The 121,896-nt window shown below is 27.8% G+C and overlaps 3 protein-coding genes, 2 long non-coding RNA genes and 1 pseudogene across 8 annotated transcripts; 3 read left to right on the forward strand and 3 right to left on the reverse strand.

The window, feature by feature from the left end:
• Positions 1-4,353: 4,353 nt before the first annotated feature.
• LOC107440869 (uncharacterized) lies at positions 4,354-46,262 on the forward strand. Of its 4 annotated transcripts, none has more exons than XM_043048356.3 (24): positions 4,354-4,652; positions 4,811-4,912; positions 7,131-7,162; positions 9,359-9,452; positions 10,657-10,756; positions 12,003-12,249; positions 13,358-13,427; positions 14,234-15,539; positions 18,699-18,762; positions 18,867-18,964; positions 20,768-20,878; positions 23,698-23,805; positions 26,501-27,090; positions 29,029-29,099; positions 29,759-29,834; positions 31,868-32,068; positions 35,012-35,109; positions 36,018-36,269; positions 38,321-38,419; positions 40,182-40,273; positions 40,385-40,510; positions 42,258-42,331; positions 44,386-44,528; positions 45,947-46,262. In XM_043048356.3, the coding sequence occupies exons 2-24, from the start codon at positions 4,872-4,874 to the stop codon at positions 46,126-46,128; spliced, it is 4,275 nt and encodes a 1,424-aa protein (XP_042904290.2). In that variant the 5' UTR covers positions 4,354-4,652; positions 4,811-4,871; the 3' UTR covers positions 46,129-46,262. The 4 variants fall into 4 exon arrangements, with proteins under 4 accessions (XP_042904290.2, XP_042904291.2, XP_042904292.2 ...); XM_043048357.3 differs by having other exon boundaries at positions 40,385-40,489; XM_043048358.3 differs by lacking the exons at positions 4,354-4,652; positions 4,811-4,912; positions 7,131-7,162; positions 9,359-9,452; positions 10,657-10,756 and adding an exon at positions 11,678-11,799.
• Positions 46,263-51,747: 5,485 nt separating this feature from the next.
• On the reverse strand, positions 51,748-55,938 carry LOC107440867 (MIT domain-containing protein 1). Its single transcript, XM_016053931.4, has one exon. The coding sequence runs from the start codon at positions 55,547-55,549 to the stop codon at positions 54,818-54,820; it is 732 nt and encodes a 243-aa protein (XP_015909417.1). The 5' UTR covers positions 55,550-55,938; the 3' UTR covers positions 51,748-54,817.
• A 148-nt stretch (positions 55,939-56,086) lies between these two features.
• On the forward strand, positions 56,087-84,100 carry ari-1 (E3 ubiquitin-protein ligase ariadne-1). Its single transcript, XM_016053930.4, has 14 exons — positions 56,087-56,683; positions 56,887-56,954; positions 63,421-63,502; positions 66,327-66,389; positions 67,018-67,110; positions 68,010-68,065; positions 69,173-69,239; positions 71,622-71,728; positions 72,996-73,110; positions 73,764-73,894; positions 75,489-75,630; positions 75,730-75,906; positions 78,136-78,248; positions 81,063-84,100. Exons 1-14 carry the CDS (start codon positions 56,474-56,476, stop codon positions 81,142-81,144), a joined length of 1,506 nt encoding a protein of 501 aa, XP_015909416.1. The 5' UTR covers positions 56,087-56,473; the 3' UTR covers positions 81,145-84,100.
• Positions 80,102-87,847, reverse strand: LOC122270562 (uncharacterized). The gene is made up of 2 exons (XR_006225882.3): positions 87,707-87,847; positions 80,102-80,266 (listed from the first exon to the last, which is right to left on the reverse strand). It is a non-coding gene; the product is annotated as an uncharacterized LOC122270562 (long non-coding RNA).
• An 11,638-nt stretch (positions 87,848-99,485) lies between these two features.
• On the reverse strand, positions 99,486-104,995 carry LOC122270561 (uncharacterized; annotated as a pseudogene).
• Positions 104,996-111,848: 6,853 nt separating this feature from the next.
• Positions 111,849-121,328, forward strand: LOC122270560 (uncharacterized). Its single transcript, XR_006225880.3, has 2 exons — positions 111,849-112,169; positions 120,861-121,328. It is a non-coding gene; the product is annotated as an uncharacterized LOC122270560 (long non-coding RNA).
• The last annotated feature ends 568 nt before the right edge of the window (positions 121,329-121,896 follow it).

Raw genomic sequence — 121,896 nt, forward strand, 5'->3', positions numbered from 1 at the left:
AATGAAATTTAATTTTACCTTAATATTTAAACAATAAGACTGCAAATAGTAAATATTCATAAAATATTTATACTTACATTCAATAATAATATTAATTTATAAGATATGCTTTGAGTAACTAAGTACTTGTAAACTGGTACTGGACAGTTAAAGACAGGTCAGTGAAGTAACTGGGGAGGTGAGTGAAAAGAAACTGGACAGTCATATAGAGAAAACCACAGCTGTATGTGCATTGAGCCCTTTCCTTCCCTTTCTTAACGACATGGAAAAAGATATTGTCTTTATTCTTAGAAAGAGCAAGAGAAAACGTGAGAAAAAGGCATTTCTAGATAAATACTTTTAAAGCACCCTGGATTTTTCAAGTTGACAGAAATTTCCGGGGTTTTGCCTGCTGTTTCACAAGATCAGAGTCGCAGGCATCATCCTTTTTTTGTGCCTTTTCATGGTGTCGGTAACGGCATGCTCAAACAGACAACAGACTTGCCACTTTACGGGTGAATACTCGGAATACGGTAGCCGGAAAAAAAGGTCCCGGAAAAAAAGGTACGGAAAAAAAGGTCCCGGTAAAAAAGGTCCCTGGAAAGAAAGGAACGGAAAAAAGGGTCCCTGGAAAAAAAGGTCCCGGTAAAAAAGGTACCTTCATAGGAGAAAATCTGTAGGGATATTTCCCCTCTCGCTTTCTGGGCAGCATGAATGCTTCTCACTGTTTCAATGAATATTCTTTTTATCTGTAATAATTCTGATTAGATCATTGAGGTAAGGAGAAGGGTAAGGGGGGGGGGGACTTATGGGCTGGTTGTATTACGCTTTTTTTTTAAATTTTATTTCATTTATTTATTCTTCTTTGATTATTTTTTAAAGCGGGAAGATACTATTCAAATTTTTCAATAATGTTTTACTTTTTTTTTGTTAATTTTTTTAAGTGAAAAATGTGTTATTTTCTATTTTAAATTATATTTTGTGAAGAAGTTGCTAATGTGAGGCTTAAAGTAGCCAATCGGGGAAGTTTGGAGAATTTATGTGTTGGATGTTTATTCGTGATTGGAGGTGAAAGTATTGGTCCTTTTTAATTAGTTAAAAACGCGCGACACAAAAAAAAAAAAAAAAAAAAAAAAAAAAAACATGCACGGAACAGCAAAATGCGCTTCAATCTAATCTTCTCATTTCAAATATTTTCCCCTACAGAATTTTCCCTACACAGGTACCTTTTTTACCGGGACCTTTTTTTCCGGGGACCTTTTTTTCCGTACCTTTTTTTTCCGGGACCTTTTTTTCCAGGTACCTTTTTTTCCGGTACCTTTTTTTTCCGGTACCTTTTTTTCCTAGAACCTCGGAATACACCCCTCTAACCGGCCTTAACGACAGGCCTGAGGGTAGCGGTTTGTAATTAACGATTATAAGAATAGAAAGCTCTTGAGAAATTAGGTACTTAAAAATATTTTTTCTTATTTTTAAGGGCTTTGGTAACAATTTATTAATTTTTTCGTATGGAACTGGAGAGCCGCAACTTTACATCATCCCCCCCCCCAGAAAAAAAAGAACTATTTCCTTATCTCCATTCAAGATTTTAGTCACAGCTCTTATATTAATAACAATGTAAATTATAAAATGAATAATAAAAATAAATAAAATTATTAAATGAAAATGAAAAATAAAATTTTAGTAATAAATAAGCATTAAAAATAATTACTCGCAAATCAAATTACTAAAATTTAATAAATACGCATATAATATTTGAAATACATCAAAAAGAATCCTACTTAGATTAAGAGTTTTAAAAAAATGCACGAGTCATAATTGATGTCTGATAATTTTTCAGTTTAATGTTTCAGTTTAATGAATAAATACTAATTTAATTTTCATCTACATTTTTTAAAGCCTTTGATGTGTATCACATGTTATTATCATGTAAAACATGATGTTATGAAAAGACCACCCTTAATATAAATTTTTATAAACCTTGTCAAAAATAAAGATAAAAATCTACTTCAGCGGATGTAGTAAATTAAAATTTAAAAGGGAAAAAACAAGCATATAAATTTAAAAAATATCTAATGCAATATATTGATATAATCTTTATAATAATAGTAATAATAACAGGCCTGTTTAATTGCCAGATGAATGTTGAAGTTTTTAATTTATAAAGTTATTTAATTTGGTAAAAAATCGCTAATCGCCTTTTTACACTCACCTTCCTCAACAGTGATTTGTTTGTTTTCGATTGTTAAAATTCTAACGTGTAACCTCTATCCGTTCGTTTTCGCGTTCACTTGAAACAAAATTTCTTTAAATGCATATTAAGAGCGGTCACTCCGAATTACCTGCATATTATTAAATTTAGCAATCAAATACAATGTTGAAAATCAAATGTTGTAATTTTGCGTACTAGAGATATTTAAAATAATAGCAGATCGTTACTTTCAGTGACTTTTATTAAATTAATTTTTTAAAAAAATGTTAAATTATTTGAGTTGGAAAGCTCGAGGCTCTATAAATGTTTACAATAAATAGAAAATAAATAGAAATAGAAATTACAATAAATAGAAAAAGTACGTGACCATCGTTTCTAGCACTTCATCATAAGTCGATTTAACGTTTGCCTTGGAAAAAAAATGCAAAATTTATTTAAATGTTTAATAATTAAGTGCTTAAAAATTGTTTTTAACAATAACAAGAATAGACGGTACATATTTCTTAAAAAAGGAAAATTGTGAAAAAATTCTGATATAATATAAATGAATATTATTACGGAATTGCTATGAAAAATTAAAAAGAATTATTATAAAATCTATAATGATAAGATTGACGCAACGACACACAATGATAAGATTGTGTGTCGTTGCACATTTAATAAAAAAAATCGCGTTTTCTGTTGAAAATTTGACAAGAATTAGTAAGAAAATTTGCAATTTTCATCGAATTTTAATGACCCAAATATTCTTATCCCCCCCCCCCAAAAAAGAAATAAGTTAAAAAAATTAAAAATTAAATAAAAACTAAATTTTAAAAAAATTATTAGCGTATTTTAAAAATAAAGAATAAATATTATTCTGTATTCAAAACCGTTTTTTTAAATTAAGAATCATATATACATAAAAAAATATTATAGTATTAAATCAAAAATTTTCAGTGGCTCTTTAAAAGCGGGACATTTTGTAAAATTGTAACTTTTGGCCCTTTCATTTCAAAAGGTTGCCGACCCCTGGACTAGAGTGAACCAAAAGAGAGAAGAAATTGGATATAATGAACTTTTTTCGGTCTTCGACTGATTTTTTCTTCTTCATTTTTTGGTAATTTTGAAATTTCTACATAAAATACATATACTGATTCTTAAAACCATCTATAGAGTTGAATGTAGCCATAAGTATTTTTTCTTGTTTGCTTCTTCTATCTCAGTTTCCCATCCCTAAATAAGGGCCACCCCTAAATGTTTTTGTACGCAAGACGAAAAGTAATGGAAAAAAAAATTTAACTCATTTTTGTTACTACATACTGTTTTTTAATCATTTTTGTATATCTTTTTATTGATCATTTATTTAAATAATGTATAATAAAAGGGAGCAGTTCGGAAGAAATTAGTGTAAAAATTGTTTGCAGTATGGATATAGTGAACCAAAGTTTCGGTCCCTTGAAGGTTCACTATAGCGGGGTTTGACTGTATATAATTTTTTTTCTACTGATTTGTTTGCTTATTACTTCCAAAACTGACTGTCCCGCAGTGAACTGATCGTTAAGACACTGTTCCCAGCAGATCACCGAAGTCAAGCATCACTGGCAGCGGTCAGTGTACGGGTGGGTGACCACTTGGATCAGTCTGAGTAGGGACCGAGGGTGTACGATATTGGTCCTCGTTAAACTGTTCTACCGTAAAGTGCTCGACTTCGCGTGCAAGTCGTCGGGCTACCGAAGCGGGAGTGTCATCCCCTCTGCTGAGGATCAAAATTGTGATGGCATGTCTTCGGATCATCCTCAGGGATATTTCCCAGACTGTCGCCAATAGCCCATTGTGCAGCTCTAGTGCGACGTAAATGAACAAATCAAATCAAATCAAATCCAAAACTGACTGATTAAGTTTGATACAAATTTACAAATGGTTCTGTACTTAAAATTAGTAAACAATTTTTTAAGGAAAATATCTTTACTGCAGATAAAATAGTATTTTTCTTAAATATGTAACTGTCCTTAAAATGTAAAATATTTTGAGGACGCCCCCCTGAGTTGTTCTCAAAAGTCACCTTAATTTAAAGAGGTGTGTAATAACTACTGCGTCACATGAAATGGCAGTCAGAATATCTCACGTAAGAATATTCATTTTGAACAACAGAAAAAAATATGGCAACAGCATTTTTAATTGCGATTTTTTCAAAATAAAATTTTAAAATGGCAATACCGCTATTTTCACAGTGTACACAAAACGTAATATTTGTAAACTATGCATGATAATTTGTAAGATTTTGTGAATAATTCATGAAATGAAACTGTATTAACTTTCTGAGGAAAGTAATTTTTCATAATGATCACCCTCTGATTGGTAAAAGAAGACTGCGAATGATATGAAATATTTGTTGATCACTTTGCAATATATGGAATTAAAGTGAAAATCAACCTGTCATTGACATTTTTACCGCTTGTTTGTTGCTATAAGTTGTGCTGTTAGTTCTTTTTCAATAATATTTCGTTTGATTTAGAGTACTTGTTTGTTTTTGACACTCCTAATTTCATTAGAAACATTGTATTTCAAATTTAGTTTTGGATCAGTTATATTTATGCTGTGTATATGAATTGTATTGCTGATTAAGTTTTATTTTAGGTCGAAACACTTGGAGTTATTTTGACATAAATCCTAAACTTAATTTGCCAAAGCCAGAACCATGGAAGCAGGTGGAAAAGGAGATAATACATTTAATTCTGGGTGTGTACTAATATTCTATTATGTACATGGAATTATCAAATAAGTATTTAAATTGCATTCAATTTTGCTTCCTTACGGAAAAGAAATTCAATTATCTATAATTTCCTTCTCAATTTCTGTTTATTAAAATATTTTACTCTTAATTTATTTTTCCTGTTTTCTATCATAACATAAAAAATTTCCAAAATATGTGGTACATTCAGTTGCTGTTTTTCCTAATATTTTTAATTTTTAAAAATAGTATGTTAATTTAGAATAAGTCAGTAATTAGTGATTTTGTAAATAAAAATTTTCTTTCCTATTATTATGCTTATGTTATGAAAATTTTGCTATTTTTATAAAATGATTACTTTATCAGTGTTAAGTTTTTGTTTAAAGTTATTTTAGTATCATGGTTTAAATTTAAACTTTAATTGAGTTGTAAAATTATTAAAACTAATGTTACGTTTTTACCTATGTATCAGAATTAATAGTTTTCCCATGAAATCAAAAAATTGTTTCGTTATCTAGGAAATAATAAATTTTATTTATTTGCATTAATTCTAATTTATATGCATTAATTCCATAAATCAGTAATTAGTGACTTTGCAAGTAAAAATTTTCTTTCCTTTTATTATGCTTAGGTTATGAAAATTTACCATTTTTATAAAATTATTACTTTATCTGTGTTAAGTTTTTGTTTCAAGTTATTTTAGTATCGTGGTTTAAATTTAAACTTTAGTTGACTTGTAAAACTTTTATAACTAATGTTACATTCTTACCTATGTATCAGAATGAATAGTTTTCCCATAAAATCAAATTTTTTTTTCGTTATGTAGGAAAAAATAAATTTCATTTATTTGCGTGTTCAATTTTGTAACTGTGTTTCATATGGCCAGTAACTAAATACTCATATAAATTTTAGGGATCATCTGTTTTTATTTATTAGTTCTTTTTGAAAAAAGGGATAAACAGCAGTTTGAGCTCATAAATTAAAGTTAGAGTTGCCTTAGTTAGTAAGTTTGAGGCTCCCATAGTAGTAAGTTAAAGGCCCTCTGGCAGAATCACGGCGACATTGTCGCAGAATGTTAGAGTTCTTGCAGAAAGTATTTTCTTTTAGGAAGTAAAGAGTTTTGGTTTTCTTTTTTTGCAGAAGTTTTTTTCTATAAAATTATATTTAAAAGATGCATTTTTCGCACATCGAAGGGGAAATTTAAGTTGGTGATTTTTCTATTATTATTTGAGAAGAATGAAAAATCTAGAATAATGAAGTAAAGAATTTCTTTTCTGCAGAAATGTCGAAAGATTTTTTCTCTCGTCCAGAAATCACTCTTTTCATGCGCTCATTTTGTGCCGATATTCTCGTGCCTATGAATATTTAATTTTTAAAGCAATGATTCTATAGCTTTTTTTTTTGGAGGGGGGGGGGCATTTATTTTGCTCAGTTTTTCTGAATCTCGAAACATACATTTAGTACCATCTTTTTGAAGAGTCCGATTCGCGTGATCTAGCCTTCGTTTCAGTAGTTACTGCTACGGATTTCACGATTTTTTTTTTTGATGTGATGATTTGTGAAAAAGTAAATAATTAGTGTGTTTTCCTCTGACAAAATGTGAGAATCTCGCCAAAAATATTAGAATGACGAAAATATTACACATTCATTTCAAAATTAAATACAATTTAATTTTATTCAAATATGTTCTTTTTTTTTTTTGTAAACACAATGTTTCTGCTACTTTAAATTCAATCAATAACGTGTATATTTGTTATTATTAAAAATATCTAAAGATATTGATGATAGAGAGGTTTGTCGCAGAAAGCTCAAAAAAATTCTGCCACAGGGGTTAAGGGTTCCTGGACCCAACAACAGATAAGATTGGATAATCTAATGTTTCATTGAAGAAGTTTGCAAATCCATATTTTAAAAATTCTGTACATCTGCTTCAGTGCACAATATTTAGTTTACCTTCATTGATATTAAATTTATATTAAATATTTTCAATTCAAATGCAACATTCATGAAAGGGAAAAAAAACTATATATAGGGTTTTGAAAGTACTTTTAAATAGTCTATATCTAGTAGGGGATATTTCTTCCACTCTATCTACAGTTGTTTTATGCACTCTATCTTTTTGAAAATTTTTGATATTGTTAAATTGTGTAATAATATAAACCTATACTAGACATGTTATTGGCAGTTTTTATTTTGTTCATTAAATTTTTTTTATTTCATTTATAGAAATCAAAAGGATGAAGATGGAAGCAATAAAGGTTTGACTTGATTTATATATGTAATGAGTGTTTTTAATGCAGCTGTCTCTCAATTATCTGCAGTGGATTACTCAATCTATTAGTCAGTTCTAAGATAAAATGTTATCAATGTGAAATGCTACAATTAATATAATTTTTAATTAGTTTAATATTTAGTATAGTAGAGATTTTGCCCATGTTGATTTGCCACTGTTATTTGTTGATGTTGTATTGTTAAATGTTGATCAGAAACTCCTATGACAAATAGAAAAAATATGATTCAATATAATAAAACATACACAAATTAACATTTTGCAGAATTCGCATATTTGGGGTTGCAATTTCTTACATTATAAATTGAGGCAAAGTTCACTGTGATCACTCGTTGAATTTCTTACAAATTGTATGAGTTAATTAAATAATTCATGAAATTTTTTAAAGTAATATAAGTTATTATAAAGAGAGAGAAAGAAAAGGGTAATCTATGTTTTTTCTGATTATATTTTTATTGCAAAACTTTGTTTATGCTCATTATATTTTCTGAAGGAGAAAGTAATCTTTAATTTTTTGCTCTTAAAATAAATAACTCAGTATATATTTGAGTCAAAATTACACCTTAATTTCCTTGAAAGAGAGAAAAATATTTGTATAAAATACATTTATTTATGTTCTGATAAAAAAAAAGTGGAATGTCAAAGTTTGCATTTAAAATTTTCAACAGTGAAAAATAATTCTGGAATTTGACAAATATTAAAAAATTCTAGAATTTGACAGACACTTTTGGAGCAATAATTTAGTAGTTCTATAAAGCAATTTTTTAATAGAATTATTAAAGTAAGTTCAAAGCAAAAATAATTGACTATATACAGAAATAATAGACAAAAAATAAATAAATGAATAAAATAATATTGGAAAAGAAATATATGTGCTTTTAGAACCATTGTTTTTTGGTGGTTTTTGTTTAGACATAATTAATGAGCAATGATGTTAAAATAATAGTTAATTATAAAACCATTCAAGTAGTCATTTAGAAGGGATAAGATTTTGATTTGAAATTTATTAATTTTTGATGACAAGGAGCTGTGTGTAAAAAAAATTTAAAAATAGCAAGTTTCAGACTTTTTCAGCATTTATTTTCGAATTAATCTGTTTTGAAAATTCAGATTTATAATTTTTAAACAGCTGTTACTTGAAAACCATTTGACCTAGAGCCAGAGCTAATTTTTGTGTCATTTGTTCAGTTTTTCATAGTATTTCATGAAAGATACAACATGGCCATATTATTTTTTTTTTTAAAAATTAAATTTATTGCATCCAAAATTTTTAACTTTTCTGAGTAAGATATTTTTTATTTAATTAATTTTTAGTGTAGTTTGTACTGATTTCATGATCACATTTAAGATTACATTGGCATAAATCATGTAGTTGTATAAATGTGCCACTTTTCACCGGAACTTTTCTTAAAATAGCTCACTATATGGATTTAACTACATGATTTGTCACTGTTAAACTAGAAATTGTTTTTTCTGCGATCCCATTGCAATGCTATCTTCACCTTTGGTATAATTATTGTTAAAAAAAAAGTTAAATAAAATAAATTTTTTCAGGAAACTTTAAATTTCAATTTTGTAATTAATTTTTAAGCAAGACATGGCCATGTTATAAATTTTACAAAATTCTTTTAAAGACTGCAAGCATAATTTAGACCCCTAGATTTAATTTTTATCAAGTTACAGCTGCTCAAAAAGATTATAAAACTGAACAAAAATTTCAGGTTTTCCAAAATTTTATAGTCATTTAAAATAAAAAATTTATTAATGATATTTTAAATAGCACTATATATGTGTGTGTGTTTGTTTTTATTTTGTAAAAAAAAAAACTTGGTTTTGAGAGTTAATTGATAAAAATAAATATTGATTAAAGAAGATAATTATTAGTTTAAAGATTGATGCTACTTTGATAATCCAAATATTTTTCTTATCTGAAGTAGGTTTGTCCAAATTACTTTAGATAATTGACTTGCCTTTATATTTATGAATATTAATTTTATCATGATTAAAAATTTCTCAATTACATAATAAAATCAATTCTTTACAGTAATTATAAAATGTTAATTCTGTTAATCAGAATTCTTTTAATAAAGTATAGATCAATTTATTTATGTGGATATTTTGAAGATGATGATTTGTTTTTATGTAATGTTAACTTATGTTTCAGAGGGGGATGCCAGGCATTCAAGTGACAGTGATGCAATTCAAGTGCTTCAGTGTACTGACTCATTCTTTGTTGCCGACACTGTAGAAGATGATGAGTAAGTAGAATTTCATATTATTTATTGAAATTTATCAGAAAATATTTTAAGAGCAGCATTTAAATTTATAATTTATCACTAATAATCTCCCTCTTTATGATATATTAAATTTAAGCAACTCATAAATCAGTGTTTAATTCTACATAATTGTACTTTAATATTTCTCTATTAAACCATGATAAGACTTGATATAATCAACAAAAAAAAAAAAAGTTGTTTTACCACATAGCAGTAGCAAAATCAGACGTTATTGTTTCGGTGCCCTGATTGATTTTCCATTTTATTATAATTAACACAGCAGGTACAAAATTGTTTTAAAATTGCTAATATTGAATTTAATGCATTAAAAATATAGCGGCTGATTTTGTTACAGGAATTTTTGTCTAGTACTCAGCTTACGAATAAATACTATTACTTTTTATTGTTCTGCTTTGTTGAGTCCTAAAGGAATATGATATGGTCAACAAATAAAAACAAAAACTATTTGGTGGCACAGGAGCAAAATCAGACATCAACTTTTGGTAATTTTTATTATAATTGCACAGCAGATACAAAATTGTAAAATTCTTTTACAATTGCAAAGAATAAATTTAATGTGAAAAAATATAGTGGCAATTTTGTTAAAGAATCTTTGTCTAGTACCTAGATAACGAAGAAGCACCATTACTTTTTTATAGTAATTTTTTGGTCATTTTATTTCCTTAATTTTTTTGACAACTGTTATTAAGACTTTAAAAAATTATTGCATTGTAGAAAACTGAGATTTTTGGGGTTCAACTATGTGGAATTAATTCATTCTTACGTACTCTGGATCGTTGAACTTTAACTGTATTGCATATGATTTCATCAATCAGTAGAATTTCAATTCAATTCATTGCTATAACAGAAAAATAACACTACAGTTTGACATTTTTGATTATTTCTTTTGTATTTCGATGTTGTTTCACAAAAATGGAAATTATGAAGAAGGTAAAAAATTATGTACCCTAATTAATCTAATTAAAGTTTAGTATTAAATTAATCTTCTTTTTCCTCTTATTTTTGTATTCACCTTGATTTTGCCAATTCTGTAAATTTTAATAATATAAATAATTCTATAAGAAACTAGCGTATAAACTATATCATAAATGTGTTATAATTATCTGAACACATCATATCCTCTATTTTGGGAGTATTAATTGTTTGTATTGATATTGTGTTTTAGTTCAATGATGATACCACCAACTCCTGACATGATTATTCCCAGTACGCAGGAGTTTACATTTGAGGAAGAAAAAAATACTACAGTTCTCTCTGTTGATGAGGTAAAATATAATTGCAGGTCACTGCATAGAGTTTCATTAAAAATATACGGTTTAAAATTGTTTATTTATTTTTAATTGTTCATATATTCTTATAAACTTTACTCTGGTTAATTCCACAGTATCGTTGTTACGAAAAGGACATTTCAATGCCAAATTTCTCGATGTTTATATTTTTCACTAGTAATTTACAACTAAAGAAAACTGCATTCCGTATAATTTAAAATGCATTTTTTTTTAAGGATTACTTATTCTGTTTTGTTACGTAGAGGGCATAAAAAAATTTCTAATCAAAAGCTTTGGAATGACCAATTTGTCTATAATTGGAATGGCCTATTATGACCTTTTTAGCTTTTAAAATTATAAGCAGTTGATATTTATAAACCTGCAAATAATAAGCTTTTTTTTTTCTTTCAAAAAAATCTATTTTGAATTCTGCAAGTCGCGGATAATCCACAAAACGCTTAAAAAAGACACATATCATCCATTTTATCAATATAAATGATAAATTTTAATATTTTTTATTATCTGCTATCAGTAGTTTTCTTCTTTTACATTTTTTTATTATTGCTGTATGAAAAAGCCTATCAACTTTTTTCTGTTTCTTGGTGTTGGAAAGACAGAAGGCTAAAATATGACAGTTACAAGCAGATTTTTAACTCAGGAATTTATACACTATTTAAAAAAGAAGGCATAAAACTATATTTGAAACACTTGAATTAGTTCTTATAAAGAGTTACTGTGCATGCAGGCTTTTTAAAAACTCTTATCAGTAACAAATCTAAGATTATTCAACCCCCTGATTCATTCTTTTTCCTTCAGAGGTATAAGTGTATCAGGGGCTGTGTGGGGGCCATACTCATTTGTTAGTTATCAATCTTATAACTGATAAGAGTTCCAAGAATGTTTACATGTTGATTAAATAAATGACTGAGGATTATTCATTCGGATTCATATGAAAGCAAGGCGGAAAAAATTCTCTTGCTATCTATATCATTGCTTTGAACAGTAACAATATAATCCTGAAGAAAATACTGCTTTGATGGGTGCTGAATCTATTCATTGAAATTTGTACTTCCTCCTGCATTCATATTTTGAATTGGTTATAAATCTGCTTATTTTGAAATATTATCTACCTTATGTGCTACTTTGTTGGAATGTTAGATTATTGTGAAAAAAAAGTTTTTATTAATTTTACCTACCAATTCCTGTAGTTGCTCTTTCCCTAATGAAAGTTTACTTATTTCAGACTTGTACTGAAGATCTAAGTAAGCCTGCGCAGGAAATTATAAACTTAGAAGAGGAGGAAGAAGATCCAGCAAATGACATGACTCAAGACCTTCCTGAGCTTGATGTAACTCAACAGCTGCTATCCAAAAATACATCTGTCAAAAAAGTTGTTGATGATCAAGAAGATGATGATTGGCAGTTAAGATTCACTGAAACTCAAGAAACACAAGAGCTACTGAGCATTTCTAGAATGAGGGAAGCTAAAGGTATCAACAGAAAATCAGTATATTTTTGTCAGTGTGATTCCTGTTCAAACGGGAGATTTTTCTTGAATATTTAAAGTGGTGGTGAATTTTATGCCTTACCATTTATTTCTAATTTAATAAATTTGAGTTACAATGATCTTGATGACTGCCATATCTAAATAGTTTACATAGCCTAATAATCTTGCAATAACTAATTTTCATCATAAATTTTCATTTTCCAATAAAGCTTATAAAATTATCTACTCAAAACATCAATTAGTTAACATTTACAAAAATAGTAATCAACCTGTGATACTCATTAAGACTTATCTTCAGTGGTAAGGTCCTAGGAAATACAAGAGAATATTTGTTATGGCAACTTTAGACTGAGCTGTAAATTTAGTAAAAAAGTGGATTCAACTATTTTTATGCTTAAAAGATATTTTTTCAGTGTTGATAAATTTATTTTACAACAGTGTTTCCCAAGCTTATAACTTTTGTGTACCCTTTCTAAATTTTTCCTAACTCTGTGTAAATATAAAATGAATGTATTGTGTACCGCTAATTAAAAAATGAATGTATTTTATTCTATAAAAAAATTGCACAAAAGTTAAAAATCATAACTGGCTGTTGACCCCACTAATTATTAACTGTTATGTCCGGAAAAAATACCCAATTGAAAAATATGTAATCGTAAATTTTCATGACCAGCTTTGTTTTCAAATAAAAATTTTTGAAATTATTGTTTGCTGTAAGATATTTCGCATAGGAACTCGTACCCCCACTAAACTGTTCTCGTACCCCTGGGGGTATGTGTACCACACTTTGGGAAACACTGTTTTACAAGATCCATTTCAAAGCTTTGCATCTAAAGTTCTCAAAAAAACTAAAGAAAAAATTGTATAAAAAGATTTATAAATGTTTTAAATCAATTCCTTGGATAGTCTTCATTATTTATTATGCAAATCTGTGTAATCTTTACTGTTTGGCACAAGATATACCTGAAATTTTGCGCATCTAGTTTTAAGTTTCTATCAGTGAATGGTTCTCATAAAGCTATTCTGTCTATCAATCTGAGATTTTTATCTAACTTTGTATATATCTATATCATGTCTATCTCTTATTTCAGAAAAAGAATTATCGGATTCCTCTGCAAAAGATTCTACTGAAAATAAAGATACTGAAGCCAGTCCACAAAAGTAAGACATCGATTATCTTTTTATCTATAGTATACACTATTCTATCTATTTTCTAAAATTTAATTTCTAATCTATATTTTAAATATGTTTTCTATTTTTTAGAGTTTTTTTTCTTCTTTTTTGTTTATAGTTTTCTTTTTAGGTTATATTTGGCTTATAGTAAGTCTCACTCCGGGCATCAATTACTAATATTATTAAGATTTCAAATTTGCATATTTTTATTTTAAATTATGTACTCTTATTTATAAGCTGAATTTTAATATGTTACTTCTAAAGCTCTATAACAAAATACTAGCTGAAATTGTTTTGTCAAAAGCTTATTTTTACAACTTTTTATTCTGTTTAAACTGTCTCTTATTGATGGAATAGTTCTGAATTAAAGCAATGAAATTAATTGGCTCCATATATTTTGTGATTGTTTTAGAGAGCCAATGAAAGAGCCTTTAGAGGATCATGTGTGTCATTCTATCTTTTGGGAAACACCGATGATAGATCAGTTTCACATATTTATTTTAAATGATAAATGTATCTATTATTATTGTTCTTTCTATTATGAGACATCCCTTGACTGATCTCTGTTCTTTTGATACAAATATTCATAACAGATATGGTTTTATATTATTGCAGCTATAATATGTTATTTAAAAATAATTATTATGATTTATCTTTGTTTTGCATATGACAAACAGTACTTTTAAAACTTTCCTATTTGTTAAAGTATCAGAGGGTTTATTATCCATCTATACCATATCAACATTATTATATTTCTCTCAATTTATGTCTGCATTTTTTATTACTTTTTTTAGACAAATTTCTCCTGACAAAATACATAGCAAACCTGAATCCATAAGTCCTTTAAAACTGCAAGGTAATTTGTCTGGTGTAGATCCTGAAAGCGAAGATGAAATTGAACCTAGTCAATCTTGTTTAATCGATTACCAAACGTCATCTACATATTCTGCTTTTAGAGATGAAGTTTTACAAAGTTCTTTGAGTACTCAACGTTCTACTACAGCACCAGAATCTCAAGCCAGTGGAAAAATCGATAAGCCTAGTTTAGATAAAAGTTCTGATATCATCTTAATCTCTGATTTACCTAAATCCCCAGCAAAACTTAATCTCCCAAGCCCAAAATCTAAAATTGATCAAATTAAGAACAAACCATTACAAATTATTGACATTGATAGTGAGAATGAAATTAAGGAACTTAAACCTAAAACTGATAGTGATATTATGGAAATAACTGCCTCTGGTAAAATAGTGGATGAACCTTTACTAACAAAAGTAGATACTTGGGTTGTAGGTATGAAGGAGGAAACTGCTAAAGAAGTTGTTTCTTTAGGTAGTAAAAGTTCTAAATCTGCTTTAATGTCAAGTTCTAAAGCAGAAAAGAGTGAACTCATTTCTCAAATAAGTGATGCTAAAGATACTGTTGATTTAGATAGTTCAAATGATATTAGCATCTCAGAGCTGGGTGATCCTAAACCTAAACATTCTACCACACCAGACCTTAAAAACACTTCAAAAGACACCACGATTTCAGATCTTGGTGATCCTAAAGATATCACTATGTCTGATTTGGGTGATCCTAAAATCTTTGTAACACCAGACCATAAAAACATTTCAAAAGACACCACCATTTCAGATCTTGGTGATCCTAAAGATATCACCATGTCTGATTTGGGTGATCCTAAAGATTCTACCTTACCAGACGATAAGGACAGAACTTTGCACAATTTGGAAGGCTCTAAAGACAGAACACTATCTGATTCTGGTGGTCATAAACTTGATACTGACCATTCTAAAGATGAATCTGTTTCAAATCCTGTTGAACAGGGAAAGATAACAACAGTGCAGAAAGATGTTTTACATCTTAGTGCTGGGACTACACCTGATACAAAAAAATCGGATCAAGAAAAAATTACGCCTATTATTTCTAGTGATAATCAGTTTAAAAGTGTAATCAGTGAGTTGAGTTTTGAATGTGCATCTGCAGTTGAAGTACCAATAAGTACTAGTACTCCATGTGAAGGTAAGGATTCTGTGGTGACCACCAAGCCTCAAGAATTAAAAGTGGTTCTGACAGGAATTAAGCCTGTTACTCCCAATAAAGTAAGTTTTTGTTATGTTTTAGATTTTGTCTTCTCTTTATTTCAGGGAGTGCAATAATTAGATGGAGTCAAATAAAATCTAATTTGGTTGCTGAATATGTTTAAGGGAAAGACGCAGTAGAATTTAATTGTGCTTAATAAAAAAAATTTTGTTAAAAAGAAAAACACATTTAATCTTGTGGTTACTCTTCCAAATTGTTTCAAATAAGCTTATCTAAAAAGGATTTTTGCACTCTCATTGAGTTTGCCCTACCTTCAGGTAAAATATGAGCCCCATAACCCTAAGCTCTTAAAGTCACTGTTCCTCCTCTTATTTTGTATTACTCCCTTTTTTACTTTTACTTTAGAATTGGTTTATTACCTAGTCTGATTTTATTACATTATCAGTAGGACTGCAAGTTTGTTGCTGGAAAAAGGTCCCGAAATTCGCGGGATTTCTGATAATTACGCAGATTATAAATACAGAAAAATTTACTATATGAATGATGTAAAGGCCAAATTGTGCAAATAATACACAACAAAAGTATTTCTTTTAAATTTAGGCATTATTAATATTTTTATTTGAATGAACAGAATTTTGGCATTAAGTATTGTACATTGTCAGATTATTCTAATTTTTGATACGTCATTCGTCACTTAATAAATTTATATACTTTGAAAACTATCTTTCTGCATCCACGCTGTTTGTACACACAGACAAAAATTGAATTGTCACTTTGCCCAATTCTTGGATAGCGTTATGCTTTGTCTTCTAAAAGAAATAACAAGAAGCTGCCCTGGAAAATTTGTCTGGATGTATACAAAGGCAGTAGAAATTTCATTGCCTTGTGCAATAGCATGCATAGCAATTTTTCTGTCAAAGATTTGATTTATAAGATTTTTTTTTTTGTGATTCCTATTTCTTTTTCAGTCTTACTGACTTCAGGAAGGTAATCCTAATCAGTCAATCAACCTCCCTAAGTGTAGACTGTACTTGACAAGATTGGGATTATCTCTGAGCTATTTTCTTGTCATTTTTCTATATTAATTCTCATTCTTTTGCTATTGATTCACTCCCCTATATGTCTATTTAATTTTGCATGTTTAATTTGAGGCTTCAGGAAAGTAAAAAATTCTCTTAAATGAAAATAATAAATTAAAAAATGAAAACAAACATTCTAACTTTAAGCAATTTTTTTAGAATCGAAACACATTGAAAAATTTAATTAGAAAAAAAAAAAAAAGAACAATTTCGCGGAAATTCGCATCGCGACAGATCTGTGGCCCTATTACCAACTCATCGAAATTTATTCCGCTCGGAAACGATTCCGATCGGAAACTAGCTTTCATCGGATTGCCAATTTCGTAAAACCCACTTTGCCGTAACATGAGCATATCGGAATCCGGAATCGAAATCGCCATTCCACACGATTCCGATGAAATTGAAGTATGTAGGCGGGGCTAACTTTGACCAATTAGAAAATTATTATAATTCTAATTTATTAATCTGGCAACGATATGTTTGTATTCTCTACTTCTATGCGAGTTAAAATCGCATTAACTTAGAACTGAAAGCTTAAAAATTCATACATTTTCAACAATTTTGTGTTCTAAAAGCCAAGTTAGTGTTTATTTGAAGTATAGAGAGTAGTGTAGAGTGAAATTACAACGTAGTATTTTCAAATGGCTTCACGTACAAAAATTAATATTCGCCTCCAAACAATGATTGTGGAATGCCTAGAAAACAATCCAGATTAAAATAAAGGAAGCCTTACCGGCATATCTGGCGTAATTACCACTATAAATATTAAATACCAAATCACTACTATATAAAACATGTTAACTTGCATCCATCTTAAAGTACCATAAGATAGTTCAAGGATAACGCAGTCGATAGTAAAATCTTCACACATGCATATTTCAAATAATATAGGAAATTCTAATAGCTAACTTTGGTAATTCCTTTTTTTAGCTAAGATTCTATTGTTTTTTGTACATATTTTTTTTATGTAGCTTTTGTTATTAATTTCCACAATCCGATATTATTCATCTCCACTACTGAATTTCGCCTATGAATAACACCATTTAAAAAAAAACTAATTTCCAATCTAAATTAATTTCTAAATTTTGTTGTCGGGATATTGGAATACCCAAAATCTTTTAAACCGATAGATCTTTCTCTTAATAGTGTTTCGATCACTCTCTTCAGCAATAGCTGGCTGTATGACGGAAAACAGCGCCATTTTGTTCACTGAAATATACAAATACTTATCGGAATCTAGATTTCGCTTACCCTTAAACCTGCCGGAATGGGATTCGTAATAATTTCGCATCGGAATTTAGTTCCGAGCGGAATCAAGAGCTCGTAATACGACTTAACTGACATTCACGGATTTATGACGTCAAGAGAGTTTCATTTCGATCGGAATCAGATTCCGTGAAGCTGGTAATAGGGCCCCAGCAGCCCGAATTATGAGTGCATAATAACTTTTATGTTTGATGCAAAATCTTTTCTGTCTCTTGTTCCTTCTGTCTTTCATTCAATCAACCATCAATCTCATCAACTATTTTCAAGTACCATTTTTCAAAAAAATCTCATTAAATTGCAATTTTTCTTAAAGTGAAATTTTTTGGAAAAGTGTGATATCTTTAAGTTTGAGTGAAGTACTGTAGGGTAAAGCAAAATAAAAGTTTTCTATATGTGAAAAGCACTACATCCTAAATGTTGTATATAGATTAGTATATTGCTCTAGAGAATTCAGAATTTTTTAATGCACCATCTTTACCCCCCTCTAAAACCTTGAAATTATTAATTTTTTCAAAAAAACAATGAATTTTTGTAAAGTTTTTAAAATTTGTCAGATAAAAACAAACTACCGCTCAAAAGTTGTGCATTTAATAAAATATTGGTTGTGAATTTTTTCAAAATTTTCCTGCAATATTGAAGAATTTAAAAATATATTTATTTGGATTTAAATTTGCAAAAAAATCTTAACGATTTTTTTTTATTACAGCGTTAAGGCCTTTAGCATCCTAAGAATATCTGACCCTGTGTAAATGTCTTACCTTCACAATGGCTCTGATTATGAGCCTAAATTGTTTCAATCAATTCTAATGTAATAGTAATTTATCGAATATAAATAATTTCTGAATAATGATATTTAATCTCTCCTCATTTTAGGGATCTGAGACAAGTAATTGTGCATCTGACGAAAATGGGAGAGTTGATTATGATACACCCAAAGGTTTCTGTTTTTACTTTGTTTTTTAAGAGTCATATACTTTTTTTTAAAAACAAAAGATTGTACTTTATTATGAGGAAATTTTTTAAAGTTATACATTTTATTAGGTTTGCAAAGTATTAAGATGGTGGAACCTCCTCCTCAGACTTTGAAATCAATTTTACATCAAACATCAAGATTATCTCGCAATAAGCAAAAAGTTCAAGTAAGTATGCTTTTTATATATTTTAGGTTCCTGCATAATTTATCTTATTGAACACAATTTTTTCTAAAAAAAAGTTATGTTATCCTCTTTAGTTTCTTTACATATGTCTTGTAAATTTTCTATGGTTGTTAGCTTTCAATGTTTTGCTGAACACTTCGATAAATTCTAATAATGTTGAGTTTTGTGAAAGAATTTTTTTCCCCTTCCGGAAGTACTTAAAAATGTTTTTTACTGTTTAAAAAAATTAAATAAAATCAGATGAGATAAAACTTTAAGTAAGCACCTTATGGTTATAGTTTTTAGTGTTATTCTTTAGTGCAACTTTGTATAATCTTGTTGGCATCCGTTTTATTCATTATCTTTTTTTCATTAAAAAAAATAAATAAAAGTTTGTTGAGTCTAGTACAGCCAATCCTAGTTTGTAATAAAATTTTAGTATTTTTCTACAGTAATAAAATTAATTAGTTGTTAAAGAGGAAAATCATAATCTGGCACTCAAACGTTTATCTCTTCCAAAAATTTGTGCTTCTACATGCTAGAGCAAAATTACTTTTTACAATGATATCAGGAATTCTTGCTACTAATGACGTGAAATATTTTTCAAAAATTTAAGATTAACTAAACCAAATATATAGATTTTTTTCCCAAATTAATAGTATTTTGTTTTGTCAGCTCTAAGTATTGTTTATTATTTTTCAATCCTTTAGTTAGTTTTCTAAATTTAATGAATATTAAGGCAGAAATAGCTTTGAATCATCTTGATTAGTCAGTCTGTTTGCTAACCAGAAAACAATGCTTAGATGCATTTTATCTTTAAAAATAACTAGCCTTGTGCTGAAATTCAAAATTTTTTGTAAAATTCTTAGTTAAATTTTTTTCTATTATAATTTATTGTATTTACTGTTGTTGCTGTATGTTGTTTTTAACATAGCTGCCAACTCTACTGGATTTTCCTATTTCTGATTTTGCCAGTTTTTCCTGACCTGTTTTACTACTGTTATCTTAATAAAAATGTTATGTCCTAATCTACTATTATGTTAATATAAATTCTCCCAATTTTTGTACATTTTAGAAAATTCTTTAAAATTGAGTAATTTTTTTAAAAAAAAACCATATTGAAATAGAAGTTTTGCACAGATTTTTACTTGTTTGAATATGTATATGTAAATATGTATTACTAATGAAGCAAGTCTTATTTATAGAAACTAGTTTCAAACTTCTTTTTTTTTTTTTTTTTTTTTTGGTTTTAAAATTTTCAATTTATTTTTATTCAGAACTCACTTTTTAAATTAATTAAAAAATATTTTAACTATCTTTGATGAATCAAATGCCTATTAGTATTATGCATTATTCAAATCATTATGCATAATACTAATTGCATAATTAGTATTATGCATAATGATTTGGTGTATTAATGAATGATTGGTGTATTTGGTGAATAGGTGTATTAATATGCATAATACACCTATTATTATGCATTATTCAAAATCATGAGTTAACATAATGCATAACATTTAAAATATATTTCATAGCGCTGAAACTTTTTCCAAATAGAATGTCAATCATGACTGGAAAAAATTTACATTTTTACAATTTTGATGACTGTAAAAATCCATAAAATTCACTCTGTGTAAAATATTTAGTTCATTATGCAGCAATTATCATGAAATTTATATTATTTTGTAAAATCTACTGGCTTTTTTCCTATCCATGTTGGCAGCTAGGTATTAATCTTATTATAATTTATTTATGTTTTAAATCAACTGTGCTTATAAATATTTCTCTCTTCCATGTTATCTCTAGTTTGAAAATGGTCAAGAATTAAATAAAGGTGTGAAATTCATAGGATCCTTCGATAACAAACTATCTTTAAAAAAGATTTTCAATTCTGTTGGGTTGAATTTAGACAAAAAGGTATTAATTAAATCATTTTTCAAATATTAAATCCTTATTGTAAAAAATAATATAAAAGGTTTCTTTATTAATATGTTTTTATCACATATTATAATTTTTTTTTTAATGTTTTCACATATTTTTATGAAGGATAGTCTTAATAAAACTTTTATGCTGAAAACGTTTGTGCTCCCTTGATTCAAATAAAATCTCTTTCCCTTCTTCATAAGTGTATTCAATTGTGCATTTATAGTGGAAAAAATTCATTAAATATTTGATATTATTGTAATATATTTTATTAAGAAGCTTTATAAATGCATATTCATCTTCTTAATAATGCCCTTATGCATTATTATTAAAGTGTACAGTGGGCTAAAAAAAAAAAAAAAAAAAAGGAAAGATATCACCTTGGATAACTTTTGTTCTAATTAATTAATGTTAACTGTTTATTAAATTATGGAATCAGACATAAAGTGGTACTTTCTCTGAATAAACTTTCCTTTTTTGTTGCAAATTTTAATTTTTTACAATCACAATATGGGATGTTTAATAAATATAGCTCCAATAGTTTAGTTAGGAGAGCTATCAAAAGTTGGGGCCCTTTAATGTTAATTTCACTTATTGCCTTACTTTTTTATTGTATTACTTTGTATTATATTACTTTTTTTTTACAAAATTTAATTTTTTCATTTATAATATGGAATGCATAATAAATATAGTTCCTCAAAATAAAGCTAGTTATAATAGTTAATAATAGTTCCTCAATAATAATAAATCCTCCAAATAATAATAGTTCCTCAAAAAATACCAATAGTTTAGTTAGGAGAGATATCAGAAGATGGGGCCCTTTAATGTTAATTTCACTTATTGCATGTTTTGCCATAATCAGAAAGTTTTTATGGGAAACAAAGCATTTTGGCACATAAATATTTTTAATAGGTTACTATTTTTTATTACTTTATGTAATAAGGGTTGAAAAATTTTTAAACGACAAAATTTGAATGAAACTAGTGGAATTGTTCTTCGGAAAAGAAAGTTAAAAATACACCTTGTTTAAAAAAATTATTAGTGAGAAACTATTCGCCAGATTTTGTTTAATAGTTTTTCTTTTGCCTTACAATTTTAAAGTTTTTTATCCTTTCCTTATTAATTAATATAATACAGAGCAACTGAAAATTACTCTTCTTATTAACGAATTGTATAATTGAGTACAAATATTTTTCAATTTGCTTTAAATCTTCTTGAGGTATAGCTAAATGTGCAAAAAGTGAAATTAACATTAAAGAGACTGCATTAACATTAACTTTTGACTGCCCTCCTGTCAGAAGTATTGGGATCATATTTTCCAGATTGATCTGGTTAGCTTTATGATCCAATTAGAGACATTTGTTTACTGATGTTCAAATATTTTGAAATTGTAGAAAGATTTGGAGTTATGCACTTAAAAAATGACTGTTGAAAAGTGCTTTTATCATATAAAAATTTAAAATATATAATTTGTTAGAGTTTAAAATTATTAATAAGGAAAATAAAAAGTTATCATCTGTGGCCAAAATCATTTAAAATTATTATTCTAAATCAAAATAACAATTCAAGTTCCTTTTAAAAAGCATTTTTAAAAATTAAAAATATTTAATGAGTTAAAGTAATATTTCAGATGATTACAAAGACAAATATCTATGATAAGATCGAAAATCTGCTTGCAGATGCTAATTCGAAACTCACCGTTAAAAATCTCCCCCAACTTATAAGTGAGAAAAGTGCTTAAAATTTTTTCATTGGCTAAGAAAGAATAAAGCATGTATGATTAGCCAAGAAAGATAAGTTTCTTGGGTGGGCATTTCTGTAACTTTAATAGTGACTTGATGTTGCAGTTGCGTTATAGAACTCGTCTACAATCCTATAGCTATAAAAAAAACTAAGAGAGATATAAATTAAAGGAGATCATTTCAGTCATGTAGGGTGTTAGAGTGATATCTTTTACATTTTAAGTTCTGTACATTCTGGTAAAATTGTGTATATATGTTTTTAAAAAAAACAGCATTTTCTTCATATACAATTAATAGAGTATTTGTATTAAGAAAAATTATAGGTACTGCATAAATTTTATGCAAGTTCATAAATATTAAACTGTATTATATTGATAAAGTAAGATGTATGTTAAAAAATTCATGTTCTATTTTTTAAATTAACGAATTTTCTTAATACTTTAAAGTTATTATAAATGCCTTTATGTATATTTACTATAATGATGGATAATGTCATTTAATAAACTTTTTGCTCTGAAAAAAGTAATGTAAAATTTTTAAGTTTTCTTTAATAAAGTGTTTAACCCCTTAACTGTCACATAATTTTAAGTAAAATTATCATGAAGGTGCCTATTTTTTTTCCAAGAAAATTTAATAAAACTAATTGTATAACATATGTTTTAATTTTTAGATTTTTGATTAATTTTCTGTTTACATTCTTAATGAGTGCTGTTAAAAATAAACTATCTGTAAATGTAATATGGATAGTCAAGTACTACCATTTGGTGTATAGATAGAGAATTAATCATGATTCCGGGCATAAGAAATGGATTGTTTTAATCTTTTTGGTGCGTTTATTTTGAACACTCCAGTCCAGAAATATCATGGGCACCAGTAATAGAGGGCGAAACTTCTTCTTGTCATTTCACTGAGCTAAGCAGAAGGAGTTAATTATTTCATTCTTTTGTAATTGAATAATGAGTATATAATAATAATTAATTTGTTATTTATTTCTTTGCTGTATTTTAAAAACTTATTTATTGTTATGATGCATTTTTTTATGTTATATTTAATGCAAAAATATTTCCTTAGCAATCTGATCAAATTGTGAGTCTTAAATCTAAAGAAGAGGTTAAAATTTCAAAAATATTTTCATTTACTGTAAGAGAAAAGAATGTTTATTTAGAAGAATCTCTTCAGGTATGTTTTTAAAAACCTTATTGTTTTAAATAATACTAATGCTCAATTTCTACATTTTTTTCTAAAAATCTCCTTATTTTAATTTCTATAGCTTATGGTCTATAGCACTTATGGTTTCTATAGCACTAGGCACTATTTTATACCTTTTGATCAGCTCACCTTAATTATGTAATAGTTACTTTTGGCTTAGTGTAGCCAATAGCAGCTCTTGTTTGATCAAACTTAATTTCTTTGGCACAGTGTAGTTAATTTAGGTTCTTGTGCCATTAAAATTAACATTCAGTTTTTACTATAAATTGTTTGGAAGTTGAATTAAGCTCTTTTACCATTCAGTACAGTCCTTTGTGCTGTAAAACTGATCCTGACTCTGACAGAGTTGTCACTCTGCAGAGAAAACTTGTAAATTACAGGGAATTTAAAAATCATCTAAAATAGCAAGTAATTTTGAATTATTCCTTTTAAACTGAGAAAATACTGGGAATTTATTTCTAATTTTCATCTTTTAGAAAATGCCCACCTCTCAAAACACAATTTCATTTTAGTATTGTTATTATTTATATTTTTAGGTATGTTGAGCTATTCCTTATTTCTCTAAGTTTTTCAAGTAATAGTGTAATTAATATAAAGAACTGTATAACTATAGTTACTATAGCTCACAAATGAGTTCAATGTTTGTGTGTTTCCTCTTATTATATTGAATAAAATATGGTCAGGGAAAACCTAGGAATTTTTTTTCCGAATTTAAGTGGCAAGCTTTTCTGAGCCATTAAATTCTGCACACACATCCATAAGCAGGCACTCGGCTCTCTTTTTCATGGTCATGCTAAAATTTTGTTTTTAAAATTGTTTTGTTGTTAAAAATTTTGACTCTTTTCAAATGAAGTAAACAGTTCCTGAGCTGGTATCTTGTTCTCCAAACGTTCATTCCACAATCAACTAGAAGAGTTTCAGACATGACAAATCAAATTTGTACTTTGATATGTATACCCATTGGTTTTTTGTTGGCTACCAAGATCAAACTGAAAATTCTCCACTAACGGGATGAGCAACGCTGCAATCATTTGTGCCATTGAAGTCTCATTCAGTTTGTTGATTCTGGCTTTTGCCAATCAATTCTACATTCCATCTAATTTGTTCAGCATAATATGGTCCATTCTTAATCTGATACTAATAACCTCTTCATCTACCCTAACAACTTACTACTTTAGTTAAATATCTTTAGAAAGGAATGTTCATTATCTTTAATTTTCCTTTTTTTTTTTTGTCTGTTTATGTATTGTTAATTATCTATTTTAAAAATTATTTTAACTGTTTTAATTATAAAGCGTTGTGGAAATTTTATTTCATTTATCACAGTGAATAAATCTTTGTTTAATTTACTTTTGCAACTTATCATTATTCCATGAAATGAAATGATGCATCCAGCATTAATTGCATTCATACAGAAAATTGCATCAATCACAAAGTCATTTATAATTTTTCGTATATTTTCATTAATATAACAACTTACCTAATTTTGTTTTAATTTGTTAACTTACTGATTATATTAGTTTTTTTTATTAGTTTTTTTTTCTTTTTTAACTTGACAGAAACCTACTGAATTACTATCCCAATCGAAAACAGGTAGTAGTTTTGAACCTAATGTTAAAAACAAGGGAACTAATAAACAATATAATGAATTTATTTTGTAATTATATTTTGAGTTTTCTTTTTGAACTTGATCGAAACAATTGAACCACCAATGTAACAGAAAAAGGATAGCAGTTTTGAACCAAACTCTAAAAACAAGGGAACCTCTAAACCAAATAAGTAATAATTATATTTTGAGCTCTTTACTTGACAGTTACTACTTAATATTATTCTTATCTATACAATGATGCATAGCGCTTTTAAAAAGTGCTTAAAGGTGCTTATTTTTGATTTTCGTTATTTAAAAGCCCTTAAAAGTGCTTTTGTCATTGGGTGTTTTTAAAAAGTGCTTAATTTTCACTTTTCAAAAATTAGATTTTTTTCGTTACCATGTCGATTATGCAAAAGCGTGCTTTTCATATTGTTCTGTTCAACGTTTTCACAATTCATTTCAGCATCAATCATTTTAAATGTTTGATGAAATACTTGCGAGGCCGCATGTGCGTCTACTGAGTTGGGTTCGGTGAGATTCTTGCACTCTCATGTGCAACTCTGCTGCATTTTGCAGCATATTCTCAATTTCAGACTTCATTTTCCACACTCTGATATTGAGCCTAAAAATCTCGATCTTTTTAACTTGGCTAATATAATCAAGAAGAGAATTATTTATCAGAAACTAGTTATTTTATCATGATCATGTAAAGTCTTTGAAAACTATTTTGAATATTGTTAATGTATATAGTGCTTAAAAATATTTTTTTGAGTGCTTTAAAGGTACTTATTTTTTGTTGAAAGATTTGGCTACTCACCCTGTATAATGATTACAAAACAAAACAAAAAAAAAATTACAATTGTCTGTTTTCTGTATAACAGAAAACAGATGATAGTTTGTAACCCAACTATAAGAACAAAAAAGTATCTTTATCAAGTGATTAGTTCCATGCGGAGCAGAATATTGAATTCCTATGTGGGACTAGTTTTATTTCATTTTAAAATTTTCCTTCAATAGAAAAATTTTTATTAAAGGCTCTCAGTATGTGAATTTGTTTTTATTATTCTTTTATAGTTTGAATATCCAGGTATGCATCTTGCAACTTCTCCTCATTCCAGTAGTGGTAGTGGCTCCCTAACAGCAACATCCAGTAGCATATCTATTGTTGGATCTTTGCATTCTCACTCCTCTGCCGATATGGGCGACATAGATTCATCGTCAACATCTAAATCTGCCAACTCATCGAGAAGCCAACTAGACAGTACTGTACACAATGCACCATCTCAGGAAGAAAAGACGTCGACTCAAAAATCAGAACCTAGTAGCTTCTCAACTTTTTTCGATACGAAGAAAGAAAAGGGAGAGGAAAGTGAATCGAAAACCGAACCTGCCATCTCCCCCATCACTTCAACCTCAAAAGCACAAAAGAAAACGACTGTGCGAGGTCGTAAGAGAACGGTAGCTAACTCTAGCTCATCATCTTCCACTGAGAATTCAAAAAAGCGGGGTAGGTATGCGAAAAAGGAATCAGACGCAAGGGAGGAAGTTCCAAGCGAACTAGAAAAACAATCTGTAACATCAGAGGAAACTAAAGCCCCCAAGACAACTAGGGGTGGTAGAAGAAGGGCTTTGGATAAAACCCCTGCATCTGAGCCTGCTTTGAAGTAAGCATCATCCTGTTCATGTATTGATATGCTTTTGAAAAACTAGTTTATATTGGCATTGACAATAAATGTCAATTGACTAGAAAAATTTGTTTAAAAAATCAGCTCAGTCTATTTTAAGGAAATTTTACTGAATGATGTAAAACTCAATCAAAATAAGATTTAGGTAAACACTTAGGAACTATATCAGGAAAACTAGTTTATATTGGCATTGACAGGAGATATTTGTTTCAAAAAATCTACTCAGTCTATTTAAAGAATTTTAATGAGTAACGTAAAAGTCAATTGAAGTAAAATTTAGTTAGAAATTGAAGAACTGTAAGAAGAAAAAAATTTTGATCATCTCTTTTTTTCATAAAATTCTGATCATTACATTAATTGATCAATATGCTTTTAAAAGGCTATTTATTATTAGTCATTCTTAGGTGTTCGGTTTTGAAGTCGACTCAAATTATTAGACATAAAACTCAGAGGATTGAAATAAAATTTAGATAGCGCTGAAGAATATAAAATTCATGAAACTTTAATCTTGTTCATTTATTGATATCCTTTTGAAAGATAAGATTGTCAACCCGTATGAGAAAAATTTATCATTTCACACTCAAACAGTAGCAACTAAATTATTATTTTCTGAATGAAGAATTACTTATCCCTAACGACTCTTTTGGGCCTCTTCTGTGAATTATTGGCGTATTTGACGCATAGCGCTTAAGCCGTATCACTTGTATTACAATTTGTTCCCCATTAACTACCGATATCTATCAAATCCGAAGCATACCTTTCATTAATTATAATAATTTAATCATAATTTGTAATAATTTATACATAATAGTAAAACTTTAATAATAATTTGAACATATTTACTAAATAAACGAATTCCGCACCCGGCTCGCCCAGATCATAGTACTTGACAGCCGAGATTCTCTCAGAATATCATACCTGTATATCAATAACTCAAAAAAAATAATAAACGAAGTTTCCGAAGAAATGAGTTTATTTAAAAACATTAGTAATAAAGAATGTCACAAACAGAGTGACGAAAAGAAAGAATACAAAATGATCTGCTTCAACAGAAGCTTAAATACAGATAACAGGTGACGTCATGATCCATGCAAGAACGACCAACAGCAAATGAAAATAAACTGGCCGATCCCCGCAGACCATGACGTCACCGACGCAAGTTGAATGCATGAGATCGACGACGGAAAATCGAACCTCATACCTTTTAACTTCTATTATTTGCCTAACAGTACTGACATAAAATATCCCCAGTGGTAAACAGGTCATGGGTTAGAGTCCCCTTACCGTTAGGCAGACCCTGGGAGGTTTTTGTCGTTTTCCTCTATATGTAAAGCAAATGCTGGTTATTTCCATTAAAAAGTCCTTTACAAAAGCAAATTTTGTCTAATACTTGATCCAGGAGTTTCCTTATCTTCTGGATTGGGTTCAGAATTACAAGGCTCAGGAGTTGAACATTAGCAGTTGTAAACCCAAAATTGGGTTGACCGTTCAACATTGGTTATAAAATATGGCCAACTGGTTTTTTGTTTTTAACTCTAGAAAAATATGTTTTTATTAAGAATTCTCATACCTTTTATTATTTTGGCATAATTAATTAATAAAAGAAGTGTAAGTCTTGCAGTTAAAAAAGTTATTATAACTTTCATAGATTTTGAAAAAAACAACATGTCTTTCTATTCATACACCTGATATGAGTCAGTAATTGTGATAGATTAAGTTGTAATATTAACTAACTGATAATTTCCATTTGCTGAAGTATCCCACGAGAATTGGTGAGTATTATGTGCTCACCAGTGTTTGTAATTCTTTTTAGAATGTATTTGTTGTTAAACTTTATAATTCATTCTGAATTTTGATATTTTGTTTGAAATTTAACTGCTGTTAGAAAAATTCAACATTTTGTCTTCTCTTCACTAGAATTGAAGTGCAAGAAATCAGCCCTGAACAAGAAATTAATGATGGCTCTCCAGTTGGAAATATAATTCCTGGTAATTTGTATTTTATTATAAATTTTTGTGCAAATGTTGTTTCTGCTCTTCATGCTGCCCAATACTTAATTTAAATTATAAAATGTGGCTGCTGAAATTATTTAAGATTTTGTATATTATTACTATAAGTTGAATAATTTTCTATAAATAGTTAAAAACATACTTTCTTTTAGATTTAATTGCAACTTAGTTTACAGGGTATATCCTGCCATTTTAACACTCTGTTTAAATTACTAATTTTCAAAAATACTTTTAAACTGAAAGCTGATTTAATTATCCTTTGAAAATAATGTATTGTCAAACATATTATTTTTTAATTTTAACAAAACAATCCTTTTGATCATAAGCATGCTAACAAATTTTTTCCAGAGTGAGCTGCCAGATAATCTTATGGTTAACTTTAATATGCCGTGAGTATAGTTACCCATTACATATCTTAACTGCCATCTACCTGAATCTTACCATATAATATGTTTGATTTATTCTGTTAATAATTTTTAAAAAAATGATTATTTTAACTTAACAATAGGTTGAAGCGTGTGTTAATGTATTTTTTGTATTTGAATGTTATCTTTTCTTTAATGCATAAACTAACTAGGTATAGATAATTTTTAAAAAAACTTAATCTAAAAAGAATTGCTCTTTTCTTTTTATTGCAGGTGTTCGAGTTATGGCTCGTTGGACTGATGGTTTCTATTATCCTGGAGTTGTTCAAAGTAAAGCTAAAGAAGACCGGTCAGTTTGATTGTGTTTATTAATTTATTAAGTATTTTGCATGTAATTTTTCAATTGCGGTTGCAAAATACCATTCTCCTCATAGCAGAGTATTTAAACTTCATGCTATCTTCTAGATTCAATTTGTTCTTTGTTTGCCAATTCTGCCAATAATCTTAATAGCCTAAAAAGGAAATAGTTGAATTACTAACTGCTGAAGACTAAGTAATTACTAATAGCTAAAAACTAACTCAAATTCTAATTTATAATTCTCAAAATCTAAACATATCCATTTATATTAACATGGATATGTTTAGATTTTGTAATTTTTTAGTCTTATTTCTAATTTTAATACTAAGTAACTCACGTTCGGTAACTTTTTTAAAGGAAAAATAATTAATTTGATCTTTTTCTTATACTGATCAGTTTTAGATAAACAAAAGAACTAATATTTAACCCAAGTATTTCTTGAACAGATTTTTCTCTACTTTTTTTTAAATCTGTCTATTTTATAGCAAAGCTAAGATAAGCATAAAAAAAAAATCCTGAATAAGAAAGAAATTCTTAGATAGCGAAATTGTCTTTTTACTTACATAGAACTCTCTTTATCACACCATTGATTTTAAGATAGCTGATTAATTTTAATATTGATTATGCATTTTCTTACTTTTAAAAGGTATTTTCAACCATTTTTCATAACTTTGGTGCATACTGATGCACCATAGTCTTGTTGTCATAGACCATTAAGACAATTCGGTGCGATTGTTCTCGTTTTCCAGTGGTGCCATCTGTCCCAAGAATTCGACTTCTGCCACACTCCTACTTCACACCCGTTTATAGGGCACACCCATTCATTCACCCACAGATTGTAATTTTTACCTGAACCAGAGAACGATCAATCTCCTATTCAGTGCCCCCAGAGGCTTTGATTTGTTATGGGAACATGGAGGATTTTGTTACCCATCAGATTTAACTTACACCAGTCACCATTTACTACAAGGCTGTCTTCGGCTATCTGGATTCGAACTCCCGTTCTTACAAACGTGAGTCCATCATCCTGCTAACCAGGCTATCCCGATCCTCATCATAGTCTTAAAAATTTAAATCAGTTAGGTATACAAATGAAACACTTGTACAGTGGAACATCGTTTATACGACAATCACTTAAACGACGTTTACATTTATACAACGTTTTAGTGTGGTCCCAAATCATTCCTATTCATTTGAATGTAAAAATATATCGTTTATACGCCGCACAGAATCGGTTATACATCGGTTTTTAGATTTTGTTCACGTTTATTTAATTTTTTATTTTTCTTGTGTATTTTAAAAAAGGGCGGAATTTGCCAACATGAATGCTTGGAGGACGACCGTAATTTTTACTAGATGACTGAAAAAACTAGACAATGTTATGAAGAGGCAAAAACGAAAAATTTTGCTATTCATCGACCAATATCCAGCGCACCCATCGATACTAATTATTTTGGGAAAATGTAAAAGCTCTCTTTTTTCCTGCAAATTGCTCAAGTGCGCTTCAGCCTTTAGATTTGGCCGTGATTAGAAATCTAAAATTGCATCATAGAAAGCAGTAAGTTCAACTCGCTATTCAAAGCATTGTAGAGACTAATAGCAAGAAAATATAATTAAAGGTAACATACATTCAAATTGCTCACTGCAATTTTTCTTCTTTGGTTATTTGTTTGTTTTGCTTTGTCTAATTTAGAAATTTATGTAAATCAACACGTTAAACATTAAAATTAACTGAAAACTGAGTTAGTTTCAGTTTTAGAAGTAAAAATCGATTATATGACGTTATTGTTTATACGACGTTTTTCGGTGGTCCCTTCGGCGTCATAGAAACGATGCTCCACTGTATTAGAAAAAGACCTTATTAAAGTAATTTTTTTTCCACTTGTACTTTACTGTTTTACTAATTTACCAACTACTTAAAGAAGCTAGTATATTTAAGACTTTTAAAATTGTTCTTTGCATTTATGATCTATATTATTTTGTCAATAAATTAATTGTAACAATTTTTTTAATTTTTGTTACAGTTGGTCTGTTTGTTTTGATGATGGCACTGTCAAAGCTATCAATCACGAAAGCCTCATCAAAGCTTCCTATATCCAACCTGGAACCAGCATTCTTGTACAAAATCCAGAGAGCTATTTTGATTCTGGAATAGTGCGTGGTTTGTTTCGTGAAGGCAATAAAGTTGGCTATGAAATTGAACTTGATAATGGAACAACTAAAAAGTAAGACGCATTTTAACAAATGTATATTTTATACCCTTGTATTTATAAAGTTTTAGGGGTAAAAAAATATCAAAATATAATCAATTTAAAAAAATTATTAAAAATAAATTTAAATTATTAAAAAAACTTTAAATTATCTATTGCCAATTTTTTTATCTTTAAAAAAAAGGACTTTTTATTCAGATGTCAGATTTTATTCAGGTTCCTCAAAAAGTCAAACCTTTGCTTTTAACATTACATAGTTTTGGCTTCATAAAGTTTTTCTGAAACACTGTTAGTTCCCCGATTTTTCAGACTTATTTCTAATCTCATTAATTTAATATAATTTTTATGTGATTGAAAGAAAAGGTAATACCTGTTATCTTTGTGGCGACTGTTGTAGTTGGGTAGCTTTAAAATTTTATTTAGAACTACTCAGCCAAATTAGATTATTTACCTATTTGTGGTTTGATCCTTATTTATCTTATATATATATATATATATATATATATTGGGAGTACAAATTAGTTCGGTCTGGTTTTTTTTTCCAGTAAAAAATGCATTTATTTCAGAACAAAATGAATGAACAGATTAATCAAGTATTGTCCATCGCTGGCTACTACTTTTTCCCATGTCGAAAAAATGTCTCATATTTTGTGGCGATCCAAGTTAGGAGCCAATTTTCGATTTCTGCGAAAGAAGTGAACCGGTGACCTACCCAAACGTGCTGCATCCATTGGAACAACCAGTAATCAGAAGGAGCAGTGTCCGGCAAATACGGCGGTTGCCGTAAAATATCCCACTCGAGCGTTTCCAAATAATTTTTTGCGACATAAGGCCGACTGTTATTATGCAGAAGAATAACTTTGTCATATCTTTGCTCATATTCCAGCCGTTTTTCTCCTGTTCCGTAATGCACGACTTAAGCAAATCAATTGTAGCCTATACCAATTGCCCGTAATGGAATCGCCAGGCTGTAGCAGCTCATAGTATACAACACCATTCTTCATTCATCATTCTTGAAACTTCGAAACCATTCCCTACATGATTTATCAGTTGGAGCATTGTCGCCATAAAATTCCACAAGCATTTGATGCGCTTCAGTTGCACTTTTCTTCCAATTAAAACAGAAACATAAAACCTCCCTCAAATGCTGCATAGTTACCACAAAATTTGATATATCCAACAAAGTAAAAAACAGGATTTTTGTATGAAACTCTAAGCGATATAAACTAGGAAACTTTTATTCTTGCATAACTTCCATTCCTCAAAAAAAAAAAAAAAAATATTGTGCCGGTCGTCGGTCTACCATAGCACATGTTTGCTACAGGCGACTAAATTACGACTATTTGCATCTATTTTCGGCCTGAGGCGACTATGACAACTTTTTTGCCTGAAAAGGCTATAAAAAAAAAAAAGCAACTATTTTCAGGAAAAGAAGACTATTTGGAGACTTTTCCCTACTCTTAGCTATGTTTTTTAGCATAAATTGGGTTGACAACCTGCGGCCAGCGGGAGCTTTTAAACACAATGAATTTTTTTTTTCAAGAAAAGAAGTAAAATATGTTGAAAATTTTGAATTGCAAATTTGAGTCATCGCTTTTTAATCCACTCAATTTGCTCAGATTCCGTTGTAAGTCTATTTTGTTTCTCGATCGCCTTTTCAACGGTTATTGCTACAGAAAAAAAATTATGCGTTTTTTTATGTAAAAGTATTTTTTTGAATGAATTCTAGAAATTAAAAGCATTTAATTTTCTGCAAATATAAAAAAAAATTTATATAGAAATTTATTGTTAGAACACTAACGTTTATATAAAAACTATGCCACATAACTTTATTAAACGAATCATGGTATAAGAACAATTAAGTCATTTAATAAAATTTTAGTCATATTATTGAAAAATTTTTGCTCTTATTTCGGCAACTATTTTCACGCTTTAGGCTACTCAAAGCAACTATTTTGTTCATTTTTTTTTCTGTGGCAACCCTGATAGCAGGGAAGCCAACCCCTATGCAGAGGATCAAAATTTCGATGGCATGTCTTCGAATCATCCTCGCCTCAGGGATATTTCCGAGACCGTTACCCATTGTGTAGCTCTAGTGCAACGTAAATAAAGTTTCTATATTCAATGAATCATTTTGTGTTTTAAGATTCAAAAACAGTTAAGGTTTTTTTTTTTCATAGGGGGAGTTGCATTCATGATTTTAACCTGTTGCGACAAAGATTGCAAGAATATTATATAGTCTCACTAATTCAAAACTGAAAGATTTTATAAATAGTATTTGATTCTGACAATAATATATACAGTTAGACCTCTATTAAACAAAGTTTCTAAATCTTAGATGAAATGCAAAAAGTATCGTGGATTATACTGCTCTTGGTGAGTTAAGCAATTAGTAAAATCTAATCATGATCATTGTTCCCCAAAGAAAATGTTAAAAAAAAGTTTAAAATGTTCAGAAATATTTTGATCAATATAAAAAATTTAAAAAAATTGGATCTCAAGGAAAAGTTTGTTAAATAGAAAATTCACCTTGAAGTTATTTTATGAAAAAATTATTATGTTCTTCAATCTACGAACAATTTCACAAAATGAAAAAATTTGTTTAATAGAGGTTCAATTGTATTTCATTATTTTTTTAATAGGTTTGTTATCAAAAGTTGAGAATTTAAAGTTTAAAAACATTTTTTTAAAAAATCCTCAGTTTTACAAATAATGTTTTGATAAAAGATTTAAGGCTCTTTTTTAATGCAGCTTTTTGTTTTAGAAAAAAAAAGTCTTGCCAAACATTTTTTTTTTTTTGGTTAAAAATGAATTAACAGAATCAATTTCTAAGCATGCTATAATATTAGATAACAATTATAAGAGAACAAAAGTTTGAAAAATGTTCATTTACTTTAAATGTAACTAAGTAATATTATATATGCACTCCATATCATATTAGATTTTTTTTCCTTCTAGATATCCCAGAAAGTCAGTTGTATTTTCTAGTGACCAAGCCAAACTAATAATGAGCTCTAGACCTCCTACCACTCCTGCGACAATGACTATTAATTTAGGTGAGTCATGGAAAATTGTATGTCATTGATTTTCAGTCAACTCCTGAATATAAATACAAATTACAATGCATTTATCCAGCGAAACATGATTAACAAATAATTATAACAATAATATCTGTATTCCCCCATGGTAGGATAGTGGGGACATTATCGCAGAACGTTACCAAGTTCTTGCAGAAATTTTTTTTTTTTTTTTTAGTTATTACCATTAAATTCCACATATTTTTTTACTTGATATTTATTACAACAACTGAATTTCGAAATGAAAACACGCATTTAGTAACCCCTTTTCACAATAGTCCGATCAACGTTATTTCACCTTCTTTTTTTTCTTTTTTTAGTTGCTGCTACGGATTTCGCGATTTTTTTATTATAATTTTTTATGTGATGATGATTTACAAAATGCAAGAAAGGAAATTTTTAGTGTGTTTTCCCCGTACAAAATGCGAGAATATTAGAATTAAAAAAATATGACATATTCGATTAAAAAAAACTATATAATTTTATTTTAGCCGAACATTTTTTTTAAAAATCGGATTCAGGTTTTCATTACTTTAAATCAATTAGTAACATGTATATTTGTTATTTTTAAAAGTATCTTGCAGAAAAATAGGCATGTCGCAGAAAGCCCGAAAAAATTCTGCCACATGGCTGTATTCACATTCTCTAAGAACTAAGAGTACAGGTTTTAGAAACGATTAGATAATTATTTCAATATTTACTAAATTAGGCTTTTAAAAAAAACAGATTAGTACTATTCGTTTTTAAAAAATAGTGTAGGGATATATTTTCAAAACTTATTCTTACACCATTCTTGCTCATAACGCTTGTATTTGCGACATTATTGTTGTCCATTAGTATATTACTTCCTTTACAAAAATATCAAAATCAAACTTGCATTTTTACAGATAATATTGTAGATGGCAAAAGAAAAAGAAAATCTCTTCAGTCGCCAGATGAACCTCCTACAGTAAAAAAGCCCTCAAGAACTACCCGTAGAGAAGCCGCAAAAGTTGATACACATGTAGATATATCTGCAATTGAGTCTACAGAGACTAGTTCAACAGAAGAACCAGAGACTTCTAAATCCAGTAAAAGGATAACTAGAAAGAGAAAAGCGGCCGTTACTGCTGTGAAAAAGACAAAGTTAACTACACAAAGTATGTATTTCTCTTTGTCTTTTTTACAAAACAATTATTTTTTGCTTTCTTATATAAACCATCTGAAAATATCTTTTTAGTTATTGTAGGGTATTGCAGGGTGCATACAGAGATTAGAGTCCCCAAGGAGAACTTGGAACTACTTATATTTCTAAATTAGTCCTTAGAAACTCCTTAGATTATTGTGTTGCATAGACGAACTTACTAAGTATGCTGATGAATTTGTTGTCCAAAAAAGGAAAATAAATTATATGACTTAACTGTTTAAATCTAATAGTTTAAGAAAACCTTTAAAAGAAAAGAAAAATTGAATTGCAAGAGTTAGAAGAAACAAATAACAACAAATAATTATAATTTTACATGTTGCAAGCAAGCTTAATTAAGGATTTACTGGGATTTTTTTTTTTTGTATAAAATGCCTTAGATTTTCTTATGTATTCAAATTTAAAAATATAAGATTGGTAGGCTTTTATGTTAATCTTTAACATCTGTACTTTAACAAGATTTATTAAAATATTTGAAACTGAAAAATGTATTTATGTGTAAAAGTGATAACTTTATTTATTTTTCTTGATTAAGTTTGACTAAGTCAAAATTTATTTCAAAAGGGCTAGAAAAAATATGCAACTTATACATTTTTGCGAGTTCCTTATAATAACTGCTTTTTAATTTAAAAAAAAAAAAAAAACTTTCTAGTTATCTTTTACACAAAGTTTTTTAATTTTTGATAAATCCTTAAAGTTTTGGATCTTCTTGGATACTCCTTGGATCTCTTCTAATCTCTGTATGAACCCTGGATTGTATTTTTAGTTATTGCATTAAAGAAAAAAAATATCAATTATCAAATCATATACAGTACAGAACCTGTTATCCGGAAATCGGAAAACCAAAAAACCGGAACGAAATTCGATAAATTTTCTCGCCATTTTTTAAAAAAAAAAAATTTTCCTCATAAGTTTTTACGATTTTTCTTTCTTTTTTTAAAGATCATTAATCTTTTCATGATCTGATCATGATCTTTTTTTAACCATCATTTTGGAAATAATCATTAGTGTATTACTTTATCGTTTTTTCTTCTTTTTAAGATTATTTCCAAATTTTTTTTTTTTAGTTGGGTTTAGCAATAAAAAAAAACGGCTTTTTGTAGCGATTCAGAAAACCGGAAAAATCAGTTATGCGGAATAGCGATGGTCCCGACCGTTCCGGATAATCGGTTCCCTACTGTATCAGCATCAAAAACATCAAATGTAATAAATAACTAAATTAGCTTTTTTTCTCCAAAATTAGTTTGTTTTTCTAGTAATTGTTCTTATTCTGGTATGTATAAAATTTTCTATTGAAATAACTCTTTATGTTATATAAACTGAAACTGTCAGGGTGCGTAGCGTTTGTAAAAAGTACTTAAAGGTGCTTTTTGGGGATTTCGTTTTTAAAAGCTTTTAAAGGTGCTTTTTTCAGCTGGAGTTTTTAAAAAGTGCTTTTTTTTTTTCGAATAATTTTTTCCCCCTTCTGCGATAACTGGTGGATCCCATGCATTTCACGAAAAATGGGGAGTTTGCTACGTAATCATTCACGCGGACTTCATGTCGTACCCACGTTATGACTTGCGCATCCGCGCACACTTGAAACCGAAACCCGAGTGCTCCAATTCGGATAGCGAATATCAGATACTTATGAATTTTTTTTCTTTTTAATTTTGTTCTTGTTTATTTTATTTTACTTCTAACACTTTTTTTGACGTAGGGGGTAAGGGTACTTTTGTTCTGAGTTCAGGGTCACTCAGTGATGTGGGAAAGTACTGATTGTTTCGATTTACGCCCGTTTCTTTTTGGGTTTTTTTAACGCTAAAACTGTTTATAAAAAGTTTTTGTTTTTCAATAACATCATTGATTTAATGTAAATTTTTTGAGTGCTTGAAAATTTTTGTAAAGTGCTTGAAAAGTTTTTAAAAAGTGCTTATTTTTGATTCAAAGATTTGGCTACGCACCCTGACTGTCGTTTTTTTTTTTTTAAGTGTAATTATGTTAGACTGCTTGTCATTTTTGTTTTAGGAAAAAACTCGAAGCTCTTCAAAGATTACGCCTTTATCTTAACAAAGACAGAACGTAAAATTGTTCCTCCTAAATTTTGTGAATCAGATTGTACAGAAGGTAAGGTATTTGTTCCCTACATCTAAAACATCTTTTATTTCCCAAATAAATAAGTTTAGTAATTTTTTTTTAACTTTTATCTTCCTTATTATTGGTTATAACATTATTATTATAAATCATTATTTAAATATAATAAATTGAGCTCTTTGAGTTTTACAGTTCAAAACAATATTTTTATTTTAATCTATTTTGTATCAAATTAGACTTTTTTTTAAAAAAAAAAAAAAAGAAGTTTGTTACTTAAAAGTTTAGTTCCTTTCTGCTGTGAATTTTTCACATTGTTATTGCTGTAAATATTACTTCTATATTACTTGTTTATGGGCTGTAAAAATTACTTCGTGAGGACCTTGATGGTCATGATTCAGAAATATGGGTTCTATGTTTCTGAGTCCCCTTAGCGATGTTATCTTTTTTTTTTCGTCTTTGCCTTATAATATCTTTTAAAAATAGTTTTCTTTAGTAGGTATGTTGTGTGTCATATTTTTCTATTGACTTGAACATTTGATACTTTATTGTAAAAAAATATAACCATTTATTTTTGCTTGTGGTAATAATTTATCTTTAAAAAATTTCTGAGCTGTAATGATTTTTATGATTTATAGTCAGTAATTTAATTTCAATTATCAGAAATAATTTTAATTAAAATTCAAAATGCCATCAAATTTTGATAACACGAATTTTTCAATGTCACGAAAAAATCTCAATTCTCTACCTGTTGTTGCTAATACAAAAAAAAAAAAAAAACTCTTCTAGCTAAATACATTTATTTGTAGTTCTCAATTTCACAAAATATTTTCGATCACAAAAATTTTAGTTGCTAACATTCCTTTTTAATACATCCCCAAACTTGTTTTGAATAAAAATTAAAAAACTTCATTGAGAGCACATCTCAAAGAAGTAAAAGTAGATTTTTTTTTTCTAACTTCATTACAAACTTTACTTTATAAGGATTTGTTCTAATTTTTTAATACCATTGTATAAATATCAACTAAATTGAGAGAACATCTCAAAGAATTAAAAGTAAATAATTATTTTTTCTCTAACTTGATTACAAACTTACTATATAAGGATTTGTTGTAATTTTTTTAAAGTCCTTATATTTGCGAATTTTACAACATATATGATAGATTACAATAATAATCGATGTTCACCTGTGTTGAGGTGACAAACAAATTTGGATTTATAAAAATAGTGATGCAGATTTGTTCCAAAAATTATGCTGTCTAAGAATTTTAATGAATCCAAATGAAACTGTTATTGAGGAGAAAAAAGTTACATTGAACACTGTTACAGTATATGGTGATAAGTAAGAATCAGAAATCTTAAAACTAAAGCACATCAAAAACTAAAGCGTCAGAAAAGGAAGATGATGAAACAAAAGAACTACTCCAAAAATTTGAAACAAAAATGTGAAAAATGAAACAGCAAAGTTTTTGGCATTATTTGAAATTAATGTTTTTAAAAATATGTATATTTTATGCAATTTTTGAAATGTTCCTGTAGTTATTATTTTAACTGAATTGTTAAAAAAAAAAAAATTAGATTTTCGACATCACAAAATTGTTAATGTTACCCTTCGTTTTTACAACAACAAGGTTCGACTTTGAGTATTTTTTCTTAGTTAATTCAACATTTCATAATCGACAAATAAAGCAAAACATAATTTTGTTTTAGTTATTTCTATAATTTTTTCGTTATTCTATATTCATTTATATTATATTATTTTGTGTCATTTATATTATATTAATCTTTATAAAATTAGATGAAGAAATAAAACCATACGACAAAGAAAAACTTGTATCTCTTATCTTGCCTAGAGGTGGTACCGTGCTGGATCAGTTCGATGATATAAAAGTAAGTTTAAAAAATTTTATAAGTTAAAAAATTTTTTAGAAGCTCCAGTTTGTTAGTGATTTTCTTGAAAAAATTTCACTAAATTAAATAATTCTTTTTTTTTTCTTCCAGAAATGTTCGAAGCCACATATATATTTGTTAGCCAATACCTACCTTAGAACCATGAAATATATTCAATGTTTAGCATCTGGTATTGCATGTATCAAGCATCATTGGGTACAAAACTGTTGTGATGACGTAATTAAAATATTATTTCAATTTCTACAATATTCTAAATAAGATTTTGTTTCTGTTTTTTTATGAATTTTTTTTAATGTGTCATGTATTATAGAATTCAATATAGTTGCATGAAATTATTACTATATTTAAGTTTTTACATCATTATCACCAATATGCCCTTTCTTACTTTATTTATTTTTTAATGTAACATGTTCATTATAAAAACTATTGTTAAGCTTTAGCTCTTTTGCAATTGTGCAATTTTGTGGAAATAGTTCATTCCTACAAAACTGTTTCCTATTTTAATAATGGGTGAAACTATATGCAGTTTTAATAATGGATTTTTATGTGCAGGACAAATTTTTTAAAAAAAATTAACATTTTGATCACATTTAGTCATTCTGTAATCAGAGAAATTAACGAATTTGATATTCAAAAATAAATAAAAAGGAGTGGATTGAAATATTTAGAAAAAAAAAACAAGGAGCAAAATAAAACATTAGAAATGAAACTTATCTTCCTCAATATTTTGAAATTTTCTATGTCTCCTCATTATATGCAGGATGAATAGAAGCCTTTTACTTAATGATTAATTACATTTTCACACCTCAACAAAAGGTAATCAGGAAGAAAAAAATCCTTAATTTACCATGAATATATAAAAAGTGCCCCCAATGTCGCTTTTGAATATAAACTAGCGTTTAAAGGGAAAGCCGTTTTCTTTAATTTTGTGTAAATATTTTAGAATGATGAAAAACAGCTAATACAAGAAGAGAGCAATCAAGCAATTAGATCTTGAACTATAAATATTACCTAATGAAAGGGACTAGAATAGTACCCTGAAAATACATTTACTGATATCACTGTATAATTATATCTATAAAAAAAAAACTAAAAATTATATAAAGGAGGGAATAGAAAACAGAGATGTATATTTTTAGTCTCTGTGCATCTATTGGTGGGGGGGGGGGATCGGTGCTCTTTTCACAACAAAATCAAACATTTAGTTTATTTTCTTTCTTCCTTTTTTGTCATATTTGCCCATATGGACCAACTGTGCCCATCTCAGTTTTCTTGACCTTGGGCTCTGGGGTGCAGGAGCTGATGTTCTGGTTAGGTGGTCAACCTTGCTCGGCCCGAGGATCGAAACCAGGACCTGTGGCACGGGAGCGAGAAGCACTACCACTCAGCCACTGGGCTTTTGTCATATTTACATGCTAATATAAAAACTTCATACGCTCAAAAAATAACATTAGTAGAAAAAATTTACATATTTTGAGTGCTCAAAAAACAGTACCCATTTTTATGATTCACCAGATGTGAATCGAAACGAAAAAATATTTGAAAACCTAAGGTTTACCAACAAGAAATATGAGAAAAAAATTAAGATGGAAATTTTTTTTTAAAGAAATTAAATTAATTTTTTAATTAATTTAATTATTATAGCAACAAGATGACTTGATGTAACAGGGAGAGGAAAGAAATTTCCATTATCAAATTTAAATTCATGCCCAAGTTTCCAACAATGTACAGCAATAAATTATTTATTGAATTCTTGGTGTGTTTCCTTCTTTAAATTATGCTTGATTGGTTTTGCTTGATGTAGTAGAAGTTGCATTGCCGAGGTATGTGGTTAATGAACCAGCAATTTTCTATCCCAAAAGGATAGAAGACTAGAATGTCCCAATCTAAAATCTAGTAAGAACTATGATTGATAATGTATATTTTATTATTTGTATTTACTTTAAAGAAAATTTATTTACAGGGAGAAATACTTTCAGAAAGAGATTATGTTCTTCCGGCAGGAATGTCTATAATTTCAAATATAGTTGTTGAATGGTAAATTTACTTGTTTTCATTTAGAAATTTATTGCATTCCTCATTGTTAATTGATTTAAAAGGAAATAGTTACTAACTTTTATTGTAAGAACAAATAAAACTAGACAAATATATGTTTGATTTATATGGTGTATCGAGCCTTATTATTGATCAGGCTTTTTAGTAACAGTTTAGGGAAGCAGTTGGTTAGAAATTTCTCAAAAGTTATGTTTGTGTTGTGTTTTGAAACATTTCATAATTATTTCAATTTTTGAATTTGTGAAAAGTTTCATGCTATTTGGAATTCAAGTACCAATTTTAATTTTTGTTGTAGTAAATTATAAATGCAACTAGTAGTATAACAGGTTGGACACTACCTTTGTAAGTAGGAAAAACTCCTGAAATTCCCAGGGATTTTGAAAATAAGACTTGAAAACCTAGATGAAAATTCTCGAAGTGTCTTTTTGGACCAGTAAAAGGCTTCCAAACAAAATATTCTTTAATGGACTTTTTTTAATCTTTTATCAGTTATAATTAGCACACATTTTAAAATAATGGGTTTTGAAAATATTATTAGGCATTAAAACTTTTTGATATAAACTTATTTTATAAAAATTTATATTGCTGTATTATCTGTTCTCAATGCTATTTAAGTAAATGCTTTTAATTATAGCTTCTTTTTTTAAAAAATTAATATTGAATTTATTAAATACGAGTAGATATGAAAAAATGAAAATTTTTAGATTGAAAACTTAATTTTTATTCCAGGAAAACTTTTTTAATTTGTTAGTGAATTCTCAATGCATAAGTTATGTCAATACATATAATTTATTTTTAGAGATATGATCATTTAAACCATAAAACTTTTAAATTTTTACTCTTTGGGAATTAGGTTTTGTCTGGGGAGTGGCCACCTTGTGTACAGTTTGTTTTGTTAGTAGTTTACTGAATAGTTTCTTAAACATTTAATAACTGTATGGAAAAAATAATTTGTATTAATATCGCATGAAAGTACAAATGTGCAATTTAACTCTTTTTGTTATTACTTAAGTTTTTTTAAATGAATTTCTAATTTTATTTTCTTATGATATTTGAAACAAAACCATGTTGTGAAAACTGTTCCATCCTTCACTTTTCAAAATGTATAAAGATTTATCAAAATTATCTTAAAATCCCCAGATTGATAAAGATTGTGGTCAGGTGCTCACAATTTAAAACTTTCAAAACTCTAAGGGATCATTCAATTCCTGAAATTTTTGCCAGACAGGCTTCTATGATCAGTTTTGCCACCAAAGTTTACCTTATTTCGAATAAAGGAATTAACAAATTGTCATTATGTAATGGTTATCTCAATAATATATTGCATTTTTCAGAAAATTACTGTTTTGATGTTTTTTTTTTTTTTAAATTTAGTGGGGTTGCTTTTAAATGCTACCAGTTTTAATGAAAATTGTATAAATGTCATGTATGAAAAACTAAAACTCAGATTAACATTCAACTTTTGAAAATACAATTTATTTGGTAGTGAATATTCAAGTTAAGAATTATTTTTCAGAAAAATTGCAATATATTTTTTTAAAATTTCTTTTTGGTTCTGGCAGAAATCTTTTTTTTTTTTTTTACAAGATTATTTTTTTATAGGCGAAGATTACATCATTAATAGCGTTATGGTTTTTACAGTTGCTTTAAGTAATGATATTCATTAAAGTTGTTTAAAAGTTTAATAATTATATCGCTTTGATTTATTGGCCTCATTGAAACAAAATGCTTTTATTTTATTCAAAAATTTTCAAAACTATTGTTTATGTAATGTCAAATTGATGTTTCTATATATTTCCCATGGTTAATTTTAAATCACTAATATTACTTCTTTCTTTTTTGGCATATGAGAGAATAGACTAAATCTTTTCATAATTTTTTTTTTTTTTTTTATATTGAGTTATTATTATTAAGAAATGCAGAAGATGATTGTTTGTATTAAAAACGTTCTTTTATGATTATGAACTTTTTTTCACTTATAATTTTTATAAAAATTGTTTTTAAATGTAATTTTATTTTTTTGATTTAACGTGTAGGCATGGTAAAACTGATGTTTTGAAAGATAAAAAGATATCACTAGTGTCAACCCCAGGAAATCCATTTGTTGATAATTGGACTCCATTATTGCTAGCTGCTAAAGTTGACGTTATTGAAAAATTTCTCCCTACTTCAAAATCAGGTAAATATTTGCAACTGTTATCCATTGTTTTGTTCTCAAGTGTTTCATTAATTTTAGAAATTTCTTCCTCGAGTTAATGTTATCATATTTAATATGTATATATAGCTTTTTAATTTATTCATTTTTGCAGAATGTGGTTTTATTTATTTATTATTACAATCAAATAACATTTCTGGAAAACATTTTTAGACTCACTATGGTAGTGCCATATCTTACTAATTAAACCTTTTTCATCTAAAAACACTACAGTCAATTGCTGACCATGACTATGTCAAGCAACTTTATTTATCAGGCAGCACTACTCTCTTTTTATTAACCCTATACTACTCAGTATAGAGCAAAAGTTATCTGCATCCACAGGGTGAATAAATATAACAAATAGTGTTCAAAAATTTGCCACTTTTGTTTCTTTTTTTTTTTTGTGCCTAAAATGCCTCATTTGTATTTTAGTATTTTTTCAATGAATATGGAATTATTATGAATATTTTATAATATTTTTAACATTGTTTTATTTTGCATTTATTTCTTAACATATTTCTCAATTTCAAAATTTTTGCTGTATTTTGAGAAATATTTCAAGAGAAATTCTTTACCTTATTAATATTGACAATTTTTTTTAATCGATTAAAATTTTCAATTTTTTAAAAAGTGTCCACCTATTTTTTTTTTTCAAAAATGAAGCCACTTTAAAAAATGTTACAACTCACCAGTGGCCTAATTTTGCCCTTTACTGCTCTGTCATTTTACCGCACCATCCAATCATCTAGTATGTGGTCTGCCTCTCTTTTTTTTTTTTCTCTTTGGCTTGATGAAAATAAGGTATAATTTTTTAAATTGTATTTTATTCATTATGTCTATAGATATAACTAGGCCATCTGATCTTCTGGATTTAATTAACCTTCACTTTATTACTCCAAAAAGTATCATGTACTCCATACATTGAACCAATTCTCAAATTTTTTTCTTCTCATGTAAATTATCTTTTTGATAAAGGTGTTATATAGTTGTGTATTCATTGCTCTACTCAAGTTTTATTCATTTATCTCTCCTCTCAATCTAAAATAGCATATATTAAAGATATATATTCTATATTAATTATATATTAAACATATATATATTCTATAGTCATAGTAAACATACCAAATATTTAGACTGATCGTCTTTTCAAAAACATAATCTTTTTTCTTTCTTTTTTAATCACAGTGAGATTGGTGTTTTGCTTCTTATTGCCTTTAATTTAGTCTTTTCTCTTTTGGCTATTAAGCTAAAATGTTTAGCTTCAATTTCAAATGCTTGTAAAACTTCAATCAAGGCATGAAATACTATACTTATTTTAATATATGTTTTCTTATCTATATAGAATTTTTGTTTTATAAATTTTAATTCTAAGCATTAATAACATTTTTATATATAAACAGGAGCCTCTGCAAACATTGATCTTATTATCACAAACTCTGTTTGTCCGCAAGAGATAATCCAGGCTGCCAGAAGGAAAAAAATCCCTGTTGCCTCTATAGAATGGGTGATACAATCTTTAATCGCTGGTAAATGTTTACCGTACGATGCACATCCAAAATTCAAACATGACTATACTGAATGATTATCATATTCATCATGAACAAAAAAGGAAAAAAAATAAAAACATTTCAATGCTTCTTCTTTTATTTGCAATGTTTTCAAATGATCTTAAAACATAGAATAGGTTGTTCCATTCATTGATATGGAGTAATAAAATTGTACAGATTGCATATCTCAAATATTTTTCATCTGAGAAGTCATAAGTGTAATGCATTTTTATGAAAAATTAGAAAAATGCTTTTATATATGTAACGCATTTTTATGAGTAATAAAAAAAAATGCGGTTATAAGTGTAAAGCATTTTTTTATTAAAAATCGAGAAAATGTTGTCATAAGTGTAATGCATTTTTAAAGAAATGTCATAGAAATGCTGTCATAAGTGTAAAGCATTTTATATGAAAAAGTCATAAAAATGCTGTCATTAAGTGTAACACATTTTATGTTGTACATCATATCATGTAGTTGTGCCATTCTTACATCCCAATAGAAAATCCTATGTGAATTTATGATTTGCATTATAGAGTATTTGTGTTAGGTGCTACATATTTTATTTTAAAACTTACTTTGCAAAAAATGTCATGTACAATACATTTTCCATTTAAAATATATATTGTTAAATATATTAAATCATGAGTACAAAATTTATTAGGTTATCTGTGCACTTCCATTTTTTTTTGTAAGTAATGAAGATTTTATATTTAATTGATTAAGCTTTGCTGTAATTTTTTCAGTCAATCATATATTTTTTTGATTTTGTATCAATTCCTTTAGATGAATTGAGCTCATGAACTTAGTGTTATTTTTATTGAAAAATGTGTTAAAAGTATTTGACTACAAATATAATTATTTTATGTTCATTATTATGCATTGCTAAGAAACTAGTATGACTATTTATCATGAAAATTATTTAAAACTTTATTTTCCATATTAGGTTGGTGAGAAAGTTTTTAATATTATATTTAAAAAAACATGTAAAAAAAAAAAACAAGTTTAAAAAACATCTAAATTTAAAATGTATATATATCTTAAATTTTTAGAGGGAAACATTTTATTTTATTTCATCTTATATGATTTATTGAAAAATGTGTTAAAAATATTTGACTACGAATATAATTATTTTATATTCATTATTATGCATTACTAAGAAACTAGTATGACTATTTATCATGAAAATTATTTATAACTTTATGATTTTATTTTCCATATTAGATTGGTGAAAAAGTTTTTTTTTTTTTTTCATTTTAAAAAAAAAACAAGTTAACTTGTTTTTCAAACAAGTTTAAAAAACATGTAAATTTAAAATAGCATATATATCTTAAATTTTTAGAGGGAAGCATTTTATTTTATTTCATCTGATATGATTGAAATTATCAAAAAAGATTATTTGATAAAGCATTGTAAAACAAAAATTTACATAATTGCAATTCCTCTAAGAATTTGCAGTCAAAAAATTTGTTTTGGCATAAAAATTTCAGAAAAAAAAAAACAAATCTTTCTTCTCAAATCTATAAAAATCCTTCAACAAGCATAGAAAATGACTAGTCTTTAAGTTATTGACGACCCTTATATGCTTTTGAAACGCAAGGTCAATAATTTTTACATTTAGTACCATTGTTACTTGTAAAATTTTAATATTGTAGTGGAGTTACAATATTTTTACTTAGAGTTATTTTGTTTTCCACAAAATTTATTATTCGAACCATGAAATGAAAAATGACATGTTTTTCTGATAAAAAAAATAATGCTGTGTACATATTTTCTTGGGAAATCTGGATTTCCTGGAGTATCTGAAAAAGTGTAATTATTCTTCTGAAATTGGTAGGAACCCTGACTGTACAACAAAAATAATGTTTTGTATATGCATTTATTGATTAAGGAAACATTTTTAATAAAACTAAAATATGATTTGAACTTATTCAGACTGCAGTTCAAAACCTTTACAGTTCAGAAAGTTTTTCTGAAAATTTGGTGTAGGAAGGTTCATGTGAAACCAAAAAAAAAAATAATAATAATATCTTAATATTTTATTTTATTAGAAAGTTTCAAGTGGATACCAAAGCTTCTATTTGAAGCTTCCTAATATACTTGAAAGTTGGTAGAAAAAGCTTCAAAAGATACCAAAAAGAATTATTTTTTTATCAACCTAATATTTTATAATTTTAATTCTTTTCTGTGCACATCTTTGTTATAGTAAATATTGTTATAAAGGCATTACTTTAAAGCACACATAAAGAAAATATTACGTGTTCGAAGAATAAATTCAATTATGCATAAGTAACTTTTGCATGCCTATAAATAATGAAGATAAACTAATTGATAGTTTCTCCAATTATAGTATTATACTATATCTAATTCATTTTTTCTTTCAAAAGACATTATCTCAATAATAAAATACTTCCAATTAAAAATAAATAAATAAAATCATTGTATACTAAGTCTTTTGATTATTGTTGGGTATAAATTTCAAAGCTATATAAAAAGCAGAAATTCCAGAGACGTGATCATTAATAGAAATAGAATTTAATTGCTATTATAGTAAGTAATAATGAAAGGAATTATACTATGTAAAATTGGACAAGCATTGTTAGAAAACTTACTTTTAGTAAAATATAAAAATATATATTTGTTTAAAATACCAAACTTATATATATATTTACTTCTATCAATTATATACAACACTACTATTCTATTGAAATTATTTATACTAGATAAAACATTACAAATATGCATTTTATGCAAATCAAACTAAAAGAGCTTTTTTTTCCCTTAAGAGTTTTTTATGAAATTAATTTCAATCAAGAAGTTTTCATTCAAATTTGGGTATCGTATAAGGTATCTATTAGGAAGTTTTCATTTAAAAAAAATATATGAACTCATACAAATATATATATTCATCAAAAATACATGCTAAAAACTTAAATGTTTTTTAGGCTTTATCATTTTAGTATTAAGACTTCTGAAAAAAATTTTTTTTAGCTGATTGTTGTTTTTCCAAAATTCATATGAGCTTTGATTTATATAATTCACTCATACTATGAAATCATTTACTGTGGTATATTTTCCCATTTTATTTTTCGATGTTTTGTGCTTGTTGAAATAGTTTAGGGTTGTGACAATTTTGTGTGAAAATTTAGTTTAATTAAATATTTGTTATATCCCATTTAAAAAAATTCTATTTATTGTTATTTTATTTTTTAAATTAAGGACATAAAACATCTAACTTTTTTAAAAAAAAACATTAGCACAAGTTTTAATTCGAATGTAATTTTGCGAATTTCCGATTTCATTTAATAAATTTTTAAATAGATTTCTGAATGTGATAAAAATAGTGTATATTTAAATTTATCTAAACAGTCACTATATTATCACCAATAAATTATCATTTTCTATGACAGTTGCAACATGCAGTTAGTGTGAAGGAAACTTTTCAAACCAAACTGTATTTTCTGGTAAAATTAATAATTATTTGCTAATTGAAAGTTTTTACTTCATGTTTTTGTTCAAATAAATTGAATATGTGTTCTATTATTTTGATTATTTCAAACTTAAACTATTTACTTTAACTAAAATCATTTATATTGCTATGTGTTATAAATATTTCGTTGTTAAAATGTAAAAGTATCTGTGCCAATTGTAAGAATTTTCCTATACTTAAAAAAATAATAACGTACTTTATTGTTACATTCCAAATAAAAAATAAATTCTGATTGTTTATAACTTGTTTTATACTCATTAAGTATTTTTCTTTTTCTTCTCTTTCTCACTCGATAAAACTGACTTCTGTGTTTCGAAGAAAAAGGGACATTATAACGTGAGGTAGCTAGATTGCGATTAGGGGCCTTTAAAAAAGTACATAACATCCCGAAGGGGGGGGGATTTGTACAATGGGGAGGTATTATACAAAGTTTGTACATTATAAGCATACACCAAATTTAAATTTGACTTTTTCCTACACACTCCTTAAATAAATATTTAATTTTATTTAAAACATAATAATTTTAATTTTTATGAAAAAGGGGAGTAGACTAATAAAATGTACGCACTCTAGGGGGGGGGGGTAAGCCCTTATGTACGAAGGGAGGTTAAAATTTCTCCATTTTTATGTACATACTTTTTGAACGGCCCTTACACTAAACTATAGTAAATATTTAGTCATATATACTGGACTTTTGACAAATAAAATTATTCGTTTATCCAATTCCTGCAAAAAAATTTCCTAAGCATATGGTGTTATATTCTCTTCAAAACATATTATCTGCTTTCCAAGCTTACTATGGAAGTAATCTATATCTCAGTATCTTTTTGACCCTGGATTACTCAACGACCACCTAGGAATAGATTGACCTGGCACTTTTTTTTTTCTTTCGTAGAAGGTTTATGATGTTTCACCTTTATTGAGAAGTAATAGGGGTCTGAATCATTCCCTGATGATTTTTGCTATCCATTGAGTCATTCCGTTAGTTTAAAAATCTGTAACGCCTCTTTTTGTAGTTATTTTTTAGGAATTTAAAAAAAAAAACTATGAAACCCGCTGTGTCAGATGGTTTTGTGTGGACATTAAAATAACAATGTGTCTTTGAAATAGCAAATGGGACTTCATGTACTGGAAGAGTCACAGTAATGGAGTCATACTGCAGACCGTTGAATCAAAAAATTAACTAATATAAAACATTTGAAACCTAAAATTACTTTCATACAATGGTACAATATTTTTTAAAAATTAAATTATTTTTAAAGCTACAAACAATCAAGGCATTTAAAAAAATCACTTTACTGTTCAGTAAATCACTCTTACACTGATTTCTTGATTCGTTTAGTAGCTAATTTATTGACTCTCTCATTAATTCATTTATCGATTTGCTGATTTATTAAAATGCTTATTTTTGTTATTCTTAACCCTCTTCAGAACTGTGATCACATATGTATATATATATATATGATTCTCCCTTCACAGAAGATTGTATCATACATGAAATGAGCCTTTCTGACTAACGGCCCAAGTTCACATAGTTGTGATCTCAATACTGTTCACTTCATATTAGTACACATACTCTTAAATATGAATAAACTCTGAGTGTTCAGAAAGGCTTAATTTATTTATATGCTCAATCAGTGTTTTGTTAACTTCTCTGTTTACTGATTTGTTCTTTTACTCAGTGTTATTTGGTTAGTTACTTTTTTATGCGTTTTAAGTATGAATTCTAACTGAAAGTTCTAGTAAAGAGCTGATTTTTGAAAAATGTTATTATTCTTAACAAACGAATATTAGGTTAGTATTTCATTTACGTCGCACTAGAGCTGCACAATGGGCTATTGGCGACAGTCTGGGAAACACCCCTGAGGATGATCCGAAGACATGCCATCGTAATTTTGATCCTCTGCACTGGGGATGGCTCCTCTGCTTTGGTAGCCAGCAGACCTGCTCACTAAGTCGAACACTTTGCGGTAAAATAGTTTAAGAAGTACTGATGTCGCACACTCTCGGTCACTTTCCCGCTTACTGACCGCAGCCAGAGATGCTTGACTTTGGTATTCTAGTGGGAACCATATCTTTACAATCAGTTCACTGCTGGACAAATGAATTTTAAAAATATCTAAATGTTTAAAATACACTTACATAAAAAAAAGGAAGCAGAACCACTAACTTTGAATTTTTTATTTTATCTAAACAGTGGATTATATAAAAATCAATTAACCAGTATTTTTAAAAAAGGAAAACTTTATAAATACGCTTCGTAATAATGAATGAATAAAAGTTTTAAAAAAATAATTCTAAAGGTAGTATAAAATTCAAAATGTAGTCAAAAAGAGGCATTTTTCCTTGGCAACAAAACTTTAAAAAAAGTCTTAAATTTCTAGGTTTTTTTTCTTCATAATACAGGTTACCATTAATTTTTGAGAAAAATTTTTTTAACCTATATTTTTATTGCCTAATTTTGTGTTTACCATTTTAAGAATGGTTTTCTTGCTTGACAATTGAAACTCACAAATCTGTTTCAGAATGCAGTTATATATTTAAATGGAAGTTTTATCTTTGCTAAAAAAAATGTGCACATTATAAAGAAGGCACTTGTTTATTAAATCTGTAGAATTTAATATTTTAACATATAATAAACAGCATTGTGTCAAGCATCAGCCAGTGCTTTCTCAAAATAAAATCAATAACAAAATATAAATTTTACAATGTACAAAGTTAGTAACACTTAAAAAAATAATGTTTGTCAATCTAAGAACATTTCCTATTTAAGAAACTCAGATTCTTCTAAGATGAATCTCTTTATTGAAATTTTGAAACTTCATAGTAAGTCCTTCTAAAAAACAAACATATTTGAACAAGAAATAAAAATACTAAGTAATTTTTTCACAAACAAAATATGTAAATATTAAAAAATTAAGTATATTATTTCAAAATTTTCGTACAAAAAGGGGAGAAATAATTTTCAGAATAAGAACTATTTATTTTTTAAGCATAACATTAAAATTCATAGTAATCATAGAGGTTTTATGAAATTGGTACTAAACTACAACATATAAAATTTCCTTTGCAATCAATATATATATTTAAAAAAAAATCAGTATTGTAATTACTTTAAAAATAATCTTTTTCAGTAATAAAAGAATTTTTTTGTTTGGCTTACTAAATAAAATTATTTTATTTTTTCTATTATCGTGAATCAAATGTTTTTAAATAAAAATTAATACCTAATTCCATATGATATTTAGGATTATTTCTTTCACCAACTGCATTAAAAAAAAATTATATTTTATTTCAATTAAACTAATACACTGAAACAAATAAGTAAGATACATTAAGTCCAAGTTTGTAAAAAAAAATATTTCCCAATAATCATTTTTAAATAGAAAGTGTTTTCTGTTCTCATTATCATAAATCGCATTTATCAAGACTTTAATTATCATCTAAAAAATACCTCCTTGATTATTAAAGTTAATTATTTCATAATGGGCTTTAAAATTCTATTTAATTAGTTATTTTCTCTAGATTGAATAAAAGCTATCATTAATATAGTCCATATACCATCGGAAGATCATAAATAAGGGACTCTTAAAAGAGTTCCCTTCAATGCTAGGGTATAATAGTACAAAGAACCATTATTGGGATAAAGTTTTTACCAATAAACCATAAAATTGTTTTTTTATGTAACCCATAATTTGGCTTTCAAGCAACTTTTTTAGATGAACAGATTATATCTAAATAAATCAAAATTGAATTTATTCGCACTGCCCAATTTCCATATTTATTAATACAAAATTATTGCCACAGTATCTATATCAGTAGTATAATAGCAATCTATTACCACAATAACAGCAATGCCTGCTACAATAACTAATTTGGAAACAATAATATAGTAATAATTTATATAAATAGAATAGTAATAATTTATTTAGTACCAAACTTAAAGTAATAAAATCCTCAACTAAAAAAGTTTTGTATAGATATATTAACAAAAAGACTAACTCCCAATTTACACGTGACGTCTGACATCAGATGCATAACGGCATATGAGTAACAAAAACCTGATTTTTCACCTCCAATTTTCCTAGCCTGCTTTTAGACAAGAACTGTCATGTGAAGGAAACTCTGAGTTAAGCTGGAAATCAGGCACATGATGATTGACTGCTTGCATCATATAACTTTTTACTTAACTTTGCAAGAAAGAATCAACTACAGGAATGGTGTAAATTTAATATAAAGCCTTATTTCAGGGATGAGAGTAGTTGGAAAGTAAAAAAGAGGAAATTCAAGAATATATATATATATAGAAAAATTTCGACAAAAAAGTGCAATTTTTAAACTTGTAAACCATGTGATTATAAATCCCGATGATTAATTTTAAAATTGCATGAATATATAAATATGAATCACATGCATGATTTTAAATTAAGAGAATATGAATCTGGAAATGAGGCTTTTAAATCACGTGAATATGAAACTCTATATCGAATTTTAAAAATGGGAAAATACAAATCATGATGCGTAATTTTTAGACCACGTAAATACGAATCATGATGCATAATTTTTAAATAGTGCGATTACGAATCCAACTGTCTAATTTTTAAAGCACGTATAAATAGGAAAATCGATGTTTGATATTACAACCGCAAAAACTCACGAGATTAGGTTTTAAGCACGCGTGAATTCGAATCGCTACATAGGGTTTTAAAAGCGAATAATTACAAATCGCGATATTGGATTTTTAAATCTTGTAAATAAGAATCGGAATGTACGACATTTAAATCGCCTGATTAAGAATCGCAACGTTCAACTTTTAAATCAGGTGAATACGAAAATCAATGTTTGAGGGGGGAATAAGGACTTCAATACTTTCGCTTCACAAAAAATTTAATTCCTCATAAAATATTTTAACTTGGGCAAAAAAAAAATTTCAGCGGAAATCCGCGAATTTGCGGAAGAATCACATCCCTGTTATTTACAGTAAGTGAGGTGAAAAAAATAAGGAAAGAGTGAGCTATTATGTACTTTATAAAATTTATTTTTTAACAAGCCTAGATCACTTATATTATGAACGTCATAATAAAATCTATTAAGACATTTAGGGTAAGTATAAAAACATGTCAAAGTTAATGACTTATTTACAAGTCATACTTTAAGGTAAGGAGAATATCAAAAAACCACATATAAACAGTATTTAAGCAATTAAATATCATTACATTTCATGTCCAAAAAATCATTATGAATGCTTAAAATAAATATCGATAGTTGTTTCATGACATGCCTTAAGATTCTGGTCATTAAACCCAATACTGAATTTACTAACAGGTTTAAAGTAATCAAGTCCTCTTCCAATTTTTATGATCCAACCATTATTGAATCTTATTTCTCGGTCATGTAACGTAGTTGAATAGTCAATGTCTAGCACTATATCATAACCGGCTAAACTTTTTTTAATACACTGAAATCTGGATTGTTGACTTTCAAAATCTTGGTCACTTGCACCTGTAACCAATAGAATTCTTTTTAACTCGGGACAAAATCTAACTAGAACTTCACAAAAACTTAAAAAATTATAAGTTTGATGAGCAGTTCGAATGTACGGATCTTCTATTTCAACAAGAGTTACATATTTGTCAAGATGTTTGCTGACTATACTTTCATAGCTAAATCCTACTCCATTATTCGGAACTTGGATTTGTTCGTGGTATGAACCAGCGTCTTTTTGTTGCTGTACTATTTGCTTAATCTTTTCAGCTCTGGTCATGTACTCTGTTGCCTTTTGGCGCAAATGTTCAAGTTTCTTTTGATCAGACGTGTTTTTGATTACGTCTAAGAATAGCTGAATTCCCTCTTGATAACAAGCTAATGCAGCGGGATATCTCCCTTCGCTGTCATGTTGAACAGCACGTCTGATAACAGAAATTGCAGCTTGCTCAATACCTTCGATTGCTGAATTTTTAGAATTCATCCTCAAAAGTTGAATCACATTAAAATTAAAACGTTTGAGGCAGAAGTAAAAGTTAACAAATTAAAAACTACATATATTTTTAACAAAATAAATTTTAGGAATTATGTTTCAGATAAAATATAATTTTAAAAAATTTAATAATTCAAGTTTTGAAATCCACAGAAGACATTAGAGCTCTTGTCACCTTGTTTACAAACTTTGAATACATTTATTTCACTTCCGTTCTTTTTCAAATCTTCACAAATTAAGAAAAAAATTAAGAGGTTTCTGTGTTCCCATTTTCGATTAATTTTCTTATCACGACATTGAGAGATTTCACCATTCGTGAGTTTCCGCAGGAAAAAATATGAGACAAATCCATGGATCCTAAAGCGGATACTCTAGACTCCATTGACAAATCCGAATCTCACTCTCATTGCCAAGTTTGCCCCTGTGCATTTTGCATGCAGTGAGAATCGTGTCTGCTGTTTCTCACACGGGAATTTACTTGCAAAAAATTGGCCAATCAAATTCTCCGTTCCGATGTGATTTTTTTTCACATGCGAAAAAAATCGCATCTGAGATGAGAATGCTCCTAACATTTTCTTAGCGCATCTTCTTAGCAACCAATTTCAGCAAATAACGAAGTTATAAAGTTAATGTAAATTGTTCGACAACCGGAGAGTTAAAAAATTAATATATGTATTAATTTCACCCTCTACTGAATTTGCTTTCAGATCACTCAACTTTGTTATGGTTTACACTTGTGACGTCATTGTGAAACAGTGAAAAATGGAACGATGGCGGAGGGTACATCATTGAATAAAATTGTTTGATTATTTAATTTTTTTTCCAGACTCCTATTTTTAATCATACAAGTTCACTCCCACTGCTTACTTGAAATCATAATCCTATCATACATATATAGTTCGCCATTCATACAAAATGGACACTGGCGATGATGAGTTATATGATGCTGATTCAGGCAATGAATCTAGCGCAGAAGATGAAGACGAATTATCCATTTCATTAGAGCCTGAATCAAGTTCTAGAGAAAAATTAGATACTGAAGAGTTCCATTACGATGTTCTATCAACTGTACAAATTGTAGAACATATGGTTGATTGCATCCGAGAAGTAAACACTGTCGTTCAGGTAGTGTTTACATTTAGTGTTAACTGACAAAAATTTTGTAAACAAGGATGTTTTTCCTTTTAAACCTATATGTAGCTCTAGTTGATGTGTTAACAGTTTTAAATGCGATCTTAATTGCTATTTAATTATTTAAAAATGGTTCGCAATTAAATTATTGGCGTCGATGGTTCATATATTTGAATTATTTATTTACCTTTATTTAGATTCCACCTACGATCACTCGAATCCTATTGAATCATTTCAAGTGGGACAAAGAAAAACTATATGAAAGGTTTGTTATTATTATTTTTAATTATGATTTTTCATTTATTTACTCAATAAATTATTTGATAACAATGATGTTTCGCTCCATTGCTTCTTATAGAACTATCCAAAGATTGAATCAGCAGTTATAAATTATCACAATTCTTTCATAAAAATACGTATGGTAGCATTAGCTGTACAATAAGTGTAGTTTTTAAAAAATTCTAAGTGCAAAAGAAAAGTTCTAAGTGTAAATATTTACTAAGTAGTTAATAATTAATTTCCCTAAAATATTGATAAGTTTTGCTGGTTTTATTCTTTACAACTATAACACAGTTTTCGTTTAGAGAAAACAATAAATTTTCTATATTTGTAACATATTATTATTCCTTTCCAATTAATTGATTAACGCAATAAACAGGGTTGGCAAGTTTTTGACACATGACAGTTTTTACCGTCATCTCAAAAACCCATAGTTTTGGTAAAACTGTATTTTTATTTGAGTTTAACTGCTTATAATTTAAAATTAATTAAAGTGAATTTTGTAAATTAATTCAAGTGCTTATGTCTTGCCTATCCAGTTCCGCATCCATTAAAAGAATCTTCTCGAATTTTTGACTCATCCATACTGAACTCAGAAATCGACTGGGCAATGAAAAATGTGCAAAATTAGTCACTTGCTATCGTATGCTTCGGCACAGTGACCCCGACTACTCAGGGGTCTGTCCAGGGCGAATTTGCTACCGTTTAACGGTACCTTCACAAATTCAATTTTAGGTAAAACGGTAGTTTCACAGAATACTTTTTCTTAAAATTTTATTCTCACTTAAGAAACGATAAATCTATATTTTTACTATGTTTTTGTGTTAATTTTTTACTATAATTTTTAATTTTTCACAAATTAGGGTGACCTGGGGAAAAACGCAAACATCTATTTTGTGAAAAAACTATTCAAAATAGAATTTTAATATTTATTGGAAGTTTGAGGCTATATGAGATGAGTCCAATGCCACCTTCTGTTGTTTGAAGATCTAATTAGAATTTAAAAGATTTTAAGTTTTTAGTGATCAGGAATTACCCCTGGTCTTGATCACTTCTGGGGTAATTACTGATCACCAGTTTTTATTGTAAAGGGGCTGTTTAAAAATAATTATATAATGGTAATTAACAAATAAGACATCAAAATCAAACGAATAAACCAAAAAGATATGTTTAAGCAGTTAATAAAATGATTTATTTAAAAGCAAGAAGAACGATTAGCACTTTAAATTTTAAAAAATCTTTGCATCGTGCCATACACTTTAGGCAATCAGCCAACTTATTCTCATGTTCTTCTGAAATATAAGAGAGTTCCCACATGGGTTACTTTTGCTGGATTTTTTAACTTCATTAAGGGAAAGTGTAAAGTTAAGTAAGGTATGTCAACAGCTCTAGCAGCAGCTCTCACACTGAAATTTTCATTTTCAATCATTAAAAGAAATTCACTAATTTTGTTTTCTAGAAGCCTAGTATCCTTTTTAGGCTTATAATTTCTCACCATATTTATACTAGGCTAATTTATAAACTTAAAAATTATTCTAACAATTATACTAGGCTAATTTATAAGCTTAAAAATTATTCAAACCCTGTACACACATAAAATTAAGATAGAAGCAGGGTAAGACAAATCAGAAATGGTGCAAATCAGAATACAGTCTTGTATACAGTTAAAAACAAATTTTGTGATGACAGTTAAAATATATTTTATAGTTGTTCCACTTAATAAATATGAACTGTTATTTAAGAAAAGACAATTAGGTATTTATAAGCTATTTTATATACTATTTATAAGAAGAAATGACAATGATCAGGAATTACCCCAGTGATCAATAATTACCCCATCTGTAGGAGGCAACATTTGATATAGTTTCCTGTAATCAATTATAATGTTTACACTTACAGTAGATGTGAAACAATTAAACAAAAGCTTACACTACTTTTATATCAAAGAAAAAGAAAGTGACTCAAAATATTTATTATTAAGAGAGATCTTTGCAGAAATGTGCACATTTTGAAACCCATCTTTGAAATGGAAAATACAGAAAGCAGTTTAAAAGATACTTATTTTGTTAGATTAAACAAAAAATTATAATTAAGTAAATGTAGTTATACTCTAGTAAAGTGTACAAGCATTCTTGTCCATGTCTTAAATTTAAAAAAAAAAAAAAAATTTTAAATAAAACTTAGGTGATCATTATTTATCCCAGAAACAGAGTGATCGTGAATTACCCCGGGTTACCCTATGTCTAAATTTTCTCAAAATAGGTACCTTTCAGAAAAACCTAGACAGACCCCTGCTACTGAACATGTAATTTTGTTTGTAATTAAATTTTGTTTAATGTGCTTTTTCAACCGAATAAAAGTTTTTAACTCGACAAAATAGCAGTAATTCTTGACTTAGAGTTTGTTAGTAGTTACAAGTTTTGAAAGTTTTGTTTAGCTTATTTCTAATATTTAAGAAATGCCAAATTTTAAATTCTTCATTTTATTAATAGTTCCAAGCTTTTCTGTTTGTTTGTTTATTTTGAACAATTAAGAAGTGCAAAATTTTGAATGCTTTGCAAATCAAGCTATAATGATAAAAGTATCACTATTTTCAATAAGTATATTACAATATTTCTGTATGAATGTATAACCTTCTATAAGAATACATGTATATAGTTGCAAAATAAATAGCAATCATTTACAACATTCATTTATAAAGGCAATTATGTGAAAATAATATATTGTCTGCAATATGCTATAAATTAAAGAAAACAGTAGGTTTTTGACGGCTTTAACCGGTATAAACACGGTCGTTACCACTGTCTAGGCTTTTCTAAGAGGTGCCTGTTTTGTGAAATATTAAAAAATCAACACAAAAATATGGATTTATTGTTTCTGAAGGGATAAAAAAATAAAATTTGAAGAAAAAGTATTTTGTGAAGATACTGCTAAACTGTAGTAAATTCGGCCTGGGCAGACCCCTGACTGTCATGTCAAAAACCAGTTTTTTACTGCAAAACCCAACCCTGATCAATAAATGGATAAAGTTCTTTATTCTTTTAATCCCTATTTGGGCTTCTAAATCTCCTGATTTTCTGCAATCATTTCTTAAATGGAAATAAACTAAAGTCTCACTGTTTTTTTATAGATTGATACTTGATATTCTATGTATAATGTGCATTTGTACAAGAACACATTTAGAAATATCAAAGTATATCAGCTGTGTTAAATTAAAACGACTTTGGTCCATTATGTTTTCCATTACATTAATTCATTCTCTCTCCATGGCTAGTTCACTGAAGTTTTAATTTTCAAATCCATCTGCCATTAAACACCTTCAATGTGCATATACTTTTAAGGTCATAATTAGAACAAATTTTTCTATTTAACACATAAGGCTTTGGATGGCAAACTTTTCTATGATAATGGTGAGACTTATTTCCACAAATAGACATAATATAGATTATCATTATTTGAGATGTAGTTGTTGAAACAAGATAAAGCTTGTATACAGAATATCAAAAGATGGATTTTGGGCTTTACTGTACTACCTTTGTACTGTAATTTTTCTAATTATTCTTATTTTAAATTTAAAACATTGAAGAGTTTTTAAATAAATATATTGATTTTATTACAATTATTTTTTCCCTTTGGAATTAAAATATGACACTCTAAATTTGAATTTTAATATTAAATTTAACAATAAAATTAATGTCACACCTTGTATAGTTATGTAAAGCAATATGTGTAGTAAAAAACCTTTCAAGATAAAATTTTTATTTGACTATGCAAAAATTGGAATTTTTTTTAAAATTAAAATTAGCTTAACTCCTGTTATACATGTCTTTTATTCTTGAAACAAACTTTGCGTATGAAGTTTGAATCTAGTTTGTATAAAGTTTGCATTAATCATGTACTGCATATAAATCAACTAGAGCCCTGGGGAAGAGGTGAAAGTTTCTCAGATTGTGGAGGATATTTCCACATCGTGCCAGCTACAATTGCGAAGATACCAAATAGATTTTAAACGTGCAAATTTTTAAAAAAAACTTATAGATATTTGCACGGGGTTATATTTGCGCAAGTTATATTTAAAAAGTGCTTAAAGGTGCTTATTTTCGTTTTTTAAAAGCCCTTGAAGGTGCTTTTTCCATTGGGTGTTTTTTAAAAGTGCTTAATTTTCCCTTTTCCAAAATGAGATTTTTCCTTTACCATGTTGATTTTTGCTACAAGTAATGCAAAAAGACACAGTTCACATTGTTCTATTCAACGTTTTCAGAATTAATTCAACCCCAATCTATTTTGGGGTATTGGCAGTCTGTAGCATATGAAAATGCCATTCGTTTTTCATGATTCAAAATTTTGTAATTTTAGACAATTGTCAAAAATAATGCCAAAAGTTTCTTTTTCTTTCGACATGGTTAAAACCATCAATTGTCTAGAACTTTACAACCCTGCCTAATTATGATATTTTTTTTAAGTGCTTAAAAATATTTTTTGAGTGCTTGAAAGGTCCTTAAAAGCTGCTTATTTTTTGTTGAATAATTTGGCTATGCACCCTGTTATACCTTTCAAGTTGGTCCCTTTCTGCGTTTTGTCTTTTTTTTTTCTTTCTAGTTTCTTACAGGGCGCTGCCCGGAAGTTGCCAAGACTTGGCGATTATTCTGCCACAGATTACTATATGGAAATCTCCCCAGATCTAGGATAAAGCATTTTTTTTTTAAAAAGATTTTGTCAAGGAAATTTTAAAAAGCGATATAATTGTAAAACTAATGCATTTATTTTGTTACCTTTATTTTATTCAATTATTTTTTTTATTACCTTGAATAATTAGGAATATAGGAATCATAAATCTATTAATAACTGTTATGAGAAGTAGACATAGTATAAAATGTATCACAAAAAAATTACAAAATCTACAAAAAATTTCTTATCCATTATTTTGTTATAAAGTTTAAATTGTGAAGATAATATTTGCTTGTATTTTAAATATTAAACCATGAAATTTATTTTTCTTCTTAGTATAAAATTTTAACTAGTTTTACTTAGGAAGTACTAACTATTCAATCTTGATTCTGTTTTTGACTGCGTTAGCATAAAAGCAAATTACTTGATTTATCGAATAAAGAAGTATTAAGTATTTTCTATGTGTTCAGCTCTAGTAATATGTTTTAGTGTTTTTTATTTTATTATTATTATTAATTAGAATTCAGAATTTTTGTCACGTAATTGAAATTTCCCTTTCTTCAGTTTAATTCATTCTGTCCTCCTCTGCATATCAATGCTGCAGCTGTATCAATCAGAATAAAATTAATTTAAAAAATTCTAGTATGCATTTTATGCAATATTTTTTTTAATTAGGCCTATTTTTTGTTTATTCATGTTTGCCTACTCATGTTTATAATTCTACGTGATGTAGTGACAGGATTTTAAGATTTTTAGACACTATAAGCAAATTTTCTTATAATACTAATCCATTTCAACAATTAAAACTGTCCAACTTACCTGGTCTAGTTTAAGAGATACCATACTTGTTTTGAATAATTGACTTAAAATTCATGAAAGTAATTGTTTTTCGTAAAAAAAAAAATTTAAAAACAAATAAATTTAATAACTCCAATAATATTTTATTTGCATTTAGTACTGTTTGTTATTAGTTTTCTCTGCTGATTAGGTTACGTGCATTTAAACAATTTCATGAATGTTGTACTGTTATGCCTGATCAATTCTGTTTCTAATAGTGAATGAAATTAACTGAGCAAGAAAGAAATTACATATTTTATACAGTAACGTACATATTGATCATTAAATATGCATTTTATGAAATATAAATGTGTATCTTATTAAAAGTGACTCAAAAGTAAATAAAATGTTATTTTTCTTTAAAATATGAAAGAAAATATGTTTTTGTTTATTATATAATAAATCCTTCAGTTTAATATTATACAACTCTTTAGTATTTAATTATATTAATATTTAAAGTTTATGTTCAAATTTGAATATTTTTAAATCAAATATTTTTATTGCATAAATTTTTAATTTTTCTTTCGCATATTTTATTTCTGCCAAATTTACCATTTTTCAGGTTAAAAATGCATAGTACATCAGTTCTGTTGTATCATTGGCAGAAAAATTTTAATAGCAATTTATGATTAAAAATTACTGAGTGAAATAAATATATATAGGAATTATTATTCTGAATAATTTGTTCTTAGATTTCTGATGTTCTCAAAATTAGAACTTGAGTAAAATCAAATTCTGGTAAATTGGGCTTGTCAATGGACCAAAACACATAGCTAAGTTTTCCTTGCTTTTCACCTGGATATATAATCATCACTAAAAGATACTATTAATTTTCTTTTTAATTTTGAAATGAATGATATAACTTTGTCATTGTATGAGGTTTACTTTACTAAAGTGTATGGATATTTATTAGTTAAATTGTCAATTATTTAAAAATATTTTTTTAGGTATTATGATGGGGATCAAGACGCTTTGTTTAAAGAAGCCCATATTGTTAATCCTTATAAAAATCAACCAAGTTCATCAAAAGTAATTTTTTTAATATATTTTACCTTTTTTTATAATCTTTTTCGTGAGATGCTATTTAACCGATTCAGCATTGCACCCTCTTCTTGAAAGTGAATTAAATGTTTTTCTTCTTCCCAAGAAAAAACAGGTTTTTAAGAAATGCCTTTACTTCTCCCCAGACCATAACTGAACTGGGTATGTTAGTAACGCTTTCAGTCTGGTTTATGGGTAGGAAAATGTCAGATTGTGCTTCTTTGGCACTTAAAATAACCAGACCTGGTCTGTTCTCAATGCTGTATCAGTTAAATATATTGATGAAACTAAGTATTATACAATTTAATTATATTTTGTAGCAAAATCAAATATGCAAATCATGTCAACCAATCCAAGATATCAATGGTCCTGGTGCTTATTTCTGTGAAAAATTTTATGAACTATTTTTGCTGATATTTCTAGTGCCATTAAAGTACAAACTTTTGTAAAAAAAGTATAATATTTCTTAAAAAGTATTCTTTAATTATTAAATGTAAAAAAATAAATTGAGAATTATACCTTGAAAATAATAATATTTTTTATAAAGTTGATCTTAAATTTTGAAAAGATAACTAGAATATTAAATATTTACATTATTTTACCCAAATATTTTGTGCAAGATGTGAAAATAAAGGATAACATTTCTGATTGAAAATATAGATTTACTTGTATATAAAACTATTTTTATTTTGTGAAATTTTGTTTATTAATATTTTTAGTATGAAGGTAGTGATTTTTTCTTGTGATAATGAAGGATAATAAAATTACTCCCTGTCTAGATTTATCATAAAATTCTTAAATAGAAGGGCTCTTGAGGCTACAAGGTATAAAATCAGCAATTTTAATCATGCTTTTCATCAATTGATTTAATTGACATGAATCATTAAAGAACAGAAAGTATAAAAGGCTGATTTTCACTATGTTTTTTTAAGAGGTTTTAACTAATGAGAGCAACAACATTCATTTCATTCTTAGCATTCATTTTTATTAACTAATTACAAAGTAACGAAAAGTAAAATTATTAAAATAACAGGTATTAAGTGCTTTTGTACTTTTCAGTAATTTTATCAGCAGATATAATTTTTAGTATATGTGCAATAAATGTGCATTGTCTTTTCGTTAAATATTTAGTCTTACTCCAGTGAAATAACTAAGTTAATTATTCCTGATTAAAATTTTTTTAAAAATCTTCCTAGAAGATCACTTCCTCCGGGTTTTAAGGGTATTTTCGTAAATTTTCCACAAATATTGCAACGTTGCTAATTAACTTAAATACAATTGAGGAAGTTTAAGCCAATAATTAACAAACACATAGTCACAAAGTTAAGCTTTGACTCAAAATTATAAGTAAATATTTATGTTTACAGTGATCTCTCAAGAGTGGCCATTCTCTGTTCCACAGTAAAATGGTCATTAATGGACGTTGGTCATCCTTAGGTGTTAGCTCCCTATTTATGTTTGATTTTCCCCAAATGATTTTGATTTTAGTCGGAGTTATTTTATTTGTGGTAAATTGCCACTTGTGTTGACATTATGAAAACTGGATTGATGAATAAAATATAACATAAAAAAATTATCCCTACTGATATAATTATATGTCGAAACAAATTTAATAATTATGAACTATTTTATATAAATAAACAATTATATTTTTTTGCTTAAGTTTGTATTTAGTTTTATATAATAAAAATTAGATTTAAAAGATGAGAAGAGGTTTGTTTGAGGTGCTAGTTTTTTCTAAAATAACTTTTTAAGTTAACTTTCTACTCTAAAATTAAATAATTGGTAGCATTGTCTTTAGTGCACTCTGACTGCAATATGAGGTTATAGATCTCCTTCAGAGATCGTCACAAAGAGCTCTCTAAATAAGAGCCTCGTGCAAATATTTCGAATACATTTTAGTCTACTTATTTGTTTTGTTAATATTTTTTGTTTTGATATTTTTTCGTGTTTCCTTATTTGACCTATTCCACATTTGGTGCTGAAGTTTTCTTTTCCTGGGAGAGGTTTTCATGCTCTCTCCTAAAGGTTTTCTTTAGCACAAAGTCTGCGAAAAAAATTCTGTGCCTCCCAAAAGTGATCGTGCAGGTGGTCTTTCCTGGAGGTTTTACTGTTATCTAAGCCATCCCCTCTGCAGAGGATCAAAATTGCAATGGCATGTCTGCGGATCATCCTCAGGGATGTTTCCCAGACCGTCGACTCTAGCCCATTATGCAGCACTATTGCCACATGAATAAAGTATCTACCCACCTGTATTTTACATATGTTGATGTTATATGCAAATAGAGTATTTGAAAAATGAATAAAATATTTCAAGTGAATTTTTGTTTATAAGATAAAAACCTCTCATGTTTTGTTTTTCTTTTTCATTGGAGGGTGGGGTAAAATCATAGCATATAGGTGGGGTAAAATCATGTTTAAAACTGACTACTGATGTAGTACAATTTTAAATTTAACTTAATTCATTCTTGTAATATACAAGGATGCCAACAGCTCCTCTTTCTGCAAAAGTTTTAATAAATCGGTAGCGAATTAAATAGTGAAACTCGTAGAATAAAGATAATTACGACTACTCTTTGAAAGAGTAACCAGGAGATAAATAAAAGAAAGTTGCATTTCATATGATACTTTTAATTGTCTTTATGCAGTGGTGGAAAAATTATTTAAAATAAAAAATACTGAACTGAAAATAACTAAAAATTTCATCATCACTAGAAAACATATTTTTACAAAGCAGAGCAAGTTGACATCTCTGAATAAATTATTGGAACTCTGCTATTTTATAATTCTAATTTTTGTTATAAACTTTTAGGATTCTCGATATGGGGTGAGAACTGAAGAATGTGAAATATGTTTAATGAATATTCCTCGTAATGTGAGTATTACAATAGAAATTCATTTTATTTTTAATTGTTTCAATTTTTTTTTTTCAAATAAGCTTCATTTTGAAAGACCTTAATGATTTGTGACAAAATTTGTTGAACTGCGGAACTATCCGTGAATTTTAAGTTATTAAAACATCTTTTTTTTTTGTTAACAACTTTTCAATTTATAATTTTTGAGACACTTGAAGACTTTATTATGAAGAAAATTCTTGAGTAATTAATTGCTCTGAAAAATATATATTTTATAAGAAGGAATTGGGCATCACCAATTTCTAACGATTTTTTATATTTTAAAGGAGGAAATCAAATCTTGTATAAAAGGGATAACTTCCCAAAAATTTGAATTGATCTCTGTGCAGTTGTGTTAATCTTAATTATAATTTCATTTGTTAATTGTTTTTTCCCCTTACACAAATGTGTAATTTGTTCTAATTTTTGAATAAAAAATTTTAATAAACTAGAAGAAGATTAAGATTTAACTCTTAACTAAAAGAACTATGCATTCGCCAAAATTTTTTTAAAAAAATCTCATTTCACAGATTAAAATAAATATTTTCTATGACTTTAGTTAAAATTGTTGCTACTACCAGTTAAATAATTGATTTATTTTCTTTTTAGATGATGACAGGTATAGCTTGTGGTCATCGGTTCTGCAAAGAGTGCTGGAAAGAGTATCTTACAAGCAAAATTATGGACCAAGGAATGTGTCAGGTAAGTATTTAGAAAATTTCTTTTTTTTTTTTTTTTAATATAATTAGTTACATTGATATAGCACATCGATATATATTAGTCTAACTATTATATAGTATCTAATGATTGGTTCGTTATTGTCCTGAAATTTCTGATGAAAGATATTTTGTCTTGATTATTATCTTTTTGTCTTGGTATTCTTGATTTTTGTGTATTTTAAAACATTGTTTTTCTCTGAATATTTTTACAAATTTTAAAATTGTGGTGTAATTTAGAGATAGGTGTAAAATAATAAGAGGTTAGCTGTTATCTTTGTTTTGTTTGCTGTAAAAAAAGTAAAATAAAGAAAATGTGTCTTTTCTAAAAAAAAGTAATAAGTTCAGTTTTAAAATTTTCTTAGAATGACACACATGAGACTTATTTCCATCTTAATTGTTATGTTATTATTTGCTGTATAACTAAAAGTATGATTTCAAAATTCAGTAGTACTTTGATTTTTTAAAATAATTAAGATCACACATTCTTCTAATAGTACGAAATTTTAAATGATTGAGGTTTGCCACTTATTTCATATAGGTAATATCTTCAAAATCACATATTTAGAATTTTTTTTTTGAAGTCATGCTATGATTTAAACTTATTTTCAATTTTTAATCCTATATTAAACTAGTATTACAATCTATTCATATATGTTGCTCACTGATTTACATTAATGTTTTCTGAATCCATGTGCATTACCTGATTCCTCAGTCATTCAAATATTAGTTTTGGTTGAAAGAAGTTTAGATAATTAAGGTTTTACAGGATTGAAATAATTCAATTTTCTTGAATCTGTTGCTTTATTGAAATAATTCAATTTTCTTGAATCTGTTGCTTTATTGAATCTTTTAAAATACATTTGTCTATTATATACTTTTCAGATAATTGCTTGTGCTGCTCATGGTTGTGACATTCTTGTAGATGATCAAACAGTAATGTAAGTACCTAAACTGTATCTAAAACCAAAAAAATCATGTCTTTAGGGGAACAACAGTGTGGTGTTGATTTTTCTACAAAAGAGGCCTACCTTTCTGCATGAATTTATGATTCTAGTAATTTAAAACATAAATGCATTAACTTTTTAAATTATGTGAGGCTAAATATGTTAATGGTCAATACTGTAATACTTTGGAAATGTTTAAAAACTAGTCTGAGTCCTTTATTTTCTTAAAAAGAGTCACTCTATTGTTACAGGAATCTCTGATTTGCTAAATAAAAAATCATGGTCTTATATAGTTTTCATTGCATATAGGACAGCCTTAAATAAAAAGAAATATACTCTTTAGAGTCAAGGTTCAATGAAAAATAGACTTTGCACTTAACAAATTACATTTGTTACAAGCCTGCACCAACTACAATCGCCAAATTGACATTTTTGTTGTAGTATATTTGATATTTAATATTTGATAGCTTGCCAAAATGCAAATACAAATTTTGCCCCATCAAATGAATTAGTTCTTTACTATGATTTATTTATTTTTTAAGTTCCTTTAATTCCATTGTCACAATAATTTGGAAACCATGCTGGAGCAGTATCTAATAGGCTTTTTTGTCTGGTTCCCAGCTTTCAAAGAAATGCCATTTTCCACTGGCATCAAACTTTAAAATTGAAAAAAAAAATTTTAAGTGTTAATATTTTTTTAATATTAAGTTCTGACCAAATTAATGGTACTTTAAATTATCCTTATTTTAAATGAGTATTGGTTTTAAAAGAGTCTACTGTATAACAATATTGTTCTTTAATAAATTGTTTTATTTATTTATTTTTTTAAATTCATATTCACATCTTGTTTCCCTGATGGAATTTTGCTGCTAATTTCTAAAATATATGTTGAAATTTTAATAAAAAATTTATTATATTTCTGTAAATTGAGGTTTTAGTTAAATTTTATGTAATGTAAAAAATGTTGCATCATGATTCATGATATAAAAATAAATATTTTTTAAATGGATAAAATTTTAGTGATTCTTCTTTTCTTTTTTAAATTTTTTTAAAATTCTTCTTTTGGTTATGTTGTTTTATGTCTTAATTTTTTTCTTTCAGGAACTTATTAACTGATTCCAACGTGATACTTAAATACCAACATCTTATTACAAACAGCTTTGTCGAGGTAAGAAAAAATTACTCTTTTAATCTTTTTATTTTGTAATGTTTGTTTCAATGTATATATCTTTTTTCTAAACTTGAGTGGTGACATCAATATTTATTCTAAAATTAATTTTGTTTTCCGAAATTCCATGATAGTATGTCTATTTACTTTTTCTCCTATTCCATTTTATGTCTTGAATTAAACCAATTTGTTTATTAAGCAAACCAGTTTGTTTTTTGTTTCATTTGTCGTTGTTTTAAGTTATCACAACTTACAAACTTATTCATTCTAGGCATATACTTAACCATTTACTTTAATTGCTATTTTATAGAGTTGCATGATATTATTCTCATTTATTTAATTTTAGTTTCTCCTTTTTCATGACAAACAATTTTTTATAACTCTCTTATTCTTTTGAAAATGCTCGACTTGGCAAAAATAAATAATGTTTTGCTCTATGTGAAAGAATGAGATTTTTTTCTCTTTTAAATCATTTTTTCCTTCTTCTGTTTTTGTTATCCTTTGAGATTTTTTTTTTGTTGTTATTTTTATGAGAATTATATATAATATTTACCTGTGTCAAAAAATTTCTGTTAAATCCATCTATTAATAAGAATTACAGTCAGATGTTGACAATTTCTGAAGTGTCTTATTAAAAGTTCATTTCAGAAGATACTTTTATTTAGTAATTTAATTTTCTTTAATTAAAAAAAGTGTCATATTTCATTATACTTTGAGTGTCTTTCAAATGCTTTATTTTCTTAATCATTTCCTTTCACATAAAAATGTTTAAAGAGTTTGTTTTGCTATGTATGTAATGCATTTTATAATTAGCATCCTATCTAGCATTTTTTAAACAAAAATATACTTGGTTGATAAATTTGCACAGAGCAGTTTTCTTAATTGTTTATCAAGGAAATCAACTTAAGTTTCTTTTATGCCATTGAACAATATTATTTATCATAGCTTATTTTATTTTTAGCAAGTGCCTTTGATAAGTTTATCCTTTTATTTTATAAAACTTGTTCTGATCAACATCAAATTACAATTTTTTTTATCGGGGTCAATTTTTATTTAATAGTTGCACATTCTATGATGTTTATCTTTCATTTTTGTCTGTGAAACATTTGAAAGATCAAATATTAGAAAATCACTTGAACACATTTGTTTTTCACTCTATAAGATATGATAACATATATAAAAAAAATCTCAGATTGAATAGGAGAATTTTTTTTTTTCAGAAGATTTTAATTTCACAGTAGATAAATGTATTGTAACTGGTAATTTAAATTGATAATTTTCAGGAGTTACTTGTGTCTTGACTGTAAATAAGTATTGCACCTACTTATAATTATTTTGTTTTAAATTCAATTTAGGTTTCTTTTATGGTGTTGAACAATATCTTCCATCTTAGCTTATTTTATTTTCAGCATTTGTCTTTGAAATTTTGATGTTTTTATTTTGTAATATTTGTTCTAATTTTTCAATCATGTGGACATCAAACTACAATTTTTTTAACAAGTTCAATTTTATTTAGTAATGGCATTTTATATTAATGTTATCTTTTGTTTTTGTCTGTAACCCATTTGAAAGATCAAATTTTAAGAAAACACTTTTAACACATTTTTCACTCAATAAGATATGATAACAAGAAAAAAAGAAAAAACTCAGAACTGTCAGAATAGGAAAATTTATTAATATTTTTTTTATCACCAAAAGAATATATAAGTGTAATTTTTCAATATATAAGTGTAATGCAACTCATAAGTTAAAATTGATAATTTCTTGTGTCTAAAAATTACTTCAATATAAATAAAACATACCTGCCAAGTCTCCTGTTTTTAAACTGAGACTCCTGTATTTTACGACTATCTCCTGTTTCCCAATATATTCTCAAATTTCTCCATACTTGTTAAAGAAATTTTTAAACAAAAATTTTAGCTATAAAATATCTGCTTATGGCAAAAATACTTCTCTTATTCCTCAACAGTTAATACAATTGCCAGTATTGCAGTATGTTGAATATTAATAGTTTAAGTAAAAATATCCTCAGTGGTCAATGGATCATGGGTTAGAGTCGTAATTCTAATAATGGTTTAAAAACCTTTTTTAGATTAAGAGTTATCTATATATTTTTTACCTCGTTAAATGTAAGTGCTTATATTTCCAATTTTGACTTGCCTGATGGTGCATGATGTAAAACTTTACTAACTGCTTAAAAAAAATCGCTAGTAAATTCTCCGTTATTTCATTTTTCCAATGTTAACAGGTATTAAATTAGTTTCAAATAAAATAACTCATGTCATTGAATGTATATAAATCCTTTAATTCTCTTCCTTTTCTTTAGCGAACTTGTACTTCTGAAATAGTTTATTATTCACAAGTTTTGTTTCTACATTTCAGTGTAATAGACTACTGAGGTGGTGTCCACAACCAGAATGCAATTACGTTATTGCCGTACAATATGTGGATGCACAGCCAGTAACATGTCGGTGCCGGCATACTTTTTGGTAATACCAAATTACATTTGTTTTTCATTCCATTCATATTTTAAAATGTACAGTGCTCATCTAAATTATTTAAATATTTTTTACCCTTTCACTTTTGTAATATAACATTTGCAATTTATAACATAGTTATGACAGACAATTTCAATGTCTTCGCTAAAAAAAAAAAAAGGAGGGTTTTTCTAAGCCCCCTTTTTTTCAGAAAGAAATTTCCTTACCTCGTATTTTGCTTAAGCGCAAGATGAAAAAAATTTTATATTCTTAATGGACACTGTGCCAAAAAAAAATAATAAGTATAAAAGAATTTAATAATTTTTTATCTAATACTAGGATACTAAAATGCAATTATGCTAATTCAGGTACTAAAACTATAGGATAGGAACTCTTTCTTAATGACATGCAACCTAGTATGCGATATCTGGCACACGTTTCTGACAAAAAACAAATTGAAGTTACTAGCTTCCTATCTTCTAATTGCCACATAACATGAAGATGTCCCCTAAGAGATAAGATCCCTAAAGATTCTCTGCCATTGGTGATTAGAATGTAGAAAGCTAGTGAGCGCAATTTGTTTGGGTTAAAAACACATACGAGATGTCACATGCTAGGCCGTGTGGCAGTAAGGAATTAATGCTAGCGTCAGCATAAGGTTATTTTAACAGACTAACCTTATGCTTGTTAACTAGTTTGTGTACATTATATTTTAGGTTACAAAATCTGACACAAAAGCTTGATTTCTCTCCATGTATATTCATATATTAATATTGTTAATACTAACTTAGCTAATATTAAGAGCTGAAACTCAAAAAAAAATTTATGGAAAATAGGTCCCTTCACTTAACCTGTTAAGCAAGATATATCGCCAAAGGTGGCACTAGTATTACTTAAAAATTGTTTAACTTAAATTTTTCTTTGTTATTTAAAAATTCTGAGACCAGAATAATAATATGTGTTTCATACCGTAACAAAATATAATTATGTTCTGATAATTGTTCTGAAACATCGAAAATTCCTAAATAACTTAAATGCATAAAAATATTGTTAAAAGCATATAGCCCTTAGCTCTTAATAATGTTTATTTGAGTACAAATGTTCATATAACTAAGCTTTTGACAATCTTCATCACTAATGAATTATAGAACATTTTCTATTTGCACTAATAAGAGTCTGACTGCTGTCTTCCTTTTATGTAATAATCTGCCTTTTGTGTATATTATCTTTTCTTTAAAGTAAGTGTATTGTTCTTAATCATACTCAATATATTTTGTAGCTTTGCTTGTGGAGAAAATTGGCATGATCCTGTTAAGTGTAATTTATTAAGAAAGTGGCAAAAGAAGTGTGATGATGACAGCGAAACATCAAATTGGATCGCTGCTAACACAAAGGTTAATGAATACTTCTTAACTAGCTGGGTTTTTTTCTGAACTATATAATAAACATAATGACAGGAACATTTTTATAATCTTGTTTAATGTTATGATAAACTATGATCAGCATTGATACATGGCTTAATTTAAGTAATTTTTTGTATAACTCTAGAAATACAAGATATTAAAAATAAATGGAACATAGTAGGAGCTCCAAGAAAATTTTTATTTTATCTTGCAAACAATTTTATATCTGTCATTTTTAATAAATGGCACACATAATGTCAGCAAGTATTTGGGCAAGGAAAAAAAATTAATGATCAAATGATTTGGAAGTAACTAATCTGAAATGTGAGTGTTTAGATGAATTTTTATAGATTGTTTGCCTTTAAGCACATTAATATTACTGTGGTGTGTAAGTGCAAATTATTACTTGTGTGTTGTACATTTGTAATATGAATCACAATATATGATTTGTAAAACTGGTAATAGGATAAAAGAGGTGTGACTTAGTTATAAGGATACAAATAGCAATGCAGTGTTTTAAAATGCATTATTGGATTGGATGTATGATTAACAAATCTTACTATAACAAATTATGATTGCTTCAGTATAAAAATATGAATCATGATGTGTTATTTCCAATTAAACCTAATTATCTTTTCTTGTAGGAATGTCCGAAATGCAATGCAACCATTGAAAAAGATGGGGGTTGTAACCATATGGTGTGCAAAAATCAGAATTGTAAGTCAGATTTCTGTTGGGTATGTCTTGGACCATGGGAACCTCATGGGTCTTCATGGTAAGTGATGAAAAAAATTAATAAGTTCTCTTCTAACAGTGTGTGAATTGTATTTGTCATCAAGTTTTTTATGATCCAATTGTCTTAAGACTAAGACTAATGAAATTGTTATATGGTTATAACATTTGTCTTTGAAGAAAGCACCAGAACATATAAGTTAAGTTAATTTAATAACGTAATTATATCTTAAAATGTAAAAGGTAATTCCCAAATTAAAATCATTTTATATAAAATCAATTGTAATTTAAATTTTATAGCTAATAACATAAATGATTGCTGAATAATCATTGTTGATGCAAATTACTAATAAAGCAAAAAAATATTAAACTCTTCATTTTTTTTTTACATGTATCAATTTAATACAAGTGCTCCAAAAAAGGATAATTTAAATTCGAAATTTGTATATCCTAATATTACATAGTTTGAATAATCAACTGGAAAATGTTTGAAAAAAACTGAAGAGCGATTGAAAAGAAACCACCTGAAAAAAACCGATCAGAAACGTTACGGAATGTTGTCAACATTTCACTAATAACATGGTGCGTAGCATTTTTAAAAAGTGCTTAATGGTGCTTATTTTCATTTTGAAAAGCCCTGAAGGGTGCTTTTTTTCATTGAGTGTTTTTTTAGAAAGTGCTTAATTTTCCCTTTTGGAAAATAAGATTTTTTTCTTTACCATGTCGATTTTTGCCACGTATAATGCAAAAGCATGCTTTTCACATTGTTCTATTCAACTTATTCACACTCTATTTCGGCATACCATTGGTCTATAGCGTATGAAAACATCATTTTACATGTTTGATTAAATGGTTGCAAGTTCGCATGTGTGTCAACTGAGCTGGGTTCTGTGAGATTCAATTTCAAGCTTCATTTTGCACCCTCTGAAGTTGAACCGAAAAGTTTCTTGATCATTTTATAATAGCAAATATAATTAAGAAAAGAGTTCTTTGTCGGAAACTAGTTATTTTATCATGATCAGGTAAAGTCTTTGAAAATAATTTTGCATTTATTTTATGTATATAGTGCTTTAAAATATTTTTGAGTGCTTAAAATGTTTTTTTGCTATGCACCCTGAATAAAACAGCAGTATATCTAGTTAGAACCATAACAAAATTTAAACTTTTTTTTTTATAATTGACTAATTGCATGTATGTAATTGACCAGCATTACCTTCAGCGGCATCCATTTTTATTGGCACAGGTCATCGGGTGAATGGGCACAGAAAGCCCATTCACCCGATGACATGAACCATCATGTGGCTGTACCAAATGAATGATGCAAAGTATTAGTAGAAAAGAAAAAAAGAATAAGAACAAATGCTGCCAAAAAAATCCATGAAAATTTGTTTAAGGGTCATAATTTTTATTTTCCTCTGACCTATTAGACACTGCCTGAAGTTATAAATCTCTATCTCTTAACAATGTTTTGGTTATTTTTAATAAAATAACAATTTATAAACCAATAACTATAACAATTTTTAACACTTGTTATATAATATAGACATATATCTATAGATAATAAGATTTTTCTGTTCAAATATCAATGTAATTTTTAAGGTAAAATTGAAGGAAAGTTTAATCAAAACTTGTTTTAGGTATAACTGTAACCGATATGATGAAAGGGAGGCCAAGTCAGCAAGAGATGCCCAAGAAAAGTCGCGTGCTGCTCTGCAGCGGTATCTGTTCTACTGCAATCGTTACCTAAACCATATGCAGAGTTTAAAATTTGAACACAAGGTAAGCACTTTCTTCTATTTATGTTTATTAGATTCCTTCTTAGGTAATAATTTTTATTAAATCGCTTATTATTAATATATTTTTGTTTTTGATTTCTAGCTATATGCTTCTGTTAAAGATAAAATGGAGGAAATGCAGCAACAAAACATGTCTTGGATTGAAGTTCAGTTTTTGAAGATAGCTGTAGACATCCTATGTCAGTGTCGGCAAACGCTTATGTATACTTATGTTTTTGCCTATTATTTAAAACGGAACAACCAGTCTGCTATTTTTGAAGTAGGTTTGCTTATGATTATTTAAGAACTGTAATTGTTTTAGCGCAATTTTTTAGAATTATGCCCATCAATTAGTAACACAGTAGAACAAAGTTTTTGTTGCAGTTATGCAATTTCATAATCTTAACTAATTTGGATGTGGGGATTTCAAATCGACTTTTTGTTGAAGTTTACAAGTTTCAAATTGTTAAATAAAACAGAGAGTCATGTAAATGTTGCAGCAAACATCTAGGGGAATTATTTTTTATCATCAGGATTAAAATTGCATTGGAACCCCAGGAAATGCTGTCGAACGCAAGTAGGAGCACTTCCTAATTATGACCTGCTCGGAAGCACACGAAGAAACCGTTCGTAATAGAAAAAAGGCGACTGACAACATTCCTGGGCATGGGTTCCTATGCAGTTTTAATCCCGTTGATATGCCCAAATTCTCTTATAAGTTTGACATAACATTTACAAGATCCTATGTTATATGTAACGTTCTAAACTTACACAGTTCAACAAAAAATTGACTAAAAATGTCATTTAAAAAAACTGTAGCATTTACTTTAAAAAAAATGTATAGATAAATTTAAGGTTTTCATCGCTTATTGCATGCAATAATGAGACCATCAATACTTATTAATACTTTCATAGCAAATACTCAGACTGCAAAGAGGTTTTGAGTAAGCAAAATGTTTTAAAAAGTTGTATGCATCAGTTTAGCCAAAACTTCAAAAATTATATTGTTGACATTTTATTGTTTTACTATAAATATTTAAAAATAAGTTAGTTATTTACAATTTCTGTTAGTTATGTGCGAGATCTCTTTCTCTCCGAGTGTTTCTATGAAATTCTCGATAAAACAGTTTAACAAAACAATTGTAAGGTATTTTAATGTTCAATTTACATTTAATATATCATCCCCAAAAATTAAGATTAACTTTATATTTTAAAATGTTTTAAAGTTGAAAAATGTTGCAAGAAATTTAAAAAAAAAAATTTTTTTTTTCTCAAGAAAATTCTATTACCTATAATTTAAAATTGCAGATTCCAAATCAGCGATTAGCTCTGAAATCTGTTTTTAATAAACTCATGCAACAGAAAACAAAAATTTCTTCCCTAGTATTATCTATAAATGGTTTTTTTATTATTATTATTATTTATTTAGCATTTTCTAATAGCTTTTGGTTACTATTTATTTGACTTGTTTATTTCATATGCTTTTTCATGTACTCATTCATTTAATGTGCTAATTCTTCCTTTCCGTTGCACTTCCTCCATGTATAGATAATATTATATAATTTAGAGCTTATTTGATGTAATATAAATTGTAAATTTTAGACTGATAATTGTAATTTTTAGAAAAAACTTTGAAAAGAAATTAATTGCCTTTTAATTTATCAGAACAGTTCAGTTTCTCTTTGCCATCATATACAGAATGTTGCTCTTGTTTTACAAATTTGCTACAACGTTTGAATTAAGGACTTGGAGCAATTTAGTGATAGGCTACATTTTCAAATAGTGCAGTATAACATTTTTTTATTAAAAACAAAAAACACTATTTTAACATGGTTGAAATTGCGATTTAAATCAATTGGTTTTTTTTTAAACCATTTATCAGCTTGATATCAGCTGATTTTTTATTTTAAAAAATTAGTTGTTCTAAAAAAAATCTTGGATTTAAGTAGAAAATATTTTAAGTATGATTTTATTAATATTGAAGATTTTATGCAAAGAAACAAAGTTTAAATTATTATTTGATGTTTAAAATAGACTAATAATAATAATGATAAAGTGATGAGTAAAGATAAATTAGTTTGTAAAAATATAAAAAATTTAGCCAATTTAATAGGAAGATTTTTTAGATAATACATATTTAGCATTACTAATGCCTTTCGGAGGTTTCATTGGCAAGTGCAAAAAATTATTATTTTATTTTTATATCATGATTTTGTGAACCGTGTTTCAATAGCAGTAAAAGGTTTAGTTGTTCCATGATGATATAGATTGCTAAGATATTTCATTGAGCTGTTATACAGTAATCATTTTGTAAATATAAAAAATATATGTCTAGAAACAATACTAAGGAATAGCTTGATATAAAATAACCACCTTGAAAGAAATTGGCATGTTATTAAATAGCCTTGAACCCTTCAAATATTGCATAATTATGTCTTACATGCACCTGTAGTTATATTATTATAAAGCCTCCATGTTTATTGAATAATATTTAATTTTTATATTAAAGCACAATCAAAGGGACTTAGAAAGTGCAACCGAGACATTGTCTGAATACTTGGAAAGAGATATTACACAAGAAAACCTTTTAGATATCAAACAAAAAGTTCAAGACAAGTACAGGTAACACAGTTGATTATCAACTTTTTTTCATGCTCTTTGTTCTGTTCAAAATAATTTGAGTTTAAGATGCATTTGACTTCTAAGAAAATTATTAGAAACACTTTAATTTTGAAAGTGGGCACTATATTTGTTTTGACATGAATGAAAATTTATTTTAAAAAAATGTTTTCTTTTATTTATTTTTTTAAGCTGTGAAATTTAAAAATGCAGTTTTTAAAAAATGTTTTGCAGCGAAATAAAAAAAAAAGATTTGTTAAAGTACAAATTTTTTGTAAGGTGATGATTTTATTTTTCTATAGGTGTAGGAGTATTTCTTTTTCTCTAAAAGGTATACCTGAATTTTAAAAAAAATAATTGAAATAAATATCTAAGTTTAACCATTTACTGAATGCTATTCTTTTTTTTTTTTTCACAAAATGGAAAACAAACAAATTTGTGAAGTGCAAGTATCGTCTTAAGATAGATACAAACCATAATAGTGAGAAAAGTATTGCATTTGGTTGATCAAAAATCTGGGTTTAGGTTTGGTGGATTTGGTGATAAAGTTGTAGTTTTTATCTAGTAACAAGAATTTTAATTTGAGGATAGATGAAAATTTAGTTTATATTTAATGGCAATAACAGGCGATATACAAATTTTTGAATTAACTAAAGTAGGTAAATAATTGATAGTTCTGCATTGAATGAAAATTTAAAATGATTCTCAAATTGGGATTTTAAAAAATCTGTAGTTAAATGGTCAAAAATTATGAGAATAAAGTTCCATTTTAACTTTGAAGAAGTATTTTATGATTTAGTAAATTTTTTTCACCAAAATTTTTAAAATAATCTTCAAGCTATTGTTTATATTTAAACATTGTCTGATTTTCTTGTTACTAAATCATATCATTTATACCACCGCAAAGCAATCAACAAATTTTCTATGCAATCAAATCTACAAATTTGTCTCTTGGACAACTACTCTTTGCTAAATGCATAAATATGAATGTTACAGCTAAGTAGTCAAATTTAGAATAGTATATGCTTTTATTGTCTGTCTATCTGTTCATAATTTAAAAAAGCATTATATAACAAAGTAGAACTTAATTCTTAACTTTTAAACCAAAAATGTTATTGTATTTTTTTTTTTTTAAAAAAGCATTCAGTTGAAGAAAAAAAATTTTTTTCCTTTCTTAGAACTTTCTGATTAGTACATGATTCTGATAAGTTTCTAAGTAAATAAAGTCAATATCGAGTTGGCAAGTTCCCTTTTTTTTAAAAAAAGAAAATTTAATTTTCGAAAGCCTGTTTTTTGTCTTTTGTTGTCGTTGAAAGCCTGTTTTTTGTTTTGCCTGTTTTTTTGTCGATTGTTGCTAATTTTAATAAAAAGGTTGGTTTGATTGAACTCAACTGGACGACCAAAAGTTCCATTTTCAGGCGAAATACAGTCATGTTTCAACATACAGTTCTTTCAGCTTCTACACCCTCTCCATTCACAGCACAAATGTCTTAATCAGCTTTTGCAACCTTAGAACCTTGATTAACATAAAGGTGTTGAAATTATTCATGTTTTTCAACTTAACATTCCATATTAATGATTTGAACATCAACTTAAATTCCAGTATAACAAAAGGTCTTCTTTTGTATGATCTAAAACGTTATCTAATGACACATGGAATGTTAAAATTTTAAACAACAGGAACTTAGTTGCCAACAAAACAAAAACAAATTTAACCATGTTTGATTTTTAAAATTTTGATATTCAGTTGTTGAACATAAACTTATATTCCAGTAGAACAAAACCATCCTTTTTTTGTATTATCTAAAACATTATGCTTAACTTATGTGGAATGTTTAGAAAAAAGAAACAAGAAATTAGTTCCCAATTTTATTGCATTGCATTAGCAAAGAAAAAAATTGAACTCTTTGATTTTTGACATTCAGTTGTAGAATAAAAACATAGATTCTGGTACCAAAAAAAAACATCCTCTTTCATATGATCTGAAACATTATGCCAAACATATTTGATAACTTGAGTTGCTGGAAAAAGAGAAGAAAAAAATTGTTAACCCAATAATATTGCATTAGTAAAATAAATTGTTTATTTTTTAAAATTTTAATATTAATACAGATTAAAAACTTAGATTCTGGTAGGAAAAAATATCCTCTTTATGTGATCTAAAGCAGTGGCTGCTAACTGGCGGCCCGCAAGGCCTTTTTTTTTTGTGGTCCGCTAACTAAAATATATTAGTTGTCATTTTTTTTGCAAACAATTTTCGTTACAAATTTGTATGGGTTTATTTAAAATACTTTTCTTTCGTTTAAAAAAAAAAAGTTAATTTATTCATTTCTGTGTACATACCAGGGTGCAAAAAAAAAATTTTTCTCAGGTTTTGCATCCAAGAAAATATTTATTATTATTTGTAATTCAATACTTTTGTTTTGATCACTTGAGAAAAATCTGACAGTAATATTTAATGTTCTTTCAAACATGAAAGAGTCCTATATAAAATTTTGACAAAGTTGCGGCCCGCCATTTGACTGGTGTTTTTATTTGTGACCTCCGGTCTCATGTAAGTTGGAAAACCCTGATCTGAAGCATTATGCCAAACATATTTGATAACGTGTAAAATGTTAAAATTAAGAAGAAGAAAAATAAAACAGGAATTTAGTTGCCAACCCAATTAATATGCATTAGCCAAAAAAATATATTTTTTTTAAAAAATTTGATATTTAGTTGTTGAATAAGAACCCTTTAAGTTGCTGTTGTTACAAAGAAATATTTAAATTACTAAAACAATTTTTCTTGTACATATTTTCTTCAATTTCCTTCTAGGTATTGTGAAAGTCGGTGCAAAGCGCTGCTGGAGCATGTGCATGAAGGTTATGAAAAAGACTGGTGGGAATATATCGACTGAGATTTTCATTACAAATCTCCAAAATTTCTTACAGAAGCTAAATTGTTGCATAGACTGAATCATACATTGACTGTTAAAGAAATTCCCCACGTCCAATGAAAAAAGGAGAAAAAAAATTTTTTTCTCAGTAGGATAAACAATACTGCCACAGACAATAAACTTTGTATTTGTGTGTGTGTGTGCGTGGACGCGCAATAAGTGGATGAACAGATTCGACTCTCGGGGGAATATTTTTTGATTCCTAACAGCTTTACTTCAGATAATTTAATAAAATTGAATTATTGTACCCTCTTTGAATTTTTGATTTTTTTTTTCTTCAAAATATTGTATACTCATTTCAAATTACTTTTATTTGATAAGATAATAATTATTTTAATACTCAATAGCTGCTAGTTTATTGTAGAGAACAGCAGAATATCAATTCTGATGAAGTACAATAATTAAAAACACGCATATTAATTCAAAGAGTGAATAAGTTGAGGTATTGCATGGTTTTTAAATTCTGTTTGAAATTGATTTTGTATACTTTTTATTGAAATGGTTATGTTTCAACACTTGATACCAGAATAAGTGTATAAAAAACTACCCCTTCTTGAACAATTAAAATAATGAATAATTTTTAATTTATTTATTATACACTCTTGATCGTTTGTTTGTTTCATTAAATAAAGTAGTTGAAATTGATTTAAAAAAAAGTCCTGTTTTTTATTCTTATTAGTTATTTTAATCAAATTATAATTGCCATTATAGCAGCTTATGTGACACGGAAAAGCATGCACAGCAGAATCTCAACTAATTCAAAACTTGTTATGGTGTAGATTTGCTTTTATTAAATAAATTTTTTAGTTACGCAACTATAAAAATGTTTTACTCAGGCTACCAAAAAAATTACAAGTTCCTTTTTTTTATTTTTAAATAATGAATAAAATTTGGTTACTGTTTCAATTGCCTAGTTGTTGAAACATATGTTTATTGAACCATTTAGTGCAATAGTTGCTCAGCTCTAAAAAATTATACAAGTATGAACAAAACCATAACAAGCTTCTACTATATTAATTATACAAACCATAACAAGCTGTAATTTATTTTTTTTAAATCACTTTTTCTTTGATACTTACCAGATATTTGCATGTTTCTTTTAAAGACTCATTTGTAATAAGAATGTAGAAATAAAGGAATATAGTAACTCATACTCAAAATTAAGTAAATTACAAAAACAAAACAAAAAATAATAAAGTAAATATTTTTTTGCAAAAGGAATCTTTGTGCAACACCTATTAATTTCAGAGAAATTTAGGATTTTGCCAAACTCACATTAAATGTGGATTGTAAGTGGTTCAATTACTCCTTCTCTAATGCTGTCAAATTCTTCGTTTTACAAACGTTTGATCAAAATGCTGGTGCAGCAACTGGAAGTGATAGCGAATGTATTCACTTTTGCAACTACCAGTTGACCTGTAAATAACCAGAGTCGCCTCTTGGCGAGTCAATAAAAAAAAAGTGGTAAATTGAATTAAATGAACAACTGGTCTTTTTATAAGTTGTTTAATGATAAAAATAAATCAATGCGCAACAGAATTTTCATTTATGTGTCCTGTGTCTCCATTCAAAATTTTCAGAAACCATCAATTTGTGATAGAAAGATTCATGTGGAAGAAGAGTTTTTTTTAACTATTCATGTTACCTAAAGTTCTAATGAATGCACATTAAGTGTATTTCGCCTCCCTAAATATTTTTAAAAGAAGTTCTGTAAAGTCAGTATGTTTAACTAAATTGTTTCTCATATTTTGAATATGAAATTTTGTTTTTAAAAAAAAATATAAAGTTTGCAAAAAGGGTCTATTAAATAAAAAAAGACCTATCAATATAGGTCACAGACTCATTAAGTTAAGTGGCTACTGATCGAAAATTTAAATTTTCAGGTCTAACTACCACCCCTAATTTCCAGTTGTCAACCAAACTTTGATAAGGTTTTTGTATTAGATGAAACATTTAGTAAAAAATTGCTTTGTTAAACTGATGGTAAAATTCCAGTTTGTGATAAGTGTATTCTGTTTTCACAAATAAAAAAAAAACCATGTAACGGGTTCTGCTTAAATATTATTTGTTGGGAATAACTCAAATTAGGTTTATTTGTAGTTGTGTACTCTCCACATCTTAATAATCCAATTTCTTTTCTATTACATAGGACTTGCATCTGTTAGTATAATTGAGATTCTGCTGTTTTTCAGTTTTATATATCTTATAAGGAGCTATTTAAACAAGATACAAAAGTTGAGTTGTTTTAAATAAATTTGATTTTGGTATTGTTTCTTAGCTAGTACATCTTAAAATTTATTTATTCAAACTTATGCATTATGTGAAATGAAAACTAAATGTTTAGTGTTGTGAATTATGAATGAAAATATTTTTCTTCTTTTACAATTGATTTTTTTCTCTCTTTTTTTTCATTAAGAAAAATGAATCGTTGTAATATACTAAAACTTGTAAATATGATATATTATAATTCATGTTGTTTTATTAATAATTAATTTTTTGTTGATTATTTTTATAAACTACTCTATTTATCAAATTACTAAAAACTTCATTATCTCCTAAAATTATTTATAAAAGCTTTAACTGTAATGAATTGAGTGTGGTGCTGTATGTTAAAATAAAAATTAAAGCTTTTTATTAAACCACTAAAATTCTGCATAAATAAACCATAGTTTATTATGAATTGGTTAGACTTGTGTGAAACCAGTAAAGAAATTCTCTTTGTTCTGTGTGCGGCATTAAAAACTCAGAAAATTAGAGTTAGAATTTTTTTATTGTATACGTATAAGACTTGCTTCGAAACAGGTGCACCACATTTAAAAAAGAATCCATTGGGGCGCATTTAAAATTGTTTATCTGTACAAAAAGTTGTAATGAAGTTGGACTGTGGTTTATCATCCGAATAAAGTTCTTATTTACATTTGTCTTGTTTCTTTAGGTTGTGGCGTAACTACCACTACAAATATTATATACCAAATCACTAGTATATAAGACATGTTGACTCGATTCTATCCTGAGGTACCTTTTGATAGTTGAAGGTTGACATAGTCGATAAATAAATCCCCTCAAGGTGCAGCCTTCAGCTTCTTCAACTTGCATGTTAACACTTAAGTGTGTAATCTTGGGTGTGTCACAATTTCTTAAGGAGTTTGGAAAGCTTATAAAGCCTTTCTAAGATATATTTATGGCATTACATCAAAAATTATGTGTTTGTATCCCCTATGCCTTGTGATTTACAGAATTATGACAAGGGATCACTACCATTAAGGGTGACATGTTGCAGTGAGTGTGGCAAGAATTTGGCTTTAGACTAGAAATCTGCAGGGCTGATTGTGCTCTGGAAAAAATCTGAATTTTTCACTAACAGTGATCCGGAAATCGAAGGGCCAGGCGTTTCAAAAAATCATTGATCACAGCAGTTTCCGTAAATCAAATTTTCAAAGATGGAACTTAAAACCACAGTTTATTTTATTTGTTTGTAAGTGAGAGCCAGATACTTTATAAGCTTATATCCATGATTAATATACATTTTTTATCAGTAAATAGTTATTATAATCGTAAACTCAAGAAAGAAAGACATGTTTGTACATTTTAATTACTTCTCCAGGTCATCATAGGTGTGTGTAAATAGTATAGGTAAAATTTTAAATATATTTTAAGTAAACTAAGAAATATTGGGAAAAAGGAAAAAAACCTTGTTTAAATTTTTTTCAATTTAAGTGTCGTTTTTTTTTTGTTTGTTTTTTTAACTCAAGAAATGTTTTGGAATTTTAACTTGGGCTCACAATCACCCTTGAATCTGTCTTAGAATTCCAAACCCTGTAGGCCATTGTGACGCACCTTGTACTACACATACAATTTGTAGTGTGTTGAATTGAATTACAGGATTTATTACAATTATATTGAATCCTATGATTAAAACACCTTAATTCTTTTAACAGTTGTCTTTATGCAGAAAAAAAAATTCTTTTCCTGTGTTGACGTATGGATAATTATATGAACGTCATTTCCTCATTAATTCAAAAACTAATTTATATATTTTTTGTTCTATTCTATTCCTCGAAATGTGCTCTGTCGAACATAGTTTCCGGATTATAATTTTTAGTTAGTGTGTATTTTTAAAACTTTTTCAAATTTTAAGTTTAAAAAATATTTACAACCTTAAAATTTCGTTCGATAGTATACATTTCAATGAACAAAATTTTTTAAAAAAACTGGCTACTAAATAAATGAAGAAATTGCTTTCATATATGACATAAGCTCATGAGCATAAATCGTATGCATTGGGTAGTGAGAATGGTCCATTACGTATTACTGCCAGATAGTCATAGACTTTACTTATGTTATAGTAGAAAGTGAAATTAATAAAATTCTCGAACTGAAAGTAAGCAAACTTTTTAAGCTAATAAATAATATTTCATCAAAAGGTTAAAATATGAAACTTCACTTTAATAATCGTTTCTTGCAATCGTCAAAGGAGAAGTTGCTGGAATGTAATTTACTTTAAGTGATGTTGATGCATAATAATTAATGTAATCACATTATTTCAGAAAATGAAAATAATAAAATTCACGAATTGAATCTAAAAAAAAGTTACTCAAGTTATAGGAACAAACTAATATTCTATGCATTAAAATCACGTTAAAGATATCACTAAAATGAAAACATAAGTCAAAATAAATCAAATAAACTAAATCACAATTATTGTAATATTTGACAACCGAGACTTTGCGTAAATGTAACAGACTTTAAACAATTAAAATGACACATATGAATTTATAGTTTGTAAAATAACGACAGAGTGGAATTAATAAAAATTTCGACCTGAAACTGTTAAGTTACTTAGACTTAGAGGTTGGGCAGCTCCAAAGAGCAGGGCACATCGACTAGAGGTCTATTATACCCAAAAACTTTCTGAACTAATAAATAATATTTCATCAAATAATTACTACTGAAGTAAAAAAATACATAAACAAAAAATGTGGAACTAGCATAATTGCAATTGTCAAAGGAAACATTGTTAAAATGCAATGTAATTTTAGTAATGTTAATAAAAATTCATGCAATCACATTTCAGAAAGTGACAATAATAAAATTCACGAATTGAACATAAAAAACGACGCAAGTAATCTGTATTAAGAATCATTTTATGCAATGAAACCACCCACAATAGTAACAATTTAATAGAAAATGATAATGAAAGATAAGACACTGCAATATATCACTAACGATATATTGCAATAATCACATATGATACCGTGTAAATTAAATGCCCAAGAAATATTGCAATTTAAAAGAAATAATACAAATAGAATTTTAGAAAGTCAAACGAAAAATTTTCACGAACTGAAAAAGAAACAAAGCGAGCAATCTGACTGAAGTATTATTTTGTCTCATAAGATCTTCCTCAAAAGTCTCAATTTAATGGAAAATAAAAGTGGCAACAATTACAAAATTAAGAAGAATTAAAATACCACTATTGATAATATATTGCCTATGTCACTTGGACATTGTGTAAATGAAATACACAATAATTAATGCAAAAATAAATTGTAGAATTAAAATTTCAGAAAGTGAAACTAAAATATTTCAGAAACTGGAAAATAAGGAAACAAAGCAAATAATCTAATTTAAGGATTTTTTTTTTGCCGATTTAATCATTCATAAAAGTCTAAATTACGTCGTAAAGAAACATTACAATAGCAAAATTTAAAAGAATTAAAATTGCATTAATAATATATTGCGTTGTGTAAATAAAATGCAAAAGAAATATTAAAATAAAATAAAAGAATTTTAGAAAGTGAAACTAAATATTTTCATCAACTGAAACTGAAAAAACAACGCAAGTAATATCTGATTTTGCAAGTGATATTATTTCAACTAGTACAATCACCCTCAAGAGTCTAAATTCAGTAGAAAATAAAAATAACAAAAGATAAAACAATGATTATATCGCTAACGATAAATTTCAATTATCATTCAAACACTTAGTAAATGAAATGCGCAAGAAATGATGCGAATAAATAATCAAATTTCAGAAACTGAAAATAAAAATAAACGCAAGCGATCTGACTAAGATTTTTATTTTATCCAATAAAATCATCCTTTAAAATTTCTATTTAATCGACGAAAAAATGACATCAATATTAAATTAAAAAGGATTAAAATGTCACTACTATATTGCATTTGTCACTAAGACACTGTGTAATTGAAATGCACACAAAATAAGTAACAGAAATAACGATAACAGAATTTCAGAAAGTGAAACTAAAAAATTTCAGAAACTGAAAAATTAAGAAACAAAGCAAGACTTAAGTATTATTTTATCTAATATAATCATCCATAAAAATGTCAAATTAATAGAAAATAAAAATTACAAAAAAAGTTAAAACAATGATAATATCACTAACGATATATCAATAATTATCAAATTAAATGTACAAGAAGTAATGCAAGTAACAGAATTTCAGAAAGTGAAACTAAAAAAATTTTAATTGAAGATAAGAAACAAAGCGAGTAATCTTACTTCAGTATTATTTGATCCAATAAAAGTCATTTCATAGAAAATAAAATTGTCAATAATAATGAAGTATAAAACAATTTAAATGTTACTAATAATATATTGCATTTGACATTTAGACTCTGTGTAAATTAAACACAAATAAATAAGTAAAAAAGGGCATGAAATTGAAACCATCATTTGAGAAAGTGAAACTAAATTAAAATAGCGAACTGAAAGTAAAAAGCAAGCATGACGTAAGTGATCGATTGTCCAATAAAAAGTCAGTATTATTACGTCATCTCAAGGTTTATATACGAGTTACATGTCAGAGCGAAGCGAATTTTCCAAACGGAAACATGGATCAGCTGTGAAATGTTAGAAGGATGAATGAAAAACGTTTGAGTCGAAAATGTAGTGGATTCGAAAATTAAGAGAAAAGGAAAGCGAATATTAAAAAACGTTTTAATGGCAGATCAAAAACGGTTCGGCTCTTATTGTAAACATGGCTACAAAAAGAAATTTTTCCGAGATCGTTATAAACATTGGGTAATTAATTATTTTATTTATTGACTTAATTATTTTTTCAATAAAGTCATACGTAAAAGTTTTCAGTTAAATCGAAAATAATAATAAAATCTTAAAAAATTAAAATATCACTAATATTGTATTGCATTTGTCACTATGACACAGTATTAATGTAAAGCACAAGAAATAATGCAAATAGCAGAAATCATAATAGAATTTCAAAAAGCTAAAAATCTTCAGGAATTGAATATAAAAGCACAAAAGAAGGAATCTGACTTAAGCATTATTTTATCCAATAATAATTAATAATAAGTCAAATTAATAATTTTCAATAATAATTAATATAAGACAATTAAAATATCACTAATACTACATTGCATTTATCATTTAGACGCAACGTAAATTAAATGCGCAGAAAAGAATGCTAATGAATAAGTAAACAAAGGTATAAAATGTATACGGAAACTGAAACCGTTATTTCAGAAACCGAAACCGTCATATTAGAAACTGAAACCATCATTTCAGAAACTGAAACCATTATTTCAGAAACTGAAACCGTCAATTCGGAAACTGAAACTAAAAAGCAAGCATGACGTAAGCAATCGATCGTCCAATCAACAACCAGCATTATTACGTCATCTCAGTGCATTTAAACGAGCCACATCTGGAAATTTTTTCAGATGGACGCTTGTTCAGCTTTGAAATGTTGCAAGGAGGAATGGCTGACTTTGAAGTAGAAGATGTTGTGGATTCAAATATTAAGAGAAAAGGAATATTTAAAGGAGTTTTCATGGCAGATCAGATACCAGCATCGCTTGAAAACAATTCGGCTTTTATTGTAAACACCGCTACAAAAAGGCATTTTTTCCGAGATCGTTATAAGCATTGGGTTGCATTTTACGTAAAGGACGAACATAATTTGGAATTCTTTGATTCTAACGGATGGCACCCGAACGATTACGGGGATTATTTTCAATCATTTATATCGAATCGTCGAGTTAGCTACAATAAAACAAAATTTCAAGGCTATTCGAATTTATGTGGCGGTTACGCTTGCCTTTTTGTTATTCAAAAATGTAACGCGGAAGTTTCACTAAACCAAATCGTAAAATGGTGTAAAAATAAAATGCATAAAATTGGCACTCTAACCCTTGACCCTTACGTTTATGATTTTTTGAGTAAACAAGATTTAGATGATATGAAAAGCCGGTTTTATTATGAAGAAATAAAAATAACCATTTTGAATTAATTTCTTGTAAAAAAAGGAAAATATAGTCTGCAAATTAATCGACAGAATGATATTCGAATTTAAGGTTTTTTGAGTAATTATGACAGTTTTCTTTCGATTAAATTTGGCTTGAAAATTTAATCAGTGAAATATTGTTACATTTTTGCAAACTTCGGCGTATCAATGTATTTAAAATACAGATTTAGCAGAGGAAAATTAATATATGTCACACACAATACAGAATTGAAGGATCGTTAATTTTCACATCTAAAAAACTTCGCTGAAACGTTGGCTACTATAAATCAGCAGCCAGATGTACGAGTTACTGAACCTTTAAATTTGATAAAGCCAGATGAGGAGTATTTTTAGAACATAATAACGAAAAGAAGAATATTTTTTAAAAAATTAATTTCAAAAATTTAAAGAACAACGAACGCTTAAGAAAATTAAACCTTGAAGAATAGTAATAAAAAACTTTAGAAGAAAAAAAAAACATAAAACTAAAAAGGAAAAAAAAAGACAAATTAGAAAAGAATAATAAAAAGTTCTTTTAAAAAATAGGATAAAACCTTTTAATGCTACCTAGAACAAACTATTATTCTAGAAGGTCCCAAGTCCTTAAAAAGTAGAGGGAAAGGTTATTATCTAAACAAACAGTCTTCATATCTCGTTTGTACTTCTTTTTCGTGGATGGTTAATCGTATAACGTATATTGTATCCGTTGTTGAACAGCTAAGCCAATTTTAGATTTACGACTACTAATGTTCAACTCCGTAGCGTTCTAATTTTGAACCAATCCAGAAGATAAGGAAACTTCTATATCAGTACCCCCAGAGGTATTGATTTGTTATGGGAACATGGAGGACTTTGTGACTCGGCAGATTTAACGTGCACCAGTCACCATTTACTACACGGAGAGTCTTCAGCCGGCGGAGATCGAACCCACGAACTCTCGGACATTGGACTCATGATTTCTACTCCTAATTAAGTATTGAAACCTGTAAAAAAAATTCTAAAAGACTAGTCTATTATTAGCTTGTTGTTATTACATGCGTTTTAATGACATGGAGTCTAAAAAATTCAAAGATTGTACGTTTCTAATTCGCATTAAAATATAGTGCCTTGTAAAGTGTTAAAATAAATTTGCTCAAAACATAAAATTGTGTTATTCTATAAATTATTGTTTTACACAAATCCCACACTTTTCTTGTTTTTTGGTTGAGGGATTTTGAACTAGGACAAAATTAGATAATTACATTCACGTATAAGATGAGTGACAAGATTTACAAAGAAAAGGGGGGGGGTATATTATTTAAATTATAAGGAGTAAGGTTAGGTCCAATTTTTGGGTTTATGACTACTAATGCTCAACTCTGTAGCCTAACCAATCCAGAAGACAAGAAAACTCCTGGATCAGTATCCCTAGAGGTATGATTCCTTATGGGAACATGGAGGACTTGGTGACTCGGCAGATTTAACGTGCATCAGTCATCATTCGACCGGCGGGGAGCGAACCCACGACCTTTTAGACATGGACCCAGTGCCCTACCAACCAGGCTATCCCAGTCCTACGGCATTACATTTATTTAAAACTGCTATAGATTTTAATAAATATTTTTTTGGGGGCAAATTAAAAAAAAATTTGTGTGATAATTAATGTAAAACAATTCTAACAGCACCATAAATACACACAATTTTAAATGATTTAATGCAAACATTTTCTTTCCTCCTAAGAAACAAATTTATTTTACGTTTTCTTCTTATCCGAAGAAAAACTTCATTAAGAAAGGAAACTATTAAAAGTGAGATGTTATGATGACATTATGTACTACTTACGGTATTATGCACTACAGGTAATATGTTAATTGGTGCTGTTTTGATAAGAATTTTACAATGGATTCCTTGTAGTTTCAGAAAATATTTTTTCTTAATAGCAACAAAGATAATGTATTAATATTTTAATGAAGTAGAATTAAAAGAACTTCTTTTTAACGAACTTCCCTATTACGAATTTCTCTGTTTTGCGAATTTATTCCAGAAACCAAGAACATTTTGGAACATTTTCCAAATAGCGAAATGAATTTTCTAACGAACTTTTCTTTGAGATCCACTTTCCCTATTTCTGTAAAATTTCAGAACATTTTAAACTTGTTAAGGCATTTTATGGGGGAAATGCCCTTTAATTGATTTTTGAAGCCACTTAACTTTTAGAGAAAGCAGTAAAATCCCTTTCCCTTTTTGCATTTCAAACGAAAAACTCAAACAAAATTAACGAATTTTATCAGTAGCCATTAAACTTAAGAACGCATGTGGTAATGCAAATTTAATATTACTTTTATAATAAATGCAGGTATAATTTTACGCATAAATTTAGCATCTTTTAGTTTAAAATATATATATTTTTTTTTAAATGGCGGGCACTTGGGGTTTTTCCCATTGGCCACAGAAATGCCAGAACTGGTTTACAGGGCGGGTCACATACACACAAAGAGGAAAGGACATAGAACACGGAGAGAGAAAGAAACATCCATGCCCTGAGCAGGATTCGAACCCGCGGCCAATGGCTCCGCGGTCAGACACGCTAACCACTCGGCCGCCTGATCGGCTAGTTAAAATGTATGTAGCGTGATAGTATAACACTCAATAATATTTTGCTCTATTCCTGCTTTCCATGCAGATTTCTCTTATGGTTAAGATTTATAAAATATATAGTAGTTACTAGTTTACAAGATAAAGGTGTATTAATTGCTATTTTAATTATTGTTGTTAATTTACGTCGCACTAGAGCTGCACAATGGGCTACTGGCGACGGTCTGTGAAACATCCGGAGGATGATCCGAAGACATGCCATCACAATTTTGATCCTCTGTGGAGGGGATGGCATCCCCGCTTCGGTAGCCCGACGACCTGCGTGCGAAATCTAGCCCTTAACGGTAGCACAGTTTAATGAGAACCAATACCGCACACCCTCGGTCCCTACGCAGACTGATCCAAGTGGTCACCCACCCGCAGCTAGTGATGCTTGACTTCGGTGATCTGCTGGGAACCGTGTCTTAACGATCAGTCCACTGCGGGACCGGACAATGGGACAATGCGACGGATTTAAGGTTATGTCAAGGTACTTCTCTTGTGAATATCAATTGATTGTTTCTCTTCTGAAATTACATTATGACGCATTCACATACATTATTAATACAAATACATTTTCCAGGGCGAGACGATGAGGCAACCACAAGCACTTCCACTGGTTCAAGAGGGAAAAATGCACAATATTACCGTGATTACAGAGCACGGAAGCGAGCGGAGCAGGAAAAAGAGTCGTTGAATAGAACTAGTGATCCTTCTACGACTGCTGATTCCTCTACAATTAACGTCGCAGGTTGCTAAGTTTAACTTCTTCCGCGCGGAGGGACTCCACGTACTATTTTTTTTATTTTATCAATTAGTAATTAAGTTGGAAAAAGTAAAAATAAACTCATAAAAAGTAAGATAGTTTAAATTGTTTATACACTTAAGTATTATTTTGCAACACAGCATCACATCTTAACGTAATTTTCTAAAATAAATTTTCCAATACGAAGTAGAAAATTTTGGAACTTTTTTCTCTTTCGATACATAAAGACACCCTTGATGTTTATAAATGTACTGATAATGTAGACTCACTTTTTAAAAGTAGAATAATAGAATGCATTTTTATTTTAGCAATTGGGTGCACTGAATGGATATAGGTGACTATTTAGCAAGAACTGAACAGTACAGTTCATCTCCATCATTAAAGTTCACCAAAAAAAACTTATTTACGTGTTTTTAAGATACTATGAACCTACAGAAAATTAAAAATTATCTTATTTCCAATGTAACATAAACTTGTTATTTCTTTTAAACAGAAAACGAAAGAGTGAAATTCCAACAAAATATGATATGTAAGAAGATGACAATGAATTTTATCGTCAAATCTAATTTGTTCCTACTTAAAACAATTTTGTCAGAAAAAATCTGTTAAAATATTTCAAGTTATATTTTTCACATTCCGATTTTATAATTAACATCAGAATTGAAAACAATATTACTCTTTAAAACATACTGGTTAATTGATTTAATATCCTTCATTTGATTATTTGTGTAGATTCAATTACACAGATTAAACTTATGTTTAACATAGTTGACAATCTCTACAGTCGGCTAAACTGCTATGGAGAGATGAGAAATATTATTGATGAGAAATATCATTAAATTGAAATGAACAAAATTAATTAAGTAGCAGTCCCGTAACTTCACCCTTCGGGGCCCTGGGGCTCAAATTTTTGACGGGGCCCCTTCTAAAACTTTGTGTACTCCATCTCTAATCGTCATTTTAGCTATTTATGTATCATGTTGATTAATATATTTATGAAAATAAACCACTTGTTTACATAGAAATGGGATTACAAAATATTGTAAGTTGTAAATTTAACACTAGAATGTAAAATGTTATATTTAAAAAAATTAATTCTTAATTACAAAAGACAAATAAGTGTTTAAGACTTCAAGACATCTAAAAATAATTACAAAGCACATACTAAATACAGATTTTAAATGTTTTTAATGGTTCTAGTTTGGTAGATAGATTCATACACTTAAGTTTGTTGAGAAAGATTATAATACATCAGTTTGCATTAAAATAAATGTCTAGAATAAAGATTACATATTTAAAATTTTAGATTAGTTTCAGTTTTTGAAAAATATTTAAAGTAAATTGTAAAATAGATTTCATAGTAATAAAATTTTTTAAAAAAGGTGAAAAGAAAAAAAAAATTTTTATGTATAAAATAAAAAAAGTCATAAAATTAATATTTATAATTATTAGTACAAAATATAAATCCATCCATAATTTGAAACACAGTCCACTAAATTTGCTAATCTATTAATTAATAAAAATTAAATAATAAATTATAACAATTTTAAAATTGCTGAACATAAATCTTTCTAAAATCAGAAATAAAAAATTTCAAAACTTAAAATTAATTTCTCCAGGCCAAATTCATCAATTATAGCTGAAATCAATATTTCGTGCTCTTTCGTTTTCAATAGACAGTAGAGCAAGTCCATTCAATCGATCCTGTCTCATCGAACTTCTCAAATAATTTTTTATAAGTTTCAATTTTGAGAAAGTATAACAACAAGTATAATCTCTACACACTGTCACGCATACATCCTTAATCCATTATAGTGATTTTTGTTAGTAACTGACAATTTTTAATGTTTTTTCTTTTCTTATTTCAAATTTTTTTGTCGTAATCTAAATGTAATTAACTTCTCTGTTAATTTCTTAATTCAGTGAGATTTTCATTCAAAAATTTCTTTAAATTTTAGTTCAAATGGGCGAACAATTAATTATCTCATACACATTTTACAGATAAGCATTTATATTTTAGACTTTCCTTTCCTCCAGTCGTTTATCATCATATAGGTCAGTCATTTTAGATATAAAATAAAGTTTCAGAACTTCCAAGTGTAAAAGTCATTTTTTTTTCAATTGTTACATTAGAATACTAGGAATAAGCATAACAATAAATTTTTATGATATAGTATATGTATAGTATAGTTACGTTAGAATTTTCTTTCAAATGTTAAAGGGTAGGATATATTAATTTTAAGACATTAATAAAATGAGGAAAAGAAAGAAGAAACAAAATATCTTGATTTGACCAAGATTTCTTACATTTTGAGAAACGAACTAACTGTGTTTTTAGAAAAATATTCTGAGTTCGTATTTTAAGGTTTTGTCTGCATATTAAGACATTTTTACGCATTTCCGCTTTTTACATATTCTTGTCATCTAATTTATTGTATCCAAGATTTTAAACATATGACTACTAGGAAATAAAATTTTTATAATTTATTTTTGGTTGTTTCAATAACGTATCATGAATTTCTATCATCTTTAATTAATAAGTTAAAAGATTTTTTCATTACATGATTTAAGTTCACATGCATTCCATCATACATAACAAGCTAGATAGATTTAAATGGCTTTTAAATCCCTTGTCATTTTGACGATTATTTGTATTTATGTAAAATTGCTTGATAAAATTTTTTTTATCGAATTAAAAAATTAACTTTTGTGATGTAATGCAAATTAATTTACATTTCAAATGTTTCAAGAAAAGCTTGTAGACATTTCTAGAAGTAAGTAGTAGATCACGTAAGGAAAGATTTTCGAACAAAGTTTTGATACATAATTAAATGAGATGTAATTCAGGCTGATAGGATAAATAGTTTTGAAGTTATAATGGTCTTCTTCATAATAAGGGCATTTCAAAGACAGTACTTTTGTACACACACATGAAAAAAAAGAAACATTTCAACTTTTCAAATATAAGCACTGTTGTTCCGTGTTTTGTTTTATTTGGTTCAGTAATTTAAAATACAGACGAAATACTACCTCATTTGTCTGTATAGCACAGCAATGTAAGATAAATAAGTTCAAGTAAAAATTGTACTTGTTGTACAGGGTCCTAAAAATATAGTAATATTTAGAGCAGAATTCATTCATGAATATTTTGCCTATCGAAACTTCTGAACAGACAAAATGGCAAATAAATATATGTATTTATGATGGCATGTAATTAAATATGATAAAAAAATTATGATAAGAAACTAATATTTTTTAATATTCCAAAAAGTTTTTTTCTTATTTTTCCAAAACAAAAAATAAGAAGAAAACCTTTTTAATGGTTTGTCATGGCAATGAATTTTATCTGATTTGGTTTCTATATTGAAAAATACAATATCTTTGAACAAAATATTTCAATGAATATCTTAAATATTGGTTGCAGAGAAGATCATATTCACAATGGAAAAAAAAATAATAAGTCTCATATCTAGAAAGAAAAAAAAGTGGAAACTTGAATTAATTTAATCTTAAGTGTAATGTTTTACACATCTTGTTCCAATATTGAAAACGGAAAATAAAGTAATTCAATTGATAAACAGAAATGTTCACACATTTTGAAGAAATGATTAAATGTAATTCTGATGGTCGGATAAATTCCTTTCCTACATCAGCAATATTTATAGTTTCAGTATTAAAATTTTCAAAAATGCATACTTTAAACTGAGAAAAATAATGCATGAAAAAAGTTCTCAGAAAGTTATTATCACAAGATAATTACTTTGATGATCCTATTACAGTTCTATTTTAAAAAAAAAAAAAAAAAAAAAAAAACACTATATTAAGTGCGCTCTCAAATGTTATGGAAAAAAAAATTGTGCCATTTTTGAAAATATGATTTTTTTTCTAATTAAAGCTGTTTTTAATAATAATATTTTAGTTAAACGTTTGTATCAAATATATTTCTTCGTTATTTTAATATTTGAAGTATAAATTAAGGTTAATTTTTTGTATTAGAATATAGATTACTTTTGTTTATATAAATTAGTGTTGCAAAAACAACAGAGATAGTCAAATAAATAAGACAGAATAAATGTGCAACTGGTTTGATGTCTTAGCTCCGCTCAATATAATGTGGTTATCATGTAAGATAAGAATGAAATAGTAAATTTAAAAGAATATTGATTGCATTCTCAACCCAATAGTGATATTTCCTTGCTTTTTGAATTAACATATTTTCTTTTTTTCTCTCTCTTAAGTATATAAAACTACAACATGTGCCATTTTCGTCAGTGAAACCAAGGAATTTGAAATTAGTTTAATTTTAATGCAATGTAGATAATGCTGATCTTAAAGAATCTACTAAAGTCTCTCATAAAAGTAGAAAGAATTATCAAAACAACCTAATAAAATATTTTCTTCGAAGAACTTTTTTTTATTGATTGAAAAACAATGGTTTATTTAAACCAAAATACTTTAAATGATGACATATTTTCAGTTATTCTCAACGAAACAATGTTTATAGCGTTTTATTAAATTAAATGCGATTTTTTTAATTAAATTAAATATGATTTTTTTTAAAACAAAATCAAAGTTTGCTTTTCAATTTTGAATGAAAGCAAAATTGTTAAAAAGCATAAAAAATCGAATTTCCAATTTTAAAAATTTAATGGTCTTAATTTTAAATATATAAAATAAGAACAAAATGTATTACATAAAAGCAATTTGATATAGGAATATAAAAAAAGCAATTCCAACAGTGCATTAATACGCAGTTTTGAATGCATCAAATAATTTAATGTAAACAATTGCTTACCTCCTTAGAAATCAATTTCCTTTTCGTTTTGTTGTAATCCAAAGTAATGACATTCATATTTTAAAAAAAAGTTGCAAATAATTTTAATTAGTATCAATTAAAGTTAAATTTTAATTTAAAAGATTGAACAAAATAAAAGTTAACAAAAAATCAATATTTGAATTAAAAATAGTTCATTTAAATGAAGCAGTTAAAGGAGCTAAAAATTGAAGTTTAACAGAGAGTGATTCCCGCGTTTCTTTCAGAAAAAGTATGTCCATCCCTTAAAAGCTTGCTTCTGTTTTCCTAGAACATCTAGATAATTGCTTGTTTAAGACAGCTGTGACTAACCGACAAATGCATAGTTCTGGAAATATATGATATTTTATAAAAGGACAAAAAGCCTAGGGTCATAAAGCCCAGGGCAATTTAAAGAAGTCAAAGGAAGGACATTTTCCCATGGTGTAAAAGGAGATGGCTATATTTTGAGGGGTCAGATAACTGTCTCGGTTGGTGATCTGCAGGTGTTGAGAGTCAAGGAATGCTTTAAAATATGTCAGTGAATGATGCATTTTATTACACCAGGGAAGGGTAAAAGAGAGGCAACTATTTTAGTTTCCTAAACACTTGTTTTACTTTTTTATGCTGAGCCCTTCTTTTGGTTAAATTTAAATTTTAAAATTTTTTATGAATAAATTAGAAATTGTCATATGTGGAAGAAAATTCAAACAAAACAGACGTATTTGTCTCGGTTGGGGGGGGGGAGTTTTATTTTATTTTTTTATTTGAAAAATAGCTTCAAAAGGTGAAAAAAATAGTAGTTTCTTTTTCTGAAATTGCTAATTCTATTTTATAAACAAAAATTATTTTATTGTAGTGAATGTCAATGTTTCAGAAGGAATGACGCTCATCAATTAAATTTACGAGGAAAATAAAGTTTGCTACTTGAAAAATAGCTTAAAAGTAGAAAAAAATGAGTTAAATAGTAATTTTACTTTATTTTCGTGAATGTCTGAATTACAGAAGAAGCAAAGTACTTTCTTAGCTCCCTCGTTTTTTTAAGAGAAAAATAAAATTTTCTAATTATAAAATATCTTTAAATTTGCTTTTCCTTAAAAAAAAAAATTTAAGCAGATTTCACTTTTTTATTTGGAGGAAAATTAAGTTTTCTATTTGGAAAATAACTTAAATGTTGAAAAAAAAAAGCTTTTTTCGCTTTCTGAATGTACTAATTCTACTAGAACTTACTATTTAGAATGTTTAAATTTCAGAAGGGGTGAAGCACTTCTTTACAATTTTGAAACAAAATAAAGTTTTCTACTCTCAAAAAATAGAGTAAAAATAAAGATATTTTTCCACTTTCACTTTACTTTCCCAAATTTCAAAAGACCTTATTTGCCCATTCAAGTTAATTTCAGAATAACATAAAGTTTCTTATTAGGGGTATAGCTTCAAAAATGCCTTTCCGTTCCTCTTTTCTGAGAAGCGTTTTTGCTCTTTTGAGGAAGGGAAATAATTCTCGGAAAGAGTCTTTCACCCTATGTTAAAGTCGATTGTAACTACGAAAAAGAAGATTTTAGCAAATCTTCACACAATCTCTTTCACATATATATATATATATATATATATATATATATATAAACTATTTTGAAAAAATGTCGCGTGGTCCCTTCATATGGGGCCCCCTTGACCGTCGGGGCCCCGACTGCCCCGGCGTAGTTACGGCCCTGTTAAGTAGCAATTAAAGAAAAAGAGCTTTATAAACGGACTTAAATTTGCTTTTTCTATAATCTGATAAAAAAAAATTCTTAAGTGTAAAATAGCAAAATTGTGTTACCTAATATGTAAATCTATTACCACTAAATAAATTATTCGTCAAAAACAGATTAAAAATTTTTATACAATCTTGTATCTGCTAAGTAATGAAAAGAAAAAACAAAAATCCAATAAAATGCAACATTAATCTTCAAATGAAAAAAAAAAACTTAAGCATTTTCACAGTAATGGTACAACAGCAGATAACGTGATGCAATTAGAACCAGTACTACTCTCAACATTAATAATATTATGGTAAAATTCACATGTTATTATAAATCAGAATAGTAAAATAAATTAAAATAGTACATTAATTTTCATTTTTAATCATAGATTTACATTACACGATTTTATTCTTCTAATAATATGTTTTAAACATGTTAATTGGGGAGATTTTCGTGTGTGGCAGAATAATTACAAAATCTCGGCAACTTACGGGCAACGGCCAGCAACAAACTAAAAAAAAAAAAAAAAATCACAGAAAAGGACCAACTTGAAAGGTTTAACTTTTAGCCATCATCGGGCAAATATCTACATATTTTTTAAATATATAGTTTAAAACCTATTTGGCACTATTACTTTAGCAGTATCAAATTATATTAATTAAATTTTTTTTTATTTCGTAACTTGCAATGCACTCCCAGGAACATTTACATATCAAACACTAGAGTTAATGTAAATAATACTATCACTAAATTGACACACATACCTTGAGTGAAAGTATGTACTACATATATAGTAGATAGTACTCGCGTTATAATAAGATATTTATTTTACTTCTGTTTCGTTTTTTTTAATTTCCAATGGCCGATTTCAAAACATTATACAACATAGAGAAAAACAGAAAAAACAATAAAAAAAAAAACTGAAGTAATACAGCTACTTTTACTAATTTGTGTCCATTACTTTCATTTATTCAAATAATATTAGCTTTAATTACTAACTACACAGATTTTTTAAATGTTTATTTCAGTAAAAACATTTATGCAAACTAACTTTAACCTCAAAAGAAAGTTTTTATTTTAAGTTTAGACATTGTGAAACATTACAAGGCATAACAGTACATTTTACTTAACAATGCATTACAAGGAAATTGAAGAGGTCGACAATACTACCTAGAAGGTGAAGTCAAAAAGTTATTTAAAAAAATTGAGAAATTACTAAAAAGAGAAGATAAATAGTAGTTTTATTTCACTTATTTTAAAATTAAAAATATAATATATATATATGTAATCAAAAATAATATTAAAAATATAATCATGTCATTTTATTTTTAAATGTTATTGTTGCAGTAAGAAAGATCATTTGAGTAATGCAAATTAATTAATTCGATATTACTTAAGACTGATTCAGTTTTATTTTATAATCATTACTAGGTTTAGAAATAGATAAACTACTGTTTAATCCTCTCTTTTTAGTTCAGTAAAATCTTGGTTGAGGTGTAATTTTTTTAATTACAGGTTCAGAGCTGACTGTTTTATCTGTTTTCGTTTCATCATCTTCTATTAAACTAATAACTGCATTAAGATGTTTATTTAACTGTTTTTTTTTCTCATTAGTTAAAGTTTTATTATCTAACAGCCTTAAGGCATGAGATAGTTTTGTTGACTATTATCTTTATCATTATTTGAATTATCTAAATTTACTGTGCACTTTCCATAAATTCTTTTTCTCGTAAAGGTTCCCCGACATTTTTAAAAATTATGCCCACTGCATGTATATGCTTACACATATTTGCTCTAACAATGAAATTAATGCATGAACAGGGATAACAATGTATACAGATTTTACAATAATTACAAAACAATTTACAATCACATTCATTTTGTTCTTTTTGAACAACGTAAAAACTTCTTGTGCAGCTTTTGGATTTCCCCTTCCAGGTAGTTGTGTCAACTTCTTCAATATCTTCTTTTGAAAAAACTCAGCTTATTTTTATGTCCGATATGAATATCTGCTATCTTAGTAAAATTTGCCCCTTTAATTAATTTCACACAACGATCTTTTATTTTTTATAATTTGGGGCAGATGTGCAATGCAGGCATCAAGCCTCCTACATTTTCTACCTTTCATGTAAACATGTTTAATCACTTTATGGAGAGCTTCCAAATACATATTAGTATTTATGCCTGCATTTTACTCTGTGGCAGTATGCTCATACCTCAAATCTCCCAGAGTAATAATTTTTAAAATATTTCCCAAAAGCTCTTGTATCTTCATCTTCCATTAGTTGTTTTAAAAATGCTTCCAACATTCTCACAAATTTTTTCGGCACTTATTTCCTCCATAAGATTCCTAGCATACCCGTAGACTGCAATTTTTTTCCGTCTGTTGACGCTATCCTGCACAACATCTTTCTCCAATTTTCATCGATGTGCCACGTACATAAAAGTCACATTTAAGTCTTGCCCATAACTTTTCCCCATGCATTATAGTAATAAGGGGTATAGTCTAACATGAACACACGGGTGAGAATTGTTGATTTCTTTTCTTTCAAGACAGTGAAAAAGAGTTCCATTTCATAAGTATCATACGCAGCCATTTCATACGAACCATTTCATAAGTTCGATACGCAGTGCGCAGATGGAAATCTAGCTCCATATTCATCAATGACCATCAACGTAGTCAATTGAAAATCACATTCATTCAACCCATGGGATGAGTCTATGCAGATTTTTTCACCTCCGAATTATATCAACATATTTCCTTGCATACTTACTAAACAAAAGTCGTTCAGATTTAGTTTGTGTGAAGACACACCTTGTTTTTAACAAAAAACTACCAGGGAAGTCTCTCCGAGTTATTTCATCTCCTCGATGAACAGATCTACACTAATCGAGACATTTTCATGCCGCCTTTCTGTTTTAAAAAGGCAATTGGCATTGCCAATATTTCATAAATCTTGTCTTGTTAACAGATGAATTCGTTCAAAATTGTCAGTTACGGAATTTCTTCATTCATTCAATAACTGCTTCAAAGAAATTCCATCAGAAATTTTTTCTAAAATTGAAAAGAAAACAATTAGCTTCATTTATTAAAAATTCGAAATAATTTATGATCACTTTATAATATTTTATGAATAAACTATTCACTAATTAATTAATTGGTTACAAAGGCTCTTTTAAATATGCTAAGAAAACAAAGATAAATGAGAGAATAGTAAAATCAATTTCAGTTTCAAGTCTATAATCAAAGAAAAAAATCATAAAATTGGTATTAAATCTAAAACAAAGTAGACTCTTTCCAATTGAAATCAATCAATTTTTTAAAAAATTTCAAAGCAGTCATGTTACAGATTTCCATAAAAAAGTTTTTAAAAAAGCTCTGGTAAAAAACTACAAAAAATTTTTTTTCAGAATTTACTTTTACATTTTTTATCAATTTAAGAAAACAAAATCATAGATGGTAGTTGTGATGCCATCTTTATTTACTTAAACTTACTTTTTTCAAAATCATTATTAATCAAATTACATTTAAATTAAATCAATGTGTTTATCTTTATAAAGCCCGTCGCCAATAGCCCATTGTGCAATGTAAATTAACTACAACAATAATCTTTGTTCGCTTTTACAAAGATTATGAAAAAAATAACGATTAAAAAAAAGTAAGTTTAAGTAATTAAAGATATTTTAAAAGCTAGGAAATATGTAATGCCAATTGTGGCATCACAGTGGTTCATATGATAAAAATGTCGAACTGTTATGTGGCGATAATGGCCCACTTTAGTCAAAATGATATTATAGAACAGGGGTGGCCCAGCTTCTTGATAGTAGAGCTATTTTTCAAAAGTTGAAATTTTTTGCGAGCCGTAATTAAATACAGATTTAAAAGGTATGCAAAAAATGTAATAATTTTTTTTTACAGAAATTATATTTATTGAAAATATATAAATAAAAATACAAAATATGTGTGTTGAATTTAAATATTAAATACATTTATTTTACTTCTCTTGATATTTTATTAAAATTTAGTGAATAATTGGTGACAACACTTCTCAGTAATTCTTTGAGATGCTGGTTAGTTAATACTGATCGGTATTTGGATTTCACGAATTTTAAAGCGAAATAAAATGATTTACATAAGTAAGTTTTTCTGAATATTGAAATAATTCACAAGCAGCCTTTTTTAATTCAGGATACTTCGATTCTGGTACAAATTAAAAATATTAGATTATAAATCAAATTTTTTTTGTTTAGATGGAATTTTTAATACACGATAAAAATGCATAATCTAAATTTAATCAAAATGAAATAGGAGTACTTTGTTCTTAACAACTCAAAAATAGGCTAATTAGACTTTCTTCTATCATAATTAGATTTGTTTGAATATAGATAAGATTTTTCTCAAATAACTGTTCATTATATTGTTTAAGTTCAATTCTTTGAAAATCTGATAAAAATTTAGAAAGCATTCTTGTTAAAGCAAGCATTATGAAAATTCTAAAAATCATTTTTGATAATCTTAATTAAAAGAATTCTGAAAAGGATACAAAGCATGTAGTACATATATCCCTATGCATCTACACAGGGTGGAGACTACAATCCTGGCATAAACGAACGTTGCAATTGCTAATCGTTAAGTTTGTTTTCTAAATTTTACGCTAACTAGAAATATTATAAACTGCATTTTGTGAATAAAATGTAACTTACAAAAATTACTCATTCTCAGTTAACACTTTACTCACAGCTTAATTATCACTAATTCAAAATATAAGTTATGGACATAAGTAACACTCACTTGCTAATTCACTCTTCGCTGATGTACTCAAAGGAAGATATTTCAGTTCATTTTCATGGCCAACATGAGCTTTATAAAAAGTGACATAGATTCTCTATGACTTCAATTATTGTTGGGCAGCATTTCCCACTTTTACAAGTTCCTTATGATTTGGATGCTCTAAACCCATAAGCTGTTGATGTAAAGGTGCCAGAATGATTACAAGAATAGTATCGCTTTTAAAAACCATTTGCCAAAGTAATTGAACCACTGGAATAGTAAGATGGCCTGAATTGAACCTCAATTGCCTCTTTCCATTGTAAAAAACCTGTGTAAAATAAAAAACTGTGTAAAAAAAACCTGTGTGAAAAAAAATTAATATTCACAGTTTATTCAAATACTTCTGCAATATTACACATTCAACAAATTCAAAATGGCAATACAAACACATTAATTCAGGAGCAGTTATAACCATAATGAAATTTATTTAAACACACAAATGTACAAAAAGACCCACTGCAATTTGAAATAGTGAAAATAAAGCTTTATATGACTGATACTTCAAATTGAACACATAATAGATGTTTTTTAAAACTCGCCACTTAAATCTTAATAGAAATTTTTGTAACTATTCTATAAGTTAACAAAAATAAGAATCACAGTTACTTTCGCAGCACGTACTCTATTATTGCTGTTAAACAGCTGATCCATACACAACAGATTTGCAACTCTTAATTTTTAATACCATAACGGAACAGCAACATTAAGTAAATTGAAATTTTATAGGGGTCCCATTTTGATAAATGGCTTCTAAATAATATTCCAGTTATGAAACATACTTCACAAACACTTACAGGACATTTCTAACTTCCAGTTTTTACATCAGCTTTATAAACGTTTCTTATATGTTTGTATAAATTTTTATTTTGTTTAAATAATTTTTTGCAATGTTCGCAAACAACCGGGGATATTATCATAACTACGGCAAGTTGGCGAAGAGTCGCCGAGGAAGGAAGATAACGTTTCTGGCGGAGGGAACCAGTTTTCCTCGAATCATGACGTTTACGCCTCTTTCTTCTCATTGGTTCAAATTCCCAGACTACTCCTTAGAACTTATCGGTTAAGATATATCAGTTATTAAGTAACCGGTTCCGATTTCTTGTTCTTAAATAACGTATACAAAATATTAGTTCTTGAATAACGTACGGTGTCAGTTCCTAAAGATTAAACACACGTTTTGCAAACGTCTTATCTAAAGTTATTAATCCTTTTATTCTTTTTTTTTTAAAAAAAATCTGTTTGACTCAAAATTAATGAGATAACATTTGAATAATAATTTTAAAAAGTCTTATAATGCACCACAGTTTCTTTTCTTTGTTTCTAAAATATAATTCATATTTGATTTAAAAATTTTATTCATTTTTCAATAGGATGAAGATTTAAATGAACTATGCATTTTTCAATACAAAATGCATTTAAGATGGATCTGAGGAAAACGTTTCTAAGAAAGCTTAGACATTTAAATGTTTTACTTTAACCTTATTTTTATTATTTTTTAATTAGGATGAAGATCTTATGGCAATTACCTTAAAAGTTTGCAATTTCAAATGTAACGAAATTTTATAATGTATTTTTATTGCAATACATTACTTATTGCTTTTATCGCTAAATTCAGCATTTCAGATGCGTAATTAGGACGAAAAGAATAGATTAAATTTTCTTATTCCAAATGCATAATAAAAATTCTTCACAATGAAATACATATTATTACGCTAATAATGAACTATGATAGATTTGAGAAATGAGTTAAGGAAACACTTTATACATTCAAAATAAACAGTACAGTCAAATTAAACATTTAATCAGAAAAAGGTGATAATTTTCAATTGGAAATATATATAAGAAATTATTCACAAAGAAATCGATACTTTTACGCAAATAATAAATTAAAATAGATCTCAAGGAATAGACCTGAGAAAGCAATTAATACATTTAAAGTGCTTTACTTTAACCTTATTATTTTATTCATTTGTTTACAGTTTCAAAAGTTATAAAAGTTTTAAAAAAATATTTATATATATTTCATTATCATACGCAGCACTTTACTTTAACATTGTTTTCTTTAAATGCAATTTCAAAAGTGATAAAGTACAAGAACCAAGTCTTATTTCATAATTATACGACTAAAAAAGAAAGCAATTTCTTATAACATTACTAAATAAGATATTATATAATAGTATAAGAAAAAAAAGGAATGGTAGATTCAAAATAAATAATAAGAAAATCTTCACAGAAAAATCAATATTTTTACATAAAAAATAATTAATTGGAGAATATCTTAGTAAATGGATCTACAAAAGCAAATTATACATTTAAAATAATTTATCCTTAGAAGGCAACAGTGAACTATTTTGTTAATAAGAAACAGATATTTTAGTATATAGTTTTAAAAACTTAAATAAACATGTATTATAAAATTAGTTACAGTGTCTTGACATAAGTCAATACAGTGTTTCTTTGTTTCTTCAGTTTGATTATACCAACCTGCACTTTAGTATATATAAAAGTAAAATGTAATTTACATTTTAGGGCTCTAAGAGAACTTTTGCTGCTTTATTTGTTCTTTAGCATTTATGCTATTTTTAACCTAATTGATTTGTTTTATCCATCATGAATGCTTGCATCTTAAGAAATATCTGTAGTTGATTTATTGAGAAAATTACATTGTCAACAATCTCAACTTTCATCATAATAAACCAGGGTTGGAGTTTTTGCCGGCAAAAAGGGGTTTTTGCCAGGACAGTGGCAAAAACCTGGTAAAAACCGGCAAAAACTGGTAAAAACCGGCAAAAACCAAAATATCTAAATTGCTGATTAAATATTATTACAAAATACTTGAAACAAATTTAAATCAATCATAAGGAATAATAATTTTGATACATTACATGAAAAAATTATTTTTAACATATTAATAATTAATATAAGGGTAATAATTTTTAAAAGATTGAAAGTTTTTTATCTCTTTTCATTTTAGAATCCTAAAATAAATGTTTTTTTTACAAATAAATAAATATTATTATTTGTATAATATTATTATTTATTATAAAAAATTATTATTTGTACAATAATTAACTACACATGTTGATAGATATTTTATGCTTTAAATTATAGTTATATTAATTTAAAATAAGTTCATTTCACTGGAAAAAAGAGAATAATCACAAATTTTCCAATCAATAATGTTTTAAACTACTAAAATGATATATTATTATATTATCATTTAATTATGATTTAATAATAATTTTGTTAATTTTTCTGTAATTATTTATATTTATAGTATATATTTCAATTTTAGGCATAATTTTGTACAAAAAATGTGTTTTTGTCCTCTCATCTTGGAGAATATAGGTTTTTGCCACTTTTTGCCAATTTGCTTGGCAAAAACCTGTTTTTGCCAGGACGGTTTTAACCGGTATTTACCATGGTTTTTTCCACCTGCGGCAAAATCTTGCCAACCCTGTAATAAACAACACTTAAACTTGAAAAAAAGTTGTTCGGAAAAGTATAATACTAGTACTAGTAATACTAGTTTCCATTGCACGTATTTCAATTATAAATTTGGAGTTTAATTTTAAAAAAAACTATAACTTTAAACGCGATAAAAAGATTTTGTTAAAATTTAAATCAAATCAGTAAAAAAAATATTTCATTTATCTATTTAATTATTTATTTTTTATTTTTTTTTACTAAGAAATTGAAAATAAAAAACATTTCTGAGAGAACCCCAAACAAGTCAATACAATCAATGCATCAAAATACGACATCAGGTCTATGCTCTTCCCAGTCATAAAATTTTAAAATTAAATTCCAGCTTAGAGTTTAAGATTAGAACTAAAATCGAAAGATTTAATTAAAATTATTACTAAATATTGCAAAGAGAATTTTGTGTTTTAATATTTGTGTTACATGATCTTATAAAAGAACAAAACACATGATCTTATGAAAATTCTAACACATGATCTTATAAAAATTTGCAAAAAAATCCTCGAATCATTTAATGAATATTTTCAATTCTGAAACTGTCGTAATATTTAAAATGAATAAATAAATAAAAATAAAAAAACGCATTGAGTTCCATGTTTCGTTTTAAATGTAACCAAGTCGCTAATATGGTAATTATCATTGTTCCTGACATATATAACAGAAATTATTACTATCTCTAATTTTTTTTTTCAATTTCATATATCATGTGTTAGAGGCGACAAGTATCATGCGTTACACCACGTCCCGTAAAAACGAATGAGCTTTCTTTTCAATAATGTTAAAAGTCATATTTTAAACATCTCGTAACATTAAAGATTTTTTAACAAAATAAAATAAATTAGCATCCCACTTTTGTGAGACATATTCCAATAATCAAAAACTTCAAACAATAATATTTAATGACATATTAATCTTTTCTTTAAGAGAAGAGTTTCATAAGAAACATTTCATTCACTTGTGTAACTTTTTTTAAATTCCTCTTGACCTTACATTTCTTTAAAGGAAATTTTAAGATGTTTTTTTCGTTAAAATAAATAAATAAATAAAATCTTCAAAGTCAGTCGCTATTTTATAATAGAGAGGGGGAGAAACAGTTTTTTCTCACTTTTAGACAATGACAAAGGAGAGAGAAAGGTAAGTTTATTTATTTTTATAAAACATTTTTTATTTACCCATTTCTTAGACAGATATTTGTTTATTATGATATTAAATATGTATTTAAGATTTCTATTCCCTGATGTATTTTTAACGTAACTTTTCCTTTTCTGCATTTTTAGAAATCTTATATTGGGGAAAATAATGTGTTAAAATAATGTGTTAAAATGATTTTTCCAAATTCGAAGCTATGAAGTTCAATGAGTTCAAATTTATTATTATTTTATTACATAGAAGCGAACTGAAAATTGCTTGAACAGTATCTGATGTATCAAAGGCTCTAGGATGAAAATTACGTCTGACGATTTGTATGCATTGCGTATCCACTGTAGTTATAATTTATTATATTACACGTAATAAGCTTTCCAAAAAGAGTGGACAAAAAAATCTGAGAAAATTGTGCAGTACTTTCCCAAAAACCAGGCAAATTTTAATTCAAAAAGAGAAGTCCGAATATATTCATTAACAAAGATATCAATACAAGAATGAGTCTTTTTATTTAGTATTTATGGCTCAACATCTTTATCAATAACACTGTTATTAGAAATGTTTTGTTATTCGTCTCAAGCTATAAAGTCAAAAATCTGAAGGAATGTTTAGTAAGAAAAAAGAGTATGATTTTGCGTTTTAAATCGTGTATTAAATTATTTGCACCTGCAGTGATTAAATTGCATATCTTACATGTGCCTCTCAAAACACGGAAACTGCATCTTAGTACGTGTAATATTTTGTCCTACTAGTTTTTATTAATGAAATATATCTTTGCTGTTATAAACTGTCAATTAAAATGAACAATGATGTGTTAATAAACATTAAAAATATATGGATAAGCTATCTTATTAAATCTACAATACAGTAAGTAAAAATCCAATTTAATATATATAAAAAAATTATTTAATATCTATGTATCGGGAAATTAAGCTTGTTTTTATCTTGTTTTAATCTAGCCATACAGCGTTATTGTAAGTTCCAAAAATCACAATTATATGTGATGCCTTCAACTAGCAAGCAACATTATTTATAACAGAAGATTTTCGATTGCAACAGCTAAGAATACAAAAGAGGATCAATTTCTTGATTTCAGAGTTGTAAGAAAATGTAGCTGCACCACAACTAATAGCTAATATTCTACAGAATTTCTTAACTTCTTATTTGAAATATTCTCGAGCACCATGACAAATAAAAAATTTTGTTTTATTCCACTTACGAGTAGTGTCTTATTTTCCACCCCTATTCTTATTATCAGGGGTAATTGTGAGCCCAATTAAAAAATCCTGAAAATTTCCTGAGTAAAATCATTAATGACGCATTTCAAAAAATTAATATCTTTATAAATTTAAATCATTGATATTTTCACAACGTGGAAGTCAACATAAATTATATGCAGCATAATTTAAATTAATAATTATGTATTTAGTTTACTTTTATCTCTAATCACATTTATTATTCTACCAGAAAAAATATTTACAAATGAAAGAGATGCCAAGAATAAATTCTAGTTCTAATATTTTTAAATAAAATATACAAGAATTTTTATACATAAATGTGATCGATGATTTTTGTAAACTTCTGGACTGTGGATTTCCTGATCGCAAATAGCGAAACATCTGGAAACCCGTCGTGACGGCATGTAGTACATATCCCTATGCATCTACACAGGGTGGAGACTACAATCCTGGCATAAACGAACGTTGCAATCGTTAAGTTTGTTTTCTAAATTTTACGCTAACTAGAAATATTATAAACTGCATTTTGTGAATAAAATGTAACTTACAAAAATTACTCATTCTCAGTTAACACTTTACTCACAGCTTAATTATCACTAATTCAAAATATAAGTTATGGACATAAGTAACACTCACTTGCTAATTCACTCTTCGCTGATGTACTCAAAGGAAGATATTTCAGTTCATTTTCATGGCCAACATGAGCTTTATAAAAAGTGACATAGATTCTCTATGACTTCAATTATTGTTGGGCAGCATTTCCCGCTTTTACAAGTTCCTTATGATTTGGATGCTCTAAACCCATAAGCTGTTGATGTAAAGGTGCCAGAATGATTACAAGAATAGTATCGCTTTTAAAAACTATTTGCCAAAGTAATTGAACCACTGGAATAGTAAGATGGCCTGAATTGAACCTCAATTGCCTCTTTCCATTGTAAAAAACCTGTGTGAAAAAAAAATTAATATTCACAGTTTATTCAAATACTTCTGCAATATTACACATTCAACAAATTCAAAATGGCAATACAAACACATTAATTCAGGAGCAGTTATAACCATAATGAAATTTATTTAAACACACAAATGTACAAAAAGACCCACTGCAATTTGAAATAGTGAAAATAAAGCTTTATATGACTGATACTTCAAATTGAACACATAATAGATGTTTTTTAAAACTCGCCACTTAAATCTTAATAGAAATTTTTGTAACTATTCTATAAGTTAACAAAAATAAGAATCACAGTTACTTTCGCAGCACGTACTCTATTATTGCTGTTAAACAGCTGATCCATACACAACAGATTTGCAACTCTTAATTTTTAATACCATAACGGAACAGCAACATTAAGTAAATTGAAATTTTATAGGGGTCCCATTTTGATAAATGGCTTCTAAATAATATTCCAGTTGTGAAACATACTTCACAAACACTTACAGGACATTTCTAACTTCCAGTTTTTACATCAGCTTTATAAACGTTTCTTATATGTTTGTATAAATTTTTATTTTGTTTAAATAATTTTTTGCAATGTTCGCAAACAACCTGATTCATAATTAATAATAACAAGAAACATTAATAAATAAAAACAAGAAAACATTAATAGATAAAAACAAGAAACATTAATATTACGTGTAAACAGAGCGCATTTGAAAACTAAATCTAAAATCTGTTGCCAAATTGAGATCTGTCGCCAAAATAGTATGCCATACGCAGCATGCGAAACAGTGACGTCATTTTCGACCAATAGCGTGATCCGGCTGAAGTGAGGATTAATCGTTCGTTAAAATCCCGTCAGATGGCGATAAAATTTCAACAGCAAAAGGTGAATTGAAAATCTGGCAACAGATAAATATTTATATGAAGTTCAAATTTGCTTTCAATCTAAGTTAATCTGACTTGTAACTCAACCTTCTTATATTAAATTAATTGTAGTGATTTGGTTAACTATAATTTGGTTTACAGAGCATTATTACCTCATCTCAGGGTATGTATATAAGTCTCTTGTGTGATATCTTTATAAACGGACAAATGAGCAACTTTGAATTAACTGGAGGAATGACTAACTTTGAAGTAGAAGATGTAGTGAATTCAATTGTCAACACAACAGGTATATTTAAAGGGGTTTTTATGGCAGATGAAATACCGGAATCGCTTGAAAACAATTCGGCTTTTATTGTAAACACCGCTACCAGACGAAATTTTTTTCGAGATCGTATTAAGCATTGGGTTGCATTTTTCGTAAAGGACGAACATAATTTGGAATTCTTTGATTCTGAGGCAAGGCACCCGATAGAATATGGGGATTATTTCCAATCATTTATATCGAATCGTCGAGTGAATTACAATAATATAAAATTTCAAGGCAATTCAAATTTGTGTGGAGGTTACGCTTGCCTGTTTGTTATTCAAAAATTTAAAACAAAACCTTCTCCTTCTCTTAACCAAATCGTAAAATGGTGGAAAGATGAGATGCATCATATCAACTCTCTTAACCTTGACCCTTATGTTTATGATTTTTTGAGTAAACAAAATTTATATGGGGATATGAAAAGACGGTTTTATTATGAAAAATAATTGTTTCGAATTAATTTCTTGCAATAAAAAAGGGGGGGGATAGCTGGAATGCTATCCAAATTTACGGTCCTTTTACTAATTATGACAGTTATTTGGTCCGCTTGTTCATACGACTAAACTATGTCTGATCAACTTTCACCCTTGCTGCATAAGTTCGGGTGCTTGTTATTTCTACACCTGATAAATTTCGGTGAAACGTTAGCTACCACAATTCAGCAGCCAAATGTCCAAATTACTGATATGTCAAAATAAGAATCTGTAACTGGATGGAGTAAGCTTAGTGTTAGCTTACGTGAAGAGGATTATTTAAATTCCATCTATCTTTTTATTACCCTATATTGATTGTATCTGTTATGTGTCTGTGTTGTCAAAATAGAGTTGTCTTTCACTTTTCTTATTTAAACAAAAGTATTTGTCAGAGAAAGCCATTTTCTAGATTTTGTTGCGTGGGATGTTATAATTCGTCATGAAAGTTTTGATTACTTGTAACTCACCCGGTGGCTCAGTGGTAGCGGTTCGCTCTCTCGTGCAACTGGTCCTGGGTTAAATCGCCGGGCAAACACTGGGGGTTTTGCCTTCAGCTAATCGCCTGACCGAAACATCTGCTTCTGCATCCCAGAGCCAAAGATCAGGAAAACTGAGATGGGCACAGTAGGCCATCGCCCTTTATGGGCTGTCACGCCACTGAGTTTAGTTTAGTTAATCTAATTAATTATTTGTAACAATAAGACAATGTTTTAAAGCATTATATATGAAAATAAATTACATGAAATTTTGTAAATATTTATAAATTAAATTTTCTTAAAATACAGTGCCTTAAAATTTAAGTTGCATGGTTTTTTTTTCTTTATATGTACAATTGATGTATTTTAAAAATCCACTCAAAGTTTTTCTGTTTCCATAAAAATACTTTGATCTGTGAAACACATCTAAAGTTTAGGAATGAAATCTTTTGTATTTAAATTAGATGATTTTTATTTATTTTAGTGACATAATATAAAGGTTTCCTTTTTTTTCCTAGAAAATATATTGTTAGTTAAAGTATATTTTTATAGTAATCTTCTATATTGAATTTTCTTAAAAACAATGAATTCTTTGATCATGTTTATTTTCAATTTTATTATAAATTTTTCCAAGGAAAGAAAGTTTTATTTGTCAAAAATAAATTGTCTTTCACAATGTTGTTTAAACAAAAGTATTTTTTACAGAAAGCCATTTCCTATATTTCATTGTGCGAGATTTCATAATTTGTCATCGTGGAAATTTTAATTACATGTAACTCTAATTAATTAAAGATTTTTAACAGATGTATGTTTTAAAGCATTATATAAAAAAATTATATGAAATTTTGTAAACGTTAATAAATTATATAAAATTTTCTAAAAATACGCCTAAGAATTTAAATTGCATTGTTTTTTTCTTTTTGTGAAAAATTGGTATATTTTAAGAATATCATATATGAAAAAAATTTCATTTTTCAAAGTTTTTTTGTTTGATTTGTGAAACATATTTAAAGTTTAAAAATGAAATTTCTTGTACAGTCGAACCCCGCTATAGTGAACACTCGGATGTAGTGAACTTTTTTAGCGGTCCCGTCCGTACTCCTATTCAAATAATGTTATTTTTAACGCTTATAGTGAACAGCTTAAAACTTGGAAACTCGGTTATAGTGGACTCAAATTTCATTTGTTTAAATATCTTTTTCAGTCCTCCATCTTTAAACCTACAGGTGTTGGGACTAAAAATGATTGCATTCCTATACAGCGAATCATATTTCACTCCTTTATGCTTATCACTTTTAACTATACTGTACTAAATGTCAAACAGAACATTTATCTTTTACTCCCCCCTCCCTGACAAGCCTCTCTTTGTTGCTTTCCCCTGCTGAATTTTCGGAATTTTCTTATCTGTTCAAACCATATTCTTTACAAATCACCCCTTGAACAATTTAACTCATTCTACAGCTGCTCTCTTCATATTCGTACATAATCTATTTGAGAGAAGATTTTTATTTCAAAAGCAGTGAAAATGGCAAATTCTCTAAAGAGAAAAGCGTTTTCGATAGAAGGCAAAGTTAAAATTATAAAGCGTATTGAAGATGGAACAAATCAATCGGCACTCTGTAAGGAATTTTCCTTATCAAAATCTACAGTTTCAAACATTTGGAAAAATGGAAGTGCAATTCTTGCCGCATACGACAAAAATATGGTTTCATCGAAAAATCTGCGTGGAGCTGGAAGAGAAAACGTAGGCGAAGCTTTGCTAAAATGGTTCACCACTCAGCGGGATAGAAATCTTCCTGTGACAGGACCTATGCTTCAAATCAAAGCGAATGAGTTTGCTGAAAAATTAAAGGAAAAGGATTTTGTGAGCTCCAATGGATGGCTGGATAGATTTAAAAAACTGAATAATATTTCTTCAGGAAGGATTATCGGAGAAGAAGCAAGTGTTGATGCAACTGATGTGGAAAACTGAAGTGTGGCCGAATATTATACAGAATTATGATGAGAAAGACATTTTTAATACTGACGAAGCTGGACTATTTTACAAATTGATTCCCAATCAGACGTTGAAATTTAAAGGAGAAAAGTGCACCAGTGGGAAACTTTCTAAAGTGAGAATAACAGTTATTGTTTGTGCTAACTTGTACGGCTCGGAAAAGCGAAAACTAACTGTCATAGGTAAATCTCAAAAACCAAGGTACTTTAAAAATGTTAAAAAACTGCCCGTAAACTACAAAGCTAATCAAAAAGCGTGGATGACCTCCATTTTTTTGAAGAACTTCGACAAGTAAATCGTAAAATTGTTCTTCTTCTAGACAATTGCACAGCTCACCCCCATTTAAAAAGTCTAAAGTATGTTAAGCTCGTATTTTTACCACCAAATACGACTTCTATGTTGCAACCCATGGACCAGGGTGTCATTCGCTGTCTGAAGTCTCACTATAGGAAACAATTAGTTATACGTATTTTAGATAACTATGATAAAAACATGGACTCAGAATGTAACATCTCTCTTCTAGAAGCAATAGTTTTGCTAGAAAAATCATGGAGACAAGTAACATCAGCTACGATCCGCAACTGTTTCCGACATGCAGGTCTTTCAAAAGATTTAGAAGGAAAAGATTCCAATGTGGAGGAGGAGGACGAAAATTTACCTATCTCTCCATGGCTAAAAAGACATGGAATGGACATTTTCCCTAAGGACGTTATTGAGCAATATGAATGTTGTGATGATGAAGTATGCACTTCTGGTACTCCTACCAATGATGACATTGTCAGTGAAATAAAACAAATGAACGAAGGTAGAGAAGACTTATTAGAAGAAAATGTTGAAGAAGAAAATGAACTTTCAGCTCCATCATAGCTGAAGTAAAATGAGCCATAAATGTCCTTAATATGTTTTTTTCTACAGAAAATGTAGATCAAAAAATCTTGCATTCTTTGCACATTGTAGATAAGAAAATTGATGAACTCTATTTAAAATCAAATTGTGTTCAATCAAAAATCAAAAATTTTTTTCATAAAAAATAAAATTAGAACTAGTATTTAGTGAAGTAAGTACTTTTTTCATTAATTTTTGCTTTAAACTTATGTAAAATTGCAAACCCGATTTTCAATCATTCAACTGTCGTATGCAAAAAATATTCTTTAAGAAATTTGGATATAGTGAACCATCGGTTATAGTGGACACATTACTGAGTCCGCAGGCAGTTCACTATAGCGGGGTTCGACTGTATTTAAATTAGATGATTTTTATTTATTTCAGTGACATAATACAAAGGTTTTCTTTTTTTTTACAAAATATATTGTTTATTAAATTTTATATTTGTAGTAAGCTTTTATATTGGATTTTCGTAAAAACAGTGAAGAGTTCTTTAATCGTGTTTAAAATTGTTTTGTTTCGATTTTATTATAAGTCAAATAAAAAAAAAATTGTCCTTCACGTTGTTGTTTAAACAAAAGTATTTGTTAGAGGAAGCCATTTTCTATATTTCATTAAGCATTATAGTAAAAAATAACATAAAATTTTGTACATATTAATAAATCATAATAAATTTTCTAAAAATATGAATTAGAATTTAAGTTGCATAGTTTTTTCTTTATTTGTAAAATTTATGTATTTTATGAAAATCGTAAATAAAATAAAAAATTAATTTATAAAAAGTTTTTCTGTTTCCTTAAAAATCCTTTGCTTTATCTGTGAAACATATATAAAATTTAAGAAACAAGGATGTAGTTAAAAGGAGGGATTTGGGGGTTAAAACACCCCTGGCAATTTTTATTATTTTCTCAAATTACTCAATTTTTTTTTAAAGGACTTATTTTCAAAAAAGAATTCATTTTATCCCAATTCCCCCTTAAATTTCATTTTATCACATGGTGAAATCAATGCTCCTCTCCTTAACATTCACTTGCAAGCAGGGTTTGTGATTTTTTTTAAAAAAATAAAAAAAAAGTCAGATTTTTTTGATTTTTATTCAAATACACTGTAAGAACTTTGATTTATGACAAAAAAAATTTTTATAAATGTTCAATTAAATTAATATTAAAATTATAAGAATATTTTAGATGCTCTAACTACCTAAAACAATTTTTCATTATAGTACATAGCTTTGAATGCATAGCAGCTATTTTGAAACAAATGCATGATTGAAATTTAAAGACTAGATGAAATAGAGAATTTAAGGAATACTTAACTATAAAACAAAGTTTCAATTACCAAATCATAATTTTAATTTAAAATTGTGATTTCTTTTTTTTTTCCCTCTCTCTCTTGATTTTTAAAAGGACTAAATAAATGTAAGAGATTGTGTTTATAAATGTAGTCATTCATCAAAAAAATAAATAAGTATTTAATCTATATATTTTTATATTAAATTATTTTATATTTTATTTTAATCCTATATCAAAACAGATAAGTTAAGCTAAAAAAAAATCTATGTACTCACTGAAATTTTTTTTTCACAAAATTTCTTTATAGAAAATCTGATAATGTCAAAGATACTGTAAACATATTATGAGAAAAAAATACCTAAATATTTACTTTAATCTGTACTTTCAATCTCAAGAGTCAAGACTTTTACAGATGTAATTTCAAATGTGTTATTATTTAACACATACCAAGAAAGAAAGTAATTTAGTTAGCTAAAATTAATTAATGCAGCAATTTATTTAAAATTTTTAAAACTAAGAAAAGAAATAATAAAAGTTTCAGTAATTTAAAACACTGTTTTTAACTTTCTAAATCAATGATTTTTTTAAAAGAATCATTTGATTTAAATCAACAAACCCTGCTTGCAAGGTTGCGGATTCCTTTTTACTATGGGGGAATGTCCGCAACTTCAAATTCCTCTGCTTTATCTATCCATATCTATGGGTGTAGGTTGTAAGAGAAGATAAGATAACTAGTAGTTTGTTTGAATTTGGAATTAAATCTTTTAATTCATTAAAAAAAGAAAGAAATATGCAGACCAGAAACCCTCATCCTCTTTCAAATTTTCATATGCTGGTAGCTAGATTACAAAAATCATGTTTTGTCTAAATGTAAAGAATACCACTAGCGATGAAAGTGTCTATCTTCAAAATGCAACTTTCATTAGGTACTGAAAGCAAAGCAATTAAAAGGAGTTAAAAACTATATTCAGTTTTAAAATAAGAGAAATCAAGCAAAATAAAAGAAAAAACACAGCCAATGTTACTCTGGCTCGTGGGACAGGTAAAAGGTAAACCCTATCTGCAAAAGGTAAACCCTACGAAGGACAAAATCATTTCAGTAGATGGTGTTCGAAATAACTTTATAAAAATGATCTTTTTACAATATTTTGCATTTAACGTTTATTGTTTTCATGATGCAATAATTTAGTTATCCACATTTGTTTTTATATCTCTCACAGCTATAATTGTAACTGCTAATAAATTAAAAAAGCATTTTTTATTGAAAGTTTTAGCTATTTGACAAAGTTTTCAATCACTTTCATACTTATTTTAAATAATACCCTTTTATTACTCTTGATATGGTTTCCTAAGGGGAGTAGTGTGGCGTAACTACCGCTGCAATTATTAAATAAAAGTATATGAGATAATCCCTAGTATATGAGACATATTCAACTTGATTCTATCTAGAGGTATCTTTTGATAGATGATGGTCGATAATTATATCCCCACAATACGTAGTATATCGTTAGAGAGTGGTAATATGTAAAGATAAAATCAGAGTTAAATTTTCTTATTTTAACAATTACTTTAGTTTTTAAATTTTAAAATAAGTTATAATTAAGAATGTGTTTCTGTATAATAAACAATATGTTTTTGTCACGAGAGTACATATTTTCAGCAAAAATAGTTTAATGATAGTATGCAAATGTCAACCTTCATATATGAAAAGGTACCCCATCATAGAATTGAGTTAATATGTCTTATATAATCTAGTGAGTTGGAATTGTATTTCTGTAGTGGTAGACGCACTACAGTAGTCCCCACCAGAATTATATCTGTGATAGGATTTGATGAACGGATATCACTAATTAATTGCTGTTTTGTGAGAAGCTGGGAGAGCTGTATTAAGATCACCGTGCTTTTGCTGACCGTAAGAGCAGTATTAAGTTCAGGGTCGTGATTGCTCCTGTGTTGCCATTAGCAGTCACGTGTGTGCAGGCCGACATTGTGTGTGATCGAGACTGAGTAGCAACAGTGCGAGGAGGTGGATAACGTCGCAGTCACAAGTAGCAAGTCAACTATTCAATGTGGACCATCCATCGTAGTAGGCGTTACTGTCAAGATAGGCGTTTTCATATCGAAATGGGAGTTACTGTCAAGGTAGGCGTGTTCACATTACATCCGCATAACCAATATGGGGAGAGTTGCTGTCGAGTTATTGTCTTATAGTATTCTAGTGAATTGGAATTGTATTTCTGTAGTGGTAGATGCACTACAATAATATTGACAAAACAACTTGATAAAAAAAAATTTCATTTATTTTCTTAATAATTTTAAAATAATTAATAAATTCATATTTTCAAAATAATTATTAGTTTTTCATTAAATTGTTAGTGAAATTTATTCATTAATAAACTCAGGGTTCTGCCAGAAGAAAGTCGATCACTTCGAATTTCACAGCCGAAAAAATGTTTTTTCCCCTGATCCATTTTCAGGGTCTAAAAATGAAATAGAAATCCTAATAATTTATATCTAAATTGAAAAAAAATAATAAATTTAATTTCAACTTACGCTTTGAAAGGAATCTTATCTTTATAGTCCAGGAATGTGAAAGTATTTTAAAGGATGTCGATTAATATTAGATTTAAAACACGGTAACATTCTTTTTTATGAAATCACTTTATTTAGCAAATTTGTTACTGGCGCAATCAGAAACGAATCACAAAAAGTAAACTTCTACCAACTCCTAACAAGACACGGTCTTTTTCAGGGAAACTAACTTTTGATCAATTAATTCTTCCTTTGGTGCACAAGAATCCCATCGCAATATGCTAATTGCAAATTTAATTTATTTGCATGGAAACTCTTATGCGTTCAACAATTATGCGATTATAGAATTCAATATATATGTTATATAATTGGCTGACACAATTCTTAGGTAACGTGATGAAATGCATATCAAAAATTTAAAAAACTAAATGGTAAAATTTTTCTGATAATTTCACAATTACATTCCAATTTAATTAAAATCTTCATATACTGCACAAAAACAGGTTCGGTTGACTATGTCTTTCAGAAGAAAAAACTCGTTCCGCAATACTTTCGCCGAATGTATCGTATTTGGCGAAGTGACGAAATGCACAGTATAATGAGACAATGTATTTTTTCGTAAATAATGTATAGATAATTTTGGAGAAAAAATTTTCTGAGATATTTCTTTATCTTCTCATGAAATATTTTTATTATGAGGAAAAAGTAAAGCAGATATGATAACTTAAAACTGTTGAAACTGCCAGCTTTTTAACTGCCCAAATGCCCTGTGCGAAATGCAAATTGCATAGAAAAAAAAAAAACAATGCTGTGAAATGCATATATTTTAACACAGTATATATTGTTTTTTAGAAAAAGTGGTTGTTGCCCCTGTGATATTGTATTCAACATTGATATTATTAGAATCTAATTTCATTTTTTGTAGTTGTAAAAGTTGGTTAAAATATCAAATTCATTTAAATAAAAAAGTTCTAATTTTGAAAAATTTTTAATAATTTTTTGTTTTTAAATTCTAGGTTTTTGAATAAGATGACAGAAAGACTTCTTCAAAGATCTGCTCACATCAAGTTATTAAGAAGGGCTTCGAGGATCACCTCCACCTGAGAAAAGACGTGGATGCCTGTGGTGATGTAGCTTCTTAAAAAAGAAGTGTTGATGTCAAAACTCCTCCACTCAAAAAGCCCAGAACAGAAGATCGAAAATAGTTTTGATGATCCCAGAGCAAAAAGTTTCTCTGCTCTAGAGCCTCGTCGAATCCAACGTTTACGATATAAACAGTTACCAACTCCTATTCAGGGCGCAATTAAATAGGATTCGCACTCTACTGTGGTGTTAAGAACTATCCAGTGGAGAGTATGTGGTGGCATAGATTGCCTAGTCCTGTGTAGCCATTTTTATATCTGTGATTGCCAGGATAAATTTTTGCTTTGTAAGCATATTCATAAAGTGCATTCAATAAATTTTAAAACTTTTGACTACCAGAAGGATTGCCTTACAATTTTGTGCAGTTCCTTTAATGAAACTGTGAAACGATAAGAATCTATCAAATTTTTATTCATATACATTACAGACATTCATATCATTTACAGACAAAGGCATTTCTGAAAGTAAACAATATATTTCTCAGCTAACTGATTTTCTTGAAGATGAGAAAGTGCAAAACATTTTGTTGCCAAATATTATTCAAAATTTATTATGGTATATCAAAAGTAGTTTATGTACCATCTGGTATTAATTTTACAGTTCTTCCTAATGCTTAGTTAGAAAAACAGGATTTCATTAAGTAAAAAGTGAATATAATGGAGTTTCATTTTTGGAAATTAAGTCATTAGCTGTTTTTATTCATAAAAGAGAAGATAAATGCTTAAAAACAGTGGATAAAAATTTTAAGGAGAGGTTGGCCGTATGACAGTATTATTATTGCATTTATTTCAAAACTATCTTCAAGTCCTAATAATTTACCTGCACTTTGCTCCCACCGCTCGATATTATGTCTAATGGATCATGGATCTCTTCTGAATTATTAGAGCAGTTATTTGAGGCAAATAAAAT

The sequence above is a fragment of the Parasteatoda tepidariorum genome, chromosome 5 (genome assembly GCF_982258835.1).
Source record: "Parasteatoda tepidariorum strain Cologne lab strain chromosome 5, Ptep-v5.0, whole genome shotgun sequence".
NCBI classification, from domain to species: domain Eukaryota; kingdom Metazoa; phylum Arthropoda; class Arachnida; order Araneae; family Theridiidae; genus Parasteatoda; species Parasteatoda tepidariorum.

Bases quoted from the DNA above. Each gene is read 5' to 3' on its own strand.
- LOC107440869 (XM_043048356.3), top strand. From the start codon at position 4,872: ATGGAAGCAGGTGGAAAAGGAGATAATACATTTAATTCTGG. The intron at 4,913-7,130 runs GTGTGTACTAAT...TTTCATTTATAG, and splicing joins GATAATACATTTAATTCTGG to AAATCAAAAGGATGAAGATG. The intron at 42,332-44,385 runs GTAAATTTACTT...TTTAACGTGTAG, and splicing joins TCAAATATAGTTGTTGAATG to GCATGGTAAAACTGATGTTT.
- LOC107440867 (XM_016053931.4), bottom strand. From the start codon at position 55,549: ATGAATTCTAAAAATTCAGCAATCGAAGGTATTGAGCAAGCTGCAATT.
- ari-1 (XM_016053930.4), top strand. From the start codon at position 56,474: ATGGACACTGGCGATGATGAGTTATATGATGCTGATTCAGGCAATGAA. The intron at 63,503-66,326 runs GTAATTTTTTTA...ATAAACTTTTAG, and splicing joins ATCAACCAAGTTCATCAAAA to GATTCTCGATATGGGGTGAG. The intron at 71,729-72,995 runs GTAATACCAAAT...TATATTTTGTAG, and splicing joins CGGTGCCGGCATACTTTTTG to CTTTGCTTGTGGAGAAAATT.